At 37.7% G+C, this 104,563-nt stretch overlaps 4 protein-coding genes across 6 annotated transcripts; 2 read left to right on the forward strand and 2 right to left on the reverse strand.

The window, feature by feature from the left end:
- Window positions 1–10,503: 10,503 nt before the first annotated feature.
- Window positions 10,504–13,805, reverse strand: rcn2 (reticulocalbin 2). The gene is made up of 8 exons (XM_038268880.1): window positions 13,740–13,805; window positions 13,227–13,373; window positions 13,043–13,145; window positions 12,761–12,957; window positions 11,953–12,066; window positions 11,757–11,850; window positions 11,536–11,675; window positions 10,504–10,714 (listed from the first exon to the last, which is right to left on the reverse strand). The coding sequence occupies exons 2-8, from the start codon at window positions 13,371–13,373 to the stop codon at window positions 10,571–10,573; spliced, it is 939 nt and encodes a 312-aa protein (XP_038124808.1). The 5' UTR covers window positions 13,740–13,805; the 3' UTR covers window positions 10,504–10,570.
- A 534-nt stretch (window positions 13,806–14,339) lies between these two features.
- Window positions 14,340–85,752, forward strand: scaper (S-phase cyclin A-associated protein in the ER). 3 transcript variants are annotated; one of them, XM_038268739.1, is made up of 31 exons: window positions 14,340–14,657; window positions 19,655–19,772; window positions 23,000–23,076; window positions 23,308–23,505; window positions 27,221–27,321; window positions 27,733–27,849; window positions 28,323–28,450; window positions 28,530–28,816; window positions 31,559–31,912; window positions 32,840–33,007; window positions 33,102–33,165; window positions 33,254–33,371; window positions 33,854–33,965; window positions 34,386–34,526; window positions 34,636–34,791; window positions 34,880–35,022; window positions 35,932–36,013; window positions 36,102–36,254; window positions 37,960–38,067; window positions 43,016–43,152; window positions 47,446–47,511; window positions 48,189–48,315; window positions 55,807–55,922; window positions 65,318–65,441; window positions 68,491–68,720; window positions 71,316–71,471; window positions 74,286–74,520; window positions 75,821–75,970; window positions 83,496–83,687; window positions 84,356–84,404; window positions 84,580–85,752. In XM_038268739.1, the coding sequence occupies exons 1-31, from the start codon at window positions 14,490–14,492 to the stop codon at window positions 84,687–84,689; spliced, it is 4,485 nt and encodes a 1,494-aa protein (XP_038124667.1). In that variant the 5' UTR covers window positions 14,340–14,489; the 3' UTR covers window positions 84,690–85,752. The 3 variants fall into 3 exon arrangements, with proteins under 3 accessions (XP_038124667.1, XP_038124669.1, XP_038124668.1); XM_038268740.1 differs by lacking the exon at window positions 14,340–14,657 and adding an exon at window positions 16,919–17,355; XM_038268741.1 differs by lacking the exon at window positions 31,559–31,912.
- Window positions 85,753–88,093: 2,341 nt separating this feature from the next.
- isl2a (ISL LIM homeobox 2a) lies at window positions 88,094–91,378 on the reverse strand. Its single transcript, XM_038268742.1, is given in 7 exon segments — window positions 88,094–88,715; window positions 89,470–89,637; window positions 89,891–90,177; window positions 90,283–90,542; window positions 90,711–90,900; window positions 91,196–91,288; window positions 91,291–91,378. Coding segments are annotated over 7 exon segments (1,188 nt in total). The 5' UTR covers window positions 91,364–91,378; the 3' UTR covers window positions 88,094–88,598.
- Window positions 91,379–93,308: 1,930 nt separating this feature from the next.
- etfa (electron transfer flavoprotein subunit alpha) lies at window positions 93,309–104,139 on the forward strand. Its single transcript, XM_038268813.1, has 12 exons — window positions 93,309–93,459; window positions 94,839–94,988; window positions 96,003–96,084; window positions 97,447–97,529; window positions 97,605–97,704; window positions 97,846–97,956; window positions 98,061–98,162; window positions 98,284–98,352; window positions 98,442–98,524; window positions 100,363–100,428; window positions 100,586–100,666; window positions 103,766–104,139. The coding sequence occupies exons 1-12, from the start codon at window positions 93,313–93,315 to the stop codon at window positions 103,799–103,801; spliced, it is 1,110 nt and encodes a 369-aa protein (XP_038124741.1). The 5' UTR covers window positions 93,309–93,312; the 3' UTR covers window positions 103,802–104,139.
- Window positions 104,140–104,563: the final 424 nt, after the last annotated feature.

Here is a 104,563-nt window from a genome sequence, read left to right on the forward strand (position 1 = left end):
TCTGTAGAAACAGAAATAGGTCTCTGGTGTCTTTTTAGACTGCTGAATGTTTTAAAAAAAAAAAAGCTAAATGTTGGAACCGTAAATCATTACCAGTCTTACCGTGTGTTCTTAAAGTCTTTTAACCTTTTTACATTATCTGTTTCATCACTTCTTTATAATTTAAGTAAACTTAGAACAACTTCTCAGTGACATCAGTTTATTTTTAGAGAAGCAAATATTTACAATAAACTATTAAAAACATTTTTAACTATTTACATTAGATTTTAAAATTAACTACTGCAACTATTTACAGAAGATATAAAATAAATATAAAAGAAGATTATCTACATGTCCTTTGTGCTTTGGTGGATGCATTTGGAGATAATATGGAAGGACTGGTTCATTACTTCTCAAGGTCCATGACTAGGGTCCATCTCGGTGTGCGTCTGTGCCACTCACCTTGAGGGACTGCTGCTCATTTTTTCTTCATTTTGTTTTGTTCTTCTCAGCTGCTCAACTATATTTGGTCTGTGGTCATTTTTGCTCACCTTGTTACTTAGTAAGGCCTTTGTTTTCACAAAAAATCGAATGGATTCATGTAAAGAAATAATGGTGCAATCATACAAAATAAGAAATCGAAAATAAACCTTCTGCTCAAATAAATTTCTATTTTTCAATAGAGGAAATAAGTAAAGAAATTGAGTATTGAATGTCAAATCAAAGTTTTTTGGCTTGTGCGTGTACCTTTGCATCATTAAGCCATTGTATATTGTATCCGGGCTCATTAAAGAAAAAAAAACAAGTAAACATCTATTAGCCTTCAAGAAGGACATTTCTGTTTAGTTATCTTTATCATACAAAAAGAAACACTAGAAGATGCATTTTTTATAGGCTTTGATCCAAAATTACATCCACGCTAAACTTCATATTCAAATTGATCAAATAAGAAATCAGCAAAAACTCATCATTTCATCATTAGCTTTTTTTTAATCATTGATCAAACTATTTTCCACTGCTTTTCTAAATCAGTCTTGCTTACTGTTGATCAGCAGAGCTAAAGAAAATGTATCAAAAATAAGAAAAAACCTCATACTACTCTACTACTTCTGAGCCAAAATATTTTTTAATGCGGTTAGACTGAGCTAAAGTGAACTCCACATTAGGATGGCAGGGGATGTCAGAAAAAGATTACATAACCTGAAACCATTTCACTGATGTGTTTATTTAGTTCAATGTAACCACAGTTTAGTGAAGGCATGTATTCCAGTAGTTTAAAGATCAGTAAGATTATAATGAAGCTATGACCAGTTTAGGATCGCCATGACTACAGTTCTCCTTAAACTAGACCTGTTTTTCTTTTCCTTAAAAAACAAACAGCAGGGTTTTTAAAGATGTACTGTTTCCTGATCAGCTAATGTGACGTAAAACTTTTCACCAACTTTTGAAGACTTTATTGGTAGCTTCCCTGATCTGAGCTCAGTGTTGAGAGGGCTGAGAGGAATAGAAGCAGAACCAAGCAGGCAATTTTTCAAATCAGTTTCTTTTTTTTCTTTCTATACATTTTTTTTTTTTGTATTTTAGTAAAGTTTAGCAGGGTTTTAAAAGACGTACTGTTTCCTGATCAGCTAATATGACGTAAAACTTTTCACCAACTTTTGAAGACTTTATTGGTAGCTTCCCTGATCTGAGCTCAGTGTTGAGAGGGCTGAGATAAATAGAAGCAGAACCAGGCAGGCAATTTTTCAATTTATCAGGACTTTTTTTCTTTCTATCAACATTTTTTTTTGTATTTTAGTAAAGTTTTGTGTTGTTCTAAGTGCTCAATACCAACATCCAGTGATCTGAGCCAGATAAAAATGCCACTGACTGATTTTCCGCAGAGGATCCCACTGAAATCCATTCTAGTTCATTGAGAAGTAGCTTGACACATCCTGGGCCAAAGTGACAGCATTTAATTTCCACACAAGGAAGTGCTTAGTGCTTGACAAGATACCAAACAAAAATTCTTCCTGTTCACCTGATGGCACTTTGAATGCTTTTCTCAGATCCATTAATCAAGAGAATAATGAAGAAAACACTTCAGGTAAATCAAATCTTCTTTGATTTAGTTGAGTTCTTAACACCAACCATTCAAAATTCCCTATTATTTCACCTCTTTTTTTAGATGTATTTTATCTGCAGAAATCACAATTTACAGAAATCTTTATTAAGGAATATATCAAAATTACTTAATCTCTGAAACACAACTCAATTCTGCAGTCGTCTTCTGATTTAAAATGTGATAAAGGGCTTCATTCAAGGCTTTATGAGGGAATTTTCATTTGTATGCATAAACATTTAAGATGTTAATGCCGTGGTGTTTGGAGCTGGAGAAGTTCCATCTCTCTCCAGCAGAGTCCGCCATGGATCCTCCTGAGCTGAGCCTTCGACACACCTGAGGCGCATCTCATCATCAGAGGATCCACAGTATATAAGCTGCCTTCAGACCTTGCCTCGACGCCGCAGTGTTAAATCCAGTTGGTTAGCACTTAAGCCTAGTATCTTCTGAGAACCTTTGTTGCCATTGAATCCAGATTGGATTCTAACCCTTTGTCTCTGCTTTCAGGAATCCTGTTTTTCTCCTGTGAAGCTCTGGAAGAGCTTAACCTGCCGAGCCTGCCCTCTGAGCCAAACCTGAAGACTGTTCTCTGGATTCCCATGCAGCTCTGGACTAAGAGCTGAAAACTCAGAACCAAGGTCTGCCTTCACGCTAGAAGTAAGACGCTGAAGCAGTTATCGGACTCTGCTGAACAAGACAATCTCTGGACCCAACAGTTCCTCCCTCAAGGCTTTACCAGGACTCCTCAAGGTACAAACCTGAAAACCTCAAACTCAAACTCAACTGATCCAACGCTAACTGAACTGTCTCCCACACAGACTCCAGTGAACCAGCCCCCAGGCCTGAACCAGTACCAGTGTTATTTCCTTGTGCTTTGTGAAACAATAAACCTGTTAAACTTTTCTTCTGTCCCCGTGGTGTTCTGCATCTTGGGCCTCTCAGTAACCCATCATGACACGTAGTGTATAAGAAAAACGCAGTTAAATAATCAGATGCTCTGACCTGACAAGGTCTAGAAGGCAAAAAGATTGTGAGAGGTGCTTTTTAATTTTAAATGTGTCCAATTATCTCTTATCACTAAATGAAAGTAAAAAACACTTATAGTTTTACAAATTAAAAAAAATGAAAAGATAAACTGTAAAATAACCAGAAATTTAGATTTTAGATAGAGTTAGACATCTTTATTGTCATTCATGTTTGCATCAACAAAGCGGCTTGCGGCTGGCTAACTCAAGCGGTAAGCCTCGAGTCCTGCAAACAGGAGGCCTGGGTTTGTATCCCAGCTGGGGAGAATGAGCTGACAGTGACCCCTCACACTAATGCCTGCTTTGGGGAGTGTGGCCTACTGTATATCACTGTATCAGGGGCCAAAATTCCAGGAGCCCGAAAGCAATGGCGTAACTATCGGTAAGCAGAGATTGCAGTTGCTTAGGGGCCCCGTCGCTGACACCTGGTTGGTCCCCTATGCAATTGTGGACTAGAACGTCTCTTTACAAATGTAATGGTGCAAAAAATTCCTCTTAAACCCACCTGCTACTGGATCAACTGACCGGACCTTATTTATACCCCAACACATGGCAGAGGCCCACCCAGATAATGTAGCTTACGGGCCTATTGTTGTGTCGTTACGGCAGTGTCCCAAAGCCATTAATTATGGCGAATCTGATTGGCCAAATATTGATTAATTTTCCCTAACAACTTTATACAATTGGTTATTTTGCTACACCTCAGGGGCGCTTTGAATGAGCGCCCAAGCAGAGAATAGATATGTTCTGTTGGTGGAAATGTGCTGTTGAATTACAGTCAATTGGTAGAAGTGTTGTTTTGATAATTCATATTACATGTAGCCACATACTATTAAGTAAAACTGACATTGATAATACTTTTAAAATTAGGGATGCACGATATAATCGGCCCCCTATCGGTATCGGCCTGTACTGGCCTTAAAACTGAATATCGGACATCGGCCACCCCACCGATATTTAACCCGATATTTGATCAGCTTCTTAGTTTCTAAAGTCTAAAAAAAAAAAAAAAAAAAAAAAAAATACTACTACCTCTTCCTCAAAAACTTATTTTTTACAGACTTAAAAACTTCTAAAGACGAGGGAAAAAATATTGATACATTCAAATATCACAATATCTTCATATGCTGATATATTGCCATTTAAAAACACCATATCAATTTCCTTTACTAATGAAATATTGCTATATGTCAGCGTTATGCTACGAAATCCCCCGAAATTTCACCATATTTTTATATGTTGATATATTGACGCAGTATCGATCTATTTTACTAACAAAAAATCTCACAAGAATTTGCAAAATATCACGAGAGTTTGTAACAGAACGATGAAATTTCACGAGATTTTAAAAAGTAAAATAGATCGATACCGCGTTTTTAAAAATCAATTTGATATCAGCATATGCAAATATATTTGAGTATATTATTTTTCAAAGTGTCAGAAATGGATAACAAAACTGCTATTTTCAATGACAACTTATTTTTGTCCAGCTTTAACATCGGTATCGATATCGGTTACAGGCTACTTGAGTTTTAAAATATCGGCATATCGGATATCGGCCAAAATCCCAATATCGTGCTTCCCTATTTAAAATCTATATATATTATTTATGACTTTTCCCCTCCACAGCCAGGGAGGGGGGCGCCCGAGCGCCCCCTATGGGCCAGCCGCCTCTGCTTCCATCTAATCTTTGTATCCTAACTTTTATTTTTGGTGGTCATATTAGTTAAGTTAAGGGCTCAGCACCTTATGCTAACGCTCCTTTGCTACAGGGATAGAGGGCAGGTTGGCATGTTCATCCACACATTAAATTTAGTCCCCAGTGGATGAAGGTTAAGACTAAAGAGGAAATGTTTTACTGGCGTGGGAGATATGCAGCGGGGATTATTTTACTCCATCTGAATGGGTGTGTTGAAATGGGCAGCAATCGTAATGGCGATGAAAAAAATGCAACTCTCTCATTCAGAGTGAAATTTATTTCCAGATTCAGATTTATTGTCGAATATTTCAAACTGCCTTAGAAAGCTGCCACTGAGCTTTAAAACTCGCTCCTTTGCCTTATTAAACTCAAGCTTTAACTGAACTCACGTTTAGGCGAGGATGAAACTATATTATTGCAGAAAAATGTGCTGTGCTTGGCTAATTAGCTGTTGCAATTAGCTAGGGTGACCAAACGTCCATATTTCCCAGGACACGTTCGTATTTCACGTCCTGTCCTGGGCGTCCCGGGTTTTTTTTAGAAAGTGAGGAAATGTCCTGTTTTTTTTAAATTAGCTTCATTGGACCATTAAATTTACAGACGCTAGGGCACTGCGCACGACGCTGCGTGTGACATCACCCCTGAGCCGTGCCAGTGCGGGTGCCCCGTTCTTAATCAGAATATAGATAGCGTGGCTGTCAGTACGCCAACATGCAAAGGCCCAAATGTATGTTTACCAACGATTTACAAAAGAGTTTCCCCGCTGTCAGACCGGATCGAGACAAATGGGAGGCCTTGTGCACAGTGTGCAAAGCAGGCACATATGTCTCGGTGTCCAATGGAGGTGCAAGGGATCTGAAAAGCCACCTGGACTCCGCAAGTCAAGATATTCTATTGATATGTTTGTTCGTTTTTGGTACATTTTGAGTTATTTTTGCTACAAAAGAGGTATTTTTTGTTAATTAGCTCATTTGTTTATTTTTTCCAATAACCTACAGAACAAACATTATTTCGTTCATTGCTGAGGCTGAGTATCATCATATTGGGAGTTGAGAGTTATTGTTAACTTTTATTGTTAAGTGAGGGATGTTTAGATGAGACATTATTTCTTTCATTGTGCTATTCATTCATTACAGGAATTGTTAAGCATTTTTAATAAATACATTTTGAATAAAATTATCATTTGTTATTGGAGTTATTGCTGTTGACTTTTACTGAAAATCATTTTTAATAAACCAACTGTTAATATCATGTTATTGTAGGATTACCTAGGCCTATGCATGGGAACAGAGATCCCCCGCCGCCGCCCCCCACCCCCCCCCCACCCCCGCTCCAAGGTGTCCTGGTTTTTCAAGATGAAAATATGGTCACCCTACGTAAAGACCGAAAGGACAAGATCGTAAATACCAGCGCCCAAAATTAGTTTTCTTCGCAGGGTGGCTGGGCGCACCCTTCAAGATCGGGTAGGGAGCTCAATTACCCGGTAGGAGCTCGGCATAGAGTAGTTGCTCCTCCACGACGAAAGGAACCAGCTGAGGTGGCTCAGATATCTATATCGGATGCCTCCTGGTCGCCTCAATCGTGAGGTGTTCCAGGCATGTCCCATTGGAAGGAGGCCTCGTGGAAGGCCCAGGACATGGGCCTTTCACAAGGGATTATGTCTCTGAGCTGGCCTGGTGTCGCCTTGGGGTCCCCCAAGAGCAGCTGGAGGAAGTGTGTGGGGATCGGGAAGTCTGTGCATCTTTGCTTAGAATGCTGCTTCCGCGACCCGGCGGAAGAAAATGGATGGATGGATGGATGGATGGATGGATGGATGGATGGATGGATGGATGGATGGATGGATGGATGGATGGATGGATGGATGGAATTACTCAATGCAAATAAAAGCTCAAATTTCATTATTTATAATATAGATTATTATAAAGCCAATAAAATACACATTTTATACAGAAATGTTATGATATTAGCCAGTGACCATCAACATTTACTCAAAGGACATTAATATAAAACAGAAATTAAACCTTTGTGACTCACTTGTTTTTTAAGAGCTGTTGTAGATGCTGATAGCTATATACAGAAAGGATCTCCTTTAGTGCTCTGTGGTACCTAAAGTCTCTGACTAAAGACAAAGGCAGCCTGATGAAGAGGAAGTTGAGGGTTATCTCAGATATTTTTTTAAGAACTCTTTTCTTTTGTAAAACGAAAATAAAACAAAGTTCTAAAATTGTGTTTCGGGTACATGATGTATAAGTTAAACTGATTATTCTCATTTATTACCTGTGAATTAGCTCTCAGGTTTAAAAACTTTTGTGACTCCTGGCCAGCACAATCACAGGGAAAGATACCATCATGAAAGTTGTGGACAGCAGGCAGTCATCAACACTCTAGACAGGAAGCTTTAGACAGAAACAGCCAATTGTTAAAGAAGGTAACTGTTTAGAGTGTTATAAAAAAAAACTATTTATGGAAAGTCACATGGAAGGAAAAACTGTGGTAGAAAAAGGTGCTAAAGTATTATTGAAAAGGCCCTTTAAAACAAAGTGCTCAATTTTAACAGAACATAAAAAGTAAATATTGAATAAAACAAGGATAAAATATATAAACAAAAAAAGAAATATTAGCATAAACACATTTAAATTTAAAACATAGAATCCCGAACAAGTCGGTCTTTTAAAAACCTCCAAACAACAAGCCAGCCTAATATCTTGAGGGAGGTTTTATTTACCAGTATGTTGTAGGACAAGAAAAAGCATGCTCTCTAACAACTTTCCTTCTGTTGGTGAAGTTTCTCTGTCATCCAGGTCATAGTAATTCCAACAAAGTTAAAAAAAATGTATCCACTGGACTTAGATTCCAAGTTTGAAGAGGTTTCGCTTTAACCTGACTCCGCCAGATGGATTTGCTCCGCATATCCATCTGGAAACCTTCGGTTGAAGTAATTTTGGGAAGGGGCGAAAATACTGGTTAGCTGATTGGCCTATGTTGGTGATAGACGGGCCAAATTTTGCTCTGCTACGTGTCTTTTGTCATTCCTTACTGATTTGACGAACACCCAGCTTGGGTATCCACAGATTTGAAAGCATCTTTGATGTGTTTCTTTGTGCTTTTCTTCTTCTTCTTTTATAGGGACATCTTCAGTGCGATGTTGTAAGGTTCTGATGACTGAACGTTTTTGTTCCAGTGGGTGGCATGAGTCAAAAAGAAGATATTGGTCTGTGTGAGTGGATTTCCTATACACTTCAATGTTGAGTTTTCCCTCTTATGAAAGCTTCCGCTTCTTTCAGCTGGAGTTTGACTAATGTGTCATCCACATATCTAAATCAATGGCTCACTCTGAGAGTGTCCAAAGCTCTCTTTTCCATTTTTTCCATGTAAAGATTGGCTACAATTGGTGACACGGGAGATCCCATTGCACAACCATGCTTTTATCTGTAAATATTATCCATACACTTGAAATAGGCTGTGGAAAGACAGAGTTCCAGTAGGGTGCAGATCTTGTCCAGAGTGAAATTAGTCCTGTTGTTTAGGTCACTGTCTTGTTGAAGACGCTTCCTGACGGTTTCCACTGCCTCTGATATAGGTATGCATGTGAAGTAACATCAAAAGACACCAGGGTTTCTCCTGGCACCATCTTTAAATGTTTGACTTTGTCGGTGTGTTTAACACCAAAGGGGCTAAAATATTAGTGAGCTGTTTAGCAATGTATGTTGTATGTTACTGAGTTAATAATGCTGACAATGGGTTAGAGTGGTGTTCCTTCCTTGGGAATTTTTGGGATTCCATATAAGCATGGAATGTCATCCCCTACATATAATCTAAAATAACCCCCTAGATATAATCTAAAATAAGCCGAAGAGTTAATTGCCTTGTCTTTTTCGAGTTGCTTGAGGTACTCCGTGATTTTCTTTTTGTAGGCATTGGTTGGATCTCTTTTCAAAAACTCATATGTGTTGGTGTCACTCAGTAGTGAGAATTTTGTCCTGGTAGTCGAAAGTGTTTAGGACCATTTTGCATCTTTATTTGTCTGCTGGTAATATGGTGATGCTTTGGTTCTGGCTAAGGGATGTTATGGCTTTCATTTCCTGTGCTGTGAGATTGGAAGAAGGTGGTTTGGCGCCGGACAGGGTAGCTGTTACTTTTATTCTGAGTTGCTCTGCCTCTGTTTCAGGCAAGTTGTTGTTCCTATAGGCAGATTCAGTGGCAGTGATTGGCTCCACAATGGTTATTTGTGGGGAAACGGCAAAATTCAGGCCTTTACTCAGAACATCCATCTCTGGTTTTGTCAGCGGTCTGCTAGATAGGTTTTTAACTCACTTGTCCTGGACCTCGATGTTGGTGGCTTCCTCCTGTGATATGTTGGTTTCTTGTTTAATTGCGGCTTTCTGTTGTAATTTGTTGAATTTAGCTTTTTGTCTTTCTTTTGTTTTCTGGTGCTGTGAAAGCTGGACCTTATCAACAAAAGTGACAGAAGGCTGGACAGCTTCTGCCTTGTCTGATCTATTCTGATCTATGATAGCTTCAATTGTGAAGCGAGTCTGTCTTATCCTTTCACTAAGTAGCTTTTTGTGCACATTCTTAAGGATCTCTTCTGCCGTGTCCTTTGATAGTAGACTTCAGTCTTAGCTGTTTGGAACGAGTCTTTGCTGTCTACATCTTAAAATGAAACAAAGGTGGTTCCTATAATCTGCAAGTTTCCTAAATAATTTCTCATACTCATGCATTATTCCAAGGGTGTCTTTCCCAAAATGGACTGCAATATGCTGATGAGCTTTTCTTCTGCTTTAGGAACGCGCCCTGAGATCAGAGAATACAAGTTGGAACCAACAGGAGCAAAGGATCAGAGATAGGAAGGAGCCAGACCATTCAGAGCGATAAGGCATCAGTGAAAAGATGTCAGTGCTGGTTTAATGTGCTCATATTTCCCATTTTTGCTCAAGATGCAAGCAGCAACATTTCAAAGGATTTGCAGACCTCTAAAACTTTTTCTTGGTAACCCTAAAAGGACTATGAGATTCCTGCTGTTACATCACAATGCTGGGGACCCCCTTCTGAATCATGCTTCACTAAGAGCATTCAGCATATAAACTTCATAATGATTTAATAAATAGAGAAGAGTGGACAGACAGGGAATCAAAACTGCTTTAGATCCAGTTAATTGACTACAGTGAATTATGTTTTCAGGAGCCAGTTCATCTCTTGGGGCTCCCGTGTCTATGCAATACCAAAATCCTCAAGTAGGAGGTCTTACAGCACTTCAAGGTCCCCTCTGCAGACAATATTTGTAGAGCTGTTAATGTTGTCATAAAGCCGTGCTTGGCACCAACCAAAACCACAGTGCTCATTGAAAGGAAAGGTTCATTGAAAGGAAGAGTTCCCAGATGTACTCTATGTGTAATCCATACTGCAGTGGAATATTTCATTCAAATGGCTCATGACCGCACACTCATTTCCATCATGTAAATTCTTTTTCTATTTCTATAAGAAATTATTGTTTGTAAATTATAAATTATTCTGGACATTAAAACAAATACTAACTTAAAACATATCACTTTGTTCTTTACTGTATTTTTTATTTTCTTCTATCAATTTATAAGTTTTCATTTATCTCCTAATTAATTGAGATGTAGCTCAATGATATTAAGTACCTTAGAAATGATAGCGTTTACTATTTACTGTTACAGAAATCAAAGTTTCACACAAACAGAAAAACTAACTTTATTGAACAACACAAGATGATCCAACAATAAAAAAAAAAAAGAATAGCGGTTATAATTCATCATGTGACACGTGGAGGTGTCTACCATAGTCTGTCACTTCACTGTTCATGAAGGTTTCCTGGTTTTTTAAAACTTCAGATGCTGAAATTTGCCCATCTCCATCCTGGTCCATTTCCTTGATGAGGTGAAGAGCCTGTTAAAGACGAGGGCAAATGAAATCGAAATATTACAGCCTTTATGTTGTATGGAGATATTTCTCTTACAGAGTTATAACTTCAAGATTGGAACCTAATTATTAGGTGGGGGTGTAATGTTTATTTGACTAGAGATTTGGTTGGATTTTCTAACCATTGAATAAAGTAATAAAAGCAGGTATGGGAAACCGTACCACTGCCACATACAGCAGCAGAGTTACTAAAAGTCCTCTCACTTTATTGTTTCTTTTGGTTGCACTACAGAAAGTTGCATTGGGCACTTATTTCTATACGTCAACATCTTTCAGCTGTTCAGATATAAAATATTGCTATATTTTTTTGCTACACGTGCACACCCAACTGATAAAGCGGTGGTAGATATTTTTGGTATTATGGTAATACATATTCTATAACACCCCAAGAATTATGATTGTAGAAGCAATAAAAGAAAGCTGCTAATTGATGCCATTTAAGGATACACGAGTGTACAAATGAAACTTTTAGGAATAATTTGGGGGTTTCTTAAGCAGCAGCAATACCATATCCCCATTTCCAATGAGAACACTTGGTGGCGGGAGTATTATGGTATTAGACTGTTTTGGATCCTCAGAACTGCTTTAGCATTCGCAGATTAAAGGATCACAACAAAAAGCACTATTACAGGCACGTCTCCTTGTGATCACTTGACGTGTTTGCTTTGATTGTTTTTCTCTATATTTGTGGCTGAAAATAAAGATCAATCTCAGTAGTGTGTGTTGGAAACCCGCTAACACTGCATGTTTTTATTTCAGCTAATTTTGATGGAGCAATCGAAGCTTACTTCCTCTCTTGCTGAACCGTAGCTATTAGGAGCGACCCAGCGCAGCTGCTCCTCTCGATCCAGTTTGCCGTCCCTGTTTTGGTCATACAGCTCTTTAAACCGCACTGTTTCTTCAATCTCCCACTGTGATGGAGGCTCTCCTTATTTAGAAAAAAAAAAGATAAAAGTTTTCAACAACTAAAAACAGAGAAGGAATTGGGATAAAGGACACACTGCCCTACCTTCATTACGCACGTTGCCAATAAATTCACTAAGACTGATGAATCCATCTTTATCCGTATCATATTCATTCAATACATCTTCAATGGCAAAGTCCTGGCAGAAACAAAGCGAGTCAAAAGTAGAGATTCTCCTGTATCGGAAAGTGCCTCATCATCACATCGGATTTTGCAGGAATCAGAAGTAAAATAAACTTACAGCCATGTAATCCACTTCAGATGGATGGGTGAAGGCAAGAAACTCTGTCACGTTTAGACCGGGCGTACCATCCACATCGGCAAAATCAAAGCGCCTCTTCTCCTTTAAGAGAAGCTAAAAGTGATATCAGAATATTTTTTAGTAAAACAAATTTACAGAAGAATATGGAATAAACCGTGAGACATTACCGTATTTTGTAGTAAGAATATGCCTATATCCCTTGAACTGTTTTATCATATCACAACAAACTTAAGATTCTATTGAGATGTTGTAATTGATTGAAACAAATTTATACATAATTATAAAGGCTGAGTTTATATATTGTTCAAGCAAGTGCAGCAGAAAATAATATTGAACCTCAAATCATTATCACAACAGATTTTTATGCAATACAACCATCATAAAGGACTATTTGGACCCTTTTTTGCTATGGTATATTTCAGGTGGCTGACACACTGCATAATAATATTTTTTTAATTATAATATAATTTATTTTTATCATAATTACGGTTTAATCTGGGTTGGTTTATTACATGGAATTTCAATGCAATATGGTGTTTGGTTGTAACATGATAAAAAAAATATATAATACATTTTATTAGAATGCACTTTACATTTATGAGAAATCTCAAAGTGCTACAGGTAAAATCATCATAGAAAGTTAAAAGCAAAAATTTAAAAACTAAACATCATGGTAAAATACACCTGAATAAATAAGTCGGTGGCGTAATTGTAAAAGACATGACCAAATTTGAAACATTTAAGTGTATGAATACTTGTTGCAACACACGGTTTAATGTTTGCTTACTTGTCTCAGAGACTCATGCTCGGGATTCTCCAGTACGGTGTCATCATCAAAGGTAATGAGCTGATCATGAGCAACAGAGCTGTACTCTTCCCATGTTACAACACCATCTTTGTTCAAATCAAACTCGGCGAACCGCTCCTCTGCGTCTTCCAGAGCATATTTTCTATAGACATGCTGAATCCACAGAGTGATCTCCTCTGAGAATAAAACACACAATAAAACCAAACAGAAAATATATTCCCATTTGTTTATTTGTACATTTCTGACCTAACATAATGTTACCTGAACTTAGAAGATTGTCCCCATTTGTATCAATCAGCTTTAAAATTTCCATTAACTTCTTTTTCTGCTCTTCTGAGCTGAGTTTCTTTAATTCCTTGGTGTTCTAAAAAATAAAACAAGACTTAAAATTTGCAGTGGATAATTTGGAGGACAAAAATACAACATGACCAAAATACTGAATAACCTGATCTCCTAACAGAACAGCCATGTCATGGTCAGGGTTATGCTGCTGGCTGACGTAATGATCTTCATTAATATAATGATCGTGTGAGCCTAATTGCACAACTTCAAACTGAAGCATCAGCAGGAAGAGCAACAAAGGCCTTTCCATCTGTTGAGAAAAGGAGTAAACATCATGAACAGAAATATTCAATGCAATTCTGCTATCTGGTGGGCTGCTAGTGGAAGTTCATACAAAGACAAAAAAACAAACAAAAACACAACATGCAAAATCCACACACATCTGCCTCAGTTAAAATTAAAAGCATAGAGTAGAGAATTAAACTAGCCTAGCATAGAGATTTTTATCCGGGTCACTTTGCTGAATAGCTATAAAACTGGGTAAAGGAGAGGAAGCATAGGAGCGAAAAGAAATTACAAACTGTGTTAGCTTACACCCGAGTCAAAATTAGCAATTAACATATATAATGCGACTTAAAACCCAAATGCAGTTGTTATTAGCTGCACAAAATATTACCGTGAAAAGTTGTTGGAACAAATGCAGAGTCTAACAATGTTCGAATTAACTAGGTGGTTGTGTTTCCGGTAATGAATTTCAAATTAAAAGGACCAGGGACATTAAAAGGGTTATGACAATGAAGGCATACATTATTAAGACTATAAAATGTTTATGCACACACACACACACACACACACACACATATATATATATATATATATATATATATATATATATATATATATATATATATATATATATATATATATATATATATATATATATATATATATATACAAATAGTGGTCAGAGGCCCTAGTGAGTAGTACCCTTGTGTAGGCTCAGTGGTTATACTTTTAGTTTGAAAGCAAGATCATATCTCGCACCGCTTCCGGGTGTTTCCTTGCTACTTCATCTATGTTGTCAACACAACCGACAAACGGTGGATGTCCCGCCTGATCTCACTGGTTGCCATGGTAGAGGATTCAAAGTCACGCCCACAGAAAAAAAGACCACCTTTGTTATAATATATACAGCATCTGATTGGCTGACGTGCGCGTCCTCGCTAAGGTACTGGAATTCCATTGGATAATCTCAACATCAGTCACAGAAATGAACCCAACGCACTTCCTGCTACTGCTTCATATAGGTTGCCCTGTGTCATGCATTTATCTGACATGATTTTCCATCACAATTGACCAGAAGACTACTTTGTAGTTGAACGTCAATTTTTCATAAACACTAAGACCCGACACTTGAGACGGGTCGATGTCTAAAGACAACCGCCACGATGGGAGGCGGCGTGGCGCTGGCCAGCACCGTCTCGGCCCGAGGGTTAGCCAAGGTGTTGACGGGAGGGAAAGGTCTGGGAGCAACAGCTCTGGTTCCTCGCATGGAGGAGGCAAAAGCAAAAGTGCATCTACGCTTTCTTCTAAGGTATGTGTAAAGCAGTAATTAAGTGCTCTTGAAAAAATATTAACGGTAACCATTGCTACACCAACCAAGCTAGGTTAGCCTGCATACCCGTAAAGGGATTACTTACCTTCAGTGGGTGTGTTGTCCTCAAATTTACAGTTTTTAAACACTTCTGCTGCAGAATACTTGCACTATTTAGGTGTGTTTACCAAAATAATGTCAGCTAGTGTTGCTTCTCCTACTGAAGTCTGTTTCTGTCACTAAATGCAGCATTCAATCAAGTTAATATAAACCAGAATGAATTCTGTAGGAATTCTGGAATTTCTGTACATTTCACAAATACTAATAATTTGGTAAAAATTGAAAAAGAATATTAAAAAAGAAAGTGGAATAATCAACATTTTACAAACTTTTTTACCATACCTTTTTTTTTTGTTTTTTTTTACATCTCATTATAAACTTATCTATTACACATTTAGAGAGGGAAAATGTGTATGTGTATATATATGTATGTATGTGTATATGTTTTATATATGTATGTATGTATGTATGTATGTGTACATGTTTTATATATGTATGTATGTATGTGTATATGTTTTATATATGTATATATGTTTTATATATATGTATGTAATACATATATATATAAAACATATACACATACATACTATGTATGTGTATATGTTATTTATTTATATATATATATATATATATATATATATATATATATGTGTGTGTGTATATATATATATTTCACTAAACAATTAAACTGCATTATCAAATGCTAACAAAATATAGCACACTAATAATAGCCGTAATTAAAAAATCAATTGTTGTTTTCCAGCAGTCCTTTGGATCTGTTAATATATTGAGAAAGGACTTTGGTAACATCATTAACCCCTAATTAAATGACTGCTCTATTTTTGTGGTGCACTATGTTTTTTATGACATATTTGCCGCTTGAGAAAAGCTGCAGTGTCAACTACTGTGGCATCTTTTACAGTTAATCATCAAAGATCCCAGCTCCAACTGTACTTGGATGACATCTTAAAGATCTCATTTTAAAAAGCTATTCCGCATCAGTTAAGAATATAAATCTGTGTTTTTTGTGGTGGTTTAGTTACAGCCTTAAATCAGTAGTGGTTAGTTTTGAAACAGGAAGTACATAACTGCAGGTTTTTGTTTTTTTCTATGACAAATTCATTTGTTGTATTTTTTTTTTTTAGCAGTAGCAGTCAGATTCTTTTACATTTTGGCCTAAATGCAGAATCTTATTTATCTAGAATAATACTAACACTGCACTTTACACAGAACAAACAGTTTCCTTGTGAAATGTGGTGACAGCAGTGTTTTACTGAGGATGCTTTTCCTCAGCAGGCTCATTAAAGCAGCTCAGAGTTTGATTTAGGATAAATATAGGTTAAATACAGGGTATCCCTGGGTAAAAAAAAAAAAAAAAAAACACTTGTTCAGCCTACAAAAGACTAGATACTTTGGTGATCATAAACCCCTAATCCAATGACCGTGAGCATAAACATAGAGCTACAATAGAATGATGGAGATCACAAAATACAATCCGTGTTTTGGCCCTAACAAACTGCAGAACTAAATCCAGCAGAAATACTGTAAAAAGATTAAAACATAGCGGCCCACAGATGCTCCTCATCCAGTCTGACCTAAGTTAAGATTTTTTTGGAAAGATCAATTGGGAAAATGGACACTGTTTTCACAAATACTTAAAAGCGGTTGAATGAAAGTGCACAGCATTGTTTGAATAATTTCACTGTAAAAGTTGGAAACCATGAATTCTTTTCATTTGTATTTAACTTATCTGATGTTGTTGCATCTCAGAACCACTTAACCCACGGGTGTCAAACTGGTTCCAGAAAGGGCCGTGTGGCTGCAGGTTTTCTTTCCAACCAAGCAATAGCACACCAGACTCCTGTCATATCATCAAGTGAGTCCAATCTGAACATGATGACTTGATGAGATGAATGGAGTCTGGTGTGCTATTGCTTGGTTGGAAAGAAGACCTGCAGCCACACGGCCCTTTCTGGAACCAGTTTGACACCCCTGACTTAACCCATCAGGTGTGGAGCATGGCTCTATGGATAATATGCTTTGTTTCTGTTCGCTGTCTTGTGTTACCCTGCAGATGTATACTCAGCCCCCCTGGCAGCACGGTATAGAGGGGCAAAAGGGGCAGGCCCGCTGCATACACATGACTGCGCAGTTCTGTGGCAGAAGGAGAGGGAGAGACGTGGAGCAGAGATAGCGGGGGCTCTGATGCAGAGCTAGGAGCGAAGAAGAGGCGAGCTATAAACATAGGAAGCTGCATACAGCAGCAAGGAGAGGAGACCGGCAGGCAGCGAGATAGGCCTAAGAAGTGCCTGCTAACTCAGCAGAGCGCAGAGGGCTGAGGCTAGATTACAAAAAGAGAGCTCTGGGCAGAATCGTGTAGAGAAAGAAAGGATAGATGGACTATTCACTGCTTGTCTCCCTCAATCGCCTTTGAGAGGAGTTGGCACAGCTGGCCAAGTTGCTATAGCAGTGTTGACTACACAGTGGGCGTCTATTTTGGTCGTGCTGTCAGATAACGATGTCACCTTGGACAAATGGCAGTGCTGGTTAGAAGGGACAGGTTGCAAGGAATGGGCTACTAAGAATGTCAGCAGTGGATAAAGACGAAGAACCTGCTCTTAGACTCTACTTCTATTCTGTATGTATGATCTAATGTTTTTATTTCCATGTTTTGATAATGAGTCAGGGCTCGCTCTCTGTTCACGCTCATGCCTGTTTGTAGGTCTTGCCAATAGGGGAAACCTGACACTTTGCCCCCTTACTCAGCACCGTCTTGAATTTAAACACTAATGCAGGGAAATGGACTGCCTGGTCAAATAAGATAACAGTAGTTAAACTTCAGTGTTCATCTTCTCTGCAGGTCAGGTGACAGCCTGTAGGCAGCTTATTGAGTACTCATTAAGTGGATCACACTAACGTTGTTGGAAGGTGTTTTATTTACGTTGTTGATATGATATTGATTAAAAGACCTTCATCTTTTGAGCGTCCAGGTTACAGCATGCAGAGCAAAAAAGGCTCTCCTTAATTAGCTGTTTTTTTTTTCTTTTGTTGTCCAGTTCTTTGATGTCTCTGTTGTATCATTCCAGTTGCCAGAATAAAGCCCAGGCCACACCACTTGACATGTAAAGAATTTTGCTTAGCAAAAGTAGGTCAGCTGGGTCTCTTCCCTTAGGGACATTCAAATGTACCAGAGTGATGCACGCATGCTGTTTAGAAAGAGCCATGCTGCTATTATTCCGGTCGGATTAAATAGAATAGTTTGTTGGATGACATAATGCAAAGTTATAACTTTTTTTTTTTTTGCACATCTTCAAATATGGCTGAGAAAAATTTAGTTTTTTAACATAAAGCATAGTAAGAGTACTTCTTTTCAGTTCAGTAGCAGTCTGGCTGAGAGGCAGCCAAGTAAAGACACAGTTTGTTCCATGACTCATTTGCAATTTAGTGGAGTACAGCTTCTCATTTTTATTAGGCTTCTTATAGCTAGTGGGACCATTTCAAATGTAAGACGACATAAAAATGAATACATTCGATTTGGGTTTTACTGGAGTGTATATTAAACGATTTGCAGGAGTGATGCAGACCTTTGTGTGAGGAGGAAAGATTCAGACTTCCAGGCTGTTTGCTTCTGTTTAGTCCTTGTAACCTCATAGCATTTTTTTTTTTTAATGAGTCATCCTCCTGTTTAAAAGCAGAGTTCTTCATATAAACAGTGTCATTTTTCTCTACGTGGTGTTGATATCGCCAGATGCTGATCCAGTGTTTGAACTAGGGCTTTATTAATGTGCCATAGATAAAGGGAGCAGTCTGTCAGTATGTTTTTGTTTTGTTTTTTAGCTCACAGGGTGTTCACTAGAGGTTAGAGTCAGGTTCAATGATGCATATTCAATGTGTAGGTCAACCATGATGCAGGCTGGCAGCAGAGTGTGTTTAAAGCCTCTGCCTCTAGCTGCTTCTTTTCAAGGTCTCTGCCATTAAACCTCTCCACCCATGCTTGCTTTTAATGTTACAATCTCATGTACACTTTTATTTTAAAATGATAAAAAGTACATATAATTTGAAAGTTTATAACTTAAAAAAAAACCTTTACCCTCAAAGCTCATGCATGTTAGAATAAGAAAAGACTTGAGTGAGATTGAGCTTTAGTGTGCATTTTGTGAGTTTCTGCTGTTATGAAATGTCTTAAAATGCAGGTAACCATGGCAACACTGCTCCTTTCAGCTTGTTCTGTTTGTTAACACTGAAAATTGAAGTTATTTAATGATTTATGTGTCTGGATTTTCAACCTTTTGGTTTTATTCTTTCTGTTAAACAGACTTAAATGCCTCAAATATAAACCTTCATAAATACTTAAGATTTGATTTGGGAACGATGTCCATAACACTTTGATTTGCTACATGTGTTATGATTATTTATTGTGAAATATCTATTGGATTTTGTAAGTAGTTTGTAAGAAACTATGACATCTGAGAAAAGCAAAGGTTTTGCAAGAGCTTAAGTTAGTCTTGCAACATCTTGTTCACAGATTTTATTATTGGCAAGAATGTGTAGCTCAAGATAGGAAATCCAGATCTTTACCTAAAGCAAATAAAATGTGATTTATTTTTATTTTTTTAAGCATGTCATCACTACCGGGTTAAGTCACAGATTTCTGATGGAGATTGTCAATGTGATCTGACATTCTTCCTTAGAGTAAAGCTTAACTGTTCTGAAAAACCAAAAACCAAAAAAAAAACCTAAATAAAACACTATACTTGCAGAAAACAAATGACATCAGACTGTGTAGGAAAACATGCAACTATCTTTTAAGTTTCTTTCTATCTATTAGAATTGCTGCCTGTTTTTTAGCGATGCAAATCATTTAGACATGTCACGAGATGTAGGGAAAAATAATACACCAAAGGAAAATCTGTAATTAAATCTGTTCTGTCTTGCAGGCCTCTTTTCAGCGCTCCAACAGCCACGACAAAGTGAGAAAAATAGTCGCTGAAGAGGGTCGTGCTGCTCGAAACCTCATTGCCTGGAGTGTCCCTTTGGAAAGCAAAGAGGAGGAAGGTGGGCAGCTGCATGCAAATAATACTATCCACCATTAACATTAGCAACATATAGGTGGTGTCATTAATTGATTTCTAGATTAATGATATCCTAAACATCCCATATCAGAGGTTAAGGAATATGTTGGAAGTATGCTGCTCTTACATTAGATGCACCATGCTTTTTTTTTTCTTTTTTTTTTTATATAGAGTAAAGTGCAGAAGATGGAAAAATAAAGCTTGTTTGACCGTTTGTGATGCTGTTACTGGGGCAGCTGAAGTTAAAAACCGGTAAACGGGATATACCAACATGTTTTTCAGCTACAGGATCAGAATCATGGTTTCTGTGAAGTTCTCAGAGAAAATCTGTAGTTAGGAGGGAGAATTTAAAAGATGAACAGCAGATTTGGAATTATAGTTTTATTTAAAGATGCATTACGGAGTTTTCTAATGACACTGCCCTCGTGCTTAACAAGGTTGGGGTTTTCTTTGCATGCTTTTCACCTTACCTGGAGTTGTCATTGATGTCTGATTTGACACCAAAACTGCCTATGTTTCAAGGTGGGGAAAGTCCCAGGTGGGATTAGGATAATGGGGATAAATCTACTTTATTTGTCACTGCAGTTGTACGTTATGATCAGTTTTGCCCACTGCACTGAATCATTTGCATAGCTTGTGTCTAATGGTCCTGCTCAGGCACCTGGGTGGCAGTCTGTTGATTTGAACTAGGTGTTTGAAGCTTTCTTGGAAAGGAAGTGCTCTGCTCTAACTACAAGGCTAGCTCTCCCCTGCATACATAATGAGAAAGTGTCCATTCTGGCTACAGCTTACAGTTTGGGAGTGATGATTCTCATGAATGGAAGCTGTTGTCATTTGTACACTATGCTTCTCTTAGTAAAAGGGTTAAAGTCACATTTGCTATGCGATGTATTTAAAAAGCACAGTTGCAAAACAGTATGTTTAAAGAAAAAATTTAATCACTTCAATTTTGTTAAATACTGAGGCGCTCGATGCCGTCTTGTCTGCATCAACTGTTTTCACAGATATTGAGCCGCTTCTCCGCATCTGTATGCAGAGCTTTCAACAAAGCCCGATCCCTCAGTGAAAAAGAGTTCAGAACTTTACAGGCATATGTGACATATTTTGAAATCAACCCCCACCAAATTAACATATCCTCATTCAACCATTGAAAGATTGATTTCCAAAGTTACATAGTTCATAGTTCCTTGAATAAGTTTTTAGAAATATCAAAATAAAAGCCCTTGTATCCTGGGAATATGTGTACATTGTGGGGATGATAAAGATCTTCTGACAGAGCGACATTGGGCTTTACTTTGTGGACTTTATTACAATTACAGCTCCTGTTTTGAACTGATAATTTCGATTTTCTAGCATGTGATTCCACACAATTAGTCCTTTATTTGATTCTTTGCTTCACATTGACGCTTTGCTAAAACATATTTCCTGTGTAGTAATGGTTTGCTATTTTTTGTGCACTGCAAACATGCAGTTATTTTTTACGTTACGCTGAAAGGGCCACGCTATATATCAAATAGCAGTCGGCATTATTTTTAATTTTCCATTTTCAGCTCACATTTCATGCTAGCCTGATAAACCAGACTAAAAGTGAGATTAAATGTGTAACTTAGTCTGGTCCCGATAAATGAAATATCGGAACATTGTTGATGAGAACAACCCATTGTTTTTCAAAACGCTGTCTGTGCCTATTGGCCAACGCTCTGACTAATGAGCACAACTGACTGTGACGTAAGCACGACAGAAAGCTGGTGGGGGAGTGTAAACAAACAGCCTGTCTGTAAAACGGCGAATACGTCCTTCTTAAAAATGAATGAGCGTAGAGCCTCTTCCTGCTCACGTTTCAATGAAAACCCCAAGTCTAATCCTTCTAAAACTGATTCCAAAGCTGAGCCAAAAATCGCCATCAGAGCCAGCGGTCCTTCACACACGACTATACCGAGCGGGCCAGTGCAGACGGGCTGCGGTTAGCCCTGGCTGCCGTTATCCTCGGAGGTCTGCTGGTTGCTGCGGCCCTCTCAAGTTCGGAAATTATTTTTTAAATTACGCATTAAATCGGTAAATGGACCATATAGTGACACTTAAAGTATAATATTGTCGCCTCAAATGATATTAAAACTTACTTTTATTGAACAACAGCAACAGAAAAGATAAGTTTTAACTTTCAATGGAGTGCTGTATTGAAAGCTGCTGCTGCCGCAGTGCATGCTACTGTTCAATAGTTGTTGCCAACTTCCTTGTTGTGCTTTCTCCAGCGTCGCACAGCTTTATCGTCACGCCCTCAAAAACCCGCCTGCTTTGCATCCAGAAATTAAAAACACCTCTCTGCGTTGTGATTGGCCCGCCAGTTCTAGGGCCTGGGGCATTGATCAAGCCTAGTCCAAACTCTCAGGCAAAAATTATTTTGCAGCTGGTGGGTGAGGCTAGTTTACTTGGCTAATTTCATGCCACAAATATATCTGCCTGGTTAAAGGCCTTTAGATTACATCAAGACCAATGTCTAAAGTGTATTTTTAGGACTTGATAGTTAAGTTTATGGTAATCCCACATTTTTCTCAGACAGCTTGATGTCCTTTGACACAGATCTATAGTACCGTAGTAGAACTTAAAGGCATGATTGGAAAGCATTGATCTGAATGTCTGGGGCTTTAAATGAGTTCCCCAAAATGATTGTATTGTTCAGTCTTTTGCATATTTTAAAGTATTCTTTGTAATTTACTCTCTTGAAATACTTTTCATCATAATTATTAATATGATTTTATGCTCTAGTGGCATTTATTCTATCATTTTTGAAAATATGCAGACAGGAAATGGGTTAGAGAGAGGGAAGGCATATGGCGAATGTCAGCAGTCCGGGACTCAAACCTGCGATATTAGACCCAAAACCTCTGTACATGGGTCACGTGGTTAACCCCTGCACCGCCACCATCCCTCCAAATGCTTTTCTTAGAAAACAAAACAATTATTTTTCTTTCTTTAATCATGACTGGATTTCTTAAGCTAGATTAGCATGGTTTATTATATCTACTAATATGGATGCCTAAACTCTATAACAAAGCTGAGTAGACTGAAGATCAAGGACAGAAGGCAGGGGTCCTCAGTGGGAAATGATCTGATCCATTTTTCTTTTTATCTTTATCAATCTTTCTTGATTGACTTAATCCATAAAGTCAATGTAAGCCTTCTATGTTGGTCTTGTTTTTCTCTATAAAGCAAAGTCCAAAGTTTTCCCCATCGGCTGTGCAAAGCCTCAACGGGTCACTACTGGACAACAGAAGAATAAAAAACAGGTGAGATTTCCATCATGTTCCAGTAGGGGGCCCCATTCACCAACACTCAGCAATTCCTCACTTTTCTGTTCCTCAGACCTGTTTAATGATTTACAATGTATAAGTTAGATTGTAAAGGTGTGTTAATTGTTCTATAACAGGTCCCAGCTGTCCAGAGGAATTGCATAATAAATGTAAAGAGGTCTGTTATCATAAAGGTTTGTCTTTTCTTGATATTCGGTGCACTTCCAGAATGCTGGTGTGGAAAGTAAGAGCACATCCGGAACCATTTTGGACAAGGGTTCTGATAAGAGCCCCACCAAAGCCAGACAGCCCCGCAAAGTGGACCTGCGTGCTCGATACTGGGCCTTCCTCTTCGACAACCTGCGCAGGGCCGTGGACGAGATTTACGTCACCTGTGAATCTGATCAGAGTGTCTTAGAATGCAAGGTTGGTCTTTTTCTTCTTTTTTTTTTACAATGAAGATGATGAATTTGACAGATCTCTAAAACGGCACAATCTTCTTGGAGAAGCAGAAATGAAGAAATTCAGTCAAATATGTTGGTTACATTTCATTCTTTGCATGTATTTGTGTTCCTTTTTTATTCCTTGCTGCCCAAAAACTCCGACTTTTTAATAGTAATGAGCACTGCATTCAGCATATGTTTATGGACAAGCTCCAAAGTGTTGTAGTTTTACACAATATTAACAAAAATTAGAAATTAGGTTACTCTCCATTTTGCCCAGGAGAAGCGTGTTTTGTGATACCAAGATTTAGAGGTTTTTGACTTGATTTTGTGTCAAGCAAAAAACTGTCTGTAGAATTGCAGGCATTTCAGTTGGTATCCAGTCTAAAATAAGTGAACGACACAATACAATGATTTCTAATATGGGATTGCTTTATAATTGTTTTAGACTTTTAACTTCTTTTTCACTAATATTCAGCAGATTTGTCCTTTCCATTTGGAAAGCTTTGCTTTCCCTCTTATAACCTAAGATGTTCCTTTAATATTTCTACATAACATTTTTTCTTCACAATGTCATTTATTTTGTACGGTGTCTTTTCTGCCTCAAGTCAGCCACACAGCATGATTCCACCACCTCTTTGCATTAGAGTTGGATAGAGTTCTCACCCTTTAACCTCACCTCATGTCCTTGAACCACAAAAGTCATTTAATGACAATATGCTTGCATTTTATTTCAAAAGACCACACAGCCACGCCTGCAAAACTCAATAACTTTTTTTCTGCATTTACAAAATGTAAAGACATTTAAAATCCTTGACATCATCACTATCCAAGCTTTCCCAAGTTGTTCAAAGGCATGGTATAATCTTGATGCATATTGCCTTCTAGAAACAAATTGACCATTAGAAAAATCTCTCTGTTGTGACTCTTGGGGAATTAAAACTAGACATACAGAACAGAATGGGTCTTTTTATTACATGCAAACTTTCTACTAAGTTTCAACTTTTGAGTCTGATGTTCATTTCCATTAGAAGGAATAAAGATGTGTTTCCTAGGCTCAAAGTTTGGATGCCAAGAGTGTTTTAGTCGCCTGTTTAAAGCTTCTGTACTAAGGCTTCTGAACACTAGAGGGAGGCCTTGAGATCACAACACTTGTGTTCCACTTTTTGTTTGATTCTAAAGGGGCTCAGACTTTTAATTTAAGGTTAAAACCCTTTTATTTTAACTATTTAATTCTGAAACACATTTTTTGTTGTTGTTGTTGCTTCACATGTTACACATAGCAAACATCTTTGAAATCTTTTTGTTGGAATGGTTCTGATGGAATTGTTAATAGCTGCTCCAGGAGTTTATGACAGAACCCTGTTCCCCTGCCGTTCTCCATTATGCTGAAAGTGGTTCCGGCGCAGACCCCAGTTCCCCACGGTGGGCTTGACTCGGTGTCCATGCCACGGCACAGCTCCCTGTGGTGTGATAAGCATGCTGTGTGTTGTCATGTGTCAGAAAACAAGCTGCTGTGTGTGTGTTCTGTTTTTTTCCCCCCTTCATACTTTGCTCTCACACCCACTACTCCTTAATGCTTTCTAATGGGCATGAAGTCTTGTTGCTGGTCATAATCCCCTATCCCACCCAGCTCGGGCTTAATGGACACTGATAAATGATGGAGTCATCTGGAGAGGAAGCAGAGTGCTTTGATTAACCTCGGCCACAATCCCCTGGTGAAGCAGTGAGCTGTCTGAGTTGTATGCTCTCACACAAGCAGCTCACCATTTTCCACCTCAAACTTCATGAACATTATCAATAAACTGCATTGATGCAGAATTATTTGCTAAAGCTTTGTCACTGTGATATATTACATGATTTCAAGCAACTGCTGTGTGATGAACCAATGTAAACAATTTTCTGAGCTGAGGAATAAAGGGTGATAATGCTCATGTTTCTTTACCCAGAGCACAAAGGAAAGGTTTTCAGAATTTCAGTTTGCTGGGAAGAGTTATAGTTAAAAATAAAAAAAGGGGAATAGGTTATTTTATTCCAAATTGTATAAAGGAGTAAATGATGAACACAAGATTAATGTGTCTAATAATTTGCTAAACATGGCTGTGCTTGCCATATGCTTTCCAGTCAACTTAAGCATTTATACTCAACTGTATTTAATGTGTTTTGCCTCTCAAACAATGAACATGTCTGATGAGTTGATTATATTTGAAGTAGTTACTGTTTATGCACCACTTTATAATTCTTTGAATATGTTTTTTTTTTACTTCTGAAAAGATAAGCAAATCCTTCTCCATATTGTTCTTCATTACCAAATGAACACCACAGCAATAGCTGAAGACTTTGATGGTTGACCAGCCCTAATCAGCAGGCACGCTGTTAAACACATCTTTCACTGGATTGACTTGTCTATTAACTAAAAGCACCATGAAGCTTTACTCTCAATTACCACTCCCTTCACGCTACACATCAATCAGTTGTGTCTGTTTCATTGCAGCTCAGGGGAAAAGCCGCACACAGGCTGCAGTTTCTGCACAGCCGATGCTGCGACTGAAATAAGCTGTTGTTAAGGATCAGGGTGCTGTTTTGTTCTCCCCTAAAGGGTTCCTGTAAAGGGTTTGTCTTTACACAGATTCTGTATAAAGCAAACCCAAACCGAGACAGGGTGCATTTTCATGTCACAGTATATTCATCAATTTTTTAAAGTTGGAAAAATAGTGTAATGTAATTTAACCTTAATTATTAGTAATTATGTTTTTGTACAGAAAAATAGTTGCTACTTTTAAAATGTTTCCTTTATCGCCCTGGTTTGTCTCTGTGCCTCTTCCAAAGGATGTTTGTTTAATTTATTTAATTGTTCCGCAAGTTGCTTTCTTAGCTTAAGAAATCAGCTGTAGCTCTGATTAAAAACACAAAATCAATTCAAAAGAATTTAGACATTCAGGATTTCCTTCATATTTACAAAAGATTTCTCCTGAAACAGTTTTAGGGATTTTTGCTGATGTTTAACTCGACAGCAATATAATGTTAGCTGGATTAAACCTGTTAATGTTTATTAAACTTACTCCATGCAGTAAAAGATAGTTTGGTTACTTTGGTGTAACATGTGGCACCACGTTTGTTTAGGCCAAACTTTTTAGCTTGGGGCTATTTTAGGGCTGCTACAATAGGCTGAAATTATATTTAGGTTTGTTAAGTTATGAAGTATTTTGAATGTAAGCAAAGTTATTTGCTTAAATGATTTCTAATTCTAAATATATTTATACAATTTATTATCAAATTAGTAATCCTTATTATTATTTTTTTTTTTTTTATAAATAATTGTCTGGTATCTACAGGGGTCCATATTGGCCACTCACATTTTAGTTTTAACTGTAATCATCAGGATAAATGCGGAATTTTTAAAAATTCTTTTCATAAAATTTTTCCAAGTGATGAATTCTGATCATTTTCAGTTTATTACTGTAACAAGCAGCAGCATATGTTTTGAATTATGTTGAGTTGAATAAAATATCGGGTCAAAATCAGTTTTTGTTAGAGAACGGATTTCCTGTGAATTTCCCCACATTTAACCAGTAAAAAAAAAACTTTTATTGATTTTATTTTGTGCATTTGAATACAATATTTTAGCTTAGCCTTTTTTTGTTATAGTTTTTTTTTTTTTTTTTTGCATTATTTATCTTTTTTAATGCTCTTTGCAGGAGGTGTTGATGATGTTGGACAATTACGTTCGAGATTTCAAAGCACTCATAGACTGGATCCATCTTCAGGAGAAGTTGGAAAAAACAGACGCACAGAACAGGTTTTTTTTCCTTCTTGATTTTATTTTTCACTTTTCTTTGTTTCCAAGTCTCATTCCTTATGCTAAATTGCTCCCAGAGGCAAAACTGGAAGTGCGGGTGTCTAGTCCAAGGATTTGAGTCACAATCGAAGAGATCAATAGTTTTGACTTTAATTCAAAGAGATCCATGAGTTTATTGGCGTCTCTTTAACACGGTGACCGCTGCAGTCTTAAATTGACAAAGAAATTAAATTCCAAGTGCTGCCTCCCTATTTGTCCCTTTAAAGTGTACTGTTAATCAATGAGGTAATATGGATCTTTTGCATTTTCTATTTTTTGCCAATAATAGCTATTTAGCTTTTATTCAAATTGCACGAGACGGGTCTGTTGATGAATGATTAAATTTTAGTGTCCTATATGTAAATTGTTCAGGCCGACCTCTTTAGCTTGGGAAGTGCGAAAGATGTCCCCTGGACGCCATGTAATGCCAAGCCCCACGGCAGACAGAATAGTGCCCTCTCCAGGTACACGTCGGGCGCTAAACTTTGGGTAAGCATGTTTTCTTTTGAACTTTAAATCTCTTTGGTATTGACTGTGTGGTTTAAGGATGGCACTTTGAAATGTATACGATTTGAAAGGGCAGACAGTCTGCAGCGCGAAGGCCAATGATTATAGAAGCTTTTGTTTTAATGTGATTTGTTAAGGCTCTCACTCTTCACTTAGAGAATTAGTGGAAAGGTGTAGAGGAAAGCGTCAGTTAAAGACTGCTGAGGCATAGGTTCAATATGTGCACTGCTTTGTAATCTGATGCTGCAGGAAATGGATATTGATCATGACAGCCATGTTGTATAATCTAGTTCTATGCTAGCTCACATTGGAGCCTGCAGGGAAAGCTTGATAGACCGTTTCCTGCAGGCGAAGGGTTGTCATACTCTAAACTATGACTAAATTCATATTTCTAAGCCTGCATTTGCATGATTTCATACATTTGCTTGACTGTTTGTTTCTCTAATTGTCACCAGTGGTCCTACACCAAGTCTGGCCGCCGCTAGGCTCTCTCACACAGGTCCCAGCTGGGCGGACAGAGTAAAGTGCACTCAGGCCACCCACAGTTCCAGTCAACCAACCACATCCCCAGCAGAAAAACCTAGTAAGAGAACACTCAGGGCCCAGCACCATCAAGCACTCAAATGATGATGCATTTATCGAATTTCTGCTTTGTTTTCCAGGTAAGAAAGATGCTGAAGGCTGGGAGACTGTGCAGCGAGGACGGACTGCCAAACCTCGCTCTGCTTCCATGGTTGCCAAGGTCAGTCCTGTCTTGGCTCATGTCCGTGCTAAGCAGGACAGCACCAAGTGTAATCGGTCACATCTACAACAACAGGAAAAGCAACAGCTCCGTCCTGAGTGTCCTCCGGACAAGGACGTGACCCCAGCTGCCTCAGGGCAGCAAGTCACTGTGACTTCTGTCCCAGTGGAGGAGGTTGAACATCCACAGAACGGACACATAATGGAGGTACTAATGTCGAGTACCACATGACATCTTTCTCCTAGAGCCGTCCCTGGATATCAATTATTCACGTGGAGCACTGAAACATTAGATCATTTTATCAGCTGCATTTGTTTTTGTTTTGAGAGCAGTGATATTAATAGGCAAACTGTCCAGACAGGCTTGTCAGCTCTGGAATAATTGATTATATGCTGACATTTTAGAGACAGCTAGGCCCATTTTTATTGCCATGACATAAAAGCTGACAATACATCAAACACACTTGGTAAGTGTGTGTTATAATCTTCAGCTAATGTAAAACAAAGCAATTCTTTATATTTAGTCTATCTGCTCAGATTGACTCAGATGACTAAAGCATGATTAGACATGGGCTGGGAGGAGATTTTCACCAAATGATAACCTAAAGTTCTAAAAACTACAGCAAGAAAATATATTTTCAATAACTAAAGACACAAATCAATCACATGATCTAATGGCTTTCACTTAAGACCCAGAAGCAACAATTATTTTACCCACTGCAAAAATAATTTACCTTATTGATGTTTACTTGTCTAATAATGCTTTCTGTAATGTAATCAGTGTTTAGAGATGAATACATGGACTTTTTGTCATCAAAATAGAAGAATCTTTTAAGATAAACACAGAAAACTAACAAAAGGTTAAAAATAATCAAAGAATAAAGTAATAAGATATATTGGTTGACTTTATTGACCTCACAGTGGAGAAATGTAATCGTTACATCAGCTCAAATAGTCAAAGAAGAATGTGCCAAAGGAAGAAAAAGGAGCAAGGTATATAAACAGTGCATCTACATATGACAGCTTTAAAAAAAAAAAAAAAAAAAAAAAAAAAAAAATTTATAGTAGGATCATTATACCGGGTCATTGCATAGGGAGTTTACATGGGTATTTATATAGATGAATATTTACATTAATATACATTTAGTTATTGTATTAAGAGTCAAAACCTGCGAGTGAGGAAATGGATATGAAAACTTAATCTTGGTAAAACTGTTATCATGGATAAACAAAGATGAAATATTTTTCGAAATCTTAAGAATGTTAAACGTTTTTGTTAATTGTTAGAAAACGTAAAAACTTAAAGCCAGCCATTTCATACATGCTTTTAGGGTTTTATTATGACTATTTGACAGGTGAAGACAGTGATGAACATTATCCTTTAGTGAGTTTTAGTTCAACTGATAGTTTTATTTTCTAAAAGAAGGATTAGGGTTTTTGTACAAGCAGATGTGATGAATATGATGGGCTAATACCACTACTAAGTTATCAATCAATTCTTTGAAATGTGTTGGTAGGCAGTGCTGAGTCTTTGCAGTGGAATACAGAAGTAGTTTCTGTGCTAAAAACGGCACATAACAGTAATCATTGATAAACTTGAGACTGGATTAAGAGAGAAAAATCAAAACATTTGAAATGTGTTTCATGAAATAGGTGAATTTGTTAATGTGGTTCATCTTGATTTAGATTCTAATGTCAGGTTTTCAATCTGACCTGAAAGGTTTATTGATTGTTCTTATATTTGCTAGTTTCTGTCTGAGGATCAGTCTCAGTTATCAAAACAGATTTGAATAAAAATTGGTAATTGCTAAAATTAGTTTCTAAATAGATTTACGTACTGTCTTCGTACTGTTAATGTCTGCAGTCAGCTACCTGACAGATCATCCATTCAAAGCTTGTCAATCATTTCTAAAACTGTGTCCAACCGTGCTCCTTTAATTTCCACACCCTGACTGTCTATTAGTGAGGAGTCCAGCTACAATAATGCATCAGCGCATGCGTCGAGTTTATAGAGTAAAACCCTGTGTCAGTGTGCGTCTTGTTTCAAGAAATTCGTTTGACTGATACAGGTGCTTTTTCTAACTGACTAATGCACTAAACTGTGTTTATAAAAGTATCTGTCAACTGGATGCATCTGCTTACATTTGATCAAATTCATCAAGAAATATTGAGCAGCTTCAAGGCAGATTAAAGTTTGCAGCCTTCAGTTTAAATTTTCCAGTTATCGGAATTTTAAATCTATATTAATTGAATTTTAGTTTACCGTACCTACTGTACTTATTATTTACATTCTTTTTAATTCTAGTCCACAAGCATCCTCATTCACATGTTCACCTAAATGTTCACGTTACATTTGTTCACATTATTTATTGACTGCATCTAAAAATATCAAAGATATTGTCAATTAACTGAAGACATGAAATAATATGGCTTAGAATGACTTAAATTATATTATTGTAGTAGTTCATCAAATCGGTGTTTTCAAAGAGGCTGCATATGGGGAATTTAAAGGTCCAGCAGGTGTCAGTATGACCAGTATCAACTCAGTATCAATAGTTTGCAATGTGTCAGAACGCTTCATGATGCCTCATCAATTTATCACTACTTGTTATTAGATGTCTTTCTTGTAAACAAAGCTTTTCACTCCAATATTTTTTTTATTTAGTTGAATTTTGAAAACTCTGACCATTTAGAATTTTCTCCTGATTTGTCTGGCATCTGATTAAAAGCATTAAAACTGTAGAATGGACAGTTTTTATGTCTTGTAACTTTAATATTTTACATGCTGTCAGCCCATGTCTAAAAGCATGTTAGTTCCAGTTTCCCTGCATGTATTTACTTTCTTGTATGTGGCTGATTACACATTTTTTCATTTAATTTTACATCATGGTAATGAACAGATATGAAATATGCATGTCTTAATTCAGTGTCTGTGTGACTGTTGGTGCAGCCCCTGGCAGAGCCTAAACAACACTCAGAGCAGTGTATCGACGCACCCTGTGAAGACGTGCCTCCCCCTGTAGCATCACTTGTCCCATCCCAGGCCTCAGAGGGCCCCCAGTCCAAAGCCACAGTCCCACCAGCAGACATTATTACTATGTCAATCCCAGTCTGTGCTCAGACCATTACAGCATCCGTCGACCTGCAGCAGACGAATGGGCTCAGTAATCTGTTGGCCTCTCGGGACGCTGGAGCTGAGGGGGGCGCGTCACAGGGCATGACAACATCTGCTCCAGGACAGGCCGAGGCTCCCATGGCAGCGGTGAAACTGGAGAGTGTGCTGGACCCCACAGAGCTTTCTACTGTGAGTGCTGAGAGATGGAGGAGCAGAGGGAGGGGATGGCTGAGAGGGCAGAGATCCCCTAGGGTTCTTTATCGCCTAAACAAAGTCTGCCTCAAGAAACCTTCAGACCAAATGTGCAGACAAGACCCTGCAGCTCTGTTTAGTGTTGGTTTAGCAGCATCCACTGGTAAAAATAGCTGTGACTAGATGACCTATGTGTTGTATAGAATATTTTAAGTCTTTTGGCTAAAATAAATCTTTCAATTTAGGTTAAATCCTTCTTGAAGCTTCAAATTTAATTCCATTATCATATCAATGGTATTCATTTTACCATGTTGCAGTCCATTTTAGGTCATTATAAGCCTGTTTTAAAATTACAATAAGTGAAATATCACCTAACCTGCTCCCTTAAACGCCAGAATAAATGAAACTTTTTGTTCATTAGATGAGGAAAAGTTTATTTCCCTGTTGTTCCGTGTATTCTATTTTTAATGCTACAAAAATACGTCAACTCTCAGATTACTCAAATCCGTAAATAAAGTCGTTCAGTTTCCTCCTTCCACCATCTCTTCACCCTCACTGTTAATGTGCCTTGCATGACTTTTGGATGCTTCCCCCCTTATATTTGTGGTGGTTGGTGGTTGTGCATGCTCATTAAAATCAGACAATCACAGAACCTTGATTTGATGGAAAATATTTCACCTGGTATGATGATCAGAGTTCAATCACCAGCAGTTTAATGCCCCCTTTTTAAAAAAAAAAGTTGTTCAGAATGAGGAGTTTGAAACAATCATGCAATATTTGTCTATAGAAGAGTTTCTATCTCTCTCAAAGGTTTTATTTATTACCAGGTATTGATTTTTAGTTAAGTTAATTAGTTAGTTTATTTTTTGGTTACAAAATAAGATTAAAATCCATTTGTCTAATTTAATTGGTGGATGTGTGCAGCCTCAGTCAATGGCAGAGGTCCTGGCTAAGAAAGAGGAGCTGGCTGACCGGCTTGAAAAGGCCAACGAAGAGGCCATAGCTAGCGCTATCGCTGAGGAAGAGCAGCTGACCAGAGAGATTCTGGCAGAAAATAATGACCTGGAGACCGACAATGAAAGTGATTTCACTGTAAGATAACTCATGCTTAACTTCCAAATGTTTGGCACATATTCCAGCTGTTATGTAAATCTGTTAATTTACTAAAAACAAATCTCTGCTGCAGGCTAACAGCTGTGGAAGTTATGGAGGGAACATGGATTGGAGCGATATGTTAGCTGACTTTGATGGTATGGGATATAACATCTAAATGAACTTTATTTTTTAATGTTAAGTTCAAGCTATGGTCAGAATAGTTTAACTGGTTTTGTTCTCTAGCTCGAGAGTCTTGGCGTCAGAATACCTCTTGGGGTGATATGGTAGAAGAGGAGCCTGCCCGCCCTCCTGGACATGGAATCCACATGCATGAAAAATTGTCATCACCATCACGCAAAAGGTACGAGTATTTTTCTTTTCTGCCATTTTTCATTGTTTGGTTTAGAATCACAAACTTACTTAGGGTTAAATTAAAACAGCCATTGATCCACATCAATGCAATGGTTGATGATCCGAATACATCAATGCAATATTAAAACATTGACTTGCATTGTCATATTTAAGATAATTGTAAACAGATAATCAGTTAATTTTTGTAACTTGAAGATGCTGTTTAGGATTAAATGTCTGATCCCTGTAAGAACTTAGCGATAATATTGTCGAATAATCTTTGAGTTTAGCATCATATCGATTGCAGAACTGTGAGTTGAATTGAATATATTGGAAATCATATCTTGAAAAACTTTGTATGATGATAAAATGTAAGTGGTATCACAAACAAATGATTCTTTTTTTTTTTTTTTTTTTTTGCTTGGCATGTTTGGTTACCTTCTACAATTCTGAAGCAGATGGATGAATTATTACTTTCTATTATCCTTACAGAACAATTGCAGAGTCAAAGAAGAAACATGAGGAGAAACAACTGAAGGCACAGCAGCTGAGGGATAAACTTCGTGAGGAAAAGACACTCAAGTTGCAGAAACTCATGGAGAGGGTATGTCAGCTGACCTGATGGATAGGTCCCTAAAGAAACTCCATTCAAACTATACTCATACTGGCTTACAACGAGCCCCTCTTTCATCACTCTGCCTGATAGAATCACTAAAGATTAAAACTCTGCAGTCACATTGAGGCCAGCTGGCCACAGTCACACTTGGGATCTCTGGCCAAAATCTACAGCCTTTCATGAGGTTTGTTTTCATTCTGCAAGCCATAGCAAAATGAGAAAATCTGAGAATAAATTGGGTTAACCACATAAATTCAAAAAGTGTGGTTTATGGGTATTAAGTCCCACAAGGATGGACAGGTGAAGACAGTAATTGGACAAAAAAAACACTGTTTTGTCTTTATGAATCTATTATCCATACATCTTTTTTTTTAATCTTACCAGCTAATCACTCTTCACTTTCTGCAGGAGAAGGATGTGCGAAAATGGAAAGAACAGTTGTTGGACCAGCGTCGGAAGATGATGGAAGAAAAGCTGCTGCATGCTGAGTTCAAGAGAGAGCTGCAGCTCCAGGCCATTGTGAAAAAAGCTCAAGAAGAAGAGGCCAAGGTAGAGAAGGGAATCCCCCCCCCAAAAAGACTTAACAGTGTGTCTAGTTTGGATAATCAGCATTTTGTTTACATTGTCTAATACCAATTTCTCTTCTATGCTACATTAGGTGAATGAAATAGCTTTTATCAACACCCTGGAAGCCCAAAATAAGAGGCATGATGCTTTAGCCAAGTTAAATGAATATGAACAGCGCCTTAATGAGCTACAGGAAGAGAGACAGAGAAGACAGGAGGAGAAGCAGGCCCGAGACGAGGCAGTTCAGGTTGGATATTCATTTATTGATTTATTTGATGTGTCATTTAGACATTTAGATACATGTTTATTTTGTGATTTTCCTTTTTGTCTTGTAGGAACGTAAGCGGGTCTTGGAAGCAGAGCGGCAGGCGAGAGTGGAAGAGCTGCTGACGAAGAGAAAGGAGCAGGAGGCTCGTATCGAGCAGCAGAGGCAGGAAAAGGAGAAGGCTAGAGAAGATGCAGCACGGGAAAGAGCCAGGTTAGTGATCCTGAACCTGGAGGTTTAAACTCGTATTTAACTCCATAAAGTTTAAATACAATAAATTATATTCCTATATAATTAAAATATATAGGGATATGCTGACATTCATTAATTTCCTACTAAGTGAGATATATTTTAATGATTTCATCTAATGATGCACCAGTCTTATGCTGGGAATTCTTATCAATGTAGTAGATCGTTTTGTTTTTTTTTTGTTTCATTACAGAAATGGCAACCTAATCCACTCATGCAAAACCTTGCAAAATATTCATACTCCTTGAACCTTTTACCACTTTGTTACCTCAAAACCACCAGCCTGTATGCATTTACCTGGTACCGTATATGATGGCTCTGATTATAGAGTGGGATGGAAAAGCCACATGGATTTTGGATCCTTTTGCCATACATTTTAATTTAGCACCATTACTCTTTAAAAACCCTTAATACAATCAGCTGCAACCAGTCGTCTTTTATAGATTACCTAATTACTGTAGTAAATAAGGTTCAGTAATGTGTAACATGATCTCAATTGTTCTGTGAATGTCGCAAAGGTTTGTTAAAGATAATAAAATGCATTAGAGAGGATAAATGCATTGAGCTTTTGATATCTCACAGGTCATTGTTTAATCATGCATGGCTGTCCACCTAAAGTCTTCTTCTAGAGTCTGACTTTCTTACATTACTTTTGCAGGGTTGATTGATCAACTAAGGGGTCGATTAGATTTATCAACGCAGAGAAAAGTTAGGTTTTAATACTTGAAGTTTCATCCGATCTGAGTCAAACTGATCACTTTTTAGGGGTATAGATACATAGATTTAAAATATTAGGCAATTATTTTTATTATCATTCAAGCAACATGAGGTATGGAGGTATTTACATTTAACTGCATGTTGTTAAATCTAAAGGGACCGTGAGGAAAGACTGGCTGCTCTTAGCGCTGCGCAGCAGGAGGCCATGGAGGAGCTCCAGAAGAAAATTCAAATGAAGGTAGGTGTTTACCCTTCTGCTTTCTCTGACGTTGCAATAATGTCTGCTTCCTATACAACCTACATTTTTGTTTTTGGGTCCTTTACAGCATGACGAGAGCAGTCGAAGGCATATGGAGCAAATGGAGCAAAGGAAAGAGAAAGCTGCTGAGCTGAGCAGCGGTCGACATGCAAACACAGACTACGCCCCTAAACTGACACCGTATGAACGCAAGAAACAATGCTCGCTGTGTGGTGTTGTGGTATGTAAAGTTTCAGGGTTTACTCTGTTTTCCTGTAAACCATTATATTCACCCGCCAGTATTAAGTGAGTGAATAAAGCTACCTGAACCGAAATTAATCAGATTTCCTATCAAGCTCCTCATTTAAAAAATATAGATTAAACAATCTAAAGCAATTTTTGATGTTAGTCCATTATTAAAAAAAGAGAAAAATGGACCCACCTGAAAACACCCGTAGTTTAGGGCACTCTAATGCAATTATTGTCCGTCTCCATATAAGAACAATGCTGACATAGAGATGATGCTTCTTAATAGTGTTCATTTGAATTTGGATGTCAAAGCATTTATAAACATTATATAGGATTGACCAACTCACTCCCTTAAAAAAAAAAATAAGCAGCTGCCATGACAACAAGGGTGGGGCGCCTTGGCACTTCCAGCCACCATCAGATAAAGAGAAGGGTCAAGGGCAAGATGGGGAATCTTGTTAAAATGTTAACTGACCTCATGCTAACATCTGACACCAGAGATCACAGATGGGTCAGCAGTGAGCACTTTGTTTAATGACATTAAACACAAACCGCCTTAAAATGGGCCTGCTTGCAGAAAATGATTTAAAAAAAATATTTCTGCTTTTGCCGTTACTTGTTTTGATGGCAGTTTATCAGACAAGCCTTTATATAAAGACCTCCTTGAACAAGTATTCATACCATTTAAACTTTTGTACATTGAAAAAGCACATACTTCCATGTAGATTATTTGGATTTTTATTAAGTCAACACAAAGAAGAAGATTATTAGGATTTAAAAGGATTAGACTTTGGCAAAAATTTCGTTCTCTAGATGTGGCAAGATCTGCTGTTTACATGTGATCACTGCTGCGCTTTAAGAAATGCTAATGTCAAATGAGCTGTACAAAACGAAATTTTGTTTTGTATACGCTCTGTGTATACAAAATGACGTAAAAAAATGTGTCTAAGCCTAAATCCTCAAGAGTGTACATTGAAAGGTGGCTTTGATCCACATGTGGCTCAATTCTCTTTATACATCTAGCTGAGACCTAAATTATTCATATGTAGAAGTTAAATAACTTTAATTCAGTTGCTGATCAGCTCATTGAATGTTTCCATTCAATTGAAAGCAATTGCTGTAGAGTCAACAACACAATGCTAGTGAATTTTTCGTCTCTACATGCTCTTGCAGGAGAAGCTATTTCTGCAAAGTCAATGACTTGATTCAGTCAGCTGGGTTTCTGTTGATGGTTTTTGTTTTTTACCAATTTGAGTTTATGATCCTATAAAAAAATCGTCTCTATTACGAGTAGTTGGATTACTTTTGTACTAAACTGTAGCACAACGGGTTTTTTTCAGCTTATTTGTATAAATAAAATGTTGAAAAAAAAATCTAATGTTTTCTCTTGCCTCTAAAATCCGACTATAATAAATGCATGGTAGAAACTCAGCAAAACTATTATATGAACTTTTTTTTTTTTTTTTTTTCAAGGCACTGTACATCCTGTGCAGGTGTATTGAGTCGCCGCAGCATGTTTGGTGTGTTTTGTTTCTTTTCTTTAAACGGAGGTTTAGGAGCCATAGATTGCCCCATTGTGCTTATCTGGGTGGTGTATTGTTTCACCAGGGTAAAGAGGGGCCCTGCTGACCCTTTCTTACTTCTGTCTCTATTGTGCTCATTGCGGTGACCTCTGACCACCATGTTTGTATTTGCAGATCACCTCAGAGGTCCACCTGTTCAGCCACACCAAGGGCAAGAGGCACCAGCAGGCGGTGCGAGATAGTAGCAGCATCCAAGGCCGGGAGCTCTCTGATGAGGAAGTGGTGCGTAACACCAACACACTGCCATGAGCAAACAATCTCTTCATTCTGTCAAAGACTACTGCCCTGCTGCTGCTTGTGTTATGTAAATAGACAAAGTGAAACAGCAGTTGTCCTTTATGATGTAGGCAATGTGAGCATTTGTGCATCCTATTATATTCTGCCACGGCACTGTTGCTGGCTTTGTAAGGTTAGAAATGAGCCTTAAAATGTACATAGTTAGGCTTGAGTGAAGGTTTGATGTTACCCTGTTGTTGTCTCTAGTGGGAAAGCAGCTTCTTAATAGAGCGTACTCTCTCCGGCTGCAATATGAGATTGGCTTTACAGCTAAGCTCATTGTGTTGCCGACAACTGCTAGTGTTAGAAGCGGCACCTTTGGTCCTTCTTGCATGCTTATTTTATCATTAAATCCCATAGCAGTGCAGGTCCAATGCAGTTAAATGACCTAAAACCAACCTGAAAGATCTCAGAAATGTGTTTCTTTTTTAAAGATGATCAACAATATATAAATTATTCCTTTGGGATTTTTCTAGAATTGGAAAATATAGTTTGATTGGGTCTGAGTTTTTACATTTCTGCATTCTTTTATGCTTTGAGTCATTTGAAACGCCATCTGTAGCTGCACTACTTTTAACAACAAGAACAGAACCTCCAAAGTTATAATTAAAGTCAACAGTCTAAAGTAGTTTAAAGCAGCAGAGCAGGGAGTTTAGGTGATGTTCACATAGCAGTAAAATGCAACTCTGACTTTGTTATGGCACTCTGAAAGGCCCAATTCTGATCTCTTCAACTCTGAATAAATCTGGTGTTTCCAAATTTGGTGCTAAATTAAATATGTGTTTGATAGTTTTCAAAGCATCAGCCGACAGAATGGTCATTTATCCGACTTACACAACTTTGTGCTTTTTAACTCTGGCATCTAATCAAGCAAGTTGATTAATCCAGTCATGACTTGCACTTCGCTTTAAGGCAACCTGAGGTTTCAGTGTTGCCACAGCATTTTATACAGTCTGGCAGGTGGAATGTAACCAGGAGCTAAGGTAATTTGTGTCATGAAATACAATCTCAGGCATGAAAACATTTTTTATTGAAGAGGTTTGTGAACCTGGCAGCGGTCGGAGGGTTAATGTTATGCCCTTGCTCAACAGGAGTGTTTGTTTTAAAAGTTTTTTAAAAGACCGATGATGTGATTTAGCAACACAGCATCTCATTTCTTCAAGCTGAAGACAGACAATCCAAAGGTTAACACAATATTTACCAGTGAGGCTAAAAAAGTTATTCACCAAAGGACGTTCAGGAGAATGAAAAGGATGTAAAAAGAGGGCATTTAGGGGGTTGGAAAATAGCTGCAGACAAGATCGGTGTAGAGTAGATGATTAAAAACTCCCTAACTTTCATGGGTAGCTAAAGAAACTGCAATCTAGCAGCAAAAATTCAGGAAAGGGATTTCTGTAGTGCTTTAAAAGTAAAACCCACAGAGGATGTCCTAACAGAAGATTATATTTTAAAAGAAAATAAACAAGACTTTATGGAAAACAAAATCAGAAAATTAAGTATATGTACAATCTGTCCAATAAAACAACCTAATTATGATTAAGATAAGTAGCTGAAATGCTGGACTTGGTGTTTATTCAAATAAAAATGACACTAAAAGCCATATGACAGTGGTGATTTTACTGTTGTGGTATGAGGGCTTTACAATAACACCAATATCATGAGCAGCTGCAACTAATGCAGCTGTCGATAAACAAATCCTGTCTAATAAACAGTTATACAAGACTGGGCTTTAAGATGGATGACAGGCCACTTGGTGTCAGGGAAATGGAGAAATGTTTTCAGTGCTATCATATTTCTACTATCAGAGCCAATCTGTGATATTAGGCTAGAGTTGCGCCCTTCTGTTTGACTTTGCAGGTTTGTTGTTGTGGTAGATGGCTCTCCGTCATCCCATCTGAATCTTTTTACTTTTAAAAGCAGCAAAGAAATGTAAATGTAAATCCCTTTTTTGTCCCACTTTTGGGAAATTCAGTCTCTGCATTTGACACATCCCCTTTGGGGCAGTGGGTTGCCATTGTGTGGCGCCCGAGGAGCAGAGTTGGGTTAAGGGTTTTGCTCAGGGGACCAGAGTGCAAGCTGTGGGGATCAAACTGGGTACTTGCAACATTCTCAGAGCACAAGCGCTCTGCTCTACTCACTAGGCCAACACTCCCAATAATTGAAGTTCATGTCACAGTATTCTTTAGCAATATTTGATATAACTGTGATTTTTGTAACCTATGGTATTTTTGGATTTAGATGACTATAATGACTAAAACTGTTTCATTAGGGTAAGTGGCCATGATCAAAATAGCCTCTCGATATATGACAGGTTAGCTACTTCCTGATGACAAGACAGCTACGGCCGATCCCCAGTATCAGTGACTGGAGGGCAAAGTTGCATACATGTAATAAGAACAGAAACTCACGCTTTGTAGATAACACAACAGCTCTATATGCAGTCAAGTTTTTGTTTTATATCCGTTTATTTTAATAAATGTTGTGAACAATTACTTTACTGTTAAAAATGTTAGTTCTTTAGATATAGATTCATTGATTAGTTAGGTTTTGTTTAGCTCGTCACATGAAAATTTAATTGGCTCAAACATGTATTTTATTCTGATCTTATTTTTATGATTTAATTTTATCAAAAACCCATTTAGATTTAAACATTTAGTTGTCAGCATCCAGTATGGTTGTGTATGTTTGACATAACAGCAAAACACTGTTTCGGACAGTTGCTAAAAACATATAACTTGTCCTACTTTATAGTCTTGCTACACAAGGAGAAAAATAAAACTTGCAGACATATAGAAACACTTGGGGTTTGACCTCTAAGTTTTATGTTTAAAATGGAAATTATCCTTGTATTCTTATGGAAAAAGACTGTTTTACTTTCTGTAGGTTAAGTTTGGATTCACTCTGTACTTTAGTGAGACTAATCTGCTGTGCACAATTAAGGGTTTTTATTACCCCTCTCAGCGACAGCCTCCATTCAGGCAGCAGGTGCAGGAACAACACTTGACCAAAGGGTATGGTATCCCACACACAGGTTAGCTTCACTGCTGAATAGAAACTCTTAACTGATGGCCATCCTATTCTCTTGGGTGTTAGATGACAGGATAATTGGGTAATTGGTTTCTTGCACATATATCATACTATTCAAATTTGGTTACATTCCCCTGTCTGCTGGTGGAAACATCAGAACCATCTGACAGCGTCCAGACAGAAAGCAGCCCCTCCAGCCTGCTTACATGTCTATGGGTGGGCTTGTAGGTAGAAAACCAAATGGAGTATTTGAGGTGTTCACTGAGTCAAGTGGCATTACCAAGAAATGCCCCAAAGTGTTCATCGTAGGTGCATTGAAAAGTCAAATATACATTAAGTTACAAGCAGGGGCCATATCACATCGTGTGAGAGAGCTTACAGTTTTTTAGCAGGGTTCAACTAAAGTTTTTCAACTAAGGCAAAACATAATGGGAATCATACTTTCTTATGGGTTTCAGCATTTTATACACTGTTCAGAAAAATAAAGGGAACACTCAAATAATGCATCCTAGTTCTCAATGAATTATTCTCATTTAATATTTTGTTCTGTACAAAGTTGAATATGCTGAAAACAAATTCAATGTTATATCCTTAGAACAGGTCAAAATGAGGCTCAGTATTGTGTGCGGCCTCCACGTGCCTGTATGACCTCCCTATGACGCCTGGCCATGCTCCTAATGTGGTGTCTGATGGTCTCCTGAGGGATCTCCTTCCAGACCTTACTAAAGTATCCGCCAACTCCTGGACGATCTGTGGTGCAATGTGTGCTCAATTGCATTCAGGTCTGGGGAACGGGCGGGCCAGTCCATCAATTTAGTGCCTTCACCTTGCAGGAATTGCTGACACTCCAACCTCATGAGGTCTAGGATTGTCCTGCATAAGGAGAAACTCAGGACACACCTCACCAGCATATTGCTCACCAGGGGTCTGAAGATATAATATCAGTACCTAATGACAGTGATGGTACCTATAGCGAGCACATGGAGGGCTGTGGGGACATCCAAAGAAATACCACCCCATACCATTACTGACCCACTGTCAAACAGGTCATGGTGATGGATGTTAAAGGCCGCAGATCGCTCACCACGGTGTCTCCAGACTCCATCACATGTGCTCAGTGTCAACCTGCTTTCTTCTGTGAAGAGCACAGCGCAGTTTGGGGGTTTTGAGACTCCTGATGTTTTCTGGCAAATGCAAAGCATCCTGCATGGTGTTGGGCTGTGAGCACAACCCTCATCTGAGCACAGGCCCTCATACCATCCTCATGGAGTTGGTTTCTAAGCTTTCGCTCGGAAAGATGCACATTTGTGGCCTGCTGGAGGTCATTTTGCAGGGCTTTGCCAGGGCTCCTCCTGTTCCTGCACAAAGTCAAAGGTAGCGGGCCTGGTGACTATCTCCTTGTTTTTTTTTTGTTTTTTTTTTAAGCTGATACAGATCACAATTATAGCTTTTTCTTCCTACATTTACGTGATCAAAATGACAACAAATGTGATGTAGTTCTGAATTAAAACAAAGAATAATTAGCATTTTCAAATTGATAGAGCGATGATGATTGCTCTTCTTGTGGTCTCAAGGCAATGCTGCTGAAGGTACTAATGAATCGGCAATTCAGCATTTTCGCTGATGGCGTTTTAAAACCACAAAAACCAGCTAATACTGGCCAAAAATATCAACTGACCGATGTAATGGTCTATAATCTGGTGTGTTCGGTGACTCCTTCTGATAAGCCACCTACTCATTTACTTTGTATAGATGTTTATGTTACATTTTTTTGCAAACCAGTAATACATTATTGATTGAAATGTTGTGAATACCTTCCACACTTGATAACATATATTTTCTATGCATTTTTCAATTTTCTTTTTAGGAGCATCTGTCCTTAAAGAAGTATATTGTGGACATATTGACAGACAGCTCCGTTTCCTCTGAGGGTGTGAAGGATGGAGAGGAGCGCCAGAAAGCACGGAAGAAAGCAAAGAGACTTCGTGCCAGAATGAACTCCAGGTAATAACATCCTGTTTTTCTCTAATCCTGGCCTTCTGTTTTTCACCTTGCTTGAGCCTTATCTTCACACAGATACTCAAGACAGAACTGAATTATTTTTAATATAAGTGTCAAGGAGACAGAAAGCTGATTATATTTACATCCTGGCTGTCTACAAAATTGCGCTGATGAAGTTAATTTATGGCCACTTTCTGTGATTGGGGAGCAAAGCTGCAGATCGATCCATGGGTCCTTTCTTTCGCCCCTATAAAGAGCTCTTCTTCAAATTGCTGCCTTTAGCACTGCCAAATCTTAAGTCTGTTTCAGTGTAAAAATATATGTTGAAGTATGTATGAGCCATGCGTATTTTTCTGTAAATCAATAGTGGTTTACAAATAGGACACTGTTGTGTATCATAATGTGGGCTTCAACTCTGTCAGATTAAATCACTGTCAAAGAAGAGAGATGAATAGACAGAGACAATTTTAATGGTAATCATTGCCCCACACTGACAATATATTCCAAAATGTTTCAGAAAAGTCTGCTAGAACCACCAAAATTGTTTAGGATTTGGGATGTTGAACACATTTAGACTTATTCAATGCCTGAAAATTGAAATTCTGAGCTTCTATTTTGAGGATAACATAGGGCTGGTCAAATAATCCATAATATCAATGAATCTGTTTTTTTTTTTGTTTTTTTTTTTTCTTTCTTTTTTTTATAGTAATGGTTTAATTTGGGGGAATGCTCCTGCTGAGGATTTTTCCCCCACTATTGCACCAACTTACTGGCTGTGTAACCACTAGCTGCAAATATTTAGTTTATTGTTACAAGCATTGTCACAGCTTGAAATTTGTTGCCCTTTAAATTAGGGCTGAAAAAAATTAAGCAGATTAATCTTAATAGATTATTTAAATGATTACCAAATAATTTAGTAATCGATGAAACATTAACTGGAGTAAAGAGACTCTAAAACTTGTCTTTAGCTGGCTGAGCAACCCACTTAGACCGGAAATTATACCAAAATTGTTTAAAAAATATCTAACCATTTTGCATTTACGATAAAAAGAAAATAAATTAATTAAATAAAAGCTAGTTTTTGAAAATAATTTATGTCACCCTTCAACTTATCATCTAGATTTTCTGTTCTTAAAGCAGACAGTGTAATATGCTCTAGTAGGGAGCTATCCTCGTGGTTAACTATATTTCATTCTATTTGTTGGATCATTTCATTATAATTTTATAATTGATTTCAATCTACAAGAAGTCTAGTCTGACAAGAACAGTGAAATGACTGGACATCATTTAGTAAAGGCCAATGAAGTTTTACAGTCATTATTGCTATTGAATAATGCTTCTCTCATAGCGTAATCCTATCATATGTGGTATTATGCATTATTGCTGAACTCCTGCTCTGTAGTTTAGTGACTAACTGAAAAGCAGACTTGCTTCTGTGAAGCTTATTTCCCTTTATTTTCATAATGGTTGTGTAAGACAGACCTCTTTTTTTCAGCCCTACTCGCAGATAAAGTATGAATCATAAGAGATTTGTTAAGATAATATATTGTTGTTATGCTGTCCACAAGAGTGTATAAATTTTTAAAACGACTAAAGAGACAATTAGAAGCTTAAACAGCCATCCATCTTCTACACTTTATTCTCTGTACTTGTGTTTTTTTGCCTTTGAGAGTCTCAGTGGTCCTGCGAAAGTGACAACATGATCTGCCTCTGTTCACCATCACTCCACAGCAGGCCCACTGAGACCAGCACTCAAAGGCTGCAGCCCTTTAGAGGTCATAAATAACACAGGGCTCCCGTAAACATAGAGGTGAGCCACTTCACCGCTGGGTGGAAATGAACCATTTTATTGAAACACCGCGTGGCGTCTTTAAAAAGTAAGAGGTTCCCACAGCATTTGTCTCAATGCTGAAGTTAAGTACTGGTTTTTTCAGAAATTGGAATCACATCAAGCCAGCTTTTATTTTGATCCCCATTCTCCAGTAATGAAATGCAGTTTTTTATGTTCATTTTTTTTTTTTTTTACCCAGCGTTTTTTGTCATCACACTGTCACAAATACAGAGCAACAAAATTTACCCTCTGTATTTATCCAATCCCCTTTGGGAGCAGTGGGCTGCCATTGTGTGGCGCCCAGAGAGCGGTGTGGGGTTAAGGGTCTTTGCTCAGGGAACCAGAGTGGCAGTCTGTGGGAGTGGGGCTTGAACACAGAACCTCTGGATTCCAAGCGCAATGTAGTCTGTAGTCTCAGTAGTATGCCAACCCATGACTGGTCTATACTCACAAACCGATGTCTTCACCACTCTGGTGTAATCTGCTCGCCAGCTGATTGGCTCCCTGTGGTCCAGTGTGCAGAAAATGCTGCAGACATTGTCTTTTTGCGTTTGAGCACCTTAAGGATAGTGGTTTGTGTGTGTGTGTGTGTACAAACACTGTTGCCAACTTGACTATTTTGTCGCTATATTTTGCAACTTTTCAGACCGCTCTAGGAACTATTAAAAAAAAAGAAAATTTGCAACAAATCTAGCGACTTTTAAAAATGTAAAAAGCACAGATCACTCTGAGTTTGCTGTCTTCAGTGAAGTTCTCCTAAAAAGCACTGTCAGGCAGTCGGACTCTGCAGCATTCCCTGCTTGCAGTCAGAGAGAAGAGCTGCTTCACTCATGATGAGGCACACATTCGCGTAGCTTCCACTGATCCATCCTAAAACAGGATGTAAATATATTTAACATGTTTTGTTTTTTTTCTTTAAAAGTGTAAAAAATGCATAACTTCCTGTATTTAATTCACACAAAGCTTCATGGGCTGTATGTCTCTGCTAACTGTGTTTAGGTTGAATTTGATAACGCATGAAGACTGATTTATGTAATTTAATTCAGGTAAAGTATTAGTGAATACTTGCAATTATTGTATATATGTTGTATTTAGGCAGTGATTGACATAGATTTGACCTATTGTTAGGATAATTATCATTGATCATATTTAGAAAGAAATTACAAAAGCACATTGATAAGAATTTTACCCAAATACATAAATTGAACACAACTAGATGTCAAGTTATTTCTATAACCATTTTACCCTCCTTTAGTCCAGAAGGAATATTTTTTTTTTTATATCTATATAAACAGTTAAAAGGGATAAACTGAGATTTAGAAGAAAGAAATGTCGCCTGAAAACAAGTGGAAACAAATAGGTTAGTCTACTGGAAAACATTTAATCTTTTTTTAATTGGTGCAGAAATGAATTAAAGAGGAAGTTAAAATGATTCTAACTCATTCGATATACACATGCTTTCACTTTAGTTGACTCCTGTTTTTTTTTCTCCTTTGTTCATATTTAAATTTACTGTAATGATAAAAAAAAAAAATACTTGATGTTGAAAACATAAATGGTCTCTTCTGTTCTTTCGTTTCATGCCTTATTTTTCCCTTCTACTTCCTTAGTATTTGAATAAACATCTTATTGCACCTGGCTTAATGTACTTTTTTTTTCTTAATGCCTTCACAGTTTCTTCACAGCTCAGCGTTATTGTTTTTTTTTGTTTGTTTGTTTTTTTCCCCATGAATATCTGGAAAAGTATTTTGGGAAGGTTGTAAATTGTTTTCTTGTTATTTCCTTTTGATTTTTTTATTTAAACACCTATCAAGTGAGCAAACATATTCTGACAATTGAATGCTTGAATAGTGCAGCTTGTTGTCAGTGGCTCAAGAGAACGTTGGTCCAGAATTGATAAAGAGGAAGATGGACAAATCTACTTGTCAAATACCTAGAAGCGTCTGATTCCATCAGTCATGAGACTGATTACTGGAAGGCTCTTCTTCAAACTTTGATCAATAGTTTCTTATCATGTTTGGGAAATGCTGATTAAAATGTATGCGCTCTTTATCAGATTTCTATTTCTTACGGATTAAAATAATGTTTTTGCCTGCTGTCCTGATGCCACTAAAATGTCATTCTTTTTGTTTTATTTACTTCTGTATTATCTGTATGTGTGATTGCAATGGAAGTTTGATCCCATATTCTCAAGGATAACAAGAAAATGTAAGGAAGGAATTCTAGCAATTAAGTGTTGATGGGAAGACTTGAAGCCAGCTAAACAGTTGTCCCTACTGACCTAAAGTCTGATTATTTTAAGCAGAGGTGCATGACGATTGGCTGACAGGCCAAATAAACGGAGTTGGTTTGAACTGTTTTCTCACCGTTGTCCCTCTTTGATACTCTGCTTCCTTTACTGAAAGACCAAGGTCTTGTTTTTGTTTCATGTGTTTAAAGACGTTTTCCTACTTCTCATTTTGCAGAGCAAAGGAATACGAGACGTCAATGGAGGCCAAAAATCCGGTGCCCGACTCCCCGTACAAAGCTAAGTGAGTAATTATTAAAGTCAATAGCGCTTGATATTTTTAAGGATTTTTAAAATAATCATTTTCCTACAGTTTGGGGGAAAAAATCTAAAGAAGTCATAACATTTCTTGATTTAAGATTCTTTAGTTAATAGTAACTTCTTTTATTCAGAATTACTTCTTTTTTTTTGTTACAAGACCAATTTTATTGCAAATTGATATTTATGCATCCGATTCCTTTCTCTTTTATTTTTAGGGTGCTGTTTTGTCAGATTCTCTTTTTTGTTTCCTTATTTCTTCTATATGGTTTCTTTGTTTAATTTATTGTAAGATGTTTTTCATTTATATGAAGCAAGGTATTTTTTTTCCAATTATTCTTTATTTCATTACATCTGTTACACATCTATGTGTACTTTTTCTAAGCTGAGTCTAGCTCTTTCATAGTAGATTCGGTATTTGTTTTACTATTTATTGACATTGAAGGAAGAATAAATTAACTGTTTGGAAACAATAACGCTCCATAATAGCTACACTTATTTATAGGCATGCCATGAGTTTTTTTTAAAGATCTTTTTTAGAGTTATTGTACAATCATTTGATGATTTCATCCTTATTTTTAGATGTGTTGGTTATGTTTAAACTTAATGAGATAAAGTTTTAGGTAAATCTATAGTAAATGTCTCTCTTTTGCTTTCCTTCAGATTACAGCGTTTGGTAAAAGACCTAATAAAGCAGCTGCAGGGCCAAGATAGTGGACAGTGGGCCAACAACAAAGCATCTGGACTGGACAGAACTCTGGGAGAAATCTCCCGCATCCTAGAGAAACAGGTACACGAGCAGGTCAATCATACGGTGCCAAAGTTTAGGTTTATGACTTGTTTTTTCTTTTAGTTTTATTTTTGGGTCTTATTTTGTGCCAAACATCCTCCCCGACTTTGTTGCTATTATCTTTTTATTAATTCTTAGTTTTTGTTTGGATTCCCCTTAAAGGCTAGTATGTCCTCTGTAGGAGCTTTGCTGTAAAGCCCAGACTTAAAAAAATAGGCTTTAAAAAAAAAAAAAAAAAAAAAAAAGTGGAAGTTTTCCATCATACTGTTCCTGCCATCTAAGCATATTGAAAAAAATGTATTTCATCAGAGAGAGTGCTCCGGTTGTAAGCTTCTGCAGCATCTCCTCCAGCTCAATCCTGTTTAGTTGCTACCTCTACAGGTCGACTGCTGTGCTCTGAAAATTATTTAAGTAAACTTAATGGGAAAACTTCAGCTTCCTCAAGATTAGGGACAACAATGGCTTAAAGGAAGAAGGTTGAACTACGTGGCATCAGGTAGTGCCAGCCAGAGGAGATAAAACGGCTAATATGATAGCTCCACGGTGGGAGCATCACCCAGCACTATTTGTTAAATTAGAGGTAAAGTTTATGCTGTCTTAAAATGAACAAGCTACTGTTATTGTAAGGTATTACTACAGGGTTCCCACTGGTCCTTAAAAAGTCTTAAAAGGCACTGAATTCTTCAAAATAAAACTATGGCCTTAATTGGTATATAAAATGTCTTAAATCAGTCTTTCATAGGTCTTAATTTTTTTCAAAACAACATTAATAGGGTTATTTTTATCACAATTTATTTTTGTAATCTTAATAAAACGTTAAAATGCAATACTGGCCGGACACCACGCTAGACACAGATTCTACTCAGATGATGTGTCACAAATACAAGAACCAAACCAGAGCTGCAGGAACCAAATTATGTCATTGTGTTCTTAGATAGGGAGCAGATTCCTCTGTTCTTCCAGAGCGTAAACTCCCATAGTGTGTTTTCACCATTTAGATGTTCCAAATAGAGTAGCGTCCATGCACAAGAACAAACTGCGTCATTGGTTTAGACGGCTGTAAATTCAGTTTACCAATCAAATAATTTAATAAGAGCGAGTGAACTGCTCAAAGTTGTAAATTATATCCATATATGCAACAGTTGAAACATCTGCTCCAGAAGGTTTTTTTCTTAATTCACACATTAATTTGAAGCTGAAGGAATTAAGAATTTAATCAACTGTCTCCATGCTTATGATGAAGGAAATATACAGCCCACTTCCTGTAACGAGTTATAAATTTCCTGGCTTGTTGTGGTTCGAACCCCTATGCGCATGCTTTGGGTGTGAGGATGGAGACATTATACTGCTCTGACTGTAACGACTTGGGCGGCTGGAGAGGCCATTACCAAATTTCCCCAGAGAGCTAGAGAAAAAGGTGGCGAAGGTGGGTGGCAGAGCATCCTGTAAGCAATGAGGAGGAGACAAGCATGATAGGAGTAGCAGTCAAGCTGTTGCTACATGAGGGCCCCTCCTCTTAGCACACAAACTCCCAGCGGGAGATCAGGGGTCAGTGGGCCACGGGCTCCATTCACCAGCAGAGTCACAGGAAAGATGCAGATCAAGCCTCTTTCTGCTTATGTTTGCTTTGCCTTTTACCCCAGTTTAAAGCATATTTTAAACACTTTTACTTTAGCACCTACCTTCATCAATATACATTTGTTCGGTAGAACTGTGATTCAGACTTGGAGCAGATCGGGGACCACTCTCCCCTCTAATCTTTTGACAAATTTAAATAAATAGTGTCTCCGTCAGCATTGCTGTCTGGCCTATGAGTCACTTTGAGTTGAAGCCATTTAGATTATTTGACCTAACAAGCATCTCTCGTGTCATAGACTCACCTAGAGATTTGTTTTTCTCTTCCATATCTGATTCAGTCTCCACTTTCTCCGCTAATTCCTTAGACGGCATTCAGCCCTCCTATTCTGCACCGTTGTTTGTCTCCCCTCCCTCCCCCCTTACATCTGAGGCTAAATCTAGTTTCTGACCCACGTCTGTTTCTCCCTCTGTGCCTTTGTGAGGTTTGTATAATGTCAAGCCTAGCAATCTTTTAACTTTACTGGGGGGGTTGAAAGGAATATATTTTTTCATGTACTGCCACTTTTCTTTTCTTTTTTTTTTACAGTGGAAAATGAGCTCTTTATTATTAACAACATCTTTACTTATAGTTTAAATGTTTACGGCTGCTTCTGTGTGAATTCTGCATAAATAAGATAAATGTCTGTGACAAGTTGGAAACTTTGAGGAATGTGGTTCTCTTAAGTGCCAGCAACTGCAGACCTTATTTACATTTTCATTTGGTTCCTGTCAAAACCTCGTTCAGCTGACTGGAGGAACTGATGGAGGTTGTCAGGGGCCATGGGGGAAGGCTTAAGGACGTAGTGGTGGTATGACGCCGTTTCTTGGTGGGCCGCAGGCTGACTGATAGAAGCAATGCAGATTAGCACTTTCCCAATGAAATATTGGTAAATTACTGGAATGAAGAAGTTTATAACTTTTAAAGTTGTAGTGAATTCATATTTAAATTTCAAATCTTTCTGGCTTAAACATGTATATAAATGTACTCTTTATCAGACCATATTTTCCCAAAAGTTAGAAAATTTCTATTTATAAAAACATTCCTGTCTTAAAATCTGTGTTGGGTTTTTTTCCATTATTTTATGAGTGCCAGTTAGTTATACGTTAGCTTGTACACCTAATTCGGCCAATCGTATATCAACGGTCATCTGTTAATCAAATTTTTTCGGTCATAGGATCTTGATTCATATGTCGCAGCTAATATACGCAATGGTTGAAATAAGACATAAGAATCATTTACTTTACCATTGAGCTACATCCCAGGATTTTCAGGGATAGACGTATGTATCTTTGGCAGGCGTAGAGCTAACAGAACTGGCAGAGCTGCGAGGCAAGGGCTCAACATGTATGGCTGTAAGCCTTCTACACCAACCCAAGCTTCTGCCGCCCTAGCATCCTCTCCCACAATAAATTTGTCACCCCTTTCCTCCTCTAAATAAATACAATGTTTGACAGAGGAGACATCCACGAATTCTTCCGCTGTCCACAGCGTTCCTTGACAGTGTCATTGCTAAGTGCTACTTGGTCCCAATGTAATTTTCCATTGGGAACCTACTAGCACTAATTTGCGAACTGGTTAGCAAGATGCTACAGCCACAACCAAAAAACTTGTGAAACGTCCGCCACAACACCCCCCCCCCCCCCCCCCCCCCCCCCCCCCCCCCCGTTATAATCGACAAATCATATTCACTTCATTCACTCGTGTAAAGTCGGGCACCATTCAGGAGAATACGGAACTGCAACCGTTGGAACAGCCGCTTCCCTACGACTTTTAATAAGTTATGGTTTCAGAACTGATAACATTTTTGTGATTCCACTGTTGTGGATTAGATTCTTTTGACATTTTAAGCATCGAAAAGCGGCTGTTAAGCCCTGCTTGTCAGCTGGCTGAAAACATCACAATTTTCCCTTCGATTATCAGAAAGATAATTTTGCTAAACAAATGGACGGGCATTTTTGAAAATTAAACCACATTTAAGTTTATCATGGTAATCTTAAAGTTAGCAACTTAAAAGCACTGTTTGAATCTTGCTCCCTGCTTAATAACCTTTTAATTGCAATGTTTTAGATTGTCTATAAATGCCAGAATGACAACAAAGCTAAACTACTCTGTACAAAGCACCATGAACTGCTTTTGTTTGATGTTTATTCACTGTTTTTGATAAACTTTAGATAATAGAATAAAAACTTTACCTTATCTGTTGGAGGGATATTTCACCAACAGGCGGTTGGGATTATTTTTTATTATGCATGCCTGTGCTTGTTAATCCCTAATATTATCACCTCCCTCTAAATACTGACCAATGGAGAGGAAAGTCTTATTGTCTAAGATTTTGTGTTTTTTGTGATTTACATGCACAGAAATGCAGAAATGAAGCTCTAAAAATATTAAGACCTCCAGCGCTATGGTTTACTGCCTTCCCCAAATTATAATAACGGCATTCAAATAGAGGTTCATTTGTTCTTCCAGTCTGGCTGCTTTACATTGTTGCGGTACAGAGCTGTGCCCATGACTTAACATCACTGATTAAAGGTGAAGTCTGTCAATAATGAAGTGGACGCTTTTGTTGACCATCTGTTTGTGGAGCTGAATAACTGAGATCGTCTCCTCCTCTTAGCTGTAATGAATGTTTCTTGAAGGAGGAGACTACAGTGAGCAATTTAGGTGGACTACTGGGTTGCAGGCATTGTTGCAGGACACACCAGCTGCCTGGTCCTTCCCATCAGCTGGTACAACAATAGTCTGCCTGGACAATAATTGGATGAGACTGCCCCTGTTGTATAATTCAGGAGCTAATTCTCACCCCTGTGTTGACGCTCTGCTCTTGGGGAAATTGTCTAACCTGTTAGTGTGGTTTGTGGGGTCTTCTGTTAGGCTTTTAATAGATATGTTTGGGTGTCCATGTTTTGTGTTGTACTTTTGGGTAATTGATTTAATTCTGATATATTAAATATAGGACAAAATAAGTATTTTTTTATTTTTAATTACATTTATTGTTTGTGTTAGCCCAAGTTTATTTGTTGAGGTCACGATAGTCATGAAATTCAATAACTTAAGTTAAAAATACCAAATATTAGATCAACCTTAAGCATATTATGATGAATGAACTGAATGGTAATAATTGTTCTTCCATCTTTTAAACAAAGATAATGACCACAGCAATAATATTGATAAGAGCTTTATTTTATATTGAAACTGACTGCATTATATTTATGAACTTAAAGAATTGTTAAAATAATGCAGAAGTAGCAATTATTTATATTTTTGTAATTCTGCTGTTTATATATTATTCTCCACCATTCTAACTTTCTGTGTGTTTTGAAGAGGGACTTTTTTTTCCATATGGTTATCATAAGCATAGCTTACTTCAAAAACTAGGCCTAAAATGTGTTGTTTGGTTGCTAGGCTGAAGATCATTCTAGTCGGTGGTGTTCAAACTTACCATCCTGCACCTTTTAGATGTCATGTGTAGAGAGGGACACACATTGCGAGGTGAATAATGATTTAAGCTGTGTGACAATCAAGTAAATATAGCTTTCAATAATCTTTTCCTCTGAAACTGCTGCACTAAAATAATTACCTATTATATTTATAGCACTAATAGTTATCCAGATGGAATTGTGGGCATCTTAGCGCATACATTATAAATTAGCTGTGGGAAAAGGGAGCAGGTCTCCTCTCTGCTCTGTTTTCTTACTCTATGCGGAGCTTTTGGAAGAAACGGTTGTCTGTGGCTGTTAGACTGTGCTTGAGGAAGCTCTAGCTGCTGTCGTGAAGAAGTAACAGTAGAATTATTGCTGTTTGAACGTGAAGTCGGTAAACACAGGAAAAGTCACTAGGTTTATCTCTACTTGCTTTTTTTGGGGGGAAAAAGTTACTTGCTGACTCAATAAGTCGCTAAGCTGGAAACACCGCACTGTTGACTCTGGAGTTTTGTTAAGAGCGAAAGCAGAGCAGCACTAAGCTTCATCCACTAACCAGCTTCACAGCAGGACAGATGGAAGGAGGCAGTCTTTTCAAAATAAAGTCGGTTTTAACATTTAATGATATTGACATTTATGTTCTTCTCTGATTATGATGAGAATAAGTCAACACATTTGCAGTATACCATAGCACATCTTTACATTGTTTAACCTTTTTTTTATTTATTCTGAAGTCATGGCAGTTTTTATATTGTTGTGATTAAGACTATTAATTACATGTAGCGCAAACCCTTGACTACCCTAAGTATAGTTTCAAGGTAAGCTCTCCTCTCTCATCCTCAGGACAGGAAAGGTACAAGCAACCAAGGAACTATACATTACTGCTTGCTTTTATAAGACTGACCAGGAGTCTGCTGATCCCAGTTAGCTCCTTTAATACCATTTGATTGGTTGCTTTGAAAGAGCTGCGTTTTCTCATTTAGCCTTGAAGCTTTTAGGTAGGTGTGTTGATGGGAGGGTTAGCGGTGGGGTTAAACCAAGTTCAGGGGCTGAGACCTAATTGATTAGACATTGAAACTGCTGGTATTGAACATAGAGGAAGTCAAAATAAGGTCTTAAGCAAACATGGCTTCAATTCTTAAGGCAGTGTTTGATTCATTTCCCCATTATGTTAAGACATCTCTTACATGTTTAATGTTTTTTTGTCAGTCACATACTACACCCTAAGTGATCATTTACGGCCTGCACCAGAATTAAGGAGCAGTTTCCTAAGCAGCAGGTATAGATGACAGATGAAGAGCTTATCTGTAATTTTTGAAAACACTTCTCCCAATGTGTTTGGGCTTGTTGGATGCTTCCCATCTGTGGAACAAAAGCATCATAAAGGGGATGGATTTTAGTGATGACACGATGTGAAGGAACCTCATAAGGTGAAGGGGTGACAGGTGGTGGAACATATCAACCTGGAGGTGCGTGAAGGTAGCCCTCCATCAGCAGCTCTGTGCCAGTTCCCTCAGCTCAGATACAAACACGCCTGGTAGTCTGTGCTCAGGCCTTGCTTTGTCTTGTTGGTGAAAAGGATTCTTTAGCATTTCTACCTACCTTCTACCAGTTACTCTGTCAGAACACAAGGCAATTCAAATTTGGCAAGGGGTAGGCATTGGTCTTTTGTTTTAATCAAAGTAAGCTGAGGTTTTAAAGCTGATTTCAAACTTCCAAAAATTTTCGATCACACCCTTCATATAGTTTTTGCGCACACTTTCAGTCAGCTTGCTTCTAAACAGTAAAGAAAAGTCTAGATTTAACACAAACAAGAAATATTATAGATAATAATATTGAAACTCTAATTCCCCATAGTTTGTGTGTTAAGAAAAATGATTGGAGTAATGTAATCAAATCATACCATGTTATTTTGTCTTAAATTAGTGTTGAAGTTGTGGTCTTTTTGATTTAAAGGTTGTCAGACATTCAAAAAAGAAAAAAAAAGAGAAACAATCCTGTTTTGAAAGAGTGTGAAGCTTAGTTGCTTCTACTGGATGCTGACAACAAATGCAATTAATTTTCTCAGCAATTTAAAATTTCTGTCCGGTTTTACAGTAAAAATGGGTTCTAGTATCCTGATTTCTCCACTTTCTTTTGATTTCTTTTACTGGGCTGACATTTTCACACTTGTTCTGTTGTCATTTGCTGAGACCACCCTGGTGCGAACCAGAGCCCGCAGATCATTTGCCTTTGACTGAAACTTGATTGTTGTGGGGCGGAGTTAAGTTTTGCACTTTTGAGATTAAGCAGGAATACTCGAGGGACCACTTTGTTTCAGATTTCAGTCCGCCGCCTCCTTAGGAGAGGAAAAAAGGTTCCCTTTCCACTGAGAGCATTTTAATCCCCTGTCCAACTGGCTTCTCGCTGTCCCCCACTGATCCTAACCCTTCTGTCTCTTTGACTCCACAGAATAACACAGACCAAGTGGCCTTCCAAGTAGGCGGCGGCCTGAGTGCTTTGGAGCAGATTTTACAGGTCATCACTGCTGTTACCACACCCACTGCAGTCCCACGTATTCCTCTTAAGTGAGTACCATCACCAAACTTCCCATTATTATTTTTTGTCACTTTGCATCTCCAATGCTTAACTGCTATGCTGTGACAAAGTTTCAATTTCAAGCCAGCAGGGTGAGCTGTCTCTTTAGCTTATAGCCTGCTTGACTTTTCTGTCTGTGGAAAACACATGATTGACTCTGTTATCTTTTTAGTGTCAGTAGCTACAAGTCTAATAGTTCTTGTTAGAAAAGATAACAACTTAATTATTTAGATCAATATTTATTCTCTTAAGTTTTAGTTTCTTCATATGAATGCATTGTGTCAGTAACTATGCTGTCTCTATAATCCTTAATGGATGTCTAACTTCTACTTTGTTCTTGTCAATATTTCCAGAAATAAATTGCAGCTGCACATCATTCATTTTGTGTGTGTTTATGGGGCTTTTTTAATATAGTGTTTCCATTAATTATTTTCCTATTAGAAATACAGAAAGCACAGTTGTTTGTTTTACACTTGTTTCATACCATCAGAATAATATTAAAGAAACAAGTTTATAAGGTATTATCTGAATGAAAATCTAGTTATTGGTGACAAAAAAGGGAAATTCAGATGCGAAGAGTCAAAGTTTCCTATTTGGCCTCATTCTTTTTGTTTTTAATTATCATAATTCACCCCGTTTTTCTATTGATGAAGTTTCCTCTCCTACAAGCCTTTCTTTGGGGCTCCTCTCCTGCATTGTAGTTCTGATCTTGTTTTCTCTTTGGACACTAAAACAGTCGATTCATCTCCACTGAACTACTTTATCACTGCAGTTTGTTACAATGAATATTTTACATATATTTTCTATTAAAAGTGAAGCCCTTAAAGGTTTATGAAGCAGCTGGTTTTCTGTTATTGATGTGTGTTTGCATTATTCTCTGAAAACCTAAAAGGCACATGTCTCCCTTTGATGATGTATAGTATTTTTCAGCGGGGATCTGCATGGCCTGCTGTAGATAACCTCAGAGAGGCTGCTTTGCTCACAAGTGGAACTCTGTAATGGACTCGAATGGCCTTGCACTCCCATTCATTAGCATTTACTGGTCTCTCTGTCTCTGCTAATGGACAAATCCTTCTTATATTTATAAGGCTTTTAAAGGACATGGCATATGTATTGATTTTTTTTTTCCCCTCCCTTTTTTTTTTCTTTTTTTTTTTTTTTGGAGCCTCTCAATCTCAGTTGTTTCAATATGAAGGAATTCCAAGCTCAGTGTTGTGTTTAAAGAGATGGGATTGTAAGCATGGTTTTTCTTCTTCTGTGTGTCTGGACTAAATTGTTGCATATTTGCTTGGCCCACTGTCTGAAATGCATTGGATTTTTGTTTGATCTTATTTTATGTGCTTTGCTGTATTGCAGGGAAAACTGGACTCATTTTCCTGCTTCATTTTTACTTTTCAAGGAAAGCAATTATTTTTTTCCTTCTGTTTTTTGCAGGTCCTAACTTTTAATTCACTGATCAGCTGAGTATTGTTTTAAACACCAAACTGTTTTTTAAAGAATCTGTAGCAGTGTTGAACAATTCAGTCTGTGACATAACTTTTTTTAAAATGCTGCAGTTGTAAAACAAACACCAGAGTTCTCCTGGTGCCTAAAGCACATAAGCAATTACTTAGTATGTAGAAAAATTAAGCAGTTGCAGATTTTAAAGTTTGGGTTTAATGAGTAAATTACATTTAGGATTTCATGATAAATCCCAGTCCTTATTAAAAATCAACAAACCAGCCCCCATGTTTAGGAATAAACTGGAAGCTCCTGATTGCAATCCTTCCTAATGTGTAAAAGAAAATGTTAATTCTCGTTTTCCATAAATAAATATTTATCAAATCATACATTTTGTTTAAAAGAAACTGCATGTATCATAAAAGATGGTACCTAATGTTAGTTTTGACCTAATGTTTTAGATTTTCAGTCCCAAATTAGAAGCCTTAAAACAGATGCCAACTTCAGCGTTGTTGGCCTGCCGTGGTGTACATCTGTACTTTCTTACACTGCTTGCAAAACATTCTTCTCTCTTTTTTTTTTTTATGTGAGCTTCTTCGGCCAGAGACCGTCATGCTGACTTCTTCTGTGTAGACAAACTTCCTCTATCTGAGGAATATTCTGATCTTGTAATGAAGTCAAATTGGGCCCCAAAACCGTTTATACTTGTAATTACTTTTTTTCCGTTGGCGACATTGGATAACTCCTAAACATTAGTTTATTTTGTAGAGCTGCTTGTGGCTACAAAATCTGTATTTAAACCTTTTTTTTGTATTTGTTGCATGTATCAAAACAGTCTAACTGTTTGACTTTAACTTTATTGGCTCATTTAAAAAGCAGGAAAAGGTCAGACTTTCCTATTTTGTGACTTAGGTCAATGCGGCTCATGACAAGATGCAACACAAGGGCGCAGCCTGGCTGTCTGCTTATCACAATCTGTCATCTGGATTGTTACGTGGCCTAATGGGCTGCTATACAAGCGCTAGTCCCAGAGTGTGCTACATTATCTGTTTACAGAGATGCCTCCATATTGATCACCTCCTCCCACCAGATAAGCAGAGTGATTTACAAAAAAAAATAGGCAGCTGCCGAGATGCTCACGCCACATCTCTCCCTAGAGAATCTGATTCCATCTTGTTAGCATTACATTAATGAGCTAATTCCTCTACAAGGCTGCGCTAATGTTCTGGCATAACCCTGTGGTCGCTGGGGAGTCTCGATGAGAGTTTATGCAGCTTAACTGATGAGCTTACTTCCGCCAAAGTTATGAGCACGTCAGAAAAAGGTCTAAAGCATCTTTGGATATTAGTCCAGCTCTGTCAATTAATTACATTTGCATTATGGTAATTATTTTACCTTATAAATTATGAACCAATACTTAGTAGAACTGCATGAAGCCGGCTTGCTATCTATTTGCTATGGGCTATATGAATTAAAACCCAGGCAGTAATTCTAATTAATCTTAGGAGTCTCAAAGCAGCAGAAAATCATCAATTAATATAATATCCTAAGCTTTTTTTCAGGTTGGTATTATGTTTGTATTTCTGAACTTGAATTTAAGATACTCCAGTCAGAAAACTAAACTGCCAGTGAAATTTAAAGACCGTTCCATTTTCTGCAGGAACAATAACATGGCAAAATATAAAAAGATCATAGAAGGGCATATTTTGATCATTCCAGTTATTTTTGAGATTATTGTTTGACATTAAAAATGTAAAACATATGTGGGCAGGAGAAGTTACTTTAAAGGATGGGTTTGACATTTTAAAAACAGATAAAATGATCAATGTGTTTGTTTAATAGTTGTCCTCATCTTTTATTGCCAGTTGGCACTGCTAGTATTTATAATAAGAATCAATCATATATTTTCAATAGAGCAGCTTCACTCTGAAATTATTCAATGGTTCTTAACTGGAAGGTGAAATGCTAAATTTGAAAAGTTGTCTGCTATAATTTTTCCTTTAGATTTTTCTGATCGGTTGTATTTCGATCCAAACTTGGAAGCTATATCACAACTAAACACACCTTTTTTGTAATTAAAAACTGTCAGATTTTAAAGAATTCATATCCTTGATATATATAGTTTGGAGAAAAAGATTTATCTTTTGTTGTGCCTGAAAATCTTCATATGCTTTTCCTAACATAATTAAAAAAAAAAAAAGAAAGGAAAAAAACAAACAATAAATCTGTTTCAGTCAGTTGTGAAGGAAACATGTTTTCATATTTTGGAGCATGTTGTAAACTGACATTAGGATGGAGCCATAAGCTCCAGTTAGACACGCGTGTAAACCCAATTTGTATTTCCTTCACCATCTCGCCTGACCTGCTGTATCCTGTGAAATCAGACCTGCTACCTGTGGTGTTATTTCAGGATGTTTTCTGCCATTTGTAAGAGTCTGTGTGCGTTTGTCCGTGCGCACACTCATGTGAATGCCGCCGTGTAACGGCTCATCGGATTTCTCCTCCTTCATACCTGGCCAGCGTGGCACAACAGCTAGAGTTGATGTCTTGGTAGCTCTCAGGGTATCCGTAAGATCAGCAGCAGAATCAAATTAAATGTCATTTAGATGGCAATGAATGAAGGGATTGTTTGACAGCACAAGGAAATGGATTTGCTCCTCACCTTTTATTTTGGCTTAAGGTTCTTTTTCTTCCCCTGTTTAAAGGATGGTTAGGACGTTAGTCAGATTTCGACAGCGCGGCTCCTGTCAAGCTTGGCTGCACACATAGGAAAAGCTCAGAAAAGGGTGAGGAATTTGAAACTCGGGTTGAAGATAGCAGATCTTCGGGTTGATAACTCCAACTTTGACAAAAGGAGTCCTAAAGAGCCTTTAACATGACTGTTGTCAGCTGAGCATTGACTTGATCATTTGACTCAAGAAGTGGCAGAGATCAATAGTTCTATCTGTCATTGAAGTTAGTTTTACTTTTGATATGCTCCAGGGAAATTAAGCACAATTAGTTTTTAAATAGTTTTGCAAACTAGGCTTTATCTTAAGAGAGCTTTCACTTTATTTTAGATATTAACATTTTAGACTAAAAGGTTGGCTGAGCCCCTAATCCCACAGTAAACCTTATCATGTGTAGGCCTGTGGGTTGGCAGGTTTGAAGCCCTCTGGGCTTCAGGGGTTAGACTGCATCAGATGTTCTTTATACCTTACCTCCTGGTCTCAGCTCTTTATAGACCTAAAGCGATTGTTCTGGTAAATTTGTATGCCCTGACTGTGAGAGGTTAAAACCACTTGATGATGGTGGGCAGATTATATTCAACTTTGTTGCCTTTTCTCCATCTGTGTGGGTTCAGAAATGTGGTCTGCTCGGGTTCACTGGCACACAGCGGTCTCCAAAATACTCCTCTGCAACATGAGAATGGGTGGTGTGGCACTTCACCAAATTGTTCCTCAAAAGAGCTGTCATGTGGGTGGGGGGGGCTTCAGCCTGTGAGATTCCCAGAGAGGTTGTACTATCGAGTGTCATCCTCATCAAGCTCAATTAGGTGGGAGGAAACCAAAGACAGACGGCTGTAGTGGTCTATTGTACAAGTTGGTGTAAGGGCATAAAGCAAGCATGCCTTAGACGGCCTTTTCATTTGTCTATAGATGACCATAGGGACAGCCTTGTTAGCTGGCTTACAAAGTTACTGCATGCCTGTTGAATGGTGCTGAGAGCCTGATCTGTCATTCTCTTTAATGTAAACTCGACAAGCCAGAGAAGTACAGAACTACATCCCAATTCCTTTAAGTACATTTAACTACTAAACCACAATCATTAAAACATATTCTTAGACTTAGACTCAACTTTATTTATCCCTTGGGATTACTGCTTCAGGGAAATTATGTTTCCAGTAGCTTATATAGAGTAAAAAGAGTTAAAGCAAGATGGCATTTAAGATAAAAATATAACAGAAAATATAAAAAGAATAAAAAAATAAAAAGCATAAAAAAAGGAAAAAAGTTGTAATGTCCTGGAATATATTTCCCTTTGAAATAAATAAAGAAAAACTGCACAGTAGGAAGCTAAGGTAAGACTACAAAGTAGTTGACTTGGGTTATTGCACTTGCACGGCAGAAATATACTGACCTTATGAATAAGTTAGAAAATTACACAGGCCACACAGTATTTCATGTGTTATTGGACAGTGAGAGAGAAGAATATTACACATGAGTGACAATAGGTAATGTTTTACATAAAATGTCCAAGGAGGGGGGGTGCTGACCCTTGTCCCTTCTCCTCTCTGTTTTTTAATGTCCATCATACAAGTTGCATCAAGGGAAACAAAAGACTTTCAGCATAATTTCCTTTCGTAGTCTGCTCCAATAGGGACCTCCAGTTATCAGCAAATGGAAAGGACAGACCTAAAATCACCAAACATTTATGAAACAGCTGGAACAATTTTTTTTTCAACAGCTTATAAATCAAATAAAATGTTGTGTGTGAGATATCTAAGGGAAATTACCTTCTTTTATTTACAAAAATGTGTTTTATACTGTAGGTTTTTAAAAGATATAATGACTGAAAACTGACACAGATGTCAGAAAAAGAAAAGACTGTATGTGTAAGTAGTGATCCACCAGTATTTTGAACTGACAGCTTTCCCTTAATCTACCGGTACATGTTAGAAGCCTAAAAGTATGAATATTGTCTCCTGTTTCTTAAAGTTTTCAGTTTAGTAAATGCACCAGTTAACATAACAGTATCTTCATGATCCACCCTGTTTTGAGCTATTGAAAGAATTGACTAAAAATCATCAACATACTTGTCCATTTTCTACTGATCAAAAAAATATCACCTATCAAGGAACCAGCTGTTTATCTTTCATGATCTATATTTCATGATCTATATATCTATATTTTCATGGTCTTTATATATATATATATATATATATATATATATATATATATATATATATATATATATATATATATATATATATATATATATAATTATTTATTTAATTTTTTTTATTTGGAAATGCTGAAGCAAAGTCAGGTGTATACAATATGTTTGTGTTTATGATAGAAAATTGGAATAGGACAAAGTTCAAATAAATTTGGTGGATTTTATGTAATAGACTCAATGTCCTTCACTTAAAAAAAAAGTGCACAATTCTAGTATTATTGTGCAGTAGTACATTATAATATTCTATGAAGATCCCTTTCTAAATATAAATATGTATAGGCATTTGTTCATTTTATAATGTCAGGGGATTACAGCATTTTCTTGAATCGACACGAGACATTTAGATTTAAAATGAACCGTTTTGTCTGTTTTCTTGTTAGGTTATCAGTTGAGCTGCACACTGCCTGTCAACTGACTGAACAGTGGTGACTGTACTTCTCATACTCTGAGAAACACATTTAGTGGTGTTAAAAAAAGGAGGAGGGGGGTAGAAAACTATAGCCTGACGTAGTCCGACTCAATTCTAGTCAGAATATGAGTCTGATACTGCTCCATAGAGCTGTGATTATGGGGCGTGTTTCGAACGAACCAGGAAAAAAAATGCCTCTGCACTCAATTGGATAGACCTACAACCAATAAGAGCAACGGAGTGCGTGACGTATGTTAAGCGAGGCATAGTTGTTGTCCACAAAAATCAAAGCGTGCAGTTGCACGCCTAGAATAAAAATATGAGCCTTGATCGCGTTTCTCTGTTCCTCTTTTAAAATTAATTTGCTGTCGATATCTTCTAGAACAGACCTTATAGCAGAATCTACTCACCTAAACTCTCCAGCGGCAGCCATTATTGTTGTCACCCAAGCGCGCATTGGTCACGTGGTTGATTACGTTACTGTTGGTCATCTGTCCATCATCGTATAAAGCCCGCCCTGACAATTTGATTGGATCGCCTGACAGTGGGCGATAATACTCGCGCTACTATGGAGCAGAGCCAGACCGAACTTCCCGACCTCAAACTTTGTGGGCGGGACTAAGTTCGGAATGGCACCCAGGCTAAGAAAACTACAGATATGCCTTTAAATTACTTTTAAGGTAACACTCTAAAAATAAATGTTGGCAAGCTGTGAGCCATTCTGCCTGCAGTGGCAGTTATAAATAAAAGGTATAAGACCCCCCCCATCTTTTAACACTCTGAACTAATGCTATTTTTATTCAAAGTAATCATGCTGTGAAAATGTAATACTTCTACCATTTTACGCTGCAAGAAAGAACCCTCACATTTTCATAAGCACCATGTCTTAAAAAAATGACTGTACCTTTTTTCTTATGTCTGTAAACATTTAGTTGAAAAGTGCAGAGTTCAAAGTTAATTAGTTCCTCAGGCAGTCTTTTCTCCTTGTACGAGCTATAACTCAGCCCTTTATTCACAGCTTAGGACGAACATTTGGCAAATGGAGTCTCAGGCTCAGTGTAACCTGAATGCTATTGACCAATGTGAACTTTATCTGGCAGTTTCAAAACATTTCTTTGCCAGTAATTAAGCCTGTCCTGCCTTGCCATTTAATCTGTGATAGATAGAAGATAACCCTGCTATTGTGCTCTGCTTTACTCAATAAGTGCATAATCAAATACCTCAATAGTGACTCCAGACACCCAAAGTAACTCCTGTCCTTTAGAGGAATGCCCATGGGTTGCTTTGGCTGTTCCCATAGGCTGTGTGAAGTGTGTAATTATACAATAGCATTGTGAAAAAAGATTTGAGTTGTCTTTTTTCTATTTGCAGTGAAGCTTATCTCTGTCATGCCTTCACTCAACATTCAGAGTCTCTGAGAATCTGAAGCTGTAAGGCTGCACACAAAGCAAAGTCTGGCCAGGTTCTCATGTTACCTTCCCTCCTGTTGCACATAGCTTAATCTTTTTTTTTTTTTTTTTTTTCTCCATTTTCTATTTCCAAAAGTGTGTATTGAATAAACTCTTATCACATCTGCCACACAGAGGTGTAACAATTTGTAAGGTAATCTTTATTTTGCTCTTTTTTTCCTCTGTTATGCTTCATTGTTATCAGGTGTTAGGCTTTCCTGCCTGATGTAAACAATGTGCAAACACTCAAAATATAGGGATTCTCACATTAACACCACGCTCTGTGTCGGGCAGCTTCACACTTCTGTGTCAATAAAGTAACACCAGAAATTTTGGCTGATCTGCCCACAAGAAACAAAAAGCAATAACAGAAGTTACTGACAGACTTTTGTAAACCCTCGCCTTGGTTTTTTTTTTTTTTTTGCTCTTCTATGCCAACATGGTTTTGACTGAAAACGCACAGCAGATGTGAAGGTTCGGTACATATCAAAATGTTTACCAGTTGAAGTAAACACGGCCTACTTTAGGCACCGAAGAGGGGGATTCCTTTCTTCCCGCGAGCAGATAGGACATGCCATTTCTCTAATGGCTAAAATATACAGTTGTCAGAAAATATTAACTGATGAAACAGGGCGAGGGGGAGTAGCAGTCACCACAGAATGATTGGTCAGTTATCTGAAGCATTAATCTTCTCTACAGCTTGTTGTAGAGCAGACAAAATACAGAGGCTGCTGCCTGGGGCTGCCTAGCTGCTGTTGGGAGCTGCTAAGAGAAATAGTTTTATCTCTCCAGCGGAAATGCTGCACCATCTCTGCCAAGATCGGACTGAGATAGCACTCAGCACCTCCGAAGGTGGCTACGCAGGGGAGTCTCTACATTAAGTAGCTGATATGAGTGTTTTATTCCTCAGATCTGCTTCCATTCTTGCACCGTCCGTGAGATATATTTCTGACAACTGAAGATAAAGTACACCCTTAAGAAAACAGAATCGAAGAAGAGTACGTGAGGTTTCCTGAAGCCTGCAGTTAGTCTTTCTGATTCCCAGGTCACATTTAGGACTTATTGCTGGTGTGTTATTGAGGGAAATTGCAATGGAATTTTTTGTTTTAAAACCTTGTGATTGATCATGTTTTCTATTCTTCTTTGCTAGATCTCTTTGTGCTGCTACAAATACCTACTATCTGGCATGTTCCTGTTGCACGTCCAACTGCACTTATGTGCTCTTCAGCAACAAAATAGTGTTCCTTGTGGACCTGCTGCTACAACAACTGACAGTAAGTCAATAAAACTGTATGCTACGCAGACTGACTCATCTCATTTAATGTTTTATTATTCTTAGTCATAATAGCTCAAACATAAGACATTTAGTATTAAAATATTTATACAACTTGCTTTTTTCCCTATAAAGATTTTGTTTAAATTATTAACTTTACAACTTTTACCAACTGGAGAAACAATGCATTTCTTTCTAAAAAGAGACAGAGTTTAACTTAACAATATTTTATGAAACAGCTTCTAACAACTTTTGAATACATTGATTAAGTTTTGTTCTGTAGTGTTGTGGAGGTTTTATTACAATGTTTCCAGGAAAACATTTTTTTGTATATTCAAATATATATATGTAAAAACAAAAATATTAAAGTCAAAATGTTATTTTTATTTTCCTGTCTGATCAAAAAAACTGAACAGGATCTTCATGTGCAAATAATCATTCTATGCAAGCAATTTACACAAGTATAACCTGGTACTTAATGTAGGTTTACATATATAGCTATAGTGACCTTTTAAGCCCCGATCACCCAGCTCTAAACCTAAAGATATAGATTTTTCTTTTATTTACATAAAAAAAATCTTTGTGCATGAATTTTTTTATATTTTATCTCTGAAGTTTTTGCACTTTTTGCCTCTCTGCTGATGTCATCGAGTCCTTTAGTGTTCATGACGAGCGAAGCAACACAGAAAATCTGGAGTCCCACTGTCGCCTCCTGACAGAGGGAATGTGAGTGCTCCATCAGAAAAGGCAGGCGGGCAGGCTGGGTTGTGGCGACTTGTCGGCCCATATCCTTCAGCACTCTGTTAGAAAGACTGTAAACATCAGCTCACTCCAAACATCCAACAGTGGCGGCTCAACACTCACAACACAGACAGGACAAGGCACAGCCACAGGGTTGTGGTGCATGCATTAATTCTTCTGGGGCTTCCTTTTTTCAGTCGAGTTCCAATCCAAAGCAGTCGTATTTCCTCGGGGCACAGGGGGAGAAGTTAGGCTGTATACTTCAGTTTATATAAAACACATCCCAGCAGCTGCTCTGCTGATGGACATCTCCAGCAGCACTGTGGGAGATCTACAAACTCTTCTTCTTTTCAATGTAAATTGAGCTCAGAAAGTTAGACTTAATTCCACTGTCCTACATAGTGAGTGGTCATAAAGGTAATACAATGAGCATTAATGTGGCCTTAGTTTAGTTATTTTACTCATGCACATCTGAGTGGACGTCTCATTTTGGTATGCGTGTGTTAGCAATTGAGTGCAGCAGTGGGGGTTGGACTGCCATATGAGCATGCCCTCATTTAATTAGATTTGTGGAGAATGTCGGTGGATTTACCTATGCTGTCAGCATTCTCCCTGGCTGTTGGAGCAAATGTGAATGTTTTACCTTGGCAAGCTCAAAAGTAGAGACACTATATTTCAAATTTAGACCTGTGCTTATGTTTTACACATGATGCTTGGAATGCAGATTTGAAGGATGGCCATCCAACTAGTTTAACTAATCTCTCTCAAAGGTTTTCTTTTTTTAGACTGAGCAGGACGTAGGTGATTTAGAGAATATCTTCATTTACAGCAGCTTTCTGTGGCTACTGCTTGATGTTCCTGTGCTCAACTACTAATTGGTTGGCTTACGGTAATTTTTAATAAACATCATAAGGTGTTTGTTGAGTATGATTCAAGTATAGAAGCTACTTACATCAAGAGAAGGTTTAATGACAGTAATTAAATATTTAATCGGGCCAATTCAAAAATTGCGTTTTCTTTAGATTGAAAACTTTTAACCAGTCCGGATGAATTAATTGAATTGTCTTTATAAAGATTGTGGCATGTGCTGTGTACGGGTACTACATGATTAACTGAATTGAATTTATCAGACAATTGGAAACCAAAAATAAAATATTTTTGCTCACTCTTTGGTATAGGGGTTGTTTTTGTGGGAGACGAAATCAAAGCTGTTGGTAAGTTGTGCAATTTGGAGGGGGCCCAAAGGCTTAAGAAAGATGCAAGTAACACAGTTTTTCCAATGGGAGCATCTCTGTTTATCTAGGCAGCCATAACTGAGAGTTGGATCTTTGCAGAAAACTGAAAGGGGAAAAAAACAACAACTCTTTAATGGGATATGTTTGTCTTGATGTTAAGAGTATTTTGTGTATGGTAAAATCCCTATAATTTATTTTCCTAATTCCCCTACATAGAAAGGCTAAAGCATATTTCTTAACAGATTTCTATTAGTTTGAACAATACTTGTGTTAAGTGCAATCAAACAGCTTCTTGGTCCTGATAAATAATTACAAGTCTTAACAAGATTACTAAAGCCTCTGTTTCTCAAAAATTAAGGAAAAAAATGTCTACATGATAGAGAAATGCAAGCTTAATCCCACCAGATTAAGTTGGAATCTTGAAACTTAAGTTGGGCTTTTTTGAAATGATCTAAGAGAGAAAATTAACTGATGTAATTTGGTGCAGTGCAGGTTACATTTTCAGTGGTAGTTGAAAAAAAAAGAACAAAGTATTTGTCAAGGAAATTGACATAAATTGGCTTTAGAGTTGTTTTATTTTAAGATACCTTAGTCCCATAATCTCCTGGTGTTTATTGTATTTATGGTTTCCAGAGCTGCAAAAAATATCAAATCAAAGTTGTCATTAATTAGAGCAAAATGAAAACCAAAAATGATAGCTCAAATAAAATATTTGGTAATTTATACGGCATGCAATACATTTTTAGGTACAGTACATTTTGGTTTTTTTTCTGGTTCTTAAAGAGTTTTGGATTTGCTTAAGATTGTAAGTTGGCCACAAACTCTGATTGGTGCAGCCCCAGTTTTTGTCCAAAAACTGAGGTCTTTTAAAATTCCCTTTTGTATTTAGCGAGTAGCTTTTATAAACTTAAGATGACCAATAGTTTGGTCGGTTATACTAGTCTGTCTAAGCTGACATTCAATTCAGTCATTTTGTTGGGTTGCTTTTATATAAATGAAATCCTGTCTGTTTCCATCTTGTCTTTGATGTTTTTTTTATACCTGCTAATTGTTGTTTTTTTCTGTACTTTCTAGCTGTATGTTCCAGACGAAGACAAGTCAATTTTTGGCCGAAGCGTAAACAAGCAGGTTTTCGAAGGCTTCACAACAGGCCTTCTTCAGACCATTGCTACCATCTTGAAGTCCCTGTATCTCTGCGTTGTTGAGCCGGCAAAATGTCAAATCTTTCAGTGTTCATCTTCAGATGCAAAGGGCAAAGGTTCTGCTGCAGAGTCCTACAGCACTCGTGCCCAAGATCTTATCAGGTATTTTTTCTTCTGTGTTAAACTCTAGGTTTCTCAACCTCCCACATCCTCCTGGTACCTCTTTATCTCACCCCAAAACCTTTTTACGTCCTTTCTTTCAAGCTCCTCTTTACCACTGATGGACATCTGATTTCCTAAAGGGCAAGCCATATGTAAGGAATAGGCTTACAAAATGTCAGAAAGCCTGGAAATGATCCAAGTGGTGTCTTGTTAAAATGGGAGTAGTGTGAGAATGAGGTGTACTCTGGCATGTTTCCAGCATGTCCTTTTTTTAAACATTTGGAAACGCATTCTAAGTAATATCAGTTTCTTTGGCGCTTACAAATCCACATAAACAACAAGCACTTCCAGAGCTGAGAGAGGTCCCCTTGAACCTGGCATTTAGGCTCTCCATGATGGTTTGGCCTGTAGGAGTGGTGATTGTGATGGAGAAATGTGGACCGTGAGGAAAGGCAGGCCCAGCACCCTGAAGCTTTGTGGACTAGTCAAGTCTTCCCACCATCCCTCCCACAAGAAATAATTCATCTGCGCAGGGCAGCTGCACAGGCACACCAATCTCATCCACTGACCCAGTTGTAACCCCATAGTCAGGGGGGTGCCTGAGAAAAATTGTACGGTCAGACTTATAATCTCAAGTACAAACCAGAGATTTACATCTACTGTCCTTTAATGTGTGACGAAGAATAAAACACAAAGACATTCCAACCCTTTACAGCCAATTTATCAGGCTCTCGTCGAGACGTTTCCACATTTACCACAAGACTAAATGTCTTTTTATAAGGTTTTATCTTCTGCACTAACACAGTAGGCTTTATAATTAGAAAGTTTGACAATAGTTTTCAAAAGAAAAATGGCCTTAGAAAGACTGGGGGAAAATTGCAGAAAAAGTCAGAAATAAATTAGGGGAAAGTTGAAATAACAAATAGGTTTAATAAATAATCCTTTCAGCATCTAATTAAAGGGATAGTTCGGTATTTTTGACATGAATCTGTATGGCATCCCCATCACCAGTGTCATGCAATCACACTGACTTCTCGTCCAGTTTTGGTCAAGCCAAAAGTAGTCCGGCAGGTTTGCTAGAGCCAGCGAAATAAAACGTTTCTCTTCCCAAAACATGTGTTCAAAAGAGTGATATTTTTGCATCCCAAAAACGTTGTAGTGGAAAAAGTCACACGTCGTTATCACTTGGTCCTATTTTCTCTCTGTTCGTATCAGTGCGCGCCGTCATTCAGACAGCTAGGGCGGAGGGAGACATGCATCTGGCTGTTGTTGAGCTCGCTGTCTGAATGACGGCGCGCACTGATACGAACAGAGAGAAAATAGGACCAAGTGATAACGACGTGTGACTTTTTCCACTACAACGTTTTTGGGATGCAAAAATATCACTCTTTTGAACACATAATGTTTTGGGAAGAGAAACGTTTTATTTCGCTGGCTCTAGCAAACCTGCCGGACTACTTTCGGCTTGACCAAAACTGGACGAGAACTCTGCTCACAGGACGCTGCCAGGGGTAAGTCAGTGTGATTGCATGACACTGGTGATGGGGATGCCATACAGATTCATGTAAAAAATACCGAACTATCCCTTTAAGCACTGTTTGGTTTGATTTATTATCCCAAAAAGGGGAAATGTTTTGGAAAAGAAACTGCCAACCTACTTTACCAAGATATGCCCACCTAAACTGAGAGGACAGAGTGATAATGGACCAGTCCAGATGACTTAATGTTCATGTGTTAGAATGGTCCAGTCTGTTCAGACCTACACCCAAACACTAAACAGCCAAACATTTATGTTCAGACATTTATACATTGAATGTGGCTAAACTTGTTGGAGGACAATTAACAGAAATAAATACACCAAGCTGTTACCAAAACACCACAAGACTCGCAGCTGTAATAGAATTATAATGTGGTTCTATCTAGTTTTTACCCGGGCATCTGAGATAACTTAAGATTTTTATCGCTAAATAATGTGAGGGGGCGGGACTCAGAACAACAAACCTTGGATCAAAATATTAGATGTATAGATTCTAATCACTTAAATGAGAGGAAATTGATTATTACTTAGTTCTTAGAAAAGGAAAACTAAAATCAAAAGATGATGGAAAACAAGACAAGACAAGGAGCAGCTAAATAGTTACCACAATACTGACTAGAATGCTTTGACTGACTGCTGTAATCTCTAGGTTTTCATAAGCTCTGTTTACTTAATTATCTTTGCATACCAGAAGCCTCTAGAAAACTAGCCCTGGGTCAGCAGACTGTCAAGGGCCCAAAGCAGGTCTGGCACAGGGGCCACAACAGCCGTCTAATGACACTATTAGGGGTGATTTGTGGCTGAAAGAGTACAAGGAACATGATCATGAGTCCTGTCATTGGCAGAGACAAATTGGAGATATCACAGTAATAGCTGGGGGTGGAGGGCTTAGGTGAGGTATTGACTTACAGTGGAAGTGCAGAGGGAGTATGCACAGTAAAGGCCTTTGTTTGCTTGTGTGAAAGAGCCTTTCATTTTTATTTTTTTTAAGCGGTCTTCAGGAGCACATGCAATAAAACATCTAACATTTTCTTTCTCTCTTTTACCCTTTTATCCAGCTACGTTGTAAACATGGGGTTGATTGATAAACTGTATGGATGCTTCCTGTCGGTCCAAAGCCCAATAGACGAGCACCCCAAGATGTCTGCCTTTCTGCAGCAAGCCTCTTCTATGCTGCACCGGATGTGTGAGCTGTGCATTGCTGTAACTGGACGGTGAGCTCTTATGAAGACACCCTTAACATCTCTTGTGATATCCTAATCTTTTGCTGACTAACTTACATCCTTTTCTCTGGACAAGTAATGACAGAGACTCTGTCACAGTTGATAGCTTCCAATCACTAGGATCCATAAAGTCAATCTCGTGGTTTCTCAAACAGATATTATGGCTCCTCTGCAGGCAGGTCATTCATTCCAACCAGTGAGCTGGCGTAGCTGTCGTTACAGCAGACAGAGATAGAGATCTACTTGACCCAGTGCTCTGTCACTCACCATAAACCTTAGTCTGCGGTGTAGGGGGGGAGCCCACCCACATGTGCCATAGTGACCTCCACTCAGAGGGGTTCAGTGATGCCGCTGACAGAGGCTAAGCACACAGTCACACTAAGGGACATAAGTACCACCATTTCTGACTTCAAAAGAAAAAAAATCAATCTGATCATTGCAACAGAAGAGCCAGTTAATAATTTTATATCAGAAGTTGCTTTTAAAGGGCCGCTGAAAAGGCTTTACTTTACACTGGAGGGGCAAATGACAACTAGAAACTAGTTTGACAAAGAATATTGCAAGACGACTTTTTTATTTTTTATGTACCTAATGCACTATATGTTTAGCTCGTTCTGTTTGAGATCTGTTCTGCTAACAGCCTATATGTCATTTATAAGAACATTCAGTGGGCCACAAAAATATTTGGACCATGCCAGTTGCTGTTTTAGGGGATTACAGTCGCATTTAGAGGCTCTGTTCTCGCCTAGCAGCATATTTCACACAAAGCCTGTTGGCTAACATCAAGTATCAGCATGCACTGCCGGTTTCATCCCGAGGTCAAACGCTCTCTGTTGTAAATGGCTGCAAATCATAGATGGTGCTGCTGCTGCGGTTTTAAATAGTCTAAATGCAGCAGCTGAACTCCTTTACTGTGGCCCACCTTGTGTTAGACTACACAAATACAGGTAATTACTACAGAACTGTTCTGTATGAATAGTTTAATAATACTAGTTTCTACATTACAGCCTGTCAGATGTTATAATTGACAACTTTTGCCCAGTGTTACAGGAAATGCTTTACACAGGTTGAAAACAAAACAGACATGAAACCATTCAAGACACTCCTTAAAATGGATTAACATAAGTAAGCAGTGAGTAGAAATCCAAACAGAGTGGATGAGTTTAAAAAGAGACTGATAGATCATTCGATTTTATGGATGTAAATTTGTGGAAAAGCAGACATTTAGATTAACAAGGGGACATAAATGCTTAGTTATAAGGCAAATTTAACTAGTAGAATAGTTGAAAATAATTCTGAAAAATACAAAGTCATAGTAACCTAGAAATGCTAGAAGTTAAACCTGCTTTAGAATACACTTATCCACTTAATCTTTTTTTTTTTTTTTTTTTTTAAGTAAAGAAAGTCCATTTGTGGGGGATTTTTACCAGAATACGCAAGAACCAGTTGTTCTACGAAAGCCTCAGATGTTTTAGAGAACATCAGTAGCATGATGAACACCAAGTATCACAGAAGATCAATGAGGGAACAATCTTTGAACATCTTAAACAATATTACAAAATGGGCTATAAGAAGGCTGCTGTTGAAAGTAAATTGAAGTTCGTTTTCCCACTGACTATATTGAGGAAGAAGCCTACCAGACCAAAAACAGAAGACCAAAAATGACCTTTTTAGTCTACATGTAAAACACTCTGGAAGAAAACTTGGGACCAGAAGTCCCCGTAGCTACATCATCCTCACAGTTAATGATGAGGGCAGTCTTTATATGGTGGGGGTGCTTCTCCTTAGCAGAAATATGCTGCTGGTCAGATTTTATTGGAAGACGGAGCTAAATACAGGACTATCCTGGAGGAAACCCTGTTGGAAGCTGCAACAAACCTGAGGCTGAGCAGAAGCTCCTATCTCCTAAACATGGAGACAGAAGATGATGTAACTAATTGTTGACTCACTAGGCGTGAATAAATGTTAACTTTCCACATCAATATTAATTCAAAACTTCTAAAACCATGTGTAATTTTCCCTCCACTTCAGTTGAGCCCTGCTTTGTCTTTATATGTCCTGTTAAAATCCACAGGGTTTTTTCCATTAAAGTAATATTATATGAAAAAGTTATCATAGTTGCATAATTGCATCCAAGGGTTGAAATGTTGGTTTCCAAAAAACAGAAGCTTAATATGAACACGAGATGAGAATGTTTGCTGTGAAGCAGTCTTTCCACATTCAGTGCCGTCTTTAAATGTAGACAGGTTATTCAGAGTTACCAATGAAGACAGATTCCTGTAGCATTTGCTTCAAATTTCTTACTCAGCATTGAATACTAAACGGAATACTTTACAGTAAGACGATGTACATCTTATGATTTGATACTATGTTTGATGCATTTACTGACAGTAATACATTTTCCATTCCTTTCTGGTCAAGAGTTGCTGCCTTGTCTTTTTTTTTTTGCTGATAAGTATATTACAATCCTGCCCTTTGTCAATATTGTGCATATAATCAAGCACATGTGGCATTGATATCAATCAAAGAGATTCAAGGAAAGCCTTGTCCTTTTCTCTGCATGCTTTATAGGAAACAAAATCATTTCCAAAAATCTATTTTTGCCTTAAGTCTTGCCTCATGGGAGCTCTAGACTTACCCTCCCCAGTGGAGTGGATCTCCCTGAAACATCATTGCCAGCAATAAATGTCATAAGCACATGTCTAATCAGTAAAACGTCTTTCCAGATTGCCTTCAACATAAGGTCTGAAGGTCTAATCTACTATTTTCCTCTTTTTTTCTCTTTCTCTGGTTCTTCCCCGCCAGCGTTCCTAATATTTTTGACAACAAACGCCAGGACCCAACTGGACTTACAGCTCTTTTGCAGTCCACTGACCTGGTGGGAGTGGTGCACACCCTGTACTGCATCTTGCTGCACAGTTTCTCGCCAGAGTCTGCTTCCCAGACTCAGGAGCCCTATGGCCCTGGAGTCATCCAGGTGGCCATACACGGCATCCGCTTCTTCAACAGTTTTGCCATTCTTGACCTATCAGCCTTTCAGGTACGGATTATTATTGATTTTTTTTCCTTCACTTTGTTAGATTTAAAACCTCAAGTTTTGCATACTAGACACATACAATGACTATTTCACATAAATATTTGAAAAATCTTGTAGATTCTCATTTATCCAACATAAACATGTTTGAAAATCCTTTCTTTAGTATCTAACATCCTTGTGGCCATTAATGCTTTTTTCTTTATAAAAAAAACTATTCAAAGAGAGATTGTTCTCCGTGGGCCTAATTTGACCTGTGAGCATAAACATAGGAAACCGTTGACCTCAGGTCACTTTCTAGGGGAGGATTAGAGAGCCCAGTGGATGAGGTTAGGCTGAAACGCCAGTGATTATCACTGTACGAGGAGCCATACATTACCCACTCTGTGCAGGAGAGCGCATCGCTTTCCTAAGTCACCGCACAAACCGAGAGCCACACAGACGAGCTAGCAATGCTGTTAATTATTTTAATGCCTTGGGGTAATCACTTTGAAGCGGCTTCCTGTCACTGACCCGCCATATTCAGGCAACTCAAAACAGCTGGAAATGAAAGCGTTTTCCCCGCCAAAGTTTTATGAACATTTTAAATTATGTTGCTTTTTTGGCAGGGACTTGTAATCACCTTGTGTTTCACATTACTTCACTGCGACAGCTTATACGTATCAGTAGTGATCGGTTGATCACAATTTAAGCCGCTGGCTCACTCCGTTGCTGCATCTGCTCACAAAATGGTGTTTAGACCCAAATTTAAAAGCATGGAGTGAAATATAAATGAATTAGTTTTGTAACAGGCACATTTGGATGGAGTAAGCTGTAACTTATCTGGAATCTTGGAAATCTGTCCCTTTTTTCCATCTAATTTACAACATAGTTCTCATTATTCCTATTGATAAAGGATTTATACATATTTAATATGCAGAATTGGCTCTTAGATTAGAAAACAGCTGAATTTGGTTGTAAGATTTCCAACCAGCCTCTGAGATATTGTTTACGGCTGTTTAGCACACCCAAACCTTTAGTGAAATTTCAATGATCTTGCAGTGCTCTGTCACACTGGCATGTTTATTAAATACTCTCTGAGCTCCTCCATGTATCTCAACTTCTAAGCAGGGCTTGGGGTTGTTCTACACTTATATTCTGTTTGATTTGCTTATATACCTATACTCTATACATTTCCACCAACAAAACATCTATCCTTTTATTGCTTTGCATAGATATATTGTTTGGCGTTCAGAAATAACAAACACAACTCACATTTAAATTAGTGTGAGCGTTCTATGACATGTTTTGTCTGCTGTTGGGCCAGTCGGTTCTAGGAGCAGAGGGCCTCTCTTTGGCTTTCCGGCACATCGTCAGCTCCCTGCTCTGGTACTGTACCCAACATTCCTCGGAAGAGCTGCTTCATGAGGTCATCATCTGTGTGGGATACTTCACTGTTAACCACCCAGACAACCAGGTAAACTCATACCTCTAAATGGTTGTAGTGTGGGTCAAATCTAAATATTGATTTAACTAAAAAATATAGATATATAGGACCTAATTCTTAGAATTTTTTAGATTTATCTTTATGTCATTTACATTATGTTCCGTTTACAAAATATTTAAACAGGCATACAAGTGATTAAGCATACAAGAAATTTAAATTCATCAGTTGTGCATTTAAATACTTAAAATGAAAAGAAATTCAGATCCAAAAAGAAACACAAATTCAGATCCAAAAAGAAACACAAAACAACAAACAATATAATGGTACATTAGATCTGCAGAGTTTTGTTTTTTGTAGAACTGTTTTGTTACGGCCATATCGGAGGGTTTTACAGCATGTTATATCCTGGTATATTTATATAAAGTTACACTGAAGAGGCTGAATGATAAAAAGGAAATAATTTCATCCTTTGAATGCATCATTTGGCAAAACAAGCTCAAGACTTTGGTGCTTTAAGAGCTGCCAACACAGACAGAAGCTGCAACAGAAATAAACACTTGAAATATTTAACTCTGTGTAGTAAGTCTGTTTCATTTTGAAATAGTTTCCTTAAATGAACTTGTCTGCCACAATTTAATTTATGAAAGGCAGCTGTTAAATAACAATAATAGGAAATTTTTATGTTTTCTTCTTGGACCTTTTTTTTCCCCAAACTGAACTTTCTTAGTTTTGTCTATTTTATAAACTGTCTGATTATTTCTGTTCAACCCAAGGTTCCTCTGAGGAGTGTAAAGCTGTCGATTTTTAGAGAGAAGAAGCCAATAATATCAACTTACTATTGTTCCTCTCTTGCATTATTTGTCAGAAAAAGGGTGTAGTTTTGTAATTGTAACAAAAAGCACCTGTTAAAAGATTTATACCTTGGCACCTTCCTGCTTTTGGTCTGTGTGTCGTCCTTTGTCCCACAGAGTGAGCCTTTGTTCTCAACTGGAAAAGCGGAGATGTCTGCTTGCCCCGGTGTTACAACTACTTAGGGGGCTCTGTGGAAGTGAGCAGGATGTGAAGAAGCAGACCTGGCTGCTGTGTTGCTGGCTGTCATGCATGGCCCGTCTACCGGGCCCCTGATTAGCCATGCTACAGTTGGCTGGCCTTTGATTAGGATAAGCCTGACCCAGTCTAAGCGTGTCCTTACACAGTAAAGCAGTATATTGATTCATTTCTGTTTTATTTTGGGTCTTCCTCAACCCTGCTTTTTCCGTTTTTCTCTCTCTCTCATTAAATTCAGCACAGACCATTGTAAATTTAATTGGTATGTTATTGTAAATGATTAAATAAGTACTGATTTAAATTGTGACCAACAGCCAAACAAAGATGGCATTTGATTCTTGCTCATGTTTCGGAAAATGTGTCATTTATTCACTACAGAGAACCAAAACAAAACTCCTTTTCACCTTGCTTCTGGGTTTAAAAGAAAACACATTTAAGTATAGATTGTCAGGAAACAAGATCCAATCCAACTTCACACAGTTGATCTTTGCCAGTGGTCCGGTTCCTGGAATGCGTCCATTCAGTTCTTCACCAAGATGGATGGCTTCAAGAAGGAATATTTAGAGCAGCTTGAGCTTTTCTCCAGCTAATGTAAGCATTGGCAGGACACAAAAGCGGCCCGACCCGAGGCCTTTGCAGTCACAGAGACTGCTGATTCACTGTCGGCACACTAGCTTTTGTTTATACACATACTTTAGAAATAGAGCTGCTCATAAAAAGCAGAACTTTGAAGCAGACCTATACGTCGAGATGTATTCCCTCAGCTTTGTGGGGGGATGAATAATTGAACTGTCACCAAGGGAAAAAAACATTGAAAGAGTGACATATCTAAGCCTGTGTTGTTGTTGTTTTTTTTTTTGTATATAGCAGCGTCACTGCTTATGGGGGCAACTGAGCCATGCAACCATGTGTTTCTTTGTCTCCTGACTGCGCCTGTAGAGAACTTCTGACAAACATGCAAAGCTAATTAGATGTCTTGTCATTGACAAATACATGCACTTCTTCTTTGCCTCTAGAAGAAAGATCTACCGGTAATCTTCCTGTCTTTAACTCCAATGATTCATTCATGATTCATTCACAGTGATGATATGTTGGATCTTTTGGCTGATGAGATGGTAATTGTTATCTGGTGAAATGTTAACCCACCTTATTCCTGCAAACTTTTCAATAAGAAGAAAGGAGTTTCAGAGTGTGGAAATCTTAAAAAAAACATTGGCTTTTCTTTTTCAGAACATGGAAAAAAAAGAACAAGCTGTTATTTTGTATTCACAAATACAAAACCAGGTTTTCCATGCATGTTTAAATGCAGAAGGTAGTTTTGAGATTTATTTGTGCTTATTAAAAGTGCATCAGTCAGGCCGATTTCTAGATTTTTGTCTTTACAAGCACTGTGGCGCACAAAGACTTGTTTGTCTAAACTTGGCTTTAAGTGGGGATTTAAATAAAACAAACCCTGAATTTAAAAAAAAAAAAAAGGGCCTTGAAAACTTTGAAAGAGGTAGCTCTGCTGAACCTGGTAGAAAATGAACAAAAAATTGTCTCCAATTATTCAGGTTAGCATCCGATTATCACTGCGATTAAATTGCATAACAAGATCATGTTTGCTGATGTGTAGATAAGAAAAGCATATACCTCTCAAATTTTGGATTTGAAAATATGGGAGATTTTATCATATCTAATGAAAAAGATTACGTTTTTTTTGTTCTGAAAGTTTCTTAAAAATTAAGTTGGAAAAAAATCAGGATTTTGAATGTTAACCTAATGATCAACAGCAATAGCAAATCAAATAAAAACAAGTTTATTTCAATGACTTACGGCTTTATAATCATGTCAGTATTTCTTATACACATTTTGTGTAAATTGGGTTGGTGATCGGTTTTAACCTTGACTAGCTTTGTTTGATGATCACTGGCTTACTTTGAGTGTAATCACACCTGCCATATTTGGTTCGCTTCAAATGGACCACAGTTCATTCCCCTGTTAGTCCAGATCTTTTTTGCAGGTGTGAATTTATAAACAATGTAAACAAGCTGTGATCCACTTTTTGAGGCTTTCAAAAAGACTGGTGCGGTTCGCTTCTATTCTGGACACAAACCAGCCTCTAAAATAAAGTCTGAAGAAAATTCTAGTTCAGACTTTTCTGTGGAGACATGTTGGCTCACAATAATGGCTGCTGTGAGTCGGATTTAGATGCTGGCGGATAACAGGAAACTGAACACATTACAACAGAGCTGCTTTGTTTTATCGTTTTGGAAAGTTTTGTCCTCTCCGTCACTAAACGTCATTAGTTTGCAAATCCTGTCAGCCTTTTTGTGTTTTTTTTTTTTTTAAAGTGAATACACACAGAGACTGCATTTTACTAGTAATGGAAATAATTATTCTAGTTAACATAAGATTTTGCAGATTGGTGGGCACATTTTCCCAAATAAATGTTTTATTTATTTATTTTTTTTAACAAAAAGTATAAAAAGTGTATTTGGATTGGTATTTATATTCCTTGAGAAGAAACCGTATAACCAGCTGAAATTCATGCTGGTAGATCAGAGCTTCATCAAACCTAAATCTCTGATCAATACGTTTCCCATAATCCATGGATTATCTGGCAGAACATGCTCATCTCCATGTCGCTGCCTTATCTAAGTGGTCAGTCCTCTTCTTCCCACTCTCTTTGAGGGCGTTTACTTCGCCCTACAGGCTGGAGTCAAGCTTAAGGTCTATAACTCCTCTTAACCTGATGTCGAAACTCTTCCTTCAGCGGCCCATTACTGGAAAGACAACCAAGCCGTCTGCCTGCAGGGTAAGTGCAGCTCGTGCAGACCATCGGGAGCCAGCAGCGGAGAACAAACTCACTGCATCAGCCTGCAGAGTAAACAGAGACAGAGAAACATTGACATCCACACACGCTCCACTAACTGGCAGGAGTATGCCTTGATTGCTAGCTTTGGTACATGATTTACACTGTGCTTCAAGGGTGAATTCAGGTCCAGGCAACTAGAAGTGAAGCTACGGACGTTTTTAATCCCTGGAAACGTTTCAGCGAGAAGTTTTCCTTTGTCTGTAACACTGTTGTCAGGTTAGTTTCAGAGCTCGGTTATCAGCAGTTCAATCTTAGAAGGAATGACAGCATTTGCTCATTGAGATAAATAAGAGTTATTAAATTTTATTGTGTAAACAAAGGGTTTAAAATGATGGGTACCTTAAACCTGAAGTTGAAGTGTCTTTGTCAATGTCTGCCACATAGTCCAAAGGCAGTTTACACACCCATTGTAGAAGTCCTAAAAAAGCACTAAACAGGAACTTTATGCCGTCTGCTCTGCTGCCTGTGTTATCAGCAAAGACCTTCCACTGGATCTGGTTTGTATTGTGGATTTAAGTGTCAGATATATGGCCCTACTTTACCTCTAGTTCCTCCTAAGGTGTTTGGGGGGGTCTAACCTAAGCAACAACTATAAACATACACATTAAGCGCTGTAGCTTTTCCAAAAGTAGAAATACACAATATTTTCCAGAGCTTTAAGCTAGTAGCTTTTTATTTTTTGGTATCCTCGTCAATTGTGATTATTTTTACGGTTATTGACTCTACTTCCACAAGAGTTCCTCAGGAATTTGTTTGTTTCAGAACATTAATTTTACACACTCTTTGTGGTCGTGGGCTGTGAGGAAGTCATGTGGTTAAAGCACTATAAGGCCATTTAAAAAAAGGCCAGGTCTCTGAACTTAAGGAAGAACAGAGCAGCTAAGGCACTTGAGTTTTCTCAGGGTTCTCTGTTAAATGTGGACCAGATGCACAGTGATTCGTTTTATGATGTTGAACTGTGAGGTGGAGATACCTCAACTGTTTAGTTTCAGCATTAAAGTCATTTCAGATCCGATTTTTGGCTCTTCACCTGCGAAACTGACATCTCTGTGTACCTCTAGGTCTCTGCCACCGGCCTTTGTTTTATGTCTTTCTGCGTCAGGCACTTGAGGCTTTGTAATTTGTTTAAGCAGCTAAAGTTTGGATGAAGATGCATGGTGGGAGATTATGAGCTTGCTGTGTGATTTGTGGGTTGGATCACCTCTGAGCTCCGGCTCAGATGTCCACTACATGCTGTGGTGTTGAATTCTTTCATAAATACTTACATTAGTATGAGGAGCTTCTTCTGCATTTGCAGACTAATATTAATAGTACGTTTTTTGGTGTTAAAAATAATGGCTTTAGTTTTTCATCAGGATGTCGGAATGAAATATAAAAAAAATAATTAAGTCAGGTAGAAGTAGCATGGAAATAATGTAATACAGCCAGCTTAAATGAGTTTCATTGTTTATCCAAAATTCCTTAAAGAAAAATTGTAGGCTTTTTAACGTTTCAGAATTTTAGTGAATTTCAGAAACTGAAAATAAATTATTCCAGCCTTTTGTAACTTTGACAGATAATTGGGGCTGATACAACTATGGTAATCACATTAATCGTGATTTAATAGATTATTGAAATAATCATCAGCTAATTTAGTAATCGATTAATCGTTAACTGGAGTTTAGACTCTAAAACAAGACTGTAGCTGACAGAGCAACCTATTTAGAGCAGCAATTATAGCAACATTTTAAAAAGAATATATATACATTTTGCATTTTAGATCAAATAAAATGTTTTTGTCTGTCAATATGCTCTATCCAGAACTCCACAAGTAAAAACGGTTTAGTTACACCTGGTTTGATTTCGTATAAACTCTTCCATAAGGAACCTTTGGTTAGCCGATAATTAATCGATTAATAAAAATAAAAAATTATCGATAGATTAATCGATTTGCAAAATAATCATTAGTTGCAGCCCTACAGATAATCACATTTCCAGTTGACATGTTTGTGTCCTGTTTCCTGCTCCCTCACTCAGGACGATATGACTCGTTCACAGACGTGGTAAATTATTTATGCCGAATGCCCTTCCTGACGCAACATTCCAGATGACACATCTAGTGCTTTAAACATTTAGTATAAAACTAAATGAAGATAAACCTCTTTTACAGATTGATTTTAAGTGATGATCGGAAATGAAACTATTTTGTGTCGCCACAGTAAAAAAAATAAATAAAAGGGTTCAGCTCTGAAGCGGCTCTTTAAACAGATAAAAGTAGTGACTTATCGCTTTGTTTATCCTGCTTCTCAAACTTGGAGTGCATTATCAGAGGGGGGGCCAATGGAAGGCTATTAGTGTGTATTTGTTAAAACCTTGTAAATCTTTTTAATTTATGTTACGGCGACTGTGGGACCTTCCCACAGCCTTCTGGTTTCCATTGATGTTGAGTCGGCGGTCCTGCGGTCCGTACCTGTAAACCCGTGCTGAAGAGGGCCGTCTCAAACTCAAGGAATCAATAACTTCTGCAACATATGGAGATTTTTTTGGATCAATCAGCTTTGATAGAGGAGAGATAGCAAGACTCCTTAGGTAGCAGAACGATTTTTAAACATGTTTATAAAACAAAATTGGAAGCCTTTAGGAAAACTCTGATTTAAGCCGTTCTCTTGACTTTCTCTAGCGCTGATGTCTCCAGTGTCTGGGTCAGGAGGGCTCAAATCTACATATAGAGGATCTTTGGATGCTCATCAGAAATTAAACTAACAAAATTGATCACAGTAAGGCACATTAATGCATTCTTTTTAAAAGAAATGAAATGCAAATATTCTTGTTTAACTGGCTCATTAGAGGTACTTTTATATTCAGCAGATTAAAAAAGTCGAGTTTCTTCCACCACTTTCGTCTCTAAGCATCAATGTTTCTGAATCACTGTTTTAGAGAACGTGCACAAAAACGTCTGTTGTAATGAAGGCCAGGCTAACAGCTCATATTAGATGCCAAACAATCTTCAAAATGTGAACTTTATAAGTCTTTTTTTTTATGAAATACTAGTAACATTTCTGTTAAAGTAACTGCTCTCTCTTTCATGATTGAAGATGTCTCTGCTCCTATTATTAAACAGTTTTTTTTTGTTTTTATAGATATGTGTTCTCATATTTTTCTTCAATTCTTAAAGAACTATTTTAGTTTCAAATGTTTATAAATAAATAAAAAACTGAGTAAGGAATCTCTATTAGTGTTAATGACTTTGCCCATTTCTGGTAAAACTTTGTACACGGTGTGTTTGACCTCCAGCTCCACCCCTTCATACCCCGGTTGCACTGCGAGTGCCCTCTTAACCCGAGCTTAACTCCTGCACCGACTGCTTTGAAGCTTCACACCAGACTTGAAAGTAAAGTTTTAATCGCTAATGAGGACATCAGCTTACATTTAAAATTTTCCCTCTATTGCAGCTTATCGTGTTGTCATTCTTCCACTCTTCTCCCCCATTGTGTTTTATAGCTTGTGATTGTGCAGTGGGAGGCTCTCCTCCCCAGGTCTCCTCCTAATGGCTGTTTGTATGTTGTTTTAGAGGCAGATTTACATGTGGGAGGGGCGCAGGGTGCTGATTTACAACCAGCAGCACCACTGTCGGGTTTTAGTGTCTGACTGGCCGCTTTTTGTGTGTTCCAGGTGATGGTGCAGTCTGGCCGCCAGCCCAGCGTGCTGCAGAAATTGTGTCAGCTGCCCTTCCAATACTTCAGCCACCCACGCCTCATCAGAGTGCTCTTTCCTACCCTCATCTCTGCCTGTTACAACAACTCTCATAACAAGGTGATCCTGCAGCAGGAGATGAGCTGTGTGCTGCTGGCTACATTCATTCAGGTAAATGGCAATTTGGAAAAATAAAAGCAATGTTTTATGCTAGCTTAAAAATATGCGGGGTAATATATTCATTTAATCTGCTGCCGACTTGGAGCATCTTTAAAAAAAAAAAAAGTCAAACTCTTGGTTTATTCGCGTACATCACACAATTCCACCACATTAGCAGTCCATTAGCTAATTGACAGGAGGTGGTCTGGGCCGCCGGTGAATCTTTAGCAGGCGGGCTTTTACCAAGATAAATGGATTCCTTCACGGTGGATTTACCTGCCACTGCTTCAACTCCCAGTAAACATCTCTTCTCCTTCATCTTCCTCTGACAACAAGCCCTCTTCGCCACGCTGCAGCCACCACTGTTTAAACACCGATTAACTTCCATTCAAAGGGAGACAAGCCATTGTCATTTCTTTCAAACAAACCAATAATGCATGGCGTCTTGCCCCGCTGCCCTCAACCGTGTTAAGCTCAGGAACATTCCTCCGAGTGGAGCAACTTAATCCTGGATAGCCGAGTAATTCACGATGAGATGGAACTGTCACAGCAGCTTAAACGTTTCCTTCCTTAAGTGTTGCTTTGTGCTTAAACCATGTAGTATGATTAAGAAGTTATTTAATTATGTTGATAATTTTGGTATCCTTGCATCCTCATTTAAAAAGCCTTTTTCTTCATAGGACTGTGCTGCAAATGAGAAGGATTCAGACGATAAGATCAATAAAAATGGTAAGTTATTTAGCTAAATTTATGTTATTAGAAACTTTGTCCTTCTGCTTTGATTTTTCTTCTCTTCAGTGGTATTTTATTTTTATGAGAAGCTCTGACTCATGTGATTTCCTCTAAAGCATTAATGGTTTCTGCCACACTCTGTATTAAAGGTTGTGTTTTTCTCCCTGTTTAGCTCCCCGATGTTTGCTGGATTACTGCATGCTGTCCTACCGCTTTCCAAGAGATCAGTGGGACTCAGCCCTGCAATTTTTTCTCAAGAAGCAGGAGGAGGGATCGAGTTGAACTCAGTCCTCTGATTTAAAAATCCCAGTTTAGCCATTTCAAAGGGTAATTCCTTGATGACATCAATGTTTAATACGTTAAAAGGCCTTATATGTTGCATCCATGTTGATTTCGTGGAAATCTTGTTGATGCAGCAGAATAATTTGCACAAAATGTCTTATTTGTTAATTAAAGTTTAAATACTTTATCGGTTGTTTTGCTGTTTAAGTGGTTTTGCATGTGTTTGTTCCTGTTGCACAGTTTATAGAATAAAACATTTAATTGTGCTGTAACTTGTTTGCCAAACGTTCGGGGACGCCTCTGTTCGTTTACTGTATTTCACTCGTTAATTAAATGTTTACTACTATGCCGATTTCTCGATATTATTACATTTTATTGTGGGTAGAAGTAACTCTGAAATAAAAAATACATATTTTGAGCATAAGTGCTGCTCCTAGCTACAAGTTATTTGTTATTAAGCTAAGAATAAAACAGTGATTTAATCCATTCTGTTTTTGCAGCTGACGGAAATGAGACACATATAGTTATATACAATTTTCCGGTCATTTTGATTAGTGCAGTTTCTGTTAACTTAGAGGATGTTAACTCCGAATGGTTTATGAACGTTCGTTAGAAAGACCTGTGAGATTTAGTGTCATAGCTTTTTCCTGTTTTTTTTTTTTTTTTTTTTTAGAGCAATTTTGCATGTACGTAGTGTGAGTGTAAATTTTATTTATGCATAATGTGAAATAAAAAAAACTAGACATCTGCTGTTCAAAATATGGTTTAGCTATTTGAATACTTCATTCAAATCTATCTCTGTTCATCCAAGTAATGGAAATAAATTTTACTTCTACTGTTATTTATAATTTGTTAATCACTTTCTGTACCGTTTTACGTTAATTTATTTGTTTCTGTCATTTTATTTTTGGTCACAAGATTCTTGTTTTTTGTGTATTCTTTCTGTTCCTAGTTCCACTATTAGAAAATATCAACCATTTATAGTTTCATTTCATAACTCCATGTTCAAGGAGCCATTTACGAGTTAATATATTTCATTTAATAAAGTTTGTGAAATACTGTTCTATCCTGTCGATTCTCTGATTTATTCTATACACATTGAGCACCAGCTAAACTAATACAGCAGGTGGGTCTCCATTTGTCTTAATAGATTATTTCATAGCTAAAGGCCAATTACCATACTTTTTGGGGGGGCGGGGGGTTAGTTGATATATTTTGTATTAAAGCTCTGCAAGATTTTGCTTGTCCTGTTGATTTTTACCATTTAATAGTATATTTCAATAAAATAAACTTTTGTAAATCACCGTTTCTCTCACCACTTAAAAAAGGGTAATTTTAAACATTTTTAATTTTTCTTGCTTTGTTCTCCAGAAGTCTTTAAGTGTGAAACGGGGATGGATTCGCTGACATACAGATTTTAATTTCATTAAGAAAAAAATGTTTGTATTGTAGGTCTGAAACGGTGTCTCAGAATAGATAAAGAAATGTAGGAATCAGCCTTTTATTTAATCAGTGTGAAACTGGTACCATCTCCCAGCTCATTCAGGCTTGCTTTAAATCAGTGATGTTGAAATCTGGGGCCTGTGAAATGTTCAGATGATATAATGCTAAAATACATAGGTTATCTCAAGTTTATGGTAAGTATGTAAAGAAAAAGAAAACCTTATCTTATATTTTACTGGTGTGTATTTTCTTTATAAGATGAGCTATTGCTACAATGAAATCTTTGACATATTTAGACTAGTTCTCAGCATGTTCTGTTGTTTTATTATTATTTGAATTGGGCTCAATTTCCCTCGCTGATAAAAACCGATCCTCCCCAACAAATTGCTGAGGTGTAGAGTGTCAGTCCAAGCTTGACCCTCATGCTCTCCTGTCCAGCGGCTATTTGTCGCTCAGGATTCCTGCTGGAATGAAAATAAACTGAAGATGCGTCCGCAGGCAACATGGAGTCCCCTCAGCGCTGCGCGGCTCAGTCAGCCCACTGGATCCCTTACAGGTGATGCCAGATGGAGATAAGGGGCCCCCGCTGCCTGGAGGCTACTCAGTCTAGACTTCCAGTCCAATAATACAGGACTCCAGTTTTGTAGGCTAAAATTGATTTAGTCTAAAAGCAAATGTACATTTTTATATCATCAGCAAACGCTGCGTAAAGTTTGTTTGGAATCTGGCTGCAAAGGCGCGTCATGTTAGAAATGGGAGCCAATGCAAACATTGCAAACGCTTAAAGCTGGAGAACAGCGGACACTTATTGTCTGATTCACTGACCCCTGACACAGGGCAAAAAGCTCAATAATATCTTGTCAACAATCAGTCACTGATCTTGGCTCAGAAACTATCTAAGCAGATTAAAAGTCTGCCAAACCTGCAGACAACTCTAAACAGAATTGTTAAAGCTTTTTAAATGGATATTTTTTGCCTTGATTTCAACTATAAACTTTCTCCCTTTCAGAAATATATCTTCTAAACAAGGCATTTCAGATACGAATCCTATTTTTTCTAACTTCAATATGTTCAAAAGAATTATTATTATTATTATTTTATTTTTTTTTAGCAAACTCTAGTTTTATTAGAATTAAGGAATGGTCTCCAGACCTTGAATACATCCAACCAGAGAGGTTACTTACAGTTTCATCAGTTGTCTTCCTACAGCCAATTCATTTATGCACGATTTTGTTCATTCACTGTGAAAACTTTGAACGATTTAATAAAAGAATAGAAGCCTTAATACTGGATGACGTCATCCTCTAACTGTTTTTTTTTCTCCTTTTTTTACTAATACTTTTCAACAAGCATTTCTTATTGCCACAAATTATTGCCAACTGGTCTTTAATTTTTTTTTTTTTTTTTTTTTAAAGGTTTAAAATCCGGATCTATGGTTATTGCTGTCTTTTTACAGTAAACAAAATAAATAATATATTAATTATTATGATCTCTTCCTTTTATTATACTCCTGACCGCTCTGATCATATTCACAGAATATTTGTCTTATTTCTAACTTTTATTTGCTAAATATTAGACATCTTCAAATTAATTGCCTGTTTCAAAAATGTAATATTCTGTGAATCCATCGAGATTTTTATGATCTTTAAGACTTTTAGGGAAAGATTGACTTATTTCACCAGAAAGAATGTTTGCTGGCTGCAATCAGCGCTCAAGAAGCCCATGGTAGCTGACGTCTTCCTATCTCTATTTTTATTTTATTTTATAAAACTCTCTAACCAAACTCTGCTTACTCATCCAAACCTAAATCTTCCTTGAATAATTAAATATCAAAACATCAATTATTATGTTTTTTTTTTTCATTTAACCGAAAGATGATCTCTTTTCCCTATATTTCTTCAAACGAAAAAAAATATATATATATATATATATATATATACTGAACGCCTTGATCGACAAAATTGATTTTATGCATGCAGTAAGCAGTTGTTTTATTGATAAGATCAGTTATATTTGCCTTCATAATAAATAGTAATAACTTATTTTCTTATAGGAAAGGTGAGGTAGGCTACACCTCTTTCATCTGATCCAATAATTTACGTCAGTCTAGTGAATCTTACAGATCATGCACATCTACACAGGTTGCATTTTCCTGACAAACATACTGGAATCTTCGACGCGCAGACGTCCAGCACTGGCTTATGTGCTTTAATCCAATCACATCCTTCCCAGTATATCCATGTAGCTATTGGCACGACTTTTTTTTCTCTACAAGAGGAAGCCCCTCGTGTTCATCTACAATTGTGGATCCAGGAAGCATTTAGAGCTTCAGTCCTCCCAGTTCCGATCTGCATGGATGGATCCTGCAGTATAATCCAGCCCGGTTCCCTTGAATGTCTTCCTTGCGCTTCCTTTATGGGGATGATGAGGCTGAGTTTTCGGCCACCAGCTGACCCGTCTGCCTCATCACGTGTCGACGGGACTCGGGACCATGCTGTTCGGTGTGTCCGGTAACTGGGATGATAGGGAGGTTACATCGCTGCCCGAGGAGTTGCCCAAAGAGCCCGACTCAGAGAAAGAGACCTGTGCAGGAGACACAGACAAGTAAAAAAAATTATATATATATATAGCCTATATATATTTATATATATCATAATCCCAGCTTGGTATGATTGATTGACTTTATTGATCTCACAGTGGAGAAATGTACTCCTTACATCAGCTTAAATATTGTGCCAAAGAAAGAAAAATGTGCATGGCATTTTTAAAGAGCATACACACTGCAAAAACAATCTAGAAATAAGTAATATTTCTTAAATTAAGTCTATTTACCCTTAATTTTAGCAGATAAATAAGATGATTTACAGTGGAATGAGTATTTTTATTCTTAGAATAAGATAATTAGATAACATGCACTTGAAATAAGACAATACAGTTGTTTTTTTTCTTATTTTACATGTAAATTGTCTTGTTCCATTGGCAAATTGTCTCACTTATCTCCTCAATTCAAGGAAAAATGCACTTAATTTAAGAAAAAATAACTTATTTGGATTCCTTTTTTTTTTTGTTGCAGTGCACATATGACAGCTTTATATATAGCAGGATTCTTATACAAGGTTCCTGCACAGGGTAATTTATATAGATTTGATATTATGACCCAAAGGTCAATTGTAATTCAACGGATTTTCTTTTTCTCCAAATTTTAATAAAATCACAGCATGCAATTTAGGCCCTTTAAATAGATCGGGTGAAAAAACAACTAAACCTTCAGTAAAAAAATATATATTTTTCTGTCCTTTGCAGGCGTTTTGACACATGCCCATAAACGCAGACCTACCAGTTGCTGGAAAGCAGGCTGGTCCAGATCGGTCTGCAGAGCAAAGTCGCTGAGGCTTTTCCACGGAGGCTGGTAGGTCTGTACCTCCACTGGGTTCCCCTGCACGGTGTTGTCATGTCTGATCGGACTCCCAGCCACCAGAGGAGTGCCTGTCAGGCCCTGCAGATTCTAACAGGGGGATGAAAACAGTTCATTTTGTTCAGATGTTGTACTTTTAAGGGAAAACGTAGTTAAGAATGTTTTTGGGAGAAAAAAAAAACAATATAAGCATGCAATTTTAGATTTCCTTCTGATTTTTATGATATTTTTCCCCAATTAATACTCAATTATGACTTTACAATGTGGATAAGTAAAACTAGTTGATTATTTTCTATTTCTCCAGAATAACAGGATGTTTTCTCCCTGATAAAGATCCACATACTGTTTTGTCGCTCTGCTGCTGCTGCTGAAGCTGCTTCATCAGGATAGACTTCTTCTTGTCCTTGCAGCGCTTGTTCTGGAACCAGACCCGGATCACTCTGGGGCTCAGGCCGGTCATCTCCACCAGCTGCTCCTTCATCAGGGCGTCCGGCCTCGGGTTGGCGTTGTAGCAGGTCCGCAGCGTGTGCAGCTGCTTCTCGTTCAGAACCGTCCGGACGCGGGTGGTCTTTTCAGACTGTTTGTGGACGTGGTTCCGATGGTGAGGTGGATGCCGGACTGAAATGGGATCTAGGGTAGAAAATTAAAAAGATAATTAAAAAATAATAATAATATGCTAAAGCCTAAGCAGATATTGCAATAAAGTTAATATGATAATAAAAAAATAATAATTACCAGCTATGTGCAGGGGCCTGGTGGGGAGGTTCCCAGGGCTCAGCGGGCTCCCTGCAGAGGACCGCTCCACCAACAAGCCGTGATCGGCCCGACACAGCAGCTCATCGTCCCGCAGTGAGAACTCATCCCCCGGCAGGAGGTGCCGGCTACACACCGAGCACCGAAAACACTCCATGTGATAAACATTTCCCCGGGCCCTCATCACCAGGTCGCTGCTGCAGAAGCCCATGTCGCATTTTGCACATTTAATACCAAATAATCTGAGGAAAAAGGCACAAATATGTATTTGCATTAATTAGACAGACCTAAAGCTTATATTTTAAAACAGTAAAATACATTTACTCTTTTGGCGTTATCATTTTTTTATTTTTCATTTTTTTGAAGCGCAAAAATAGAGAATAAATTGATCCACCTTTCAGGCCATGTACCTTGCATAATCTCTTTTACAGTAAGTCTTTCCGTCCCGGACGAAACAAGTGCAAGTCTCGTCCAGATACTGGTTGCACTCTGCACATTTGAGGCAGGCAGCATGCCACTCCAGGTCCGGGGACACTCTCAGGATGTACTGGTCGCGTATCTGACTTCCACAGCCCACGCACATTGCGATTCCCGACTTCTCTGTGCGGAGAAGGTGCATTAATGTGAAACTGTGACAGATGCATGTTGAACCCCACAGTCACCTTGAGAGAAACTAGTGCAAAACCAACATGACCGCCCATCCAAACATGAGCTGTTGCTGCGCAAAAGCTACTCTGATCTTAAAAGTTGCTTTCCATTTTTTTCCACCTTATGATAGAAATAATGTTTTTTTCATTAGGATGTTTGTGTTGATGTATTAAAAAAATATCAACAAATTATTAGGCTTATAAGTATTACATAAAGAGTGTTGTTCCTGGAAATAAAGGTATCTTACTTTTTGAATGATCCCCCATATCATCCAAGAAAGAAGTGTTGAGCAGGACGTCCACCATACAGGAAAGAAAGTCGACGCCCGCGGACGGAGGAGCCCGACCGTCCCGTCCCTGGCTGCACGATAAACTTGTATTCCTCCTCCGGGAGGTGGGGAGAAAACAAAGACCATCGACCAGTGACGTCTGCAGAAACCTGGACCTGTGTTGGTCATGCAAATCTCTGCTCGAAGCCCCTATAGTGAGGTTCTGTATATATGCGCAGGCTATGAGACTTGCTTTGCAGAAATAACCTTAATATCTAGTTAAGCAACACCTATAAATGGCTTTGATCTCTATGATGCTACCTTCAGTTTTTGATATGATTTACACTGTGTTCATTGAAATGTAGGGTAGTGAGTATTTTCCAAATGGACTGTTGATTTTTTATATTTCCTTTTTTTTATACCTGTAGCTGATATGTTAAGTTATAAGTCTTAAAAATAAACGTTGCTTAAGATAGATTGTCGTAGTGAAGCTATTTAAGAATTTCTTTTTTTGTGCTACTCCATAGGCTACTACCGGTATTTTTGTTTCTTTTTTTAAATACATTGTTTTGCTCTTTTAGGTGAACCAATAATTATTATTCAGTGATAGCGCTCTGGGGCGCCCTCTACTGGAATATTGTTCACATTGACAGATTTCAGAGAGTTAAAATCAGCAAAAAAATATTCTAGAGGATACATGGTATGGAGATTGAAATTGGATTTGAAACATTTCAGAGATAAAGGTGCTGTTTAAATGATCAAACACCTATGTGTTAATAGATTATGTTAAGGGTCAGAAAGTGATAGCTCTACAATGGAATTGGTTTGAATTTAACTAAATTTTGTATGTATTATATATATATATATATATATATATATATATATATATATATATATATATATATATATATATATATATATATATATATATATATATATATATATATATATATATATATATATATAAATGTAAAAAAAAAATGTAAAAAAAAAAGCGTATAAAAATCAGAAAAGAAAAATACAGAAAATACCACACACTACGCCTTGTTTTCAAATTTTTGTGGCTTGCATTCATTTTATATGGCCTGACCCAGAGCCTTACCTTAAGCATACCAACATATACCTAATCCTAATGTAAACTTAATATACACCTTAGTCCTAAACCTAACCCTAATTCAAAGAACAGACCTTTGCCATGTAGGGACCTGTTGTGCACATATGTACCTGTAAGTCCCCATATGTAGAATATTATACAAAAACACTTCCTCCACATTGGAGGTAAAGACCAGACCGCACACACTCACATAACAGAAAAATAATCTAAACAGATAAAAAACTGCTGTACTGATTTGTATATATTTATCTTTCTAATTCCATCTTGACAGATCTCAGGACTGACTGATAGTTCTCTTAATAAAATAGAATAGAAAATCCCTTTATTGTGCCACAATGGGGAAATTTTGGTGTCTACAACAGTAAGAAGATTATTGAAAAAAATTGTTACACAAATGTGGACCTTAGAAAAAATGTGTAAGAATAGCATAATAGTGAAGAGTTAAAAGGTAACAATATAATACCATACTTTAAAGTGTAAATACGTGCCTATTTAACCAAATATAGTCTAAATATGTCTTTTATATGTGGATTTATCCTGTGTTTTATTTTGAAGATAGCGATTAAAAAATATATGGATATATTTAGATATATTGAATATATTTTAAAATATATAGAATAGAACAGAATAGAATTCAACTTTATTGTTATTACATTCTCACAAGTACAAAGCAACAGAATGTAGTTTGCATTTGATCAGAAGTGCTGTATAGGATATAAAAATATATTTATAATTATTTGATATAGATAGATAGATAGATAGATGGATAGATAGATAGATAGGTAGATAGATAGATAGATAGATAGATAGATAGATAGATAGATAGATAGATAGATAGATAGATAGATAGATAGATAGATAGATAGATAGATAGATAGATAGATAGATAGATAGATAGATAGAAGATTCATTTCTTTTGGAAAATTCAAGAACCGTTACAAAAGCCTCAAGATTATGTTTTGCTGTCCTGAGGCGGAGACAGATGTTGCCACACTGTCTGTATCGCGAGATTTCACTGCTAACGTCCTGGCATAAAGTCCACTTGTACACCCCTGCAGCTAGAACGCAGAAGAAACACCAGAGGTCCAATATGAACAGAGTTTTAAATAAATCCACCTTAAGAAGCCTGGTAAGAGTTTTACTGATTAAACACAGCCGCTACATTATTTGGTTTAAAATGCTTAAGTTTAATAGCGCCGCACATCTTAATTGTTTATGTAGCTGATGCTAACTGGTTAGCTCACTCAGTTGGACTAATTAAGCAGTTGTTAAACTTTTGAAATCCGTCTGCAACAGTTGTACTTCTAATATGGTAAAATTTGCTATTTGCAAACTTTAGACACTGAAATATTTTTCATTTAATCCTTCATTTCCAGCCAATACTCTGGTTTTAGCAGCGTTAGCATAGCTATTATGAAACCTCGCAGCACAAGTTACGAAACTGCTTCAATGACAATAAATACAGCGCTACTATAAGAGTCGTAGTTTAATATTTTTCATAGCTTTCCACCATATTTTATTTGCTCTTGAATCTTTTTCAAGAGTTACAACCTTAAAACCCCCTGTAAACATTAAGCAGCACTATATTTACAGATAAACCTGCATGTATTGAAACATTCAGATTCTTTAGTTTTTCACAGCTTTGTCTATGTTTTAAAATTTCCCTTTATATTGTGTTTCATTATTCTGCAGAACTTAAGTATAGCTTCAATTTTAAGCTGTTAATACTTTGGACAGTTGCTGTTATTTGTGGTTAGCATTTAAATGAGAGAAAAAGGAGCATGTGTTTTACTTTTTCGGATTGTTTTCCATCATGTGTCACATCTATGATGTCTAGAAGCAGCTGGTATTTTCCTGTTCTCTTTTGAAACAGCTGGATGTAGCTTGTCTAGAGGTTGTTTGCCTGCTATCTGGATGTCACCTCAGTAGTTTGGCCCACACCAGTTTATACAGGCTTGTTCCTATATGTTCATAGAGATATGACTTTGATTAAAGATGGCAGGGTATTAGTGTTGTTCAAAAGTTCTCATCTGTGGTTGTGAGTTTTTAAAATTTATTTGTTTACAGTTCTAATTAGTCTTTGATTTATCAATTGATATTTTAGGCCTTTATAATGTATTTAAGCTTTGCAGACTTATGTTATTTGTATTTTCTGCAGTTCAGCCAAGAACTTTTTGGAATATTACAGTTCAACAGTTCTACAACCCTTCGATCCAGAGCAGTAATAAACCCTACCTGGAAGGATTATACCTTAATTTGTATTTACTTAGGCTTAATTATATCTGTTTTATCGTTTTTTCTGCCTAAATATTGTAGGCCATAACTACTTTGTATGTAGAAATTAAATGACTCTTGATGCTCCTAAACAGTGTCGCTAGGTTATGTCAGGCTACTATGGCAGAAATGACAGTCGATCCCTATCTGGACCCCAGCTGTCAGTTCAGTAGAAGAGCCATTTAATTCGCAGCCCCTTTCCTCACATAGTGATTGAGATGTGTTTTCCAACAGACTGGACTCATCCAGAGGTTTCAGAGCACCTTGGTTGTTGCAGAACACAATAATGACAAGCTGACCCCCATTACTCTCAACGCCATCACTGCTGCTGGTAAACTGGGTGGAGATGTGTCTTGTCTGGTTGCAGGAACAAACTGTGCAAAGGTAGGAAATTTTTACTGAATTTATTACTATAGTTACTAAAAGTGGATGCACTTCAGTTTATGTTTATGATGATGTTTAGCTTGGTCTGAAACAGCTTTATCCCTGATCGATCGATACCTGTCAGAGTACTGGTTCCTCGTGGGTTTATCTTGTTAATAATAATAGATAAATAAATAAAACCCTGTTAAATAAATATATGCTCTCTTTCTCTTGGATTTTAATAGACTTGCTAATTTTTACCTACAGTCCAAAGTGTTGAACAAAAACGCAATAACAGAGCTATTTTATAGTCCTGACTGAAATATAAAACCCCCTTCATGTTTCGTTCAGTTTATCATGCCCATCAAATGAGAAGTGTTACCAAAAATCTTAAATGTTTAGTGAATCCAAACCTTAGTTTGCAGATGATAAAATCAGATCGAAGCCTCAAGAAAATGTAGATCCAGTTTTTCTCAATGAGGTTATTTATTAATATTAGGCCAATCTGACCTCCTCTTACAACTAGAACATAAAGTAGAACAATCTAAGATTACTGTTTTGTTGAAATTCCAATGAGACAGATTGAACTTAACCTTCAGTAAATAACATTTGAACAGGTATTTAACAGAGTTTTTTTAAAAACCCACATTTCTATAGTAAAATCCTTCAGATTTATTTATTTTATTGGTCTGATTTAATGCTCCAATCATAATTTAGTGGGGTTTTTTTTCATTAACTGTAAGCTGAAAATTGTCTTGGTTAACAAAAACAGACTTCAAAACACAAGTCTGTCTGGTATTTATACAATTTTTTTCAGTTTGTGAGGTGAGTTTATTTAAAAAATAACCTTTTCTTTTTTAATCTTATTGATTGATTAGGACTGTATCCAGACATGCCAAAAATCCAGAATGCTAGTTTGACTTATGGGGTTTAGAAATTCAGGATTATATCATGATTTGTAGACTTTTGATTATACATGGTAAAATTGTGAATGGTACATTTTCATTGTAATTCATTTTATCGAAATGCTTTTAGGTTGTGGAAGAAATCAGCAAAGTACAGGGTGTGAAGAAGATTCTGGTGGCCCAACATGACTCTTACAAAGGCGCCTTGCCTGGTATGTAACCTGTTATATTTATTGAAAGAGTTGTGCCTATCACTGAATAAATATCAAAACAATTATTTTTAAAGGGATAGTTCGGGATTTTTGACATGAATCTGTATGGCATCCTCATCACCAGTGTCATGCAATCACACTGACTTACCCCTGGCAGCATCCTGTGAGCAGAGTTCTCGTCCAGCTTTTGTCAAGCCGAAAGTAGTCCGGCAGGTTTGCTAGACCCAGCGAAATAAAACGTTTCTCTTCCCAAAACATTATGTGTTCAAAAGAGTGATATTTTTGCATCCCAAAAACATTGTAGTGGAAAAAGTCACACGTCGTTATCACTTGGTCCTGTTTTCTCTCTGTTCGTATCAGTGCGCGCGACACCATGACCTGACAGCTAGGGCCTACTAACCTGACAACAGCCAGATGCATGTCTCGCTCCGCCTAGCTCCTAGCTGGGCGGAGCGAGGCATGCATCTGGCTGTTGTCAGGTTAAGGGCCTACCTGTTTGATTCGCGATTGTTTACTACTGGGGAAGATGTCTGACTACGAGAGCGACGAGGAAAACATCGACTTCCACTTAGAGCCAAAGGGATATCTTTATGAACCCGAGTACACTGATGATGAACTTCGACAAATGGAGTTAGATCGGGCAGAAAGAGAGAGGGTGGACAGAGAAGTGATGGAAGCTGAAGCCGGAGCCGCAGGAGCCTCAGCTGGAGCTGCGATATCCAGGGTGGCCGACAAATCATGGTGCACTTGTTTCAAGTGCGAATTAATGCAGACAGAGGTGGAATGCTACTGTTGCCACGAGTGGGATTTAGTAATGCCCGAGATACAGAACCTTTCCATTGATGAGGATGTCGGAGTTGCAGCAGCTGCTGTCTGCATCACAAACAACAGCGACTTCCCTGCCCTCCTCAAAGTTGAGCTTGCTGTCAGAATGACGGCGCGCACTGATACGAACAGAGAGAAAATAGGACCAAGTGATAACGACGTGTGACTTTTTCCACTACAATGTTTTTGGGATGCAAAAATATCACTCTTTTGAACACATAATGTTTTGGGAAGAGAAACGTTTTATTTCGCTGGGTCTAGCAAACCTGCCGGACTACTTTCGGCTTGACCAAAATCTGGACGAGAACTCTGCTCACAGGATGCTGCCAGGGGTAAGTCAGTGTGATTGCATGACACTGGTGATGGGGATGCCATACAGATTCATGTCAAAAATCCCGAACTATCCCTTTAAGTTTTAGGGATCTACTTTTTTAAATAAGTAATTTATGAGAGAATGTTGTTCTTTGATACTTTGGCTGTTTAGTATAATGGGCAGCATTTACCTTTCAGTCTGATTGCATGTTTTTCCGTTTGCAGAGGAGTTGACTCCCCTTATCCTGGAAACACAAAAGCAGTTCAACTTCACTCATATCTGTGCTGGAGCTTCTGCTTTTGGAAAGGTAACATTCTGCCACCTCTGTCTGTAGTTGGTCCTTTTTGTCCTTTAGTCCAACTCTCAGCATTTTATTTGATAGAATCTGCTTCCCAGAGTCGCTGCCAAGTTGGATGTTGCCCCAGTTTCAGATATTATCGAAATCAAATCTCCAGATACCTTTGTCAGGACTATCTATGCAGGTATGACAAACTTAAGAACAAGACTATACATTTTAGGAAGTGCATTCATTAAATAAATTCTTTGCACATATTTTGTCCGTCTTTTGTTAAGCCTAAAAGTCTTGCTGTAGTTCTAAAGTAAAGCATGTTGGTTTGGTACAGGAAACGCCCTCAGCACTGTGAAGTGTAACGAGACAGTCAAGGTCTTCACTGTCAGAGGGACGGCCTTTGAAGCAGCACCTGTGGGGGAAGGAAATGCTACGTCAGAAGAAGGTGTCACAAATCTGTTCTTTTGTAATTGCTAAAAAGAAAATAAGCAATCTAATTGGAGGTTTGGTTTTGTTTGTGCTTGTGATTGTGTGCATCCCAACTCGCAGTGGCTTCTACTCCTCCTACTGGAGTTTCTGAGTGGCTGGAGCAAAACTTGACAAAGAGCGACCGTCCAGAGCTGACAAGTGCAAAGGTTGTGGTGTCAGGAGGTATAAACCAACCGCCTCATGGTCTTGATATATGAAAATTAAATGTTACAAAAAAAAAAATGGGTTGGCAGACCATGCTTGTTTTTTTTTTTTTTCTTTTTTTTGGTTTGTTTTTCTTTAGGAAGAGGCTTGAAGAGTGGAGACAACTTCAAGCTGCTTTACGACCTTGCTGACAAATTAAACGCTGCTGGTATGTTGAGAAATCTGAGGGTTTTTTGTAGTTCTTTTTTCAATCTAGATGGTTATCTTAGATAAGAATGAGAATCATTTTTATTGCAGTCGGGGCCTCAAGAGCTGCAGTTGATGCTGGATTTGTCCCGAATGACATGCAAGTTGGACAGACTGGCAAGATAGTAGCACCGGTATGTCCAGCCTTACTATAGTTCAACATATTGGTAGGTGGGGGGGGGGGGGGGGGGGGGGGGGGGGGTTGGTAAAAGGATGCCGTTTTGTTTCATCTTTCAAATTTTTGCAGAGCTTAAGCTCAGTGGCAGTATTAATGTGGTACGCTTTGCTTTGAGTGGTCTCTATATCACCCTCAACACATCAGTTCAGTGTGATAGTGATGGCTTCTCATTTTGAAAAGCTTAACTCACCATTATGTGATTCAGTCAGGATACCCCAGCTGTGATTATCCACACATTAGGCTCCTTTGAAATGTGCATGCTGGCACTTTTAGCGGCCGTAAGTGATTTAACTGATCCATTAGAGCGGAATGGAGAGGTGCATGGAGAGTGAGCAGAGCTGCAGACGAGTCATTTTCATTATTTTTTTTTCTGTCAATTAGATCATGCATGGATAGTGTACTTCCTCTGAAACCTCATATGAGAAGTTAACTGGACAGTGCAAGCCATATTCATGGAGAAACTGAATTAATCCATTGATGTATGATATTATTTCAAAGGAAAATTTTCTTGGTTTTTAATTGAGAGCATTTATCAAATGGAGGGAAGAAAGGAGTTAGAACAATTATATGAAAAAAATCCACGTATAATTGTTTGTGTTCCTTAGAGTACCTTTAAAGTACACTTAAAGCTTTTTAAAATTATTTTTATAACCGAATGCATAAGGTTCTCTAATTAATTGGATTACAATTTTAAAGACCTACATTTTTCCATTATTACTCGGCTGGGAAAAATACGGTAGAAATTAAAAAGATTGAAATCTGGTGTTTCCAAGTCTCAGCTTAACCGGTAGACCATTGCTGTATGAAACTGGTTGTTTCCTGTCTTTCCATCACAAATGTCAACATAGAGGCATCATTCAGCTTTCTTAAATAGCCTAATCACCATATGTGTGGGCTGCAACTAACGATTATTTAGCAAATCGATTTATCTGTCGATTTTATATAGCTAAAGGTTCCTTAAAGAGAACTTTTAAAAAATTTAGTTGAAATGGAAACTTTTCCACTTCAGGAGTTCTGAATAGAGCATATTAAATGCAAAATATTTACATATTTTTTTTTTTTTTACAATTTTGGTATAATTACTTCTCAAGGTGGGTTCCTCCGTCAGCATGTCATATAGTTAACGGTTAATCATTTTCTAAATTAGTTGATTTCAATAATCAATTTATCTTGAATAATACATTTAATTATTTCAGCCCATTAAAATGATATATGACCCTTAAATAGGAAATCACATGAGTTCTACCAGTAGATTATGGTAAAGGCTTTTGTTGGGTCTTATAGCAGGATAATGATCCAATCAACACACAAACAGTTCTCCAGAAACAGCATAAACCTTCCATCTTCTGAGTAGGGAGGTGTGCTGGGAGAAGGAAAAGGAGTTGAAGATACAGAATTTAGTCTGGAGTTTGGTTAAGAATTTAGTCAGAGGAGGAAAGCTCTTTCTCTCTGAATGCTCCCACTTTGTGAGACCTTAATAAGCGATGACCCGATGCTGTTCTGTTCTGTTCAGCAGTGAGGGATTATATAAGCATCAATGTTGAACCATTATTTGTGCACCTCTGAGTTTGTTAGAAACAGGCATTCATAGAAAAAGTACTCTTACTGATTAATAATTTTTCCAAATTATTCACTGTGGGGAACAAATGCCTTGCATGGAAAGATGAATTCATTTTAGCTCATTGATAAACATCTTTACCAAGGTGCAAAGAACTTCATCTGCACTTCATCTTAAGGGTTTCATGGCGGTTTAATAAATTTTAGTCTAATCCCTGATAATGTCATTTTACTTAGGAGCTGTATATTGCTGTTGGAATCTCTGGAGCTATTCAACACTTGGCCGGAATGAAAGACAGTAAGGTAAAGTTGGAGGTCAAAGAAAAGCCCATTTTGTTTTTTTGTTTTTATCTTTTTCTCTGGTTTGATGTTTCTTTCTAACAAAGTTTAACCCATATTAGCAGTTTCATAACTACATTTGATGTGTTTTAATAGTTTGTGTCTGTGTTTTCCCCTTTAGACTATCGTTGCTATCAACAAGGACCCAGAAGCTCCCATTTTCCAGGTGGCTGATTACGGCCTCGTGGCGGATCTTTTTAAGGTGAGCATCTATAGGTAAAACAGTCTCATATAAGGTTTGACGAAGCAACTTTACTCCCAATGTTTTGTTAGCTTTTAGTCCTGAATGACGGGAAGAATATAACATTTGTTTCCTGACTTAATAAATTTTGCAGGATGCCTTATTCCAGCTAATGGAAATGTGCAACTGCTGAATTATTAAGCTCTTGAATTAATCTAAGAAGGGTTCTGGCTGGTGCTTGCTGCCATGAGGAGTCCACATTAGCATCTCAGGAGATATCAGAACTGATCAATAGCTGGATAAAAGTTGGCCCAAGTTGTTGTTCTTAGCGTGGACTTGCCAAGCCTTTTATACGCTCAGTTGCGTTCTTGTGTCAAGTTGGTGCTCGAGGATATTGAGCCAGGCGAGTTGGCATGACTAACAGCGGAGTCCAGTGCTGTCTGTGAAAGGCTAGCAGGTTATATTTTCATGTGTGTCCGGTTGGTCATGTTTTATTTAGCCCTCCAGTAGTGGCTGAGCAGCCCAGGTGTCCTGACAAACTCTGTAGGAGTGATTAGGAATAAGCTGGTAGCAGCAGAGTTGTGACCTGCTGGGTGAGATCATCTTACATGTGATCACTCCTCAGATAACTGATTAAAATGGATGGGCTCTCTGCTTTTTTCCTAAATGGACATCGATACCCTGCAGGAACTCGGGCAGTGACTGATGATTCTCCTCAGCTGGAGTCAAATCCAGAGGCACGTGAATAAATTAGCTGACATGTTCATCTGAAAGAGACGCCTACAGCTGCATTACCATGAACAAAAAAATACTTCATACCTTTCAACTTTTCCACACTGTGACACCAGGCGTTATCACCAAAAACAGCACATTTTATCTCAGCAGCAGTCCAACAAAAAGGGGTTCATAGTTATGGGATGGAATAAAAAGGATACATTTATTTTATTGTTTTAATAATTGAAAATTAAATCATCTACTCATCATCTACTTTATTAATAAAGGTTTACTTGTTTGGATTTCGATGACGGTATAAATCCAGCAGAGGGGAAGTTCTGTAGATTTTTAAAGCATAGTTGGGTTATAAAACAATAATTTCAACTTTAAACATCTTGCAGAGGTTTCTTTTAAAAGTCCATCATGTGAACACAGATAGAGGACCTACCAAGCTTATTACTCTACAGCAGCATTGAAACACTTGATCTAGAAATGCAGTAATCAGAAAATCAGTCAAGGGGACTGCAGCCAAGGTAGGAGGATCTATTGACAGGAAAGCTGTCAGTAATGCTATATACAAATCTGTGCTGGATAGTAAAATAACAATAACAAACCCATAAAGAGGTCCTTTAAACTAGCGATTTGGAAAAAAGCTGAATGCCTTGAAACATTCAAGCTTCTGAAACATGGCTCCTCATACAGACAAATATGCTGCGCCATCCTCCTCCAACTGCTTCCGGTCTTCTTCTTTGTCTATTTACAAGGCAAGGAAGCTCCAGCTGTAGATCAGGTCACTCGTGAGATAAGAAGGAAGTGTTTCATTGCAGTTTTGCAAAATATATTTCCGATGCGACCGAAAAACTACCCCAATGTGGGAAAAAAATAGCTTTTTTTATTTATTGCAGTGTTTCCATTTAGCAAATTTATTTTCGTAATTACAATTTATGCAATTTGATGTTTAATGGAGAGGCAGCTTATCTAGGTCAGGGATGTCAAATTCCTGTCCTCAAGGGCCGGTATCCTGCAACCTTTGAGATAACCTCCCTCGTCCAATACGCCTGAATAAAATGGCTTAATTACATCGTCTGTTGAAGTCAAGTTCTCCAGAGTTCTGGGAAAGGACATCATTATTCGATTGAGGTGTGTTAAAACAGATACATCTAAAAAGTGCTGGACACCAGCACTGGACCTCAACTGGGTTGTGACATCCCTGATCTAGAGGCTGTAAAAAGGCTTCAGTAAGAACGGGTGGTTCCCCTTCCAGCAGTAAAAGCTGAACCTGAAATCTAACAATTTGAGATTAAAGGATTTATATGCAAGAGCGGGCCAGACAAAGTCCTGAACATAAAGGTATAGTCGAGGATTTTCAAGAATTTTTGAAAAGACCTGCCCTCTCCACTTTAAAAAATAATGCACATGCACAAGCCTGTACTCAGACCCATGAGGGAAAGATTATTAAATGCATGCGAGAGCATGCACAAGCCCATTTCTCCTCCTGTATGCTCTGTTTAAAAGTTGCTGTTTGCATCGCTCATACAAGCTTACTTTCTAAAAGAAGGTTTGCTATTTTTTCCACACCTTTAAGCAAAAGGAGCACATAGGATGGCTTTACATAAACATATTACCAGAATGATTGCCATTTAGGAGGACCACTTATTTTGATGATCCACCCGGAAAAAGAACATCCTCCACTATACCTTCAATTTTAAGTTAAGTTTAAACTTCGGTAAAAATTAATATTTGGATGTTCTCCATCAGGTCTAACAACATCTTTACAAATAGTCTGACTTAAATTCTTTGTGTTGGACTGACTTCCATAAAGATCTGAATAAAGTGCAGAACACAGAAGAACAAAGAAGAGTTCAAGCAGCTTGGATAGCCTGCATGTCACAATATTGTCTGAGAAAATCTCAAAACTCATTGTTGGGTGCAAACCTGCAAATTAAATGGTAAATGGCCTGTACTTATATTTACACTAATTCAATCATTCACCCATTCACGCACACACTGATATTGGCAAACTGCATTTTAGCCATAGCCGCCTTGGGACTCACTGTCAGAAGCAAGGCTGCCATACCCTGATGCCACCATCAGTAGGCAATGTAGGTAAAATGTTTTGTCCAAGGACACACAAGCCAGAGCTGGGGCCTGAACCATCAACCATTTGATTTCCGGGCAAACTCCTACATCTGGTGCCACTGTCGCCCCCAAATTACTGTTGTATTCCCAAATGGTCGTACTTGTTTCTCCAACTATCAAAGCAAACATGATTGCTGGCACAATAATCAAATTAAAGTTGTCATATAGATTATCCTTTGAATGGAAGTGCCTGCTGTTGCAGTAAATAGCTCTGCTAATACTGCTTGTTTGATGACTGTAAAGTAATACCCTCTGTTTTCTCTGTAGGCTGTTCCTGAGATGACAGAAGCTTTGAGCAAGTGAGGAGAAACAACGCAGCGCCTCGTCGCAGAGAAAGGAAGGAATTAGAAAGTCGTCATGGGAAGCAGTCGCTGCCTTAACAATGTGTTGAAGACGAATGTTGTGCTACAAAATCTCATCTTTCTGTCCGAGTTTTTTAATGTAGACAGCAGATTTCCAACTGTTAATGAATAACCTGTATCTACATTTTGTTCTTTGTGTTGATTTGTATTTTAAGAGCTAGAACAGTTGGTACTTCTTTTAAAAATGACATGTAAGGTGTAGCTCTGCTCATTGACTCAAAGGACAAGTACACTAAGTGAAGATATGCTTTTGAAAAGCATTTATTAAATACATGGCTCCATGTTTTGTTGCAGCATTGCTTTTCCTTGATCACAGAAACTCTTCAAGTTTGCATCATGGTCACACATCTTAAAGGTTCATGCCTTCTTTTTTTTTGCACTTTATTTAATCTTGTTTCTTTTTTTTATGGGATAATTGTACCAATTCTTGAACATTTACACAAAATTAAAATATTACAAAGACAAAAACATTTAAATTTAAATTTGGTAAAATCGTGAGTAATCTGATTAAACAGGGCTTGGTTAGCGTCCAATCATGGCATCTGGAGAACAAAAACAGTTCAAAGATTGAATTTCTTTTTTTAAAGCTGTCTGTTTTAAAAAAAAGATTAGAAAGTCAAAGAATAAGCTGACTAAAATTCGCCCTGCAGCAGTTCGTCAATAAGGACGGTTCTCGATGAGTGTGGAGATGCCAGAGTCACTA

This window comes from Cyprinodon tularosa, unplaced genomic scaffold (genome assembly GCF_016077235.1).
Source record: "Cyprinodon tularosa strain WSP-4 unplaced genomic scaffold, ASM1607723v1 ctg71, whole genome shotgun sequence".
NCBI classification, from domain to species: Eukaryota; Metazoa; Chordata; class Actinopteri; order Cyprinodontiformes; family Cyprinodontidae; genus Cyprinodon; species Cyprinodon tularosa.

Coding starts and splice junctions, on each gene's coding strand:
- rcn2 (XM_038268880.1), bottom strand. CDS start 13,373: ATGGAAAGGCCTTTGTTGCTCTTCCTGCTGATGCTTCAGTTTGAAGTT. Junction 12,067..12,760: donor AGCATGAGTCTCTGAGACAA/GTAAGCAAACAT, acceptor TATCACTTTTAG/CTTCTCTTAAAGGAGAAGAG. Junction 11,851..11,952: donor CTGAAGTGGATTACATGGCT/GTAAGTTTATTT, acceptor TGTTTCTGCCAG/GACTTTGCCATTGAAGATGT.
- etfa (XM_038268813.1), top strand. CDS start 93,313: ATGTTGCCACACTGTCTGTATCGCGAGATTTCACTGCTAACGTCCTGG. Junction 96,085..97,446: donor TTACAAAGGCGCCTTGCCTG/GTATGTAACCTG, acceptor TTCCGTTTGCAG/AGGAGTTGACTCCCCTTATC. Junction 97,530..97,604: donor GAGCTTCTGCTTTTGGAAAG/GTAACATTCTGC, acceptor TTTATTTGATAG/AATCTGCTTCCCAGAGTCGC.
- scaper (XM_038268739.1), top strand. CDS start 14,490: ATGTCTAAAGACAACCGCCACGATGGGAGGCGGCGTGGCGCTGGCCAG. Junction 48,316..55,806: donor CCCGCATCCTAGAGAAACAG/GTACACGAGCAG, acceptor TTGACTCCACAG/AATAACACAGACCAAGTGGC. Junction 74,521..75,820: donor TTGACCTATCAGCCTTTCAG/GTACGGATTATT, acceptor CTGTTGGGCCAG/TCGGTTCTAGGAGCAGAGGG.